This window comes from Aristolochia californica, unplaced genomic scaffold (genome assembly GCF_029961685.1).
Source record: "Aristolochia californica isolate CCGP_79_NKW_82.1479 unplaced genomic scaffold, dmAriCali1.0.hap1 SCAF_15, whole genome shotgun sequence".
In the NCBI taxonomy this organism is placed as follows: Eukaryota; Viridiplantae; Streptophyta; class Magnoliopsida; order Piperales; family Aristolochiaceae; genus Aristolochia; species Aristolochia californica.
Genome location: NW_027181826.1, coordinates 4,201,944 through 4,346,122, shown reverse-complemented (window position 1 = coordinate 4,346,122; position 144,179 = coordinate 4,201,944). Strand labels below are relative to the sequence as shown.

The window sequence follows — 144,179 nt, the reverse complement described above, 5'->3', positions numbered from 1 at the left end:
CGTCTCCAGCGAACAGAATGTCTCGTCTATCACAAAGGCTCATCAATGGAAACGTTCAGGCATGCCTTTGCTAGACCAAACCCCATTTTATAGCCTCCTCTCCATCAAAGGAGACCACCAAACCGACGGAAAACCGTATGGGTGTAACCAACGACCACCATCAATGGAAAACCATCCGACGGATGGATCACTTAAGTGACGGGTCATGAACCGTCTCGGTGATGGTTCGTGAACTATCTTACATTCTCCAACTTGACCCATACGCCTACTTAATATGTATCATTGATATATCTTCATAAATGTTTTTCATAGATATAATATCCTTATACTCAAACAAAGAAGATTAAGTTACATGAAGCGTGGCGGTATGTCCTTTAGAACAAGTATTTCCTTCAACGTAATACAATGCAACTGTCTCCTTTGAATGAGAACCTTACGTGGCACATTTCTTTATGAATGTACTTTCATAATGCTCATTTGGGATCATCTTATATTGTCATTCTCTAAACTTTATGCATACAACCAAATAAGAGAAGACACAAATGAACTTAATGGATTTTTTCATTGACAAAATTTGCGTTACAAACATAAAGGGAATCTCAATTACAAAAATTAGTTAATAGAACTGAGTCCCATACGTTCAACATGTCCCTTATAAATAGCAAGTGGTTGGCCTTTTGTGAACGGATCAACGATCATTAATCCGGTACTGATGTGTTCCACAACCACCTTGTTTGCTTTGACATGTTCTCGAATAGCTAAAAACTTTATGTCAAAATGTTTACTACGACTTCCGCTCTTGTTGTTCTTGGCCAAAAACACTGCTGCGGAATTGTCGCAATTAATTCTTAATGGCTTAGAAATGGTGTCAACAATTTTAAGCCCTGAAATAAAACTCCTCAACCATATAGCCTGTGATGATGCTTCAAAATATGCTAAAAACTCTACTTCTGTGGTAGAAGTAGCAATCAAAGATTGTTTTGCACTTCTCCAAGAAATGGCTCCTCCAGCTAATAAGAAGATGTATCCTGTTGTCGACTTTTTTGAATCAAGGCAGCAAGCAAAATCAGAGTCTAAATATCCAATCACTTCCAGATGATAAGATCGTATGTACATAAGTTTCTAGTATTTAGTCCCTGAAGGTATCACATGACTTTCTTTGCAGCTTTCCAATAGTCCAAAACGGGATTACTTTGATATCTGCCCAACATTCCCACTGCATATGCTATGTCAGGTCTTGTGCAAACCTAAGCATACATTGAACTCCCAACTGCAGAAGCATATGAAATATTTTTCATTTGTTCCCTCTCTAAATTATTTCGTGGACCTTATTCCAAAATTAATTTGTCACCTTTCATAATAGGTGCAACACCAGATGAGCAATTATTCATACGATATCTCTCTAGAATTTTGTTGATATAGGCTTCTTGAGACAATCCTAATGTCCCTTGGGATCTGTCTTTATCAATCTTTATGTCTATGACATAAGCAGCTTCGCCCATATCCTTCATATCAAATTTCAACGAGAGAAATCGTTTGACCTCATGAAGTAATCCTAAATCACTTGAAGCAAGTAGAATATCATCTACATATAGGACTAAGAAAATTATTTTGCTCCCACTGACCTTATGGTATATTCATTGATCCATGATATTCTCCGTAAACCCAATTGAAGAAATAACATCACAAAATTTTAAATACCACTGACAAGAGGCCTATTTTAGTCCATAAATAGATTTCTTAAGTCTACAAACCAAGTGATCATTCCCCTCTGAAATGAAACCTTCAGGTTGTTTCATGTAAACCTCTTCTTCTAGATTTCCATTGAGGAAAGTTGTTTTCACATCCATTTGATGAGCTATTAATTCAATAATTATCCGAAATGAATCCTTCTTTGAAACAGGAGAGAAGGTTTCGTGATAATCAATTCCTTCTTGTTGAGTAAATCTTTTGGCAACAACTCTTGCCTTATATATTTCAATATTACCTAAAGAGTTTCTTTTGGTTTTGAAAACCCATTTACAGCCAATGGCCTTCCCCCCTTTAGGCAATTCAACAAGATCCTAGACTTGGCTTTTAGCCATTGAATCCAACTCTTCCTTCATCGCATCATTCCATAATGTGGATTTTTGTCCACTCATGGCTTGTGAAAACGTAATAGGATCATCTTCAGCACAAATGTCCATGTCAGATTCTTGAAAATACACTTCATAATCTGAAGAGATTGCAGGCTTCTTAACTATTGATAATCTTCTTAATGGTACTTCAACATTTTTATGTTGAGAATGTTGAGTAACCTGATCTATAGGAGTATCCTCATGATGTGATGGTTCTTCAACTATTGGTTGTACTTGAATAATCGAATCCAGATGATTTTTATGAATAACAAACAATCTATCCGAAGTAGTAGAAGAGGGTGGAGCACTTGTTTGCTCCTTAAAAACTAAGTTTCGAGGTTTGCTACTCCCACTAATTTCATCATTCTCAAGGAACCTTGCATTCTTAGATTCGACAATTCTTGTCGAACGAGATGGACGGTAAAATCTGTATCCCTTAGACTTTTCTGCATAGCCAATGAAATTGACTATTCTAAAGTTTAACTTTGTCTCATGTGGATTGTAAAGACGAACTTCAATTGGACAGGCCCAAATATGTACATGCCTGAAACTAGGTTTCCAACCTTTCCATAACTCAAATGGCATTTTATGAACCGCCTTGGTTGGAACCCTATTGAGTACATAGACTGTAGTTTTGAGAGCTTCATTCCACAAAGACAATGGGAGATCGGAGTTACTAATCATACTCCTCACCATGTCCATTAATGTTCGATTTCTTCTTTCAGCCACACCATTTTGTGACGGTGAGCCAAGCATTGTGGATTGTGGCACAACACCTTGTTCCTAAAAAAACGTTGCAAAAGGACCAGGCAATTGTCCTCTTTCAGTGTACCTTCCATAATATTCACCACCTCTATCTAACCTCACGATTTTGATTTGTTTACTTAATTGTTTCTCTACTTCTGTTTTATAGACCTTAAAAGCATCTAGTGCTTCACTTCTATCATACTGCAGATAGAGATACATATATCATGTATAGTCATCAAAAAAGGTAATGAAATACTTATAACCATTGAAACATGCATCATAAGGACCTGAAAAATCAGTGTATGATTTCTAGGACATCAGAAGTCCTCCTGCACCTTTCTTGTACTTGTTGGTTTGCTTCCTTTAATGCAATCCACACATGTACTAAAATCAGTAAAATCAAGAGCCTCAAGGACTCCATCATTAAATAATCCTTTAATTCTATCAATGGAGATATGACCTAATCTCCTATGCCACAGCATGGAGAATTTCTCATTTATAACACTTCTCTTAAGGCCAACATTAATACCATGCACATTTGTAAGACTGCAATCAAATGTAGGGTTTAAAAGAAGTTTGAATAATCCTTCTGCCAAAATGTTATTTCCAACAAGAACATGGTCTTTATACAAATGAAGGGAATTTCCAAGGAAATTAAAACTGAATCCAAAAGGTAAAAGTTTTAAAACTGAGATAATGTTTCTAGAAAAAAATGGAACATAAAATGTCCTTTCAAGGTCTAAGACAAAGCTAGTATTTAGGACAAGTCTGAAAGTTCCAACTGCCTCTACATGTGAACCCATATTTTTTCCTGAATAGATGGAGCATTCACTTGGCATCGGTTTTCGTTGGTTCAAGAAACCCTGCATGGTGTTGGCTACATGGATTGTAGTACCGGAATCAATCCACCAAGAAGTATAAGACGCATGAGTCATATTAGATTCAAAACACACTAAGGATATGAGATTATCTTTGTTTTCATGCCAATGCTTGAATTTGGGACAGGTTTTCTTGATATGTTCTTTCTTCTTGCAGAAGAAACATTTGACACCGCCCTTAGATTCTTTATTAAGAGGCGTTTTTCCCTTCCCTTTCTTAAAAGGTCTCTTGTCTTGAGTCGTCAAATGCGCACTTTCGATCCTCCCTTCTTCTTGTACACACATGGTCAAAAGTTTATTAATTGACCATTTATCCTTATGTATGTTATAAGAGATTTTCAAGGGTGCATATACAAACAGAAGCGAGTTCAGGATGAAGTGGACCAAAAATGACTCAGATATTTAAATCTCCTTCGATTTCAGTCTTGCGGCCATATCCCGCATTTGCATGATGTGCTCACTCACACCCTTGGTGTCAGTAAGTTTCATGGAACAAATTTGGTTTATTAGGGTGATAGCTAATGTCTTATCTGAAGTTTCAAACTCTGCCTAAATAGCTTGAAAATAGTCCTTGGCTTTGGCACATTCAGGAATAGATCCATGAATACTCTTCCCAATATGAGACTTAATAAACATCAAACTTAATCGATTGGATCTCTCCCAAAGTTCAAAGGATGTTTTCTCAATTTGGGTATTGGATTCCGTGGGTTTCGGAGGTTCATCCACTCTTATTGCCAAGTTAAGATCCATGCACCCTAATAATAGGAGAAGTTTCTCCTTCCACTCAATATAATTTTCTCCATTTAAAGGAACAATAGAGGAATCAAAGGTTGGAACAGATAAAGTTTGAAGAGCTGCAAAAAATAGATAACAGCTTATTAAACATGTAATGAAGCCAAATTTTTGAATATTTACTTATGTAAATAATCCAAACAAATAAATCAACGAGTCATTATAATCTTTCCTGTGGGCTTAGATTATAACACATATGCGATTTATGTCTCTTTATGATGGGACCTAGAAAGTTGTTTGTAAAGGAATATTCTAGGCCAGTGGGCAACTAGAATTTTTTTTTAAAATATTTCTATCCCATCCTGATTAATCACTTAAATATAATATTTACCCTGTGGAGTTAAATTATTATATCTCCATGATGAATCACAATTTTGTTATGTCATTAATTTTATGTGACTAAACTTAATGTCACTAGACATTTGCATAATAATGAATGAAGTGAAAATTACTCAATTATTCAAATGTATACCATAAATATGACATAAAAATAATTGACTAAACTGAATGTCAATTAATAATCCTTATATTTAGGTCAACATAAAATATATATTAAAATTTGGAACCGATGAGCCAAAGCGATTCAACCCGTCCGCGCCATGACTCAGTCCTTCCGAGTCAACCCTAACGACTCATTAAAATCCTTGTCGAGTCAACTTGTCCAACTCGTTTCATCTAGACCGATCTTACATAACCGGTACGAGTCAACTCAGCCAAGTCAACTCGTTATTTAAATGAAACTTTCATACCAGTTTCAAAAAAACAAAAAAATTATGCGCGCTGGAGGTCGTCTTCAACCTCCAGCCATGCGCAGAGACGGCGCTCTGCGTCCACCGTCGCTCTCTGTCGGACGTCACCTCTCGTCGGACATCGGGACACACAACACCGAGTGAGACACTAGTTGGCTCCACAACACCGGCGCTTGCAGCGTACACAGAGAGCTCCTCTCCACGAAAATGACTTCATATCAGAGAGGGGAGCTCTGATACCACATGTAGGATTACTTTAATGAATTTCGAAAGCATATATGAAATTCATGAACCAAAATTGTACCGCTTGACATGGCGTCAACTTTCGGCTAACAGAGCTTCTCGGCTATCGTCTCCAGCAAACAGAATGTCTCGTCCATCACAGAGGCTTGTCGATGGAAACATTCAGGCATACCTCTGCTAGACCAAACTCCGTTTTATAGCCTCCTCTCCATCAAAGGAGACCACCAAACCAATCGGAAATCGTAAGGGTGTAAACGGCACCCACCATCAATGGAAAACCGTCCAATGGATGGGTCACTTAAGTGACGGATCGTGAACCGTCTTACAGATAGGTCACTTGAGTGATGGATCGTGAACCGTCTAGGTGACGGTTCGTGAACCATCTTACAGATGTTCTGCCAATCCAATCAGAGGTTCTCCCGAAATCTCTGATACAGAGGAGCCAAGCAAGCTCTATTCTTCATTCTTCCTTCACCAACTTTTATGTACAAAGAAAGGTTGTCGTCCAACGATTTCACCAACTTTTGGTCATCATCTTCGCAGATGTAATCTATAAATAGTGGGGACGATGAATAGCGCTGTTTTTGAGGATGTTCTCCTGCGACAAGGGGAACTTAAATATGGTCACGAAGAAAGGTAAAGATTTCACGGCAATCGAGGGAGTTCCCATTGTTCCTACTAGTTATTCACTCAGCTTGTTTTTCCCGTTGAACCTCCATCTTGGGATTTCAGTCAGATAAGTTGGATTACCACAAACAATGACTCAAGTAATAGGCTATAACCCATCCCCTCAAAGCATATTGTACTTGTCCACTCGACAAGTCTTTGCTTATATGATCTGCTAAGTTTTCGACTGATTACATATAACTCAATGTTATAACTTTAATGGGTTTGAACTTCCTAAGAATTTTATACTAGAGGTCAACATGCCTAGACGACTTTGAATAAAAAATTTCACTTTTAATTTTTATTATTGTTGACCGAGTATCACAATTAATCAGGATAGCTAGAATTAGTTTATCCATCAATGAAATATATGAAAATAGACCTCTAAGCTATTCAACTTCTCTACTAGCGAACTTTAAGGCTACCATTTCAGCCTCTATTATTTATTTGGTAATCAATGTCATCTAGGAAGACTTCCAAGTGATAGCACCATCAAATTGTGAGCATACAAAACCACTAGAGTCTTTTGTGTTATTGGAATCAGAAATTCAGTTAGTATCACTATACCCTTCTAATATAGTAAAAAATCTGGAATAGTGTCTTCTATAATTAATAGTATTTTTCAAATATTTAAGAAGTCCTTTAATAGCAACCTAATGAGTTTTATTAGGGTTACACGTATACCTACTCAGTCTTCCTACTGCATAGGAAATATCTGGTGTGGTAAAATTTCATAAGTACATTAGACTTCCAATAATTTGAGAGTGCCTCATATGAGAAACACTATCCCTGCCATTTTTTCTTTAATTTTATGTTAGAACCATATTGTGTGCTAAATGGTTTACAATTCTCAAATTCGAACCATTAAAAAAATTCACATAATGAGGTTGACTCAAAACAATCTCATTTTCATTTTTCATTATTCTGATTCCTAAAATTACATTCGCTAACCCTAGGTCTTTTAACATCCGTCTAATGGATTTCGAGGTCATATGATGCAACAAATGCAGTAAGAAACTCGTATTGTGGTTATTCAGGTGACTCACAAGTAAGTAGGGGTGGCTTCGAACCGAGTCGGCTCGCGAGTGGCTCGAATTCGGCTTGGTTTCAGCTCGGTTCGATTCGTTATAAATCGAGCTAGAACCGAGCTCGAGCTCTGAAATCAGCTCATTTACCTTAATGAGCCGAGCTCGACCGAAGCTAGGTTCGATTAGTTGGCTCATGAGCCGGCTTGAAGTGAGTTGGGATCAGTATCGGGTCGGGAGCGGGGAAACGGGAGCGGGAGCGTGAGCGATAACGAGGGGGGGAAAATTTTTTCCTCCCCTCGTCACTGCCGAACCCATCTCGTCGGTTGTTGTCGCCGCCATCGACAGCTGCTCCCCGGTGTCGTAACCCCTTCCCTCCGCGTCGTCTCGGCTCTTGGCAGAAAACCTGAACCAGTAAGTTCAGGGGAGAAATAATCTCCTCCCTCCCCCGCACGAAGATGATCTTGCACGTGCGAGATCGAAAAGTAAAAAAAAAAAAAAAAACTTTTCCTTAAACTCTCCTTCCTCATAGCTCTTGAAAAAATTAAAAATACATTTTATAGAAATAAGTTTCTATGAACTATTAGTGTCTCGTGTTTTTTTAAACATTTTTCTAATTAAAAATTCTTATTAAAAATCATATAATTTTCTAAGTAAGATTTTCCTACCAAGATTGGGTAGAAAACTATATAGAAAATTTTTGAATAAGTATTTAATAGTTGATGTTGTAATACTTTTAGCATGAAGCAATTTTCATTACAATTTTGTTTTTGACATTTTATTTGATTAAAAATTTATCGATAAGTATAATAATATATTAGTTTGATTATTATTTTTTATTTATTTCCCTATAAGAGGCAATAAAAGGTCCATTTGACTTTCCTAAGAAAATTTTAAAATATTTCTTGTAATTTTATAATAAGTCACTAATAGTAATAGGATTTTATTTAAAGGTTTTTTTGGGAATATGTATCATAGGAAAAAATTTCTAGTTTTTCCTAGAATATAAATTTTCATCGAAGGGCACTAAGGAGGTCATAGTAAATTTATGGCCAGATTACAAGCTAGACAACAATTGGAGTAAAAAATATTAATATTGGTGCATTTTAACCCATTATTGAAATTCAATCCTGAACCTCCCCTATCATTATTTTTTTAAAATGTATGCATAATTTTATATATAATTTATTCGAAGCCACCCCTATGTGTGAGATCATAAACAAGGAAAAAAAACTCTTTGTCCCTTCCTCATGGCTCTTGAAGAAATTCAAAAGATATTTTAGTAGAAATACATTCTAGAGACTATTAGTGTTTTTTTTCAATAAATGTTGAAAAGACATTTTTAGTAGAAATAAAGGGCCAATTAGTGCCTCATATTTTTTGAAAATATTTTTCTAATTATTAATTCTTGTTAAAAAATCATATAATTTTCTAAGTAAGATTTTCTTGCCAAGATGGGCTAGAAAACCATATAGAAAAATTTTGAATAAGTATTTGACAATTGATGATATAATCCTTTTAGCATGAGGCAATTTTCATAGCAATTTGTATTATAGAAAAATTTTGAATAAGTATTTGACAGTTGATGATATAATCCTTTTAGCATGAGGCAATTTTCATAGCAATTTGTATTATAGAAAAATTTTGAATAAGTATTTGACAGTTGATGATATAATCCTTTTAGCATGAGGCAATTTTCATAGCAATTTGTATTTGACATGTTATTTTATTAAAAATTTATCGATAAGTATAATAATATATTAGATTAATTATTAATTTTTATTTATTTCCTTAGAAAAGGTAATAAGAGGTCTGTTTAACATTCCTAAGAAAAATTTAAAATATTTCTTTTAATTTTCTAGTAAGTCTCTAATAGTAATAGGATTTTATTTAAAGGATTTATAGTTTTTATTTGGGTGATTGTAAATTGATAGTGATATTTCATTTAATTTTGTTGTGTTTGATTATTGTATGGAGTTTATTCATAATTTTATGTAGTGTATGGAGTGTTTAGACTATTTTATGGAGTGTGTGGAGTGTATAAACAATGTCATGGAGTGTTTATGGAATGTATAGACAAATTTATGGAGTGTTTGTGGAGTGTTTATGCACGTATTATATATATAGATTATGCCCATTTTTAAGTAGAGGTCATGCAGAATTTTATATAAGTATTATATACATAGATTATGTTTAATTTTAAGTAGAGGTCATGCCCAATCTTATACATGTATTATATATATAGGTTATGCCCAATTTTATGTAGAGGTCATACCCAAATTTTATGTAAAATATATGCATAATTTTATATATAATTTATTTTTTTTTTTTTTTTTGAAAAGTTTTAAATATATGTAGAAGCTCGAGCTCGATAACAATGTTAGGCTCGAGACAAGGTTCAGCTCGAACATAGGCAGGTTCGGGCTTGGCTCGGCTCGATGCCACCCCTACAAGTAAGTGTTGAAAGTTAATTTCCTTCTCTATGACTAAAACCTATAGCAATTAATCTAACTTTATAATTTTCTATTAACCCACCAGGATTATGTTTCCATTTCATTGAGCCATGAACTTTAAACCCTCTGGGTTTGATGTCTCAAAATGGATTAAAAAAATCATCAAATTCTAACAATTCTAATCAGAAATTACTAGAGGAAAATTTTAAATTGTGATGGGGAATTTATGGCATAAATTAACATAATTTTGAAGTCATATGATCAACAATTCAAAACACTAATTTTCAGCCCTCATGTAGACCTCAAAAACGAATTTATTTAGAACTTGAAAGTTCAATTTGTTGGACACCAAAGGAAGCTTAAACTTGGATTATTAAAATTTCAAAACACAAGAGAAGATGATTTAGGAACCTACGTTAGACAAGAGACTTGCTGGAAAAAAATTCTGCACAAACACCTTTCTTGGTTTGGTGAGGACTTTCCCTTTTATGCCTTCTATTGAATTTAGGATCCCAAGATTAGAAGAAAAGTAGAAGAGAAGAGAAGAGAGAAATAGAGAGAGAAAGCCTTTAGGCTAAAAGAGAGTTTGGACGAATTAAGAGAAGGGGAGAGAGCTTGAATGCTCTACCCCAGGCTAAAGGCCTCTATTTATAATTTTTGAGAGGTTCTTACGATGTCCATAATGCCCTTAGGGCTATAAGTTTTACATACGAAAAGACATAAATAGACATGTTCCTCCTTGACTAATTACATCCTTGAGCCAACTTTGTGAAAAATCTTTTTATTTACCATGATGCCACCTCCCTTGGACTTGTGGGCCTTTTCCTTGGATATGTGGGTCTTCCTTGGTCGTGTGGGCTTGAGCTCATCTTTCAATACTCCCCCTCAAGCTAGCGGTGAGAGAACACCATAGACGCCCAGCTTGCTGCAAATTGTATATAGGATCTTCTCATATAAAATGGCAGTTCATCATATCTTCTAACACTCCCCTTCAAGTTGGTGGTCTCTTTGTTCTTTACCAAGATACCCAAGTTGCATAATATAAGAGAGTAAAATCACTCCTAGCAATAAGCCAGCTTCATACTCCTGTTAAATGGTCATAGCCAAAAATATTTTTTGCTCAATTTCACAAGCGAAAAAGCAGCCCTACTGTGGGGCACAGAGTCTACTTACTTTCTCTGGGTAGCTAAAAAAAACACCTCTTGTGTGAATAATAAACTTGACTCACGTTGGATGTTGGGCATACTCTTGTCCTTTGTAGGCAGTGGGTCTGTAGGCATTACTAAGAAGTGTAGTAATAAGTTTCTCCATCATGGTGTCCCAACACATGGCACCGACTCTCAAATGGTAGGAGTAAAATCGCAAAATCATGGGGTATATGGTAATCACGAAAGATAATATTTTGGAGCTACCATGTGTTTTCTTCTTCATTGGAGTAACCAATGTTGATAACAATCAACAACTGAGAAGTCCTTCAATAATGTATCAATTAAAGAGACACAATAGTAGCAACAGACATAGATCAATGCCCAAATAACAGGAACCAAATAATGAAAGTCATTAATATGGATACACGAAATAATCCGCAGCGAGTCTATCCTTGAATAAGGAGAATGTGCACTAAATAATAAGTTGGAACTGAGTAATAAGCTACTTGTAAAGGATGAAGTAAGAAAGTAATTTCCAAGCCTTGGTAAACTTCAACCCGAGAGCTATTGATCCTCTTTGGACTGGCAAGGGCTAATAATCAACTCAAGAAAGAATAGATTAAGTACAAGCTCACCAAAAATATTTTTGAATCACCTTGTCACTAAACTTAGCCCAACATGACCTTCTATGGTAAATTAAGTTAGCCAAAGTTGATGATAGGCTTAGGTCAATTTTCCATCTCAATTTTTCATCCATTAATTAAGGAGGCTAGAAGTAATAACTTCACAATAGCTCAAATATCAATTAGCATATTTTTTTTAAGAATAACCTAACCAAATCAAAGGACCCAAATAAGTGACAACTTGAACTCAATTATTAACTTTAGTCAATTAATCATGCACTTAATTAAGGAAACTCTTGGCAGGCCAAAAATCATATATCTCTTTAAAACTTAATAATCAAATTATCCACCAAATCATGATCTTTAGAAGATCATTCAGAAATCAACCACTTCCAAATATAAATAATGAAATTGTCCCTTGTAGTATAGCATTACTTACGAAAAAATCAATTTTTTTGTGCTTTAATACTCAAGGATATCAAATTAGATTATTGTAATCTTTCCAAATCACCAAAAAAATCTCACAACAACATTCGTGGCTGGCCAAAAAGGTTGATAATTCAGAATAGGAACACTTTTTCTCTTTTACAAATAAATCAATGAAAGTTTCTGAAAATAAGATGATCTTCTAAAGATTCTTTCCAGATATTGTTAGTTAAAAAACATAAAGTTTCCAAGGGTATTTCATGAGATACTTTCCTAATATTGTTGATCAATAAAAACAACTCAAAAAAATGAAGCAAAAAAATTGGCTTAAATTCAGATTTTTGCATGCAACAGGATACTAACATGACCTTTGATTTTTCTAATGCAAGTATCTCCTTACATATAGATCAATTTGTCATGAAATTTTCTCCTTCTTAAACTAGACTTAAATAAATTTCATCCAAGTATTACTTATCTTCATAAAATAAGATAAATAATCAAATAGATTTTAGACTTTGTAAGCTGGCCGAACTTGGTACTCTTTCTCCTTTGGCCAACATGACCATTGATTCTTTCGAGATCGATATCTCCATATAAAAAACTCAGAATGAGAATTGGTTGAATATTTAAGAAAATAATCTTACATATATTTATTTTGATATATAATTATCCATATAAAGTTTCATTTTTTATGGCATAAAATGGCTCGAAAGTTGAAACTTTCTATTGCTAAATGAAACTTTCCTACTCCTTACCTTTGCTGCTTCAGATGTCGGTTTCTCTTTCTAGAAAAATTTGAGTTAAAAGATTATTCTTAATATAGAAACTAAACTCAAATATCTTTCCAACGATATATATTTTTCTATTTGAAAAATACGTCAAGAGAGTGGAACATCCAATGAAATACATGAATTTGAAAAGAAGAGTTAAGGAAAAATGAGAAACTTCTTTTTTTTTATTTTTTTTTATTTTTTTTTTCTTCTTCTTCTTGTTCCTCCCCGTCTTCTTCATCTTCTTCTCCTTTGCCATCTCAGATATTAACCGGCTCTGATACCATGTTAAATTTAGGATCCCATGAATAGAACCTCGATCAAAGTAAAAGAGGAGAGGAGAAGAAAAGAAGAAGAGATGAAAAGAGAGAAAGGGAGAGAGAGATTGTAGGCTAAGAGAGAGTTTGGATGAATTGAAAGAAGGGGAGAGAGATTGAATGCTCTACCCCAAGCCATGGGCCTCTATTTATAGTTTTTGATAGGATATTACGATGTCCATAATGTCCTTAGGGCTACAAACTTTACATAAGAAAAGACATAAGTAGACATGTTCCTCCTTGACTAATTAGATGTTTGCGCCATCTTTATGAGAAGTCTTCTTATTTACCATTATGTCACCTCTCTTGGACATGTGGGTCTTCCTTGGTTATGTGGGCTTGAGTCCATCTTCCAATACCTTCATTATTTTAACTTCACTTCACTTTTGAGCAACTTATTAAAACTCTGGAATCTTTGCTTTTTCACCATGTTAGATTCTACGGTTTCATGCCTAGAAGAGGCTAGAGTAAGAGAGAAGAAGAAGATGAGAAGAGAAAAGGAGAAGACTTGGTTAAGAAGGAGAGAGCTCGAGTTGGATTATGAACCACCTCCTTCTTACTTCTTATCTATGGATCAAGCTTAGAAACCCTAGAACAAGAGAAAAAAAAAAGAACTTAAAGTATTTCATAATCATAAGTTTTGTCACTCATCTACTTAATTACAAGATATGCCACTAATGTTTCTTCAACATATTTTTATAACACATCATCTTTAGCCTTGATTAAATACATAATTGTATTTTAACATATCATCTATAAAGGTCCTAAAATATCTTTTTTTCTCCTCTAGTCAAAATACCACTTGTCTCATAGATGTCACTATGTATAAGCTCTAGCAAGTCAAAGACTCTATTCATTGACTTAAATGGTTTTCCAGGTTATTTCGATTAGACACATATCTCACATTTATTTTTTATGTCTATATTATTTTTGGTATTAAATCTAAGCTCATCATTCTTTTTAGAGTGTTCATATTTATGTGTCAAGGTCTACTGTGCCATAAGTCAAAATAATCAACTAAAAAGATACAAGATAAAATGTCATTCTCATTAATACTCTTGGAAGAAATTATATTTAATTTAAATAATCCATCAATAACATAACACTTCCCTAAAAAAGACTCACCCTTGGTAATTACAATATTATTTGACTCAATCACTAATTTTTGCATAGTTAAGTCAGAAAGAAACTGTTAACAAGATTTTTTTTCATATGTCAGGCATGCACTGCCCATTGTGGAGAGTAAGAATATTCTCATATGTAAACTTTCAACTCTATTTCTCCTTCACCGATCACTTGAGCAACACTGAAATTGCCCATTGTCAAAATTCTCCCTTTGACCTCCAATTAGGAAAAAAGAGGAAATATCATAACAAATATGGGCAGTTGCTCTTGTGTCAATCCACCAATTAGTTCGACTAAATGCCATATTTATCTCTGAGTTAGTTGTAACTAACCCGTCATCTTGTTCCAACTAAGCTAGTCCCAATTATCATGGTCACCTGAGGAGTCCTATTATCACCTTGCCCTTTGTCTTTCCATTTTCTGTGTCTACATTGTCTAGCAAAGTGACTCGATTTTCCACAGACATAGCAAGCTCTCTTGTTTTGTTCTTTTAGATTATTTGTTTAGGTTTACCAAGATATTTCTTTGGTTTCTTCTTTATGAAGTTAAGTCTTCTTTGATTCTATCAAATTTGTTTTTTTTACTAACTTGAGAATCATTACCCCAAGTTTTTCTATGCTTTTCATCAAACTGGATTATAACCAACACTTCTTCTAATGAGGAAAGTTATCTTTTATGCGTCATCTGGAGTTTGAAGTTTGACCATTATGTTGGAAGTTTTTCTATGAGCATAGAAGTTTGAATTTTATCATCTATAAGAATACCCTTAGCAACAATCTTAGCAACAATATTTTGAATCACATGTGCTTGATTGATTACCGATTTTCCATATACCATCATATTAGTGAAATACTCTCCTATAAAAAATTTTGTCCAGACTAAGTGTCATACATATAGTTTGTCTCTAATTTTTTTATGAACCTCTTATAGTTTTGGCATTAGACTATAGGTCATACAAACTATTTCTAAGAGCACTAAGGATCAACCCACGAGTAAGTAATCATCCTTATCGTATTTGTGTTTAGCTCATATTCTCTCTGGTTCATGCTTTTTGGAGTTACTTATAAGAGTATTATTTACTATCACATAAAAAAATTCTAAGGTTGTTAAGTAATATTTCATTCTTCTTTGCCATCTAGAAATTTTTTTTTCATCAAACAGTTCAGGTTTCAATTGTTTTAGTCAATGAGTTGTCAGATTTCCCCATTATAATATTCCATAAGTCTGAATATCTTTCGAAATAGTTGAAAAACATATGACTCACAGTACTAAATAACACTTAATAAACCCAAATAAATTTTGGTGTTAATGTGTACCTTTTTGCGAAACCGTTCTACCAATCACATTAATTAATAATTAAATTAAATAATACCTCTAATAGGTCTAAGGCATGTATCAATATTTTCGAAAGATATTCACCTCTTACAGTACACCAGATACTAGTGATCTCTCCCCAAGATATAACAAACTTTTTTCCTTCATAGAGGTGCACAGTACTAAAATGGGCCCACAAACTCTGCTAGACTTATTTGACTGCTTGAACCGAATTGAACGAAAGACTTCTCATCATTTTCTCTCAAGAATACCATGAACTTTCTCGAGAACACGAAGAACACTTTGAGCTCAGTTTTTTTATCTATTCTCTCTCACATTTTGTAGCTCTATTTATAAACCTTTCTATCTCTTCAAAGAAAATGCACCTCTTGATCTCTAGATTGATTTGGTCGTCTAGATCTGTAATTGTTTGATTTGACGGTTTATCAGTCCCAAAATTTAACCATTCAAACTTCTAACTGTTTGATCTGATGGTTCATATCAATTCCCAAATCTAATCATTCAGATTTTTAACCAATCGATCTAACAGTTCAGATCTGTAACTGTACAATCTAACCATTCATATCTATAAGTACTCAATCTGACGGTTCAAATTTATAACCGTTCATCCAATGACTCGAATTTGTAACATTTTCATTAAACAGTTTTAATCTTCATCCATCCCAAAGATCGCATTATTCTAAAAGATCAATCTTTTATGATCCCTAATGTATCATCGTATGTGATATATGACACCCACATACACATATGTAAGTGCATATCCGATCCCTGGCAACACCACGTACATGTAAGTGCATTTGTGCCTTGCACACATATCCCCTTGCACTCAACAATGCCGGACTAAAGGCTTCTAAGTGAATTACATTACGCACTTTTAACACAGACGTACCTAAGCATTACATCGCACCCAGTGCTTTACTCGAGTAATGCGACTGTCTGTAATTGTGACTCCAGTCTATGTATTATGGCTACAAGAAAGACGTGCATTATGCTCAAGCGGAAAGAAAAGAAAACGAGCCACTGAGGCGTTAAATCGTTGTTCATCTTACAAAGAGTATTCTACTTGCTGAAGCTCGTAGTATCTTTCTTCTTCTCGAGGAGAACTATCCTCTGCCACGCAGGTCGCCGATAAAAAATATCTACCGTTTCTTTATATAATTTTTTAGATTCCATGTCGGGGCCAAAAGTGCAGAAAAGCTGACAATATCTATGGTTTCTTTCTATAATTTAGTACAGATCTATGGGATTTATCAAAACCAAAGATTCGATCCTCTTTTCTGGGTAGTGACTTTATTTGAAGTCTGGTTTATTGTTCAACGGATCTGTTCTGGAAGGTAGCGTCAGCACGGACCGCATCCAGATGCTACCTTGTACAACCATTGTCGACCGCTTCTAGTTCGAGTGATCCTACCCCTAACTATGCTCTCTTGCGAGATAGTTGGTACGAGAGCTTTTACGTCTTACGAAGGGAAGATGAAAGCATATCCATAGCCGGCTGGATACGATGGATCTTGAACGATGAATCATGATCGTTTCGACGTCTATGGAGCCAACTGCCAGATTTTCAGAAGATTATAACTCACATCAATTAGGCATTAGTTGTTGCTTTCGACGTCGTCTTTGCTGGATTAATTAGATTCAATGTATCCTGCGCTGGAACGTGGGTGAAGATTTGGGATATGGATGATGCCTTTTTGCAACTTTGCACTGCTCCAGAAGGACCCAACCTCTCCAAAGTCTACATTCCACATAGTAGGCGGGAAGCTTTTGACTTGCAATTTGCAAAGCGAATCGGTCCGGCTCGTAAGTTATCGACAAAAAACAGGTCTCAGCCTAAGCTTGACACGTTCCAGAGTCAATGATTCTCATTGGAATATTTAATGAATTCCCGATTGTCGATGATGCTCCTGTCACAATTATATCTGCAGATAAAACTTTGGAAGCAGGGGTAATGTAACGTACGTACCCGTCAACCAGAAGGGACTATGGAATTCACTGATCTTATCGGAGACCTCGGATGAGCTCACTTCTTTTAAAATAACGTAATTTGACATCAATTACTTTCCATATTATTTAGTTCATTAGATTAACGGGTTAGTGTATAATAAATTACACTTCAACTGAATCACGTTAATTCATTTACTCCGGCAAAAAATAGGAAATTTTGATTCAGACCTGTTTTGCGAATCAAACATATGAAACGTGGGACGCACGTCACACCCCCCCCCCATCTGCAATCCTTCAGCAAAAAATTTTCTCTTCTCCCTCCCCCACCCCCTCGGTCTTCCTACCTCTCCTCTCCCACTCGACCTTCGTCACAGAGCCTTTCGACTTCGCAGCTTCTCTTCTCTCTCGGTGTATCGTCGGAGCGCCTCCTTCATCGCCGTAGTCTCCCGCTGCCGAGGAAGATAACGCGCGTCGTGAGAAAGTTGACGGTTTAATTTTTTCTAAGTTAGGAAAAATTAAACCATCATCATAAAAATAATAATTTATATTTTTTATTTATAAAATAATTATTTTTATGTATTTAATATATTGATTTTATAATAACTATATTAAATTAGTGATTTAATAGTCAACATTAAAATATTGTTAAAATAAATATTTGATAAAAAATTTTGGTTTAATTATCCCATTGCTATAATTAATTAAACCAATGGTTTTAAATTTTGTGACAATATATTATTAATCAATAATACATAAAAATATATATTATGTTATTGATAAATATATATATATATATATATATATATATATATATATATATATATATATATATATATATTTTATTATTGTATTAAATTAGTGGTTTTTAATGTTAAAACATATCTTATGTTATTAAAAAATAATTTATTTATTTATTATATTCGCTTATTTCATTATTTATTTATTTATTTATTTATAATAATTTATTCTAGTCACACGTAATTATTGTATTAATTTATAATAAACTATAATCATTAAGTAATATAATATAATTTTTCATTAATTAGGATATTAATATATTCTAATAATACACATTAAATCACTTATAAGTGCAGTAACCATGTTTATTTTGGTTAATTATCTATTTAGATATATGTTCTATTTAAGTATATTATAAAAGGTTACTCATTCTCTTGTTTATATCATACTTTTCATTTGGGGGCGCTAACACTGGAATCTGTTTTTCAGAACACCCAATAATGAGTTGAAGTTGAATTAATTCATGAATTAAATTCCTCACTTCATTTCAAATTCATCGTGGACTAACCCCCCTTAGAATATACCGCTTGTTTAAGCTCGTAGTATCGAACTATCCTCTGCCACGCAGGTCGCCAATAAAAAATATCTACCCTTTCTTTATATTATTTCTTACTCAGATTCCGTGTCAGGGCTAAAAGTGCAAATATGGGATTCAAACCTATTTTGCGAATCAAACACTTGAAGCGCAGGATGCGCGTTGCACCTCCCCCACCCACAATCCTTCAACCAAATTTGTTTTTCTCTTCTCCTTCCCCCACCCCCGTCGGCCTTCCTCCCTCTCGACCTTTGTAGCAAAGCCACTAGGCCTCCCGACTTCTCTTCTCTCTCAACATCCCCCCGTCGGCCTTCCTCCCTCTCGACCTCTGTCGCAGAGCCTCTCGCCCTCCTGACTTCACTTCTCTCTCAGCCTCCCTCTCTTCTCCCCCCCGATCGGCCTTCCTCCCTCTCTTCTCCCTCTCGGCGTATCGTCGAAGCGCCGCCTCCATCGTCGTAGTCTCCCGTCGTTGAGGAAGACGTCGCCGTGAGGAAGACGATGGTTTAATTTTTCCTAAATTAGGAAAAATTAAACCATAGTCATAAAAATAATAATTTTTATTTTTATTTATTTAATATATTTATTTTATAATTATTATATTAAATTAGTGATTTAATAGTCATAATTAAAATATTGTTGAAATAAATATTTGATAATTTTTTTGGTTTAATTATCCCATTGCTATAATTAATTAAACCAATGGTTTTAAATTTTGTGACAATATATTATTAATTAATAATACATAAAGATATATATTATGTTATTGATAAAAATATATATATATTTATTATATTAATTTTTTATTATTGTTTTAAATTAGTAGTTTTTAATGTTAAAACATATCTTATGTTATTAAAAAATAATTTATTTATTTATTATATTCACTTATGTTATTTTTAATTTTTATTTATTTATTCTTAATAATTTATTCTAGTCACACGTAATTATTGTATTAATTTATAATAAATTATAATTATTAAGTAATAAAATATATTTTTTATTAATTAAGATATTAATATATTCTAATATTATACGTTAAATCACTTATAAGTGTAGTAATCATATTTATTTTGGTTAATTATCTGTTTAGATATATATTCTATTTAAGTATATTATAAAAGGTTACTAGTTCTCTTATTTATATCATACTTTTTATTTGGAAACATTGACATTAAAATTTATTTTCCAATAAACTTAAACTATGAGTTAAAATTGAATCTAATTCATTTAAAATAAATAAAATTCTTCACTGCATTTGCATGTTCATCGTTGACCAACATCACATAATAAGTATTCCGCTTGCGTAAGCTCGTAGAATCTTTCTTTTCTCTAAGGAGAACTAACCTCTGCCACGCAGGTCGCCGATAAAAAATATCTACCGTTTCTTTATATTATGTCGGGGCTAAAAGTGCAGAAAAGCTGACAAATCTATGGTTTCTTTCTATAATTTAGTACAGATCGGTTGGCAGCAGATATGGGATTTATCAAAACCGAAGATTCGTTCCTCTTTTCTGGGTAGTGACTTTATTTGAAGTTTAGTTTCTTGTTCAACGGATCTGTTCTGGAAGTAGCGTCAGCACTGACCGCATCCAGATGCTACCTTGTACAGCCATTATCGAACGCTTCAAGTGCGAGTGATCCTACCCCTAACTATGCTCTCTTGCGAGATAGTTGGTACGAGAGCTTTTACGTCTTACGCAGGGAAGATGAAAGCATATCCATAGCCGGCTGGATGCGATGGATCTTGAACGATGAATCATGATCGTTTCGTCTATGGAGCCAACTGCCAGATTTTCAGAAGATTATAACTCACATCAATTAGGCATAAGTTGTTGCTTTCGACGTCGTGTTTGCTGGATTAATTAGATTCAATGTCTCCTGCACTGGAACGTGGGTGAAGAATTGGGATATGGATAATGCCTTTTTGCAACTTTGCACTGCTCCAGAAGGACCCAACCTCTCTACAGTCTACAATCGACATAGTAGGCGGGAAGGTTTTGACTTGCAATTTGCAAAGCGAATCGGTCCGGCTGGTAAGTTGTCGACAAAAAACAGGTCTCAGCTTAAGCTTGACACGTTCCAGAGTCAATGATTCTCATTGGAATATTTAATGAATTCCTGATTGTCGATGATGCTCCCTGTCACAATTATATCTGCAGATTAAAGTTTGGAAGCAGGGGTAATGTAACGTACGTGCCCGTCAACCACGAGGGACTATGGAATTCACTTACCTTATCGGAGACCTCGGATGAACTCGCTTCTTTTAAAATAATGTAAGTTACTATATGCTGCACTATGAATGTGTAATTCTCAAGTAAGAAGTTGATATAGTATATATATAAATATATCATAAGGATTTTTTAGCATATGTATTTTATTTATGACATACCACTCACATAAACAAATGGTACCATATATGTATACTAAAATCTTCACTACATGCAAATAACATACATAATAGAACCCAAAAATTAAAGGTAAAGTTTCCACTCAAAAAGACTGGCCAACAAATTTTATACTTCACTAGGATAACCTGGTGTTAGCAATGAAAAAAATTGTTGGAAGATTTTTTGGCAATGAATTTGGAATTCACTAAGCTATAATTCTTCTAAAGATCTCTATTTTTCGTTGTCTAGTGAAACTCAAAATCACTTGCAGAAATAAAAAATATTTTAATAAATAATATTTGTGAAATGCTTATTTTGAAATTTTACCAGTGAATTTATTTCTATAAATTTGCTAGCAGTGAGTCACTTTTGCCAACGAATATTAAATTTACTCAGAACTTTATCATTTTAAATATATATGTATATATATATATATATATATGTATGTATTAATAAATAATATTTAAGAATTATTTTTTGAATTTCTACCAAAAAAATTATTTCTATAAATTCTTTGGTAGAGATTCACTTTTTCCAGCGAATATACAATTTTGCTGGCCATTCAAATTATTTTAAATAGTTTTTTCCTCGTCTAGTTAATGAATTCACTAAAAAAATAAAAATAATTGAACATAAAAAGAAACTATATATAACAAATATATATAATAAAATTTAAATAAATTACAAATTATATTTTTTCAATACAAAATTTTAAAACTATACAAAAAAAAAATTATACACCATCAACAGGAGGTTATGAGGGTTGCTGACTCTAAGTTTGCATTTGTTGAAAGCACAATTTTATGTGCATCTAGAAGTTCTTCATCTTATGCCCTTGTTCCTCGACATGACAATCAGACTCCTTAGCATGGTGTTCTGTAGTTCTCAGCTACTCCTAAGACTAGGACGACTCCTCCTTAATTAATTTCCTGTAACTCCTACTCTATACGTGTTGTCAACTGAGATAAAGATGGTCGGGCATTCCTAGGTAGAGGTGGTTGAGATAATCTCAAATCCTTAACATACCTTGATAGATATCCAAGAACCCATCACACAATGGCACTCTGATCAACTATCTCACCATCCTTCGGTGTCTCTCGTACTAGCCGTTGCATCTCCTCTAGTAAAAAAAAACATAAGTTAAAATAATATTTGCTTAAAATAAAATATTATATTTATAATAAAGTTATACTTACATATTGTTCTTTAGATCCATCAGTCCACCCGTAATCAAATTGATGAGCCATCCGAAATTGCTCAATATCTAGGCAATTTATATCCTATACATTTAGCAAGACACGTGCATGTAAGTAAAATATATTAGTAGTACATTTGCAAAAATATACGATGCAAGTTAAATAGATATCATCTCCTCTTGAATACACATAAAAGACTTTGACCCACTAGTATGTTAATCATTTTGTTTCCTAATGTTTTCGACGTTTTCTTGGGAATGTCCTTGCAAATGAAAATTTGATGATCAATAAATTAAAAATAATTTATATTTTAAAACACAATCCCTAATAATTTAATCACTTGGAACATATCCCCCTCAAACATGTTCATGCACAACCACTTCTAGTCCTAGGTAGAAACTGATAGGAATTAGACACCCTAATTCCAAACAAAAGAGAGCAATAATAATAAACGCGGAAGAAGGAAAAACAAACATGAAAATAGACAACAAGATTTATACAGGTTCGCCTCATGGTGAGACTAAGTCATGTTTTTCGCCACTGCAGCAATCCACTATAAAGATGAAATAGTTTATAAAGAGAAACCGCACACCTACAAGGTATTTTTCTCTAACCTCTCGGGCTGCAACTCCATATGCTCCTCGGATAAGGATAAAACTTTTACAGAGGTGAGCCCCCCCCCCCCCCCCCCCCCCCCCCCCCCCCCCCCCCCCCTCCCCCTTCTCCATTTATAATGGGAAAACTAGGACAATTGCTTTATAAGAGTAAAATTCTCAAATTTCTCTTAATGAAACAATAATCAATATATCGTGGATCAGGTGAGGGATCTGCCCCCCGGGAGGGGGGTTTCCTGCCCTCCTTCCAACCCCCACAACGACCTTACCACGAAGGTTGATCCGCGTACTGACTCAGCGTAAGGCGTTGATTAGGCAACTTAATAGAAACCCCACTATAAGGAGTAGTGAGTGTTGTGGGGTAACCCAACACTCTATACCAGTCATGCATATCAGTCTGATGCTACCCAATATAGTATGCACAATTGCTTATGCTACTGCATTACTATTTAAGTCAACATCAAACTTCTCCTATAACACACAACATTAACAAATGTAATATTATAAGCTAGAGAAATAAAAAAAGTTAATTGAGTAATTTGTAATAGTTACCTCAACATAAGGATAAGCACAAGCTATTTGATGGTTGGTGTAGGCTTTGAACTTTTCCACCTTCACCTCCACATTAGTCCTCAGTACATGACCCACCCAATTAATGAAAAGTGGACTATAGAGACCCAATGCCCTCTACTGCAAATTTTGAAACTCCATAGGGATCTTCCCATTGTGGTCTCTCATCAACCCTAGAGCCCCTTGCTCACGCATCATGATCGCCTCATGTATAGGATGCGGATGGAGATGATGTGGATGGATTTATATACACAAAACATAAATTATTGTAGGCTAAACATAATTTAACATACAGTAGGTGTTGGCCTAGGTGGCTTCTCAAGAGGGGGATAAATTGAGACAATCCAATTAAAAGTGAGTTGTGCGTGTAGCTAAAAATTCATGCATACAAGCAATTCAAGATAAATATAACATGCACACACCACAGGGACAAATATATTTTTTGTTATCGACGTTCTCCTAGTGATAGTCACCGCCTAAGAACCCTTGCTTGGGAAATTTTTACTATATGCTCTAATAGCTTGAAAAAACGAAAGAGATTTCGAGTCTCTTTGGCCACATGTAGCTCAATACACGATTTGTACATTCTTAATCTCCCCAAAAGATTTCTGCTAGATTTTAGCTCTAGCTAGGCCTTTCTAATTAAATAGGTTTTAGATGAACCTTTCACAAAGTCAAATAAAAGAAAAGTAATAATTACACCCTTAGTTGGAGAGATGTTTCTCCTTTAGATATTCAAGCTTCATCCTCCTTTGTAGCACGTTGTGAAACAATCAAGGAGCTTGGACTATATGAATGCAAGTATTGATAGAAAGAGAAAATAGATTTTTCAAAGTGTGAGGCTCTCTCTTTCATTCTAAAGCACTTTTAAGAAAAAAATTGCAAGATATGGTGTTATGGCTTGAGGATTTGCCTATATATGCTCATTCTCTTCTCAGAGTTTGGTGAGGGTATTTATAGTTTCCCCAACTAAAACTAGCCATTATTTGCCCATTTTCAAAAATCGGTACTTTGATTGATTGATCATTGTAAAGTAATTAATTAATCAATCAATCATAACAATTAATTTGCTGTGAGACAATGACTTATTGATCGATGGCTGATCGATCAATATATTATCTTTGGTCAAGAAATTTTAAGTTGATCGATCAATCAAGGTTCCCTCTAGCTGTGCAATACAAATATGATCAATCAATATATTTTCCTATGATCGAACATGCTTTAAGTCCCCTATATGCAAGGTTCTGACTGATCGATCAATTAGGTAGGAAGATGAATCATTCCATGAGAAATTTGTTTGCCTTTGCGGAGATGGTTGATCATGCATTATAGCATAAAATGGCCATGTCCTGGATGATCGATCATGCTTATATTTCTAGCCTACATTTTTTTGGATGAACGATCATTACCAATGGTTGATTGATCATTCTAATGTCAGTTCAAAAGTGTTAACTTTTAAAGCATGGGAGTGTTTTTTCTAAGTGCTTTAACATATTTTAAATGATGTTTATGATTCTCCTAAACATGTCTAAGTGTAAATTATAACCTACAACTCTGATTTTACATATGTACTTAAGGAAAAGAAGTTTAGAATGATATCTTACAAAAGTGACCGAGTTTAGACATTTGTCTATTACACTTGAACTCTAGTCTTCTCGCTGCCTTCTTCCATGTGGGAGCCTCTTCAAGAGACGTTCTTCAATTGTTCTTGAGGTCTTGAGTTTGGCTTGAAGCTTTAGACCTTGAGATGCATGCATTTACCCTTGAAGGTGAAGTATCTGAAATACTTAGATTTTCAAGTGTTAGATCAATTAAGTTTTGTTATTTTCAAAAGCAATATGGAGTCAACCTATGGTCAATAATAGGATAATAATTATATGACTATCATCCTCTGTCTTTGGGATACGAGAATTCCTCCCAAGTAACCCACTATAATGTATCTCAGATGGTGGCTCCGACGAAACCATCTCCTTGGATGATGCATGGCATGAGACAGATGGTAGCCTAAGTGGATGAGGATACATAATATTTGATTAATTTGCATATGAAGTATGTTTATGACATCAATAATGTTATTTCAAAAAATTGAATAATACTAATGGTGATTGCAATTAATAATTTTACAAGAATTAATGATGATTTGAAATATATATTTAGATTCATTATCTAACAACATTATGTATCTTCATCGCTTTCTTCCCCCTCTCTATCAACCACTTCTTTTTCTTCTCCATCGTCATCTTGTTCTTCATCATATATGTCCTCTACCTCAACCTCCTCTTCTTCGTTTATATCCTCCTCATTATCTTCATTCTCAACCATTGATAAATAGATATGATATGGAGGAACACCTCATCTTGTTAATGGGCCAATATCATCGTCCCCTTGTTAGCAGTAAGATTAGTATTTGACAATTCCTATTGGTAAGCAGTCGTTGTTAGGAATTAGACGCCTTAATTCCAAACTAATAAGAGAAATAATAATAAACGCGAAAGAAGAGAAAAAAAAAGCACAAAAAAGTACTACAAGATTTATACAGGTTCACATCAAGGTGAGACTACGACCTATCTTCTGATGCTGCAGTAATCAACTATGAAGATGAAATACTTTACAAGAGCAATCACACACTTACAAGAGTTTTTCTCTAACGTTTCGGGCTGCAACTCGAGATGTTCCTCGGTATAAGATGATTAAACCCTAATAGCAGCGCCCCTCAATTATAAAGAGAAAATTAGGGCAACCACATTACAGAGTGAAATTTCCAAACCGCCCTTAATGAAATAATAGTTAATATATCACGGACCGAGCGGGGGTTCTGCCCCTTACACCCCCGGGAGGGGGCGGGAACGGCGACCTGACCACACAGGTCGATTTATGACCAACTCATCGTAGGGCGTTAATTAGGCTCCACAATTTAACAGTCATTTCATCAAGCGTAGATAATTATAGCTAACACAATCAACACATTTTTCACATCCACATTCTAAATTGTGCGGCATAAACCATTATTTTTTGGGTTCTCCAAGTAATACACTTGTCTAGTGTGAAAAGCTAATGGAAAAGAGTTGTCATTGCACCAGGTCCGGAGATATTGACACTAGAAATCCACTCATCTATCTTAATACTATGCCTACTATTACTTATATATAACCACTTGCACTTGAGTACATAAATAGAATTATTACGCTAGTACCTCAATTATTTTATATCAATTACGATCCCATAATAATCAAGACAATTATCTTCGTAGTATCCCATTACAACTACGTCGTTGTTTTGAGTCCTACGATTTGCCTCAAGTTCTTCGATGTAAATGCACATGCCACTAACAATACAGAATGAGTAGTTGTTACTTGATATGGGACCCATTCCAAGATGATAGATATTATTGTTCATTTCAAGTTATCCACTAGCTACTTAGAATTTTGATTTGTAATAACTTAGATAATATATAAAAATTCAACTAACTTAGTGATTGTGAGTTCATATACTTGATTGTCATAACTAACTTTATGTTAAACCAAAAGTACAAATTTTTCTTCATGTCATTGTTCCAAGTTAGTTGTAGTATCCGGTTGCAAAACTTCTCTGTGTTTACTATATAATAAAAATACTTAATGATTTAAAACCATGTTCAATATTCAACCTACAATATAAACTCAACAAGTACTTACAAGATGTATTATTCGATCCCATCGTAATTGTTAATTACAATCGATAACATCTTGTCATAAAACTTCATGTCAAGGATCAATTCTTTTTCCACTTGGTTCATGCACAATTGTAAAAACCAAGATTTTTTCCTTATGGCAATCGACATCTCTATCATAATTTTGACCCACTTGGTTAAATTTCATTTCAACGCCATCCAAATACAATGACAAAAATGTCAAAGCTTCATTGTCAATATAAGTTTCTACAATTGAACCTTCTTGACAACCACTATTACGTACAAATATTCTTAATTTGCATAGGAATCACTCAATCGTGTGCATCCACCGATATTGTACCGAACCATCAATCGTACTTCATGGGATAAAATGAACTGGCAGTTGGACCATTATATTAAAAAATGATTTCAAAAATATTTTTTTCCAACTTACATATGATCACCACGATGTCTCATTATAATTTTTTCAAAGCATCAACTCTAATTATTTTTTAATACAACTCTTTGAAGAAGAATTCCAACTCAATGATTGGAGTAGTTACACTGTTTGATAGAAAACCATGTAACCTCACTAGAAAAAAATATTACATCATTATGTGACAATCATGACTCTTTATGTCTGATGTATTTGGGGGATTAACCTTGGCATAAAGTGATTTATTTGAAGCAACCCCTTCTAGGAACATAATGTTAAAGAGTCATGTACAAAATCGTCATTTTCCAAGCCAAGCCTAACATTCACTGTGTCTTTCATTTTACCACTTATGTTCAAAAGTGTGCCCAAAATATTGCAGAAAATATTTTTTCAATATACATGACATCTATATTATGTCTCAATCTCAACTTCAACCAATAACTTACCTAAAAAAATATACTCTTCTTCTTCCACTTCAATTCATTAGTAGGTTGTTTCCTCTTCCTATTTGATTGAGTTTTTCTATGAACTTTCTATCTCTTTGTCACCTATTATACATGGGCAAAAGCATCAATGGTCCATATAACATTCTTTTATTCCATATTTCAAAGATCTAAAAAAGTATTGTGCATCAAAAGTCTCACCTTTTAACCACAATTCTTTCAATTCGTCCACCAGAGGGCGTAAATAAACATCAATGTCATTGTTGGAAGAATTTAGCCATAGAATTAGAAAACTCATCATATAGTAATAATCTTTAATACATTTCCATAAGGGCAAATTATACGACATCAACACTTGTCATATATTGTACGATGTACTCATATTGCCAAATGGGTTGAAACCATCGCTTGCAAGCCATAGACGTACATTCCATGAGTCTAAGGCAAACCACAGGTGCTCTTTGTTAAATTCATGCCAAATTCTAAATCTATCGGATGTCTCAACGTATATGTTTCATCCAAACGCACCTCGGTATGCCACCTCATGTCCTCCACTGTATCATGTGATGTAAACAATTGTTGAAGACATGGTTTGAGTGGAAAACAACGTAAGATGTTGTGCGGAACTGGCTTTTGTTTGTCGCATGTGTATATACCTCGGTTTGTAACATTGCGGACACTTGTATGGTTTTTTATATTCCTTCTAAAATAGTATACAATTATTTTTTATGTATTTATTTTTTTAATGGAATCTCAAATTAGACGAAAGAGTTTTAGTCTCATAATAGTTGTGAGTTTGTAACTCGCCAGGAGGAAATGTTTCTTTCAACAAAGAAATTATATCATCCTTTGGTTTATTACTCACGTTGGAAGTTGTTTCAATATGGAACAAATAGATGAGAAACTTCATCTTAAAAAAACTTTGATATCTAGGATACAATGGTCTATTAGAATCCATGAACAAGCGACCGAGAAAAAGAGGAAAAAGAGAGGGTAAAGAAAAGGAGAGAGAAAAAGGAAGAAGAAGGGAGTAAAAAATAGAAAAAGAAAAAGAAAAAAGAAAACAGAAAAAAAGAGAACAAAAGAATAAAATAATAAATGGAAAATAGGAAAACAATAAAAGCGGAAAAAGAGAGAGAGAGGAAAATAACGGAAGCAGGAAGAAAAGCAAAAATATAAGTAGTAGAAAAAAGAAAAAAATTAAGAACCTTCCCAATGAAAGGAGAAGAAGGAAAAAGAAGAAAGAGGAGAAGGAAAAAAGGAGGAAAAAGAAATGGAAAAAAGAAAAATAGGAGGAGAAGAGAAAAGGGAAGAAAGGAAGAAAAGAGAGAAAAGGAAAGACAAGGAAGAACAAAAGGAGAAGAAGGAAAGAAAGAGAAAAAAAGGGGGAAAGGAGAAAAAAAGGACCTCCCAGCATATCTTGGAAATTCGTTGGGAGAGAGTAATCTCTCCCAGCGAAATTCCAAATCATTTGGGAGAAACCCATTTCCAATTTCTCAATTTCCCAATTTTGCCATCTTCCTCTACAAGGAAAATGGAGAAAAAGAAAAAGGAGGAAAGAAGGAGAAAAAGAAAAAAAGAAAAAAGGAGGAGGAAAAGAAGAAGTAAGACTTTGGCTGATTTTTCTATAATAGTTTCCAAAGAATTCACAAGTGTGCATATGATGTTAATTCTATATGCCAAGACCACGCTATTATCATTCTTGTATGCTTCCTCATGCCGAGTACTATCCACGAAACAAGATTCTGCCCTCCAAATCATCATCAGTAACCAAAAAAAACGTTTGACTTTTGTTTTGCTTAGATTGCTATTCCCATCTACATATAGACACCAAAATTAAAACCGCCATTTCTATAACCATTACTTGAAAACCACCACCCAAAAACAGATGATAACACAAGGAGAAGAAACCGCCATTTTAGCAACCATTGCTTGAAAACCACCTAAACCCTAAACCGCCATTTTAGCAACCATTGCTTGAAAACCACCACCCTAGCAAGGAAGACACAAGGACAGGACAAATAGAGTGCAAATGATGAGAAGTATTGGAGAAACTCTTATTTTTTCAAAGAAAAAAGGAACTTAATGAAATTTTGGTGCACCATTAGCTTGCAAATCAGTATGCCCAACTTAGAAGAATACATAGAAGAAAGTCACATTTTCCAACAATTTCCACCCTATATTTCGAATTTGAAATAGAAAACAATCTCTCCGGTTTATAAGCAAGACCGGAACGAAAGGTAGAGAGCAAATCCGATAGAGACGTATGTTTCATTTAAAATAAAAATTTTAAATTACTCAAATATGTTTCATTTAATTAAAAATATGTGAACAAATGGATAATTTGTTGCATAGGCAAGTAAAATATTTATTCTACATTTTTGGTTAATTAAACACAAAATTAAGAAAAATATAATTAAGTAAAATTACCAAGTCTCGATGGAACACGTCTTTGCCCCACAATATTATGGGAGGTAGGGTTTCATAAATTCTCTTGTAACATGACCGTTGGTATCCATAAGCCAGATTTGTATAATTAACTATATTCAAAAGAAAGCATTCGAGTGAATGTATTCAATAATACATTTCCTTGTAGAACCCGCATGCGAGTGGTCCGACCATCTTGTGGTGGAAACATAAGCAACGTGTCAAATTTACCTTCGCGTATAAAATAATATAAAAATAATACAACGAAAGGCGCATGTGTCTCGGAATATTTAACAATACGAGCTTTTTAAACCCAGGACAGGTGTCCACTGCAGCTCAAAATGTTTTTGTCCGTTGGGTTACAACCGAGTCCCGCGCCGGCTTCTCGCTCGGCTTGGCACGGCTGCAGGCAACAGTAAGGCTTGGGAGTCAGAGGTTTTACTTCCCGCCGTTTCGGAGGGCGGCTATTGTGGTTCGTCCATTGGTTTGCCCTTGCTCAGCCGACCGGGTCTTCAGTCGGGACCAGTGGCCACGCAAGAATGGTTGTGATTGTAGTAATGCCTTGTATGGTTGACTCAGTTATTTTTTTTTTAAGTTGAGTGGATTAAGGGTTTAATTAGTTTAAGAAATCCACACACGCCCATTAATCTATTGAGGTCTTTTTGTTGGCTTGTAAAAATATGGGTTGAATCTTGAGTCAACGCATAGCTATACTTGTAACTAGTAATAAGCGCACACAAATATTAAGATATGAATATGCGTATTATTTTGTATCTTTATTATTATTAATATTTTTTACTGGGATACATTAAATATATAATATAGTGTGATAATATGGTGGTGGGCAATAGTTACTAACTTATTAAAAATTCTAATAAAATACAAAGACGATTATCTCTGTGAGGGAATCTGATTTGTCACTAACCTCTCACCATGGCAACATACTATGATCATTTTCGATCAATGTAGTGGAAAATGTCCTGAGGTTAATGAGATAGAATATAGAACATGGCTTATTAAGTAATTGGATTAATGAATTAGTATATTTATCTATCCAAAAAATAAATTAATTTCTTGTCAAAATATAAAAATTTGTAGCAACTTATGTCAATTTTGTGTGGTAATATGAAATCCACCGAAGGACACTAGGAAATGTCCCACAACCTATACATAATTTATCAAGTGCTAAAATAATTGTTCATATGAATACGATTACCGTCTCCACCCTGAGGATATAAAAATAATTTTTACTATATTAATGGTTTAAACTTAGAATATAGTGTCCTAATTTCTCTCAAGAAATGAAGACCAATAATCCTCGTATAATTGTTTTTTTAAAGATGGAACATATATTTTTAAGGAGTTTATTATGTGTATGGTATTATATAATGTAATACATATTATGAAGTGATTTTATGTTTTCCTTTTATTAGTAAGAATTTCTTAGACTTTGATAATTTTTACTATTTTTTTGTTGATTTATCCATTTATATGATTATCATATCAATAATTGGGTAAATAAATGAAAATAAAATGCTCTACTTTTTATCGCACGTATGAAAAAGGGAACAATGAAATGGTAAATATACAAAATACTTTATTTAGTTTCGTTTGTATACATTTTACACTCCTAGTATGCACTTTCAAATATGTTAAAACTTGATAAATGAGTCAAAACACAATCCAAAGTCCCATCTCAATATGCCAAAAACTACTTATTATAGATTTCATAACGAAACCAAATTTATAAATGTTTTAAGCTTTTATTTCTATGAATACATATATAATTATTAAAGGTCTCCAGATTCCCATTAAGTTAGTTTTGATGATAACAAACTCTTAGACTATAGATGGTGTACATTAAGTGTGCTTGGTTGCAAAATAAAAAAAACACCAAAAAAATTTTTTAGCTAACATATTTGTTCAAATGACTATGGACTGTCTGAATAACCCATGCAAAAAGGGAGAAGCAACTCTTGTTAAAACACACACTATCCTAATAGCAATAATAGCACAACAACAACTATTTGACTGAATTATACAAGAAAACTCTTGAGAAGGCTTTGTTAGGGGCAATGCCTAATAGTGTAAAAGGATGCTAAACACAACAAGTGAACTTATCCGTCTAAATGGAATGAAGCTAGTCGTTCGGCTGGTAGGAAAGAGAAAAATCTTTGTTGAAACCGTTTGTCTAGCTGACCAAATGGCCAACCTAAAAAAGGCAAGAGGAGAAAGATGAAGAAATAAGGTCAACAAAGAAGATTGTTGACCAGACATGGACCTTTTGAAAGGAGATGAAAGAAATTTTTTTTGAGAAGCATCCTTTTGGTGAGTTGTTTGAACCCCTAAGACAAATGAAACTAAATACCCAAAGAAGAGAAGAGACATCTAATGAAGATTGTTTGATAGGTTTACAATTGTCCAAATTGTTTGTTATAGAAAAGTTATAGAAAAAGATTAAAGGCTTCAATCTAGGTAAGATAGGTCTCCAAATTATGTAAGTGACCTATCTATATGATGAATAGCTTATCATGAAAACTTTGAGTGTTTTCTCAAGAATTTTAATTGATATTTCATTAAGATTGATAAAACAACAAAAAGTCCTTTTCCACACTCAAATGATTCACTTTTTAACATTGAGATCATGTTTATTTAAAATGTTTTCATCCTAAACAAGATCTCTCTCAAATCTAAGGCTTCCTTGACGAGTCCTAAGCACACACATACTTTAAAATTAAAAATGGAATTTGAATTTGAGCATTCCAAAGATCTAAGTATTTCTAGGCCTTTGTTTTGAAAGATTTATTGGTTTAGCATCTTTTGTGTTAGAATCGTTGCTCTCATACTTTAAAATCATACAATCCATTCTAGCATTTGGATCTAAAGGGCTATTGCATAGTACTATAAATTTAGGTTGAACTTTCAAAGTCTATTAAGAGACACCCAAGTGTGTAGGGGTGGCATGGCTAGTAAATCAGGAAAACTTTCATATAGATGACATAGAATTGTTAATATGAAAGCTGGTATATCTCCTCTTATGTCTTGTTCCTTTTGGAGCATGTTGCCTTAAGGGTATTGTAGTCATTGTAAACACCTTCACACAACTATAAATATAGCTTCAAGACATGGGGTATAAAATTCAAGCTCTCTCCCCTTCTCTTAATTCATCCAAGCTCTCTCTTAGCCTAAAGAATCTCTCTCCCTTTCTCTCCTCTCTTCTCTTCTTTTTTTTTCTCCTCTCCCTCTCTTAATTTTCTCAAGGTTCTAATAATGGGATCCTAAATTCCACATGGTATCGGAACAGTGAAATATATGAGATGGAAAAGGAGAAGAAGATGGAGAAGAAGGCGAAGAATAAGAAGAAGAAGAAAAAGAAAAAGAAACAAGAGGAGTTTCTCGTTTTTCCTTTAGTCTTCTTTCCCAACTCAATATTTTTATTGGATTTTTAACTCTCTTACCATATGTTTCATATAACAAATTATACATAGTTGAAAATATATTTGAGTCTAATTTCCAACTCAAAAAGAATCGTTGAGATAAAATTTTTCTAGAAAGAGAAATTGACATGTGAAGCAGCAAAGGCCTAGCAATAGAAAAGTTTCATGCAACAACAAAAAAACTACATCTTTCAAGTTGTTTTATGCCATCAAGAACGAGACTTTATATGGATAATTATATATCAAAAGAAATATGTGTAAGTTTATTTTCTTACCTATTCAAGCAATTCTCAATATGAGTTCTTTATATGGAGTTGTCGATCTCGGAAGAGTCAATGGTAATGTTTGCAAAGGAGAAAAAGTACTCAGTTCGGCCATATTACAGAGTCCGAAATATATGAGAATATTTATCTCAAAATAAATATATTTTATGAAGAAAAGTTATACTTGATTGAAAATGATTCAAGTATACTTTCCTAAGGATAAAATTTTATGTCAATTTGATCTATATTTAAGGAGATATTTGTATTGGAAGAATAAAAGGTCATGCTCGTATCTTGTTGCTTCATTTTTTGAGTTGTTGTTATTGACAAATAATGGTAGAAAAATATCTCATGACCTTTGGAAACTTTTTGTTTGTTAACTAACAATATTTGGAAAGAATCTTTAGAAGATCATCTTATTTTCAAAAAACTTTCCTTGATTTATTTGTCAATGAGAAGAAATATTCCTATTTTGAATTATGAATCTTTTTGGGCAGCCACAATTTTTGTGAGATTTTATTGGTCACCTCTGTCTTGTACTTATTCTACTTTTGAAGAGCAACATTATGCGTCTCCTTCCTTTTGAAGTATGAAAACTGCTATCTTTTTATTCACACCCATAATTCCTCAAAGTACTTTCTTCAATTAGTGTTTGCTAAAATCACTTCAAAGCAATTCCTATAGATCCACTACTTAAAAGGATAGGAGTGTTCCTAACATCCAACTTGAGTCAAGTTTTTTATTCTTACCCAAGAGGTGATTTGTGTTTGAGCTATCGTTGAAAACTGAGTAGTCTTTTTGTTGTGCCCTAAAGTTGGGCTATTTTTCCACCTTTGAAATTAAGTGGAGTATTTTTCAGACTATGACCATTTTAACTGGTGTGTGGAGTTTTGTCGTATGGCTAAGAGTGATTTTTATCTCACCATTATATTGTGCAAGCTAGGTTTCTTGGTAAAGAAAAAAGAGATCCCTAGCTAGAGGGGGAGAAATAGAAGAAGAAGTACAAGACAAAGGTAACCAATAATGAATAATTCTACATGCTGTGGTAATAAACTTTTATGTGGCTAGAATATCCAAGTAAGGGGGAGATAAGATGAGAATAAGACTGAGATTACAAACAAGATGTGAACCAGAAGAAGATGAATCATAGCAAGACAATCAAAATTTCTTTCTAAGTCACACAAGATTGGAATTTCTTTTTCAAGTACAAAAGTTTCTTGACCAAGATTATTTTCAAAGTGAAGTTGCAAACACCAACTTGAGGAGGAGTGTTAAGAGACACCCAAATGTGTAGGGGTGTCATAACTAGTAAATAAGGAGAACTTTCATATAGATGACATATAATTGTAATTATACAAGGTGTATATCATTTTATGTCCTTCTCCTTTTGAAGTATGTAGCCCTAAGGGCATTGTAGTCATTGTAAAAACCGTCACACAACTATAAATATAGCCTTAAGACATGGGGTAGAGAATTCAAGCTCTCTCCCCTTCTCTTAATTCATCCAAGCTCTCTCTCTCTCTCTCTCTCTCTCTTTCTCTCTCTCTCCCTCTATCTCTTTCTCTCCTCTCTTCTCTTTTTCATTTCTTCTCCTCTCCATGGGATCCTAAAGTCAAAAAGGTCCTAGTGTTTAAGTGCATATATATTAAAATCAATCGATCACACTAGGTCAAGTATACATGAAAAAGTGTTTTCTTACTTTGAAATCAAATTCTTTCGTTTGGAGTATTGCTTGCAGACCTGAACTATAAAATTTGTATTTCTATTGAATAACTTTTATATATGACCTATATTTGAAAAACCTATCCAAGTTTTATACAAGCTTTGATTTTTAAATTCGGTTAATCGATAACCTATTGGGGTGCTATTTATATTATATTGGCACGTAGGATTTGTTATGTTTATCTTTATGTTTGTATTGTAAAATTTACCTATTCGAGAGACTTTTGTATTAGGTTAAAGACTGAGTAAGTAACCCTTATAATGTTAGGTCAAACATTATGTAGGCAAGACCATCATCACCCTATTCATAGAGAGAAACCTATGTGGCTAAGGAGTAAAGGATATTAAAGCTTGTTTTTTGTTGTTGATTGTATGACCCTTTTTGGGCTGGTGTTGCTAAAAATCTCTATGTGGGTCTAGGGTGGCATGCCTGGTGTGATATTGCAAAATCCTTTTGAGAGACTAGCTAGGATTACCTAGTTAGCTTAGCTGCTTTAAAATCTCTTTGTGGGTCTAAGTTTGATAACTTAATTTGTTGTTATAAACAGTGTCTTTTTAGGTTTGTGACAACCGCTAGATAGCATGTACGATCATTAAACCCGGTTCAATCAATTGCTCTGATCGAGTTTCATAATAGGTAGTGATACTTACTATAAGAAGAAAAAACACCATATAAAAAACAAAATTTCCTAAAATTATGAGAGGGGGCCGTGTCAGCAGGTTGTGGACCTGAGTAGAATTAGACACATGCCGGTTGGATGAGCAGCAGAAGACGACAGGACCGTCGGAGACTCGTGTCCGGAATGAGCCAATTACGAGCCTACTCCAACCATCGAAGCCGCTTGGAAAAAAAAACTAAGAATAAACGGGTACAAGAGCTGTCCTCCAAAAAAAGCGTAAAGGAGGTGCAATGAATTCCGAAAAGCTAAAAAGCTACTGACGTGGCAGATCAAGTGGGGGCATCTGTACTCCTCTTACTAATATTTTAACAGAATAAATTCTTCTCGCCAATATCTTCGCTCTTCACCTGGAATATGCAATCCAATGTCCTCCGCTACCGTCCTCTCCGGGCTCCGAACGCAAAGGCTGTCACACCTCTCGCAGATTACGGTAATCAAGAAGCCAGATCTGATGTTCTTCTTCACTTCGGATTTCCTAGGGTGTTTCTGTTGCCTCTCTAAATCGGCGTCTCTTCGTTTATTTTCCGCGTTTAGTTTTCTGATCCAACAAAATGAAGAGGATTTCAGTCGTCAATCACTCTGACAACGTCTCTGATGTTTAACTCTCGCCTTAATCAACTTAAAACATTTTGTTTTTGTTTGCTTTACTTTCGACCTTTATACTTTTTTGTTTGTTTCCGAGAAGAGATTCACGATGTGAGAGTTATCTCTTGAACACAAATTAGTTTGTACTTCGTGTAACTTTTCTTCGTTAATAATTAATGTTTTTGACATATTTGTAGACATCTAAACTAACAGCTTAAGTCCATTGCTTTTGCAATGTTTAATTTCTGATGACAGTGTTTTTGAAATCTGGAATTTGTCAACGCTGCTGATTTTGTATTTTTGATGTCTTTATGGTGTAGTTTTTTTTTTCTTTCTGTTTTTCATATTCGATAATGTCCATGTCTTTCTTTCTATGAATACTTTTCTGGTTTGATGGTCGTTTGTATCAGATAGGACCTACCCGCTTCATATTCATATTTCACTTGGTTCGATGTTCTGAAGCATTTCAAGCAAACATAGGGCGAAATGGATACAGTTGGAGGATCTTACGGCTTTATGCCCTCCACTTTCCAGGTAAAACTGGTGGACTTTCACTTTTCTTCTGCTGCGTGACTGGAAATATTTTGTCTGGTTTTCCTTTCAACAGCAGGTTAGATTTTTTTAGTTTTTACGGGAGAATTCTATCGTTCTCATTATTTCCTCTTGCTGTTCGTTGTTGTCCAGTCAGATGTTATATTTTTGTTTCTAGAGGCATCTAATGATGAGCATGGGTATTTTTCTCCTCCTTTTTGTTTTTGCATTTCCTCCCTTCCCCGGTCCTTGAAGTATTCCACTTATATAGATTTTAAACTTTTCACCTCTTTAATGACATTGTGTATTAGCATGGGCCGGTTGTAGGTGCCACTGACGTCATTGAACTTTTGCTAATTTGGATATGATCTAATCAATATTAATGTTTATGGCAACGACTTGTTGTGTAGAAAATAACATAAAATCATGGTTATTAGGTGTCATTTTTTGTTTTGTTTTTGCTTTCTGAGTAATGGAGAGTTGAGATTCCAAGCTTTTGAGGGTAGTTGGTTTTTTTTTTCTGAAGCACTGGCTTCATTAGTTGCCCATGAAACAGTCTTGGTCTAATGGCCTGAATTGTTACAGTAATATGATGGTGATTTCCACAGGGATATTTGCATTTGTTTTTCCGCATTGTTAGAATAATAAAACTTCAATAGAAGGTCATCCATAAATGCCTGCCTTTGATAGGAGATGGTGTGGAAAATTTGCATTTGTTTTTGTTATTGTTAGACTGATTGAACTTAAATAGAAAGTGATTCCCTTAAGCACTTGACTTTCAAACTAACATGAATTGGTTGCAAGATGGCAAAATAATGATGACTTTGTTTATACCTTATTGATATAGATCCCACTTTAGACTGGTAAGATTCTTATAACAATCATGTTTTGAGCTTGGTGATGTTAATATGAAACTCGATTCATGGTTCATTAGACTTTGGTCCATCTAGTTTTTATTGTGTGAGAAAATCAGCCCAATGGCATTTTGGTCATTTTACATGATCGAATATTTTATATTATGGCCTATCTTGTTTAACATGTTTGATTTAGTCTATGTACAAATTTTTATATTCTTAGGAAGAGTGGAATGGGAGTTATAAGGAAATAAGTGTTTTCTATGTAAGAGGGGCATTTTTGTCATTTTTGTAAATTATGACTTAAACCTAAATAAATAGCATTGGGGATCATGCACAACCCCCAACACAGCTTATTCAGAGCTTTGACATCTTTGCTCTATTTCTTTCTCTCTCTCTCTAGATTTTCACACTTTTTACATGTTGTATTTAACATTTCCATTCCAAAAGGACTTGATGGACTTTGTAACCTATTTTTTGGATCCTTCATATCCAAATAGTAATTACTTTTGAAAATTATGAAATAAGAGGGAAGCATAAAGGACACGACAACAGGAGAGCTGGAACTCTTGTGATTAGGGTTGTGGTCGACCCCTAATCTCTTTTTATAACTTAAAGACAGGTACAAGGATAATAATGCCCCTATTCACTTAAACTCACTTAAACTTTTATAACTCCTACATTACTCTATTAGAAAAGCTACTAAAGGGCTATTTTGGTCATTTTATCTCAACATATGTCACTTATTTCTGTTTTATCTTACTCTACATGTTTTATTATGTCTATAGACTGAAGTTCATGTAATTTGACTATGTAGAGTGGGAGATATAAGGAGTTAAGTGTTTTAAGTATATAAAGGGCAATTTTGTGAATGTACTAAACTCACTTGTTAAATAGAAAGGGGGTCGAGCACAACCCCCAAAGAGACTCAATTTTGAGTTCTCTCTTCTCCTCTTTCCCTCTCTTCTAGGAGTTTGCACCTTTCAATGGAGTAATCTAATGACAAATAAGGATCTATTGCTTTGATACCACGTGAAGAATGAATATTAGGATACTTAAAAAAATTAAAAAATTATGCTGGCTATAAAACGGATAGGAGATTTAGTACTAGTTACTGTTGCTTTGTTGGAGGTAAGCTACTTAGTTGGAAAAACAAGAAACAAACTGTAGTGGCAAGATCTAGAACTGAGGCTGAATATAGAGCAATGACTCATTGAGCCAGTGAACTTATGTAGGTTAGGTCCATCCTGGTCTCTCTGTTCCAGAGCCTATGGTTATGAAGTGTGACAATCAGGCTAATCCAATGTTGCAGGAAAAAATGAAACACGTTGAGGTAGATTGTCATTTTATTAGAGATACTGTTATGCAAGGTAAAGTGATTACTCCATATGTGAAGTCTTTAGAGCAATTCGGAGATGTGTTTACTAAACCTCTTCGAAGGTAAGAACACTTTAGATTCTACAACAAGCTGGGATTTTTTGATTTCTACTCTCCTACTTGAAGAGGAGTCTTGAAATATAAACACAGAGGTATTTAGGTCATTTGACATTGTCATATAGGTGTCATATTCTTCTAGCAATACTTACATTTCATATACTTGTATTTCTAATTTCATTCAAATTTGATATGTATAGAGCGAATTATAGGGATTATTGTAATAAAGAGCATTTCAGTCCTTTCAACTTTAATCACTTTAAGTGATATATCTAAGAGAATCAATATTGATTCCCGAGACTGATTAATGCAGCCTCCTGTTGCTGCTTTCTCTATTTTCTCCTCTCTTCTTTCTTGTTTCCTCTTAATACTCTAAATTTATCAAAGGTATCTCAATGGTTGTTACCTGCTTGATGTGAGGACTTCCCTCTTCTTTGGAGAGTCTATTTTTTTTTAAGACATTTAATGACTTCTAATGGCCTTTCTTTACTAGTGTCATACTCCAAAATCTGTGAATCCTTTGATTAAATCTCCAGCTGATCCAATATATAATTATAAATGCCTTTTGGTGGGGCTTAGTCCATTTTCTACCGGTGTCATGGGAAATAGTCAACTGCAACCAAACCTTGCTAATTTAAATACAAAATCTTATGTTATTTGCTCAATATTAGAGTGAATTGACTAAACTTTCATTTATTTTTCAGCACTTGTATATACCCATCAGTCTTTGGTGTTAATAAGCTCTTGCCTGCAGCCAAAGATGGTAAACCTTTCATATGTCGTTTTTATCTATGTAATGTGAAGTCACCTAGTCAACCTCACTTTGCCTTATTGATAGTATTGTAGCTTAGGCAGGCTATATAAAGAAAAATGACTACAGCAGGCTTTACTAATAGAAATTTAGATGTTCAATAAAAGAATTCTTCCTTAAATTTATTTTCAAAGACTTAGAAACTTGTGTTTTGAAATATTGTATCAATGTAAGTTTATTTTCGAAGGTTCAGCAAATTGTGTTTTAAATATGGCCTCGATTAATTGTTAGTCGGATTGATACTGAATTAACCCTTAAGAAAAATACTTTTGTCCCCTACTTAGGTAGTGGATTTTTTGTGTGACTCCTCTAATTGACATCAATAGCAACTAAATTTTTTATTTTCTCCAGTAATTTCTTTTTCTTCATTTTTCTAGTTTTTTTATGCAGGACGATTAATTGGTTTTAATTAAATGTACCTGGTTTATGAATAATCAGCTTTGTTGTTGGAATTCAAAGAGAAGAGGAGAACACGAACAGAGAAGGAGAAGAAGAGGACCAGGAAAGGAGAAAGAGAGATAACAACAAAGAGAGAAAATTTTCATTCATTCCATCATTGATTTATCAAAAGATTACAATTAGTTGGTAAAAAATTGAAATTCAAAATTCAAAAACAGATAAAATTGATAAATGATAACTCTTAAATCCAGGAGGATTAAAAAAAAAATTATAAAAATGAATAATCATTCAACTACAATGTGGAGGATCCCACGGACCCGATGTTTCCGAGTGTACACTCGTGTGGTCGGTAGCATGCAGATGTTCCCACAATTTACCCGAGGTGGGCGAAACTGATCGTGTCGAGTGTAATTCCTAGTGGCTCGGATAATTCTCCAACAAATTGTGGTCTTGAGTTATTATTAGGATGCATTCTTTGCAGGATTGTAGGATCAACGGGTCAGCAAATCCAAACTCACACATGCTTATACTGGCAAAGATTGCAAGGTGATAGCATCCGCTTAGGGAGGTTCTATCTTCTTCAGCCAAGTGTGGGAAAATAATGAAAATGTGAGGTTAAGAGAGCCAAAAAATTAAGTGGTAAATCTAGCGATATATAGATGGAGAGAAGAATCGAGAAGGGTAGAGATGATGCAAGATTGAGAGAAAGAGAGACATTAAGAAGTCTGGGAAGTAAACAATTTCAAGGGAGAAGAGTAGGAGTCGAGAAGATAAGAGAAAAGAAGGGAAGCGGTTAGGCTTGTGAGTGAGAAGAGATAAAGGAGTTTAGGTTTAGAGGACAAGTAGGGAGAGAGAATAGAGGAGATCAATGGAGAGATTTAGAGTGCACAAGTAGAGAGGGAGAAGAGGAGAAAGCAACAAGAGAATTCTAATTAAGTTTGTTTTTTTCATTTTTTTCACACATGTGAAGTTTGCAATGTGAACTGGCATGTGTGCGTCAAAGAACCATAGTCATCTTCTTTGGTCGGTGCATCGAGGAGATTTTATTTCTGAACTTAGGTTTGAATTTGTAGACGAAGGTGAGGATGATTCCGGTTAAGAGACAATGAGTTGACAACCGGGGTTGGCAATGATGGATGGTGACGACATGCGGCGAGTTTGGTCGGCGTGCAGTTTTCTAGTGTTTTTTGTTGTGATCGGTTGTTGGTGTCATCAAAGCTGGTTAAGGGGGGCTCGGATGCTTGGCACTGAATGTCTGGTGATGGCAAACAACGGCTGAGGCCGGTGCGACATTCTACGATGGCTCTGGGGAATTTGGTGACAATATCGCTTTTGGGAACAGCGATCGAGCAGCAACGGAGAGGCTGGAAGGAGGAGAAACTGTCGGTGACGGCCGACAACCAATGGAAATTTCAGTCGGGGTCTGGTGCTTGGGTCCTGCAATGATGCAAGCGAGGAAGGAAAAATGCGAGGGAGGAGAAGGATGATGAGCCGAGTCGGCAGACTTCGGTTTGTCTCGGTCAAAGAGGAGAAATGGGTCGAAGCTTTTCTGGGTGTACATGGAGTCTCTACCATGTCGTCTCAGCAACACTTGAAGTGTTGAATCGATGGAACGAAGGAGCTATGGTCTTCGGTAAGCTTATGTAACAGTGACGACGACCAGTGAAGGCGATTGGATCTTGGACTCTGATAAAAAATTGATCGGGATATTTAATTGGATTTAATTAAATCTACCTGGTTGATGAATAATCAGCTCCATTGCGGGAATTTGAAGAGAAGAAAGCGATGAAGAATAGAAAAGGAGAAAAAGAGGAACAGGAAGGGAGAAAGAGAGATAACAACAAAGTGAAAATTCTCTTGGCATGCCTTGCGCATGTCCCATGGTACCTATGGCTCGAGTGAAATAACCGGAGATTCAACTCCAAGATTAGCATCCCGGATAATACAGTTTCTCAAGCAGTGGGCCTTATCTCGAATTAGTTATATATTAGGAAGGAGTTTGCCTCTCTACCGGGTGTTTCCTTTGGGAAACCTGGGGTTTGATCATGCATATGGTGGGCCCCTGCAAGAATACGGTTATGGCCACCTGAGATCCTCCCCCTTGTGACTGCATCAAACTCAATTTTGATGACAGTGTTTTATGCTATCCTGGGCCGGCTAGAGTTGGTGGTGTTTTCAAAGACAACAGTGGTGTTATTCTATCCTATGCTGGGCCGGTGAGTATTGCTGACTCAAATACTACTGAAGTGAGTGCTCTTCTATTCGGCCTCCAAATCTTCAAAGAGCGTCTCCATGGCAAGCTGCTTATCGAAGGAGACTCAAAGATTGTCATTAGCTGGTGTTCAAAAGATAGCTGCCCCCCCTTTGGCGCCACTGGCCAACCACTGATTGTATTGCTGACATTGTATCATCCATTTATTGTAATTGGAACCTCGTTCCTAGATCAACCAATTCTTTGGCTGATAAATTGGCAAAATTCGGAACCACCCAACAATCTCTCATTGTTTGGTAAGGTTTCCCCCTTGTAATCTGCTCGTTTGAGCTCTCTTAATAAAATTCAGCATCATTTAAAAAAAACAACAAAGAGAGAATTTTCATTCATTCCTTCATTGATTTACTGTGCAGTTACAATCAATTAATAAAAAAATTTGAAATTCAAAATTCAAACACAGATAAAATCGATAACTGATAAAATTTCTTAAAATTAGGGAAGATAAAATAAAAATAAAAATAAAAATAAACAAAAAAGAAATTATAAATGAATAATCATCCAACCACAATGTGGTGGGTCCCATGGACCTGATGGTGGGTCCCATGGACCTGATGCTTTTGAATGTGCTGGATATGAGTGTCCCCACCATTTTTGTTTCTTTTGTAGCTTTATTTTAAAATCCTAGATTATCTATGCACCAAAACCCTTGTCACCTCAGTAGTGTATAGCCCTTTGGTTGGTGAACTCCTTTATAAGGTTCTAGGTAGATTGTTAATAGGAGCATAATAATTTTATGTGCATGATTTTCTTTCATGATTTTTACAATTGTTCTCAAGAGCTCCAAACTTTTGCCCTTATATTTAGTGGTCAGAACTCAACCTAGAAACATCAATTTGGCCGAGAAATCCACTTCATCAATTATATGCCTTTATTTCCATTTATTTACATCTTTTCTAACTGAAATCTCTTATCACCCTTTCAGAAAATAAAACTAAATCCACCTTCCAACATGTTGATTTCTAAGGCCAACCCATAAACACAAGAGATCTCAAGGGAAGGAGAGAAGATAGGAACTCTAGCTCTTAGAAGAGAGGAGAGAAGAAACCAAGATAGAGAAAAAAAAAGGAAAAGGGAGAGAGGTGGAAGGACGAATTTGAGCTAAGAGGAAGAGGCTTGAATTCTCTACCCCATTGTCTTGAGGTTGTATTTATATTTGTGGGAAAGTGTTTACAATGACTACAATGCGCTCAGGGCTACATGCTTCAAAAGAAAAAAGACATACACTAGCTTGTATAATTACAATTCTAAAGGAGGGAGATGCCAACACAAAGTTTTTTCATGCAGTGGCTTCGGCTAAGCGTAGGTCCAACCGTATTACATCATTATGCATTAATAATGAGTTAATATCGTGTCGAACTTCGATCACTAATGTGTGTTGCTCAAGTTTTTCACAGATCTATATTCGGAGGAATGCCCTTATAGACCGAAACTACAAAATATCAGGTTTTCTCGTCTCTCTCCAGCTGTTGCTTCTTTCCTAGAATTGCCGTTTTCAGTTGGAGAAGTTGAACGTGCTGTTTTAGGCATGGAAAGTGATAGGGCGCCAGGCCCTGATGGCTTCAATGGTGGTTTCTTAAAAAGATTTTGGCCTCATCTCAAGGGGGATATCATTTCCATGGTTAGTGGGTTTTTCAAGAATGGGATCACATTCCATAGTATCAGTGCGTCTTTTATTGCATTGGTCCCATCTTAAAGTTCTCCTTCCAACAGTTATTCACAAAGGACAAGGCGCTTTCTTGAAAGGAAGAGAGATTCTGGATTCTACTATGGCTGCTCATGAACTTATTGACCATTTTTCGACGCAACAATGACCCAAGAATTGCCCTGAAGCTAGATCTTGAAAAGGCTTTTGATAGAATAAATTGGATACTGTTGGATGAGATTATGGAAAAGATGGGTTTTGGCAACAAATGGAGATTCTGGATCAGAAGTTGTGTGGGCTCGGCATCGTACTCTCTCCTCATCAATGGCTCAATGTGTGGTTATTTCTAAGGGACCAAAGGAATTAGACAGGGAGATCCTCTCTCACGGCTTTTATTCAATATGGTTGGTGAATTTCTATCTACGATGTTCTACTCGGCAGGTAATCTTGGGTTGTTCCCCCCTACTAGTACCAGTCTAGTTTTTAATATTCCCATTCTTCAGTATGCAGATGATACCATCATTTTTGGAGTCGACAACACTGATAGTGCAAGAAAGATTAAAGCCATATTGGGACTCTTTGAATTAGCCTCCGGTCAAAAAGTAAATTGGGGAATGACTTCCCTCATGGGCTTCAATGTTAGCCCTGAGCTTCTTACTGAGACGGCTAGTGTATTTGGATGCACAATAAGCCACCTACCTGCAACATATCTTGGTTTACCTCTTTTCAATGGGCATATATGTAAGAGTCTTTGGAATCCGGTGGTTGAAAAAATTGAATCCCGCCTTGCATCATGGAAGGGGCGTCTACTTAGTAAAGCGGGGAGGCTCATCCTTCTCAAGTCTTGCATAGCAGGAATCCCCATTATGCCCTGTCCTTTATGCCTTGTCCTGTTGCAATTTGTAAGGCTACGAATAGGCTAAAAAGAAGATTCCTGTGGAGGGGATTGTTATGCACACAATAGATCAGGGACCATAACAGGGATCGAGCAATGCTTTTAAGTACCATTTGCTTAGTTGGGATGAAGTTTGCATGCCGAAGAATATGGGTGGTCTGGGAATCCAAAAATCTAGGGAGATGAATCAAGCGCTGCTGCTAAAATGGTTATGGAAGTTTAATACCCACTCCTCAAATCTTTGGAAGGAAATGGTTCTCGCTAAGTTGGGTGGGGAGCCTCACTGGTGGATGTTTGGTGGGAATCGAAAAAGACTTTCCTTAATATGGAGAGCTCTATACCTTTTGCTTCCAAAATTTCATTCTGCAAGTAGATTCTATGTGGGCAATGGCAGATCGCTCAAGTTTTGGGAAGACTTGTGTATAGGGCAAGAGCCTCTGCAGGCTGCATTCAGAAGTCTCTTTCTCCTCACGTCTCACAGAAACATATCAGTAGCAGAAGCTTTTGAGGAGGGGAGGGGGGGCGGGTATGAGCCTCCATCCTAGAAGGGGTGTCTCGGATAGTGAGGCTTTGGAGGCTAGTCGTTTGATGAACCTTGTTGCTTCGTTTAAAATCCGTCCTTTGGAGGCCGACAAACTCATTTGGTGGCCGTATAAAAAGGGTTCTTTCACGGTCTCATCCGCACATGACTTTTTAAATGGCGGTAATTTGTCTTGGAGGGAGAATGAGATTGACTTTGTATGGCGTTTATGTGCCCCTCCAAAGATAAAATTCTTCATGTGGAGTGGTAGGTCATATATCAACTTGACTTTTAACAAAGAAAATCTTCTTTTCCTATCTGGGCTCCTCCATTCATGAAAAATGGAGAAATTTGGCTATGATGCACAAAGGGAAAAAAACTTCCGGTCATGCAAGAATGGACTCCTCCTAATCTTGGTTATCTCAAGTTAAATTTTGATGGCTCGTCTCTTGGTAACCCTGGGATTTCTGGTTTCAGAGGAGTTATTTCAGATCATTCCAGTAATCAGCTCTTCACTTATGCTGGCCCTCTTGATATATCTGACTCTACGTCTGCAAAGTTACATGGTCTCCTCTCCGGTCTCCGCGTCTTCAGAGACAAATGCAGTGGGCCTCTTCATATTGAAGGTGACTCAAAATTGGTTGTAGGCTGGTGTGAGAATGCATCCTCTCCCCCGTGGAGACATTGGGATACCTTTAAAGAAATTTTAGATATTACTTCAATTGTTTTTTGTATTTGGACTCACATTCCGAGATCCGCAAATTCGGCGGCAAATGTACTTGCCAGGCAGGGAGCTACCCTACAATCGCTGGTTGTAAGGGACATGCTCCCCCAAATTTTGTAATTTCTCTTGTTTTATTAATACATTTTTATCAAAAAAATAAAATACAATTCTATGCCATTCTATGAAAGTTCTCCTTATTTACTAGTCATGCCACCCTTACACAAGTGAGTGTCTTTTGACACAAGATAATTAAATCTGTTTTAGTTATATCTATTCAAATTGTTTCTACTAGGAAACATCATTGAGTCACCTCTTACGTATGAGTCGTATGACTTTTTAGCTGGAGTTAGTGGACGTTCAACCTGTTCATACAACCACAGCTTCCAATGTTACTCTCTTCATGAGTTTGTGGAACTTCCATATTTTTCTTTGATTTTTCTCTGCTGTTTTCTCTTTTTGTTCAGGTTGCATGATATCATGTGGCTCGTGATCACATGGTGTCTTTTTTTTGTCCTTTGAATTGCTACATGATATCTTTTTTTTTTTTTTTTGTGTTACAAAATGGTATCTTTTTATCTATTGATTTTGTCACAGCATACCTTTGTCTAAATTTAGTATGCATCCTATTACTGTAATTCTTCTGGCTTTCAGGTTTGTGGTACCTTTCTCCTGATCTGTTTGCATTTATATCTCTACTGTTGGAAGGAGAAAAAATTCTTCTTTATATATCAATAGTGACTTTCACTTGCTCAGAAAATACAAGCACAATTTTTGTACTACTACCAAGAGTTTGTTTTCAAGGATTGCGATCTTGAATTCCAAATTGCTTGAGGACGTCAGGCATTATGTGTGCCTTTATTCTTACGTAGCTTTACAAAGATCTTTTTTCTTCTGATCACATCACAAGACCTAAAGGACTTTGTGGCATGTTGACTTTGCTCAAGTGTGTTCATGCAAATACAGCATGTAGCATAATCTTGGAACCATGGGTGAAGTACTGATGAGAGCTGACAAGTTTCCATGGATCATGACGATGCTCCCTTATTTCAATTGTAACCTGCTACAAGTTTCATGACAATACCAGGGGATCAGAGTTAAAATGATGAATCTTTTACTGTTTGTTTTCTAGTTTATCAAAGCAAGAAAATTTTTACCCTAACTTCATAGCTCCAGCTGGTGTCTCATAGTTTTGTTGAGGCTGGCTAAGTTGGAGATTAACAGGTGCATGCACATCTTCTGCACTGGAGAATCCTTTTGGCAGCAATGAGTTTCTATTGACTCCACTTGGGTCCCTGGCTCCATAAACCTGTGATGGAGAATATTTTGATTACATTGTCAGAATTCTTTTCTCACCTGAGAGTTCATCAGTTAGAAAAGCATTAATGGTTCTCATTGCTTTTCTATCAAAATATTTGTATCAATGGCTTAACCAATACCTTCTTATACAATTCTATGTTTTCTTGACGGATGATGTTTACCTTCTTATACAGTTCCATATTTTCCTGGTGCATGAGGTTCCCCTGTTAAATAAAGTCATGGAACAGTTAGATACTCAGACAAGAAATAAAGATTTCGCTGTCTGTGTGAATTTGTAATGGGTACTTAAAGAATGCAATAGTGAAAAAGAATAAGTGAAAATTGTTTTGGAGACCTTTCGATTTAATTCTTGGATTTCCTCGGTTAAAAGTTGGTCCTGCAAAAGTGAATGACAGGATTATTTATTTATGCATGTTACTGATTTCGAAAACGAAAATATCATTTATGCAGTAGTTGAGGCCTAAGCTGTTTTAACCTTCTTCATTCGGACACCATGCACACTCATTTCAAGTTGATTCTCTAGATTTTGCAGATCCTTGACACTCAAACCCGAAAGCTCTTCCCCCATCAACTGCCTGCAGTCATCAGAACATAGGCTAGCTATTGAGCTTGATGGACAGGTATTTAAAAAGCTTGATGCATTGATGTTAACTATAAGTACTGTGATCAGTATTTGTAAACATCAAGGCATGTGTCAGAATGTTGAGGAATTTTTTGACTTGATTTTTGTATTACTCTGAAGCTGCAAGTAATTTATAAATTTTTGTCCATATTGTCAAAGAAGGTTTAACATCCTGAAGTGAATCCAACTCATTTTATGTTTCATGTCAGGTCATTTGTGCTGATATCCAATCACCAATGACCAATATTAAGGCTTTTCCTATATCTGTTCTTTAACCAAAGTGCAAACATGCAAGACACTCATAGGTACTCAGAAAATCTGGACCTTGCTGCTATGAACACTTTTTAGTCTGATGGAAGTTTACAAGGTCTGTCTTCAATTTATTGTGAAATAAAGCTGTGCTGTCTAATATGGCTTTTCCACCATTGAGTAAAATTGTATAATAAAGAAGTAAAAAAGAGAGAGGAAGAAATAAAAGGGTGACATGAGGGAAAAGAAGGCTGCGTGAAGTGCGGCATCCAATAGGGATCAATTCGATCCTTAATCTCTTTTATTAGATCACTTAAGTGAAAAGATAACTAAAAATACAGAATAGCCCTTAGTGCATGCATTTGCTGTCAAACAGAAAACATAAAAAGATTAATGTATTATTGATGTATCACTATCCTATGACCTTCCTAGCCGATAGAAATCATGAATATACATGTATAATGACCAAAATAACCCTGATTCCATATTTTCTTACACTCCCCCTCTAGTTGGAGCATAAATATCAAACAATCCCAGCTTATCACTATTGAAGAGTAGTCATAGAAGAGGCTTATGTGACTCTTACAAAAGAAATCTCATAGAGGAAGAATTAATATGGCAGAATCTTGCAGGTGTCTCATTGGAGTATGTCTCTTAGGAGAGTATTTCAGCTTTGAGGTCTTTTAGTTTTATTAGTTCTCTGTATTAGTTGTTTATTTTGATTTTAATTAGGAATTCTAATATGGGCAACTAGCATATGGGTACTTTAATTTAACTTTGATTCTATGTGATTTCTCCATTATAAATAGAAGCGAATGTACTTAATTAATATACTAGTCAATGAATAGTTTCCCTCTCCTAAAATCTCAACATGGTATTAAAACAGGTCTTCTAAAGGTTGGTCTCGAAGTTGATTATCAACTCACAAAGATTATGTTGTTCTTCACTGTATACTGTATGTAAGACAATCTTCTCGTTGTTAGTTGTCTTTCCCATCTTAGTTGTTAATCTGATTCAATTATTTTACTTTGTTGTTGCATCTGAATTGTTAACTTTATTATATGTTCCCTAAAAAGGTCAATTCTCAGTATCCCTCTTATTTAACGCATGAATTCTCCTGTTCTGTACCAAAAAAATCAAAACAGTTTTACTTCTTTTTTTTACACTTTGAGACTCGCTCAAGAAATAGCAACTTCTGTTCTTTTTGCTTAGTTTGTGTCCAGTAATTTGTCAATAAGATCTCTTGTTTCATTAGAAAAGTAGTCTGGAGATTACCAGATCATTTTCCATTCCAACCGTTGACTTAGTTTTGAAAAGTAACCCAAGAAAACTGAATTCATCCTTGCCTGAGCAATAAACGGATGCCATTGCTTATACATCTCTAGCCGCTTCTTTGCTCTAAGTGATTTGGCACCTTCTGAAGAAGAAAAGATATAACAAGTAAGCTAAAGTTGAAACTCAAGGAATTCCTACTTGCACAATAGCGTCGGGCTCCTCGAAGTCTGGAGTATGGAGTCTAGATTCTTCTCTCCCCTTATTTGATGTTCTGGTCACATGAAAACTTTATACCACAATTTTTAGAATTCTTCATAGTAGGCTCCTCAATAGAGACATTAGTAACTGACATATGGGTTGTTTAATTTAACTATGATTCTAAGTGATTTATATATTATAAATAAAACCCCCCCAATGTACTCAGTTAATATCAGGTAATGAATTATTTTCCTTTCCTAAAATTTCAATTGTCACGAAACACTGAATGCTCATGTCTTCTAAGAGGTTTAGTAAAGATGTTGCTGAGTTGTTCAGATGATTTTACATATGGTGTAACAACCTATCTTTGCATTATACCATCTCTAATAAAATGGTTGTCTACCTCGACATGCTTTGTCCTCTCATGGAAGAGTGGATTGCTAGCTATAACAGTTGTTGTTTGACTATTGCATTTGATAAGCATTGGCTTTGTAATACGAAATCCTATCTCAACCAGAACTGATTTTACATACATGAGCTCAGTCATGGTATGGGCCATTGCTCTATAGTCTGCCTCAACGCTTGATCTAGCCACTATATTCTTTTTCTTACTCTTTTAACTAATCAAGTTACCCCCAACAAAGCAATAGTATCGTATCGTAGACCTCCTATCTATCTTGCATCTTGGATAATCAACATTCGAGTATCCTAACACGTCAATCTTCCTATGGGAAGTGTACAATAAACCCTTTCTAGGGCCTCCTTTCAAATATTGCAGAATTCTATGAGCAACTTCTAAGTGTATTTAGCATGGATGCTCCATGAATTGGCTAACAATTCTTATTGCATACGATATGTTCGGTCTTGTAATAGTGGTGTAAATCAACTCACCCACTATGCTCTTGTACTGTGGTCTATCCTTAAGCTCAACGCTTTGGTTGTTAGGAATTAGACGCTCTAATTCCAAATTAACAAGAACAATAATAATAATCGTGGAAGAAGGAAAAAAATAAGCACGAAAAACAAACAACAAGATTTATACAGGTTCGCCTCAAGGTGAGACTATGTCCTGTCTTCTGTCGTTGCAGTAATCCACTATAAAGATAAAATAGTTTACAAGAGAAATTATACACACTTGTGCTTTCTCTAACCTCTGGATGTGCACCCAATAGACTATACTTTTTTAACATATTTAAAAGGTACAAATATGTACTTCCTCTGAGATAGGATAATACCTTTTTGACTTTGGGTTACCTTAATACTAAGGAAATATTTTAGCTGCCTAAATCCTTTGTCTAAAAATGTTTCACCAAATACTTTTTTACTTGGTTTCTCGTAGGATCACTCCCTGATAACACAATATCATCCAAGTATACAACAACAACAACAACCCTAGGTTGTCTCCTCAACACAAACATGGAATCATCATAATGGCTTCTCATGAGACCAAAATTCTTAACTACCTTGTTAAACTTTTTGAACCAAGCCTTGAACTCTGTTTAAGCCCATAAATAGCCTTCTTTAATTTCACACCTTCCCGGTCTCTTCTTGAGCAACATACTTAAGAAGTTGCTCCATATATACTTCCTCCTGGAAATTACCATAAAGGAAGGTGTTTTTGATATCTAGTTGATGTAAGGGCTATCCTTTATTGATTGCCTTAGAAACTAAAATTCTAACAGATGGAAGACAGACAATTGGGAAGAATCTCAAACATCTCAATATAATAAGTATGGGTGCATCATTTTGTGACCAATTGAGCTTTATACCTTTTGATGTTCACATTAGTCTTTTTTCTATTTAATGGTACACCCATTGACATCCCTACAATGGCAGCTCCCTTAGGTGGGTTATAAAGCGTCCATATATCCTAGAGTCTAAGGCTTCCTTCTCCTCTTCCATAGCTTATTTTCATGAAGGCATTCTGCATCGTGTGAGGAATAGAAGAAGTAGACAAAGACAAGGTAAAGGATTTATAAGAAGGTAACAAAAAAAAATTAAAGGACATATTTGGATATTGGACGAGAAGTACATGACCTTTTTGTTTTCGAGGCATAATGGGTAAGTTTAAATAAGAGAGTTTAGATTCTGCCGGTGAAGAATGCGAGGGCTGGACTAGAGAAGGTCTTGTTGATGTTGGTCATGGTGTTGAACAATGTCATTGATACACTTGCTGTGGCTTTGAAGGCGATGGTCGTGGATGCACATGTGTGGTACCTACACTTGAAATATCCTCAACAACTATAGGAATTGGGTTGCAAACATCTGAATTCTCCTTAACTAGATTCAATGTAACTGATGGAGACTCACAAGATGACGTGAAGTAAGGCGTACTCTAAAAAATGTAACATCAACAGAAATATAAGTTTTCCTTGTAATAGGATTCTAGCACTTGTATCCCTTATGACAACATAAGTAACCCAACAAGACACATTTTTTTTGAGAAGAGTTGTAAATGTATTCAAAAGAAAAAATACAAACCTAGAGACTAAAAAAACATTTCCTCCACAACAAGATGTTGGAGGGTAACGCCTTTTTTAGCTTGAACATCGGCTAAATGATTAGCGGATCTTGGAACATGTTTCCAAGTACATAATAAAACAGAAGTTAAATTACAAATTTCATAAAAAATCTTCCAATGACGCCAAGGAGGTTTTGATGGCTTGGAGCACCAGTTTATAATGACTTGAGAGTCCCCTTCAATCAAGAGTGCACCGTCCTTTTTTTGTTTGAAGAGCTTCAGCCCGTTGAGCAAGCCATGTAATTCCACACAAGTAGAGTCTGACACTCCAATTGGACCCGTATAAGTGAAGAGAAGATTCGCTTGATCATCGTGAATTACTCCACCAAATCCAGCTGGGCCCGGACACCCGAAAGCACTTCCATCAAAATTTAATTTAAAGTGTCCAGGAGGAGGTCTAGTCCATTCTAACATAATAGGAACCTTCGAAGTAAGAGACATTTTTGCAACATTTCTCCAATTTTCCCTCATATTTGTTGCTCTTAGATCACATAATTCTTTGCGAAGGAGAACCCAAGAGCTAACTTGACCGACTATCTGATCACAAAGAATATTCCGAGGAATAGCTTTCTGATTGAATTTGCGATTGTTTCTTTCTTTCCATAAATTCCACGCAATGTGTCCAACACAACAAGATATTAAGATTTTCCCTAACTTCGGAAGACGAGAGCTAACCAAAGTTAAAATAGTGTTTTGCAAATCTTGCGAAGGGCAATATAATAAACCTATTTTGTCCATTAATTCGGTCCAAATCTTATGAGCATATTCGCAATGTAGAAGCGTGTGATCTGTTGTTTCAGGAGATGTGTTGCAAAATGGGCATTCTTGATTGGAAATATTATTGCCTCGTCTTTGCAAAGCGTCAGAAGTTAAGATTTTCTTACGACATACCGTCCAGATGAAAAATTTGATGCGAGGAGGAATCGGGAGCGACCATGCAAAAGCAGCAGGATGTTCTGCGTGGAGAGGCGGGTATGAAATCATATGATGGTACGTTGAGGCTGTAGAGAACATACCTTGTTTGTTGGGCGTCCAGATGAGTGTATCGACAGAATTTTTTAAGGCCACACCAGAAAGTAAATTGATCAGACCAGTAGCTTCAACAGCTTCAGAGTCATTTAACGCCCGCCTGAGATGAAGATTCCAACCACCCGAAGACTGCCAATGGTCAGAAATCATTGAGCTACGAGATCTTGACAGTTGGAATAAAAGAGGATAACTTTCCTCTAAACAACTAGCCCCGATCCACCAATCCGACCAGAATAGAGTATTTGTACCACTCCCAATATAGCATTTGACGGCAGATTTGAAGGTAGGTAAGAGTTTGGCAATTTTCTTCCAAACAGGGGATAACTTGTAAAATCTTCCCCCATCCGTCCACCAGCCATTCTCTTTTCCGGAATTAATTGCAACCATTCGGCGCCACAGTAGATTGGGTTGCATGTTGAACTTCCAAAACCACTTTAATAGCAGAGACTTGTTGGTGGTAGCAACGTCGCGAATCCTGAGGCCCCCCATTACAATTGGTTTACAAACATCTACCCATTTTACAAGATTAAACTTTTTTTCCCCATTTGGCCCATCCCATAAAAATCTTCTTTTCAAGAATTCAATTCTATCCCGAATAGAAGCTGGACAATGGTACAAAGATCAGAAATAGGATGGAATTCCATGAAGGCATGATTTAATTAGAACCAGTTTACCAGCTCTGGATAAAAATTTTCCTTTCCAAGAAGCCAGACGCTTCTCAAGCCTCTCAACAACCGGAAACCAGGAATTTTTCGAAGGCAGGAAAGGAGTCAAAGGTAAGCCCAGATATGTACTCAGAACTGATGCTACCTTACAACCCAGATAGTTCGCCATTGAGTTGAGAATAGATGCATCAATATTAAATCCAAAGATTGTTGTTTTTTCCCAACTTATCTTTTGACCAGACGTCATTTCAAAGATGTTCAAGATTGCTTTCATGTGTTTTATTTGTCTCATGGACCCTTCTCCAAAAAAAATAGAATCATCTGCAAACTGAAAAATGGGAACGTCTTGGATTGGATCAGAAAAAATAGGACTGAGCCAACCCGAACGTTTAGCAAACCGGATCATAGAGGTAAGGTATTCTCCAATGAGAGTAAAAATAAATGGAGAAAGGGGGTCTCCTTGTCTGATCCCCCTAGAGGCTTTGAAATATCCTCAGGGTTTCCTATTTACCAAAACAGAATAAGAAGGAGAGGAAATACAGCTCCTCATCCAAAATTTCCATCTTGTACCAAAACCCATACGGTCAAAAAGATAATCCACCAGTTTCCAATCAACCTGGTCAAAGGCTTTCTCAAAATCAATTTTCAGAACAAACCTAGGAAGGGAAGATTTTTGAACGAATCAAGAAGTTCATGAGCAGTTAGAGAAGAGTACAGGATGTTTCTGTCTCGGATAAAAGCACTTTGACAAGGATTAATTACCTTGTAAAGGACAACTTTTAGCCGTTTAGCCAATAGACGTCCAATAATTTTATATGAACTGGAAGTGAGGCTAATAGGCCGAAAATCTTTAGGCTCCTCCGAATTTGTTTTTTTAGGAATAAGTGCAATAAAAGATGCGCTGATTCCAGAGTGAGTAATTCCCACTTGGTGAAAATTATGAACGAAGGCACATACATTATTTTTTAACAGATCCCAAAAATAGTGATAAAACTCACCATTAAAGCCATCTGGTCCGGGGGCTTTATCTTTAGGAAGGCCAAGCACAACCCGTTCAATTTCTTCTGAGGAGAATGGTTTTTCAAGATCAACAGCGTCTTCAGTTGAGATGCGCTCGAAGTCGAGCTGATGGATTTTTGGTCTTCTGAAACTGACTTCTGAATATAGCTCTGAGAAATACTTCAACAAAAGGTTAGAAATGGAGGCACTATCCGTTACCACTTGGTCTCCGTTACAGAGAGCAGTGATACAGTTAGTCCTCCTCCTGGCCGAGGCGATGGAATGGAAAAACTTTGTATTTCCATCACCCTCAGCCATCCAACGAAATCTTGAACGTTGTTTCCAACGGACAGATTCAGAATGAAGAAACGTACGGTATTCAGCATTTAAATTATTTCTAATAAAAAAATCAGTAGGAGAGATTAACCTTTGTTCCTCCAGTAGATCCAGCTCAGAAATGCGGCGGTGAATCGAATCTTTCTGGGAAGCAGCAGAAACTCGGTGATTTTTATCCCACATTCTGATCTTTGTCTTGAGGGCTTTGAGTTTCCGAGGGAGGGCCCAGCTCGGGTTCGGATGATTTTCCAATTCGAGCCACCACGATTTCAAAGAAGGGATGAAAGCCTTGGTTAATACCCAGGCATTCTCAAACCGAAAGGGAGATCTTTCCCATGCAACAGGCCGAGAATTGAGTTGGATAGGCCAATGGTCAGATCCTATTTTGTTTAGGACTTGGCCAGAGGTGTTGGGAAAAAGGAGGTTCCATTCTATATTGGCAAAAAATCTGTCCAATTTAGACAAAATGGGGGGGTTCTGACAATTTGTCCAGGTGAATTTTTTCCCCGATAGAGGAGCCTCGGAAAAAGCCACACTATTGATAAAATCAGAAAAAGCTCTCATGGTTGATGAGGTTCGGGAGGCAGGAGGACTTTTGTCAGAGCAAAGTAATGTCACATTGAAGTCTCCTCCAATGAGCCAAGGGAGGTCCCACAATTGGACAAGCTGAAAGATTTCCTCCCAGAAAGATGCTCGGTCACGGTAACGAGTAGGCCCATATATGCCAGCTAGAGCCCAAGAAGTACCGAGGTTGTGATCCCGGAGCTGGATATCGATTGAGTATCGTCCCGGAAGGACGGAAATAGCATCAAAAGCAGTTGGATCCCAGATGACAATAATGCCCCCAGAATGGCCAATTGCACCCACATGCGCCCACGCTGGGTTGGAGTCATACCATAAATTACACACAATTGAGTAATCAAAAGACTGTATCTTCGTTTCAAGACAAGACACATTTAATGGAAAGAGGGGACAATTTGTTTCTAGTGTTACCAAGTAAATGAACAAAACATGTGAAACCAAACACTCTAGGACATACATCAAATACCTTGCAATGAGGTTTTAACACTTGTATAGGAATACATCCCCGTACAATAAAAGATGACATATGATTAATCAAATAACATGAGGTTAAGATTGCATCACCCCAAGAATACAAACGAACATGCTTATGAAATAACAATAAGCGGGTGACCTCAAGTAGATTTTTATTTTTTCTTTCAACAATCCCATTTTGTTGAGGGGTGTTTACACATGAAGTTTGATGGATGATTCCATGCAAGTCATTGAAGGAATTGAACTTTAGGTTGAAAAGCTCTAGACTATTATTTGTACAAAAAATGCGAATGGAAGCCCAAATTATGTTTTTATTTCATCGAAAACTTTGTAAATACATAAAAAACTTTTGATTTATTTTGAAGGAGATACACCCATGTTACTCTTCTTAAATCATCTATAAAGGACACAAAAATAGTTGAAACCAAATATACTTGAGACTCGACATAGGCCCCCCATACATCAGAGGTAACTAACTCAAAAAGGTTGAAACTTTGACTAGAACTAGCTGAAAAACTAGCTCTATGATGCTTCTCAAGTTGATAGATTCAAACTCGAATGATAGTCGAACGACAAAGAATGAAAGAAGTGGCGTAGCGTAGTTGGAGATGGATGACCCAAGTGCAGGTGCCACTAATATGGTGAAGTGTTTGTTAAGAGTGCCACAACCTTTAGGATAGATACACCATCCAGAAAGTAGAGCCCACATTTCTCTTGCCCGGAGCCAATTGTCTTATTCCTTTGCAAATCCTGAAAAACACAAGATGTAGGGTAAAAGGTTATGAAACATCACAAACTTATTAGTATTACTTATTGACAAGAGATTAATGAGAAATTTTGGAATAAATAAGACGTGCAATAGTGGCATGTGTGGAGTAGTTTTTACAATACCCTCACCTTGAACCTCTGAGGTGGACTCTTCAGCTAACGTGACAGTTTGATATGAATGTGAAGGAAGTAGATATGATAATAAGGTGGGCATACTTGACATATGTGTGGATGCTCTGAAATCAATGATCCATGAGGAACTAGATGACCCATGTTGTGCAATCATACTTGTGTTTGCCATGGTGGAACTCGCTGTGGAAGAGCATCCGGTATCTTGTGATGTGAGGGATGATGATGTGGACAACAATTATCCCAATCACTGAAGTAATTGCTGAATTTCTCCCTAAGTTTCATTAGAAGACACTTTATCACCTTCAATTACATTAGAACAGGCCCATGCTAGTTTTTCGAATTTATCCTAGCACTTATTAGAAGAATGATTCTTCCATTGTGGACATATCTCCTATAATCCAAGTCCTTCTAGGAAATGTGCTACTTGAATTTGTTTTTTTCTTATGGTAATTGATATGCATTTGTAGTAAAGGATGAAATGCACTAATCTCCCGCAAGACACCTTGCATCTTAGTAAAGTAGTCAATAACAGAATGGTTGCCTCCTCGCATTCGAGTAAAGTATTCAGTAACAAAATGGTTGCCCTATCGCATACTGCAATACTAGGTATACAAATCATACATTTTGGATAAATTGCTCTCCTAAGATAAGATGGATTCTAGAATAATCCAAATTTGCTTAGAAGTCTCACAACTCATCACTAGGTCACTAAATTTAGATTCTATACTATTAACAAGCCAAGTCATTTACCTGACTGTCTTTTGCCTCTCAGTTGTCTGTCATAGGATTAAGAGCATCATCCTTAAGGTACTTAGCCTTTCTCTTGGCTTTTAAAAATATACTTACCAATCTTGACCAATTGAAGCAGTTTTTCCCATTTAATTTCATTGAACTTAATTCGAATAGAATGAGCGTCTTTCCTTCTAGAATTTCCGGAGGAGTTGGGAGTAACAATCTCTTCAACATCAGCCATTTCTACCACAACCAGATAAGATAATAGCCAATAAACAATCACACCAAGAACAGTCTAGAAATACACTCGATTAGCAAAACCTCACTTGCATAGGTTTTAGGTGGTCCCCACTCTCAGAAATCAAACTTAGGGTGTATATTACAAGCCCTAGAAACCAAATTTAATACTTCAATTACAATCATAACAAATTTGAGACCCAAAACAGTACAACCCTTCCAAATAATTATGCTGCATAGGCATTACACAGACTTAGACAAGTGTGGGTCCAAATCTGCTCTAGAGCGAAGAAGAGATAGGAGAAAAACCTCTAAGGGCGCAATAACATATTTGTTTTTGAAACGGTGATGATTTCATTTCAAAGGAAAGCAAGAAAATACATCAAGGGAGGAGGGACCTAATTTAGCACAAGAGTTAGTAGCCAAGTGAATCTAGGGGCACAGTAACATATAATAACTGCTCAATAGGCAATTCAAGCCATCAACCAAGTGATTATGCCACAATGAAAAAGGGGATTTGACCTTTATATACTCAGAAGAATAGATCTATAGAATTCCTCCTTGTAGAAGTCGCTAGCTTTAAAAAAAGGAAGAACTAAGATTTTGCAGAACTTCCCAAGCTTGAACTTTGTCGCTTTGACACCATGTAAATTGTATAATAAAGAAGTAAAGATAAGAGGAGGAAGAAATGAAAGGGAGAAAAGAGGGAGAAGAAGGCTGCTGGAAGGGCAGCAGCTGTTAGGTATCAATTCAGTCCCTAATCTCTTTTATTGGGTCGTTTAAGAGAACAAACAACTAATAAGACAAAATTGTCCTTTTTTTTAAATGGTGCTGGATTTTATTAAGGAGAAACAAAAGAGAAGAACATTACATTAAGGGGGTCCTCCCTTAACAATGAGAGATTGGAGGGAGGCCCCGATTTTAGCAAGCTTGTCAGCAAAAGAGTTTGCTGATTGGGGTACATGGCTCCAAGAACAAGAAATTACAGAGGTAATGTCGAAAATAGAGTATAGAATGGACCAATGCCTCCAAAGGGGGGAAGCCAACCGGAGCACCAGCCAATGACCACTTTGGAGTCGCCTTCAATGAGAAGGTGGCTAGAAAGGTTGTCTTTAAAAATGATGTGGCCTTGAAGGAAAGTAAAGAGTTCAGCTGAGGTCAAGTCCACAATTCCCAAAGGGCCCGAATAGGAGATGATAGTCGAGCAGGTAGAGTCGCGGAAGACACTAGCAATACCAGCGACTCTGGGGCATTCGAATGCATTACCATCAAAATTGAGCTTGATAACACTAGGCTGGGGTGGAGGGGGGGTACTTTTGCGTTGGAACATAGCCATCTAGACCCTCCAGGAGTAGTGTGTTAGTGGAGGAGAAGGTGGCTGGCTGATTTGTCGCAAGTACTGCAAAGGGGACAAAAGGCTGTCCAGGCTAAGGTGGCCACGTCTGTGAAGGTTGTAAGCTATAAGGATCCTGCTTGTAATTGCTGTCCAAACAAAGAACCTGATTTTCTATGGTGTTGAAAGTTTCCTGGCAGCAGCAGCAGCATTCTTAGCAGAGCTGGAGGTCCATCCCCAGATGCGGGAAAAGGCCAAGGAGACCGAGAAGCAACCGTTCTCAGCAGGCGGCTAAAGAAGCTTGTTGGGCATATGGGGCCTGATCACAACAGATTCCAATTCTGATAGGAGACCGCATTGCTTGGTGGTCTCAATGTCATTGAAGCCACGCCGGAAGTAGAAGTTCCATGCAGAATTGTCACGGGCTTTTGCAATTGGGGCATCTTGATGAAGGGTGATAGGGAATATGGAGCTGAAGGCGTCTCTGAATGGTTTTCTACGCACCATCAATCTTTCCAAAAGAGGAGTTTGCGACCACTGCCAATGAAGAAGCGCACAACAGATTCAAACAAAGGAAGGAGGGGAGTGAGGAACTTCCAGATTGGTGACAATCTGCGACGGCTTGCTCCTATAGTCCACCATGTCAAACGCCTAGCAACTTCCCAGGAGGTCACCCATCCTAAGATTACTCTCGCTCAGGCTCGCTTAACTTCAGAGTTCTTAGTCAGATACCTAGCCAATACAACCCGAAAAGACTAGCCGTTTAAGGTGCGGAAAGCCAAGTACCTAACTCAAACCACAGACTCTAACAAGAGAGGATGGAACCACTCTGACACCCACCCAGCCCATTCTGGAGCCGTTTCTCACGGGATACGAACGCGGGCCGTGGTGTGCCTAGCTCTAATACTATGTCAAACGCCTAGCAACTTTCCAGGAGGTCACCCATCCTAAGATTACTCTCGCTCAGGCTCGCTTAACTTCAGAGTTCTTAGTCAGATACCTAGCCAATACAACCCGAAAAGACTAGCCGTTTAAGGTGCGGGAAGCCAAATACCTAACTCAGACCACAAACACTAACAAGAGTGGACGGAACTACTCTGACACACCTCACTCCCGGCCAATGAAGCTTGGATGCAACCATGGGTCTCTAGAGGCTGTTAGGAAAAGTCTTGAGTTTCCAATCCATTTGAGTAGTAAGGCACGATTCATGTCCTTTGTGAGGCGGATGCTAAGACTACCAAGAGGGTGTAGTAGGCAGACATCATTCCAACTGACAAAGGTGATATCTAAAGGTTTCATCAGATCCTCTCCAAAGAAAATGTTTCTTAATGGTTTCAATGCGGTTGGAGATGGATGCCAAGCAGTGCATGAAAGAGAGATACTAGTTGGGGAGGACCGCAATACCTGAGTTGAGCAAAATGAGTCTTCCAGCTATAGTGAGGAGCTTTCCTCACCAATTGGCAAGGCGCTACTCAATCCTGTCCACTAGAGGAGTCCAGAGATTCTTATTTGACCTGTTGTTAAACTGAGGAAGTCCGAGGTAGGTGGAAGGAGGGGAGGCCAAAGAGCATCCGAGATAGTCTGCCATGTTCTGAACGGTGGCCAAGTCAATATAGCCATATAAAGCTAAAAATGAAACCAAAAACATAATAAGATTGATGTATCACTATCCCATGAACTTGCTAGCCAATAGAATTCATGAATATAATATATATGCATATATGAAATATATATATACACACACAAAATACATATAATGACCAAAATACCCCTGATTCCATATTTTCTTATACAGTGTTTTTAGGCTTGGATGTGGTTTGGCTGGTTCTAGTTTAACCTGGCTCAGATACTGGTTGGACTTGTATTGGTCTATTTTTAGTAACATATAACATGGATAAGAACATAGGTCATTTTATACTCAAAAGCCTCATGTGGTAAAGTTGGAGTGCTGTCTATGCTAGCGAGAGGTGATGGCTTCAATGGCCCCTTATCTCCTATCTTGAATTTTATGCAAATTTTCTAACTCATATTTGTATTTTTTAAGTAAAAACTGTGTCATTGTGGTTGGATTTCATCTATTTACTGGTTGAACTGGTACATCTTGCCAAGTCAACTGGTTCTTTACAGAACATTGGTTTAGGCTACTAAAGAACCGAAGAGGACCATGGTTCCTGTTTGGTTTTCTGCTAGTCCAGTCTGATTCTAACATCATGACTTTTCATGGCTCCATTAGATGAGCGCTCTTGTTAATTATGCTTCTTTTTCTTGCTGATCCGTATATTATTTTCACTTAATCAGATTAAACCTGTTAAACCTGAAAGAAAACAATTGGATTCCATTCATTCTGATCTTAATCAGGGTAAGCATGTTCAATTGCCTGTTGATGCCCCTAAGCTTTCATATCTTTGCTTTTCTTTGTGCAATCCTTCATTCCTACTTGTAACTACATACTACATAGACAGTTATTTGTTTAAAGCTGTATCATATGAAGTCAAATATCCATGTAAAACTCTGTGCTGAGTTAAGGTTGGGATCAAAACACTGTACCGGTGATTTTCTTGCAAATGCTGTAACTGCTGTCTTAAGCTGGCTGCCTCCTTTTGCCAAAACTGTAGAACAGAATGCTTTCAATAGTCTAGAATAAGAATGTTCAGACAAGTAACTTTGATAGATAAGAAAGAAAATTCTGACTAGGAAGCTATAGTATATGGCACTGATCCTCATTGAACACTCAGATAAACAATATTGTCTGCTTTGTTATTCTTTGAAGTCAGTTGTTTCATGGTGGATCTTGATTCGACTTTTTCTTAGTTAAACATTGTTTTTGCTAATATAACAGTTAAAGAAAAGAAGAATAAAAGTTACGTGTAACGAAGTTCAAGAGGCATGGGAACTACCAAGATACTATCTGTTGTAGGGCTAATGTACATAGAATGGGAAGTTGTATTTGTGCTTAATAGTGATGGAACCCGCTGATAGTATCTCACTGAAAGATGCTAACTGCTGAAACTATTGCTCTTGCTTGCAATCTTTCTCTCTCTCTCTCTCTCTCTCTCTCTCTTTTCAAGGCTGGCTTTTTTTAACCTTGCTCCCAAGGCTATAGGCTAGAATTCATCCCCTTTAAATAACATTATTTGTTCTTGGTTTGTAATGAATGAAAATAAACTTGTGTAACCAGAATGTTGCTTACTACCAGCCTGTATAAGAGCTATGATAATAGTTTTTTAGTTACTTTTTTTTTTTTTTGAAATGATGTTGAATTTTATTATGAGAGCTCAAACGAGCTGATTACACGAGGGGAAACCTTCCCAAACAATGAGAGATTGCTGGGAGGTTTCGAATTTTGCCAATTTATCAGCCAAAGAATTGGTTGATCTAGGAACGAGGTTCCAATTACAATAAATGGATGACACAATGTCAGCAATACAATTAATGATTGGTCAGTGGCGCCAAGGAGGGGAGCTTTCTTTTGAACACCAACTGATGACAGTCTTTGAATGACCTTCAATAATCAGCTTGCCATGGAGCCGCTCTTTAAAGATTTGGAGGCCGAACAGAAGAGCACTCACTCCAGTAGTATTTGAATTAGCGATACCGAAAAGAAGAGCAGTATTTGGAGGCCGAACAGAAGCGCACTCACTCCGGCCCTGCATAGGATAAAATAGGGTCTCCACTGCTATCTCTAAAAACACCACCAGCTCCAGTCGGCCCAGGACAGCCTAAATCATTGCCATCAAAATTGAGTTTGATGCAGTGGTAAGGGGGAGGATCTCAGGTGGCCATAACCAAATTCCTATGAGGGCCCGCCATGTGCGCTATCAAACCCCAATTTTCTCGAAGGGAGACGCCCGATAGAGAAACAAACTCCTTCCTAGAATGTAGCCAGCTCGAGATAAGGCCCACTACCTGAGAAACTATATTATCCGGGTTGCTAGCCTTGGAATTGAATCTCCGGTTGTTTCGCTCTAGCCATATACACCATGGGACATGCGCAAGGCATGCCAAGGGAATTATCTTGCCTAGCTTAGGAAGGCGCATCCCCATAACCATCTCAAAAGTGTCAAAAAGGTCCTGATGTAGCCCCATTTGGAGACCAATCTTCTGAAATATCTTCATCCAGACTTGCCATGAAATGTCGCAATGTAAGAGAACATGTTGGACTGTCTCATCGCACACACAAAAAAGGGGACAAGTACGATTGGGGGCGGTGTAACCTCTTTTATGGAGGTTGTCAGAGGTGAGGATTTGTTCCCTGATGGCCGTCCACACGAAGAATTTGATTTTATTAGGCGCTGAAAGCTTCCATGCCAGGTTTGCCTTGTGCTCATGCATGTTGTAATCTTGTTTTCTAATGTGAGAGTAGGCGGATGTAACTGTGAATCGGCCATTAATGCTGGGCTTCCATATCAGTTTATCAACTGCATGCTCACAAATAGTAGTATTGCCGAGTCTGGATAGGAGAGCAAAAAGTGGTTACCTCGTCATTTAATCCCCGGCGAAATGTAAGACTCCATGAGTGATCTCTCCAAGAATCAGCCACTGAGCAAGAGAGATCCCTCGCCACCCTAGATAGCCCCGGGAAATCCTCAGAGAGGGGGCGGGGGTCACACCATTCGTCCAACCAAAAGAGAAGGGTCCTTCCATTTCTTGTGTGAAAGACAGTTGCATCTCTAAATATTGGGAAGAGCTTTTGAATTGATTTCTATATCAGGGATAGGAGCTGAATAGCGCCATCCTTCCTCCACCAGGCACCCAAAGGTTGAAGATAGAACCTGACCATATCTCACCCCATAGGCTGTTATGCTTGATGTTGAAGTTCCAAATCCATTTGAGCAAAAGGGCATTGTTCATCTCCTTCGTAGGCCGTATGCCTAAACTACCCCGATTTCGGGGCATGCAAATATCCTTCCAACTCACCAAATGGTATCTGAAGGTGTCCTCTGATCCTCTCCAGAGAAAGCATCGATGGATGGCATCAATCTTGTTGCAAACTGAGGCCAGACAGTGCATGAATGATAATAAATAGTTTGGTAGTCCTGCCAAACAAGACTTGAGGAGAGTGAGACGCCCAGCCGTAAATAACAGCTTGCCCCTCCAAGTAGCTAGTCTCTTCTCAAATTTCTCAATAAGTGGGGACAACAGCGTCGTCGAAGGCCGAGAGTCAAAGAGTGGTAGTCCAAGATATGTAGCTGGCAAATTTTCCATTGAGTACCCCAAATATTCAGCCATTCCCTGAAGCACATGAGAGTCAATATGATAGCCAAGGAAGGTGGTTTTCTTCCAGTTAATGTTCTGACCAAAAGCCAATTCAAATAGTCCCAATAAAGCACGTAGTTTTCGAATCTGATCCATAGTACCAACCCCAAAGCAAATTGTATCGTTTGCAAACTGAAGGATTGGCACATCAAAGGCTGCACAATCCGTTGTGGGGAGGATCCAACCTAGATTTTTGGCCGAATAGATCAAAGATGATAGGTATTCCGCTACCACATTGAAGAGCAAAGGGGAAAGGGGGTCTCCCTGCCTGATTCCCCTGGATCCCTTAAAATAACTACAAGCCGTTCCGTTGAGAAGAATGGAGTAGCTTGCAGAGGAGATGCAACTTTGAATCCAGAAGCGCCATTTTACCCCGAATCCCACTTCCCCAGGAGAGCGTCCTAAAGCTTCCAATTAACTCTGTCAAAGGCTTTCTCAAAATCAAGCTTCAGGATGAATCTGGGAAGCTTTAAAGTCTTAAAATGGTGGATGAGCTCGTGACATGCCATGACCGAGTCTAATATATTTCTTCCCTTGATAAAAACACTTTGGCCATGATGGATTGCAATAGGGAGAACCGCCTTGAGGCGATTGGCAAGGAGGCGCGCAAGCACTGGTGGTGAGGCTGATCGGCCGAAAGTCAGATGGAATTTCTGCCCCTTCTTTTTTAGGGATGAGGGCAATAAACGAAGCTCTGATGCTCCTATATCTAATGCCATGCTGATAGAACGAGTGGACAATGCAGGCAATGTCGTCTATGATGAAGGGCCAACATCGGCGATAGAATTCCCCATTGAAACCATCCGGACCTGGAGCACGATCCAAAGAAAGACCCAATGCTGCTTTTTCAATTTCCTTACTGGAGAAAGGGAGCTCTATGAGACTACCTGTGGCCGAAGGAATAGCCTGGAGATGAACCCTTTCGAAGAAAGGGTGAACTAGCTGGCCATCAGAGTATAATTCTGCAAAAAAGTTCACCTGTGAGTCCGAAGTGGGAATCTATCATAATCAGCCAATGGTCAGAAACAACCCTATTGAGGACTTTGCCTGCGGCATTGCTGTATAACTGAAGCCAGTCGTTGTTGGCTAAGAAGCGGTCAAGCTTGGAGAGGACGGGGGACTGTCTGCCATTTGACCAAGTGAGGTCTTCCCAGATAGGGTAACCTCGTCAAGATCCCAACAGCCAATAAAGTCTACAACAACAGCCAATAAAGTCTGCAATAACAACCAATAAAGTCTGCAAATAGCCTCATGGAGGTAGTGATTCTCCGGGAGGGCGGAGATTTCTCGTGGCAGAAGCGGGTAACATTGAAATCTCCCGCAAGCATCAAAGGAATGGGCCACCTCTGACAAGTCCTCTCAAGGTCATCCTAAAAGAGATTTCTCTCATGGTGTGTCTAGTAGGACCATGCATACCCACAAGGCACCAAATGTTCCCCGATCCTTTGTCTCTCAATTTGATTCCGAGGGAGTAAGTGCCACAACAACGATCAATCACCTCAATGGTAGTAGTGTCCCACACAATCATAATGCCACCAACCGATCCAATTGCATCCACAAAAATCCATCCAGGCTCCATTTGAGGCCACAATTCGCGGATATATCCAAGGGGCAGAGAAGCCGCCTTGGTTTCTTGAAGAATGGCAACAATTGCCTTGGTAGAGGCAAGGATGTTCCGAATTGCGGCACGACGATGCACGGATTCAATTCCTCTAACATTCCAAGAGATAATGATCATTGATCACTAGTCTTCTTCTTGGACTTCTCAGACAGGTGGTTATCTTCCCTAAGGGTCTCCGTGTAAACACTGCCCAACATCTTGGCAAGTTCCACTATCTGTGCCCAGGTTTCTGGGTCGAATTTTTGTTGTTCTATCTGAAGAGCAGCCACATACTTCTGAGCTTTTTCACCCGTCTCTGGAAGGATGAAGTCCCCTATCTCTGGATTGCAGGGGTATTAGGAATTAGCACTGGGACCATCCTGGAGAAGCTGTCTTGGCTGATCTCTATTCCGCCGCTGGTAGGTGGTAGGGGAGGAGGAAGAATTTTGGGGTGGGAAATATCTCGGAGGTGGTGGAGGGGGAGAGTTCATTATTTGAGTGGTGGTTTGAGGGGTTTGAGGACTGTGGGGTGTGACTGTAGCCCATTGCCCAAATTGACTAGGAGTCAAGGAGAGCCATTCTGATATCCCAATGATGCCCAAGGGGGTGTGGGGTGTGAGAGCAAGGGCCGTAGAAGACTCTTGCTGGGTTTCAAAGTGAACAAGTCAGGAATGGGGGTTGAGGTAGGAAATTCTGGGTGTGTAGGGGAGGTGAAGCTCATTAGTTAGCCATTGAAGTATGCTTGACTTGACGATACTGGAGGAGGTGTGGACTAGGATAGAGTGGGTCAGAGATTGTCGCCCTTTATGGAGCAAGTTTGGAGGGATTTGGATGGTTTTGGATTTTTCTGAAGGAAGAAGGTGTGTAGGAGCATGGTGTTCTGAAAAGAGGTTTTGAATGGCTGGGTTAGGTAATTTCGAGGGAAGGGAAGGGCTGGTGGGGGGGAGAAATGGCCTCAGAGGAGTGTTTTGTCTCTGCTGGGGCTCAGGTATAAAGGGGGGGGGGGAGGCTTGGGTGGTGCTGCTGGGTTTGGGGGCTCCCCCTGCCGAAGTCTGCGCCGGAAAGAGGCTTCAAATGGCTTATTTGAACTCCTTCCAGCCAAATCCCGAGTTTGTGGCCTCGAGAATGTAGATCTTGGCAAGCACTGTTGAGTTACGCCGATGGACGACACGACACTCTCTCTGTCCCCGAAAGGAGCTCACCGACAGGAAGAAAATCGAATCCTGTGTCCAAAGTTCACGGGTTCGGTTAGCTTCGTTTGTGACTCATTGGAACTAAAGGATGAAGCTTGAAGCGGCTTCCATCAGAATACAGATGAAGGGCCTCTTCGATCTGACGGCAGAGGAGATGCGAATCACCTGTCCGGAGCTCTTGGCGATTGGTGTTGTTAGGTCTGGGGGCTCCCCCTGCTGAAGTCTGCGCCGGATGGCTTATTCGAACTCCTTCCAGCCAAATCCCGAGTTTGTGGCCTCGGGAATGTAGATCTTGGCAAGCACTATTGAGTCACGCCGATGGACGACACGACACTCTCTTTGTCCCTGAAAGGAGCTCACCGACAGGAAGAAAATCGAATCCCGTGTCCAAAGTTCACGGGTTCGGTTAGCTTCGTTTGTGACTCGTTGGAACTGAAGGATGAAGCTTGAAGCGGCTTCCATCGGAATACAGATGAAGGACCTCTTCGATCCGACGGCAAAGGAGATGCGAATCACCTGTCCGGAGCTCTTGACGACTCTCTCCACTGTAAATCTTTCCTTTTCTTTCGCCGGGAGATCGTCTTCCAGTTGGCTTCGAAATCTTCCGTAGGAGGTTCCGTTGGCTCGTCAGAGGGAAGATTCAAGGTTTCCGAGTGTCTGGCTTGATGTTTTCTTGTTTCGGAATTTCTGTGTCTTCTCGGAAGGTCAACCTCTTTCCGTCTATCGGTGTCGGAGAAGGAGTCGACATCCTTGCTAGAAGTCTGCCGTCGAGGGTTCTGGTCACCGGCCTCAGGGACGGTGATCGGAGATGGATCTCGGCTCATTTTCGAAAAGCGGGGCACGTTAGCACATTCGAAGCTAACGGCGCACGTTACGCGTTAGTCAGATAGTCTTCTCAATGCATAAAAAAAAGAGAGGAAAAGAGAGAAACAGTGGAAGGAAGTCTATGCAGAATTATAAGAGATGATCAATATTCTGGATGGCCCATATGTCCTGCAAGATGTACAAATAAATAGAATGGCAAAATTATAAAATTCCAATAACAAGTTTAAACCAGATGCTAAAGGAGAGTAAACATGATGAAACACTAATAATGCCACTCAAGGTAGCGTCTTTGATTGTCTAATAGCATGTTTATTGAAGGTAAGAATCATATGTCAATTGTTTTATCTATGAAGTCTAGAAGCTAACCCTTATATTTTATCATCAAGTTGAAATAAATCTATTTGATTATCAAGTGTAGCATTCAAGAAAATCGACAAAAAAGCATTCTGGATCACTGTAGTTTTTCCATCTAATGGTCCCACTATCCTCAATAAACTTTAACACTTTCCCAACATAATTGGACTGATAGCTGAAATCAGAAATTGGAGGCGACTTATGCATTGCTTTCTTTGGTTCTTTGGAAAATTGCACTCTTTTATTGTAAAAGCTAAAACGTATCTTGTGCATTACGTTTGAGTTCTGTTTGAGGCTTATCTGCTTTTGAGGGTGGCTTAACAATAGAATTATCTCATTGGCATGAATGTTATATTTCTTTGTGTCAACTGTTTTCTAGAGGTTGATTAACAAGGGCACTTTTTGATTAACATATCTCCATTTCATAGCAAACAATGTTAGAATAGTTATATGAGAATACAAATTTTTTGTTTTTTCAAATTAAGGAAGTCCACTCTTATGCTGATAAAAAAATGTCATGTATCTTTGTCCAAGAGCAGGTATGGAAGAGTCCTTCATGACTCTCACATAAAAAATCTCATAGAGCCAAAATTAATATCATGGAGTCTAAAAAGAGTCTCATGGGAAGGAAGTCGCATTTAAAAGGTTCATTTTAAAGGTATTTTAGCTATTTTAGTCTTCTATTCTTGTTCAGTTGTTTAACTGTTCTGCAACTTATCTTTTAGTAATTGACTTTGGGTGTAACTGGGACAAGGGTAGTTTAATTGTAATTGGATTATACCTATTTCCTTTATTATATATAGAGACTCATTGTATTCAAATTACAAGAAGTCAGTGAAGTATTTCTCTTTTCAAAAAATTTAACATGGTATCAGAGCAGTTATGTGAATTGACTCGGTCAACCCACAAATATAATGTGATTCATTTCTGATTTATGATCTCTATTAATTTAGCTTTGTATTATACCCTTTTTCTTCCTTTTTTGTCTAGTACCCATTATTTCCTTGGTGTTTGCACCTCTATACTGAACTTAATATATAATATATTGCAAATTATATATTAATGCAGAGATCTTTGAGTTTGCTTTCCAACAAAAACAAAAGAATTTTGACAATCAAAGTATTCTACAAAGAGAAATCGACATTTGAACTAGCAAAAGTCAAACAACAAGAGAGATTTAAGCAGTAGCAGAAAATTTCAATTTTTTTGGCGTTTTATGCCATCAAGAATGAGACTTGATATGAAGATTTTTTTTAAATAGTGCACTTTATTAAGGAACAAAGGAACAAACAAAAATTAAAGGAGAAATTCGGTTACAAAAAGAGATTGCAAGGAAGTTTCATTTTTTGCAAGACAATCAGCCGCAAAATTGGCTGATCTATGTACATGGGACTAAAAGCAAGAAAATAGAGATGTATTGTCTCTTATATCATGAAAAGTAGCCCAATGATGCCAAGGAGGCTTGAGGAAAGGAGAGGAGCACCAGGAAATGGCTATGCTAGAGACATCTTCAATGACAAAGGGGTCGGTAAGATGATCACGATAGATAACCAGGTCTTGGAAGAAGGCTATAAGCTCAGCAGAAGTGGAGTCCGAAATGCCCATGGGCCTAGAGTAGGATATGAGGGTGTCACCATCAGAATTTTTGAAAAGGCCATCGAAGCCTGTAGGATCGAGGTTACCCAAAGCATTGCCATCAAAATTGAGTTTCAATAAACTAGAGGGAAGGTGCACCCACTCTTGCATGGAAGGGCTGTAATCACCCGCCAACTGAAGTGAAGAGTAAGGGAGACCAGGCTGGTGAAATCGTTGCGAGAGTGGAGCCAATTAGAGATTTGGTTAGTGATATTGCTAGAAATGACTCCCCATCAGAAAATCTGCAGTTAAAGCGCTCGTTGTTCCTCTCAATCGAAATGCCCCATGGAATAAAGATGAGGCAGGTAGAAAAGATGATCTTCCCCATTTTGGGAAGCAAAGATCCCAACATAAAAAAAACAAGTGGAGTAGAGATCATGAGGGAAGCACAATTGTAGGTCAATCATGCAAGCGAGTCCAGATTTCCCAAGCAAAGGGACAATGGAGGGGGATGTGGGGGACACTTTCGTTTTCATCATTGCAACGGGGGCAAAGACGAGGGGGACCCAGGTTCCCCGCAGATAGAGATTATAAACGGTCAGCATGTTGTTGCAAAGAGCACTCCAAATGAAGAATTGAATCTTCTAGGGGACGAGCAATTGAGGCAAGTGAGGCTTGAGGTTTGTCGTCTAGCCAAAAATGTGGCAATATGCGGAGGAGACTGAGGAGGAGCCACTATCGTGAGGTTGCCAAATCAAACTTTATATGGAAAATTATAGGTCAAAAGAAAGATCTATAAGTCTATTTTCTAACTTATTAAACCAATTCTCAATTTGAGTTTTCTAGAGGGAGATATCCATATTGGAAGAGTCAATGGTCATGCTAGCCAAAGAAGAAAGTGTACTTAGTTTGGCCAGATTGTAGAGTTTGAAATTTATTTGATTCTTTATCTTAAAAGAAGTATATTTCAAGAAGAAATGTTATACTTGAATGAAAGATATTTAAGTCTAGTTTTAGAAGGACTAACTTTCATATCAATCTCATCTATATGAAAGAAGATATTCTCATTAGAGTCAGCAAAGGTCATGCCACATAACAAAAAAATTCAAACGGTCATAACAAATTCAAGAACGAGGTTTTTTATGTCAATTTGGGTCAATTAAAGCTCTTTGAGTCTAGTTTCTCGAGAAACAAACAATTTGTGATTTTGAGCCATATTTTTGGGAGATATCAATATTAGAAGTACCAAAAGTTAGTTCTGCTGAAAATCTTTGATTGTCTTATTTTCTCTCCTATTACATTTCCATTCATTGACATGAATTGATTTCCTTTTTTCCTAGAGTCCTAGCATAGGAGTGCAACCAACATCTAGTTCGAGACAAGTCTTTTATTTTTCACCTAAGAGGTGATTTGTGTAAAAGTGAGTAGTCTCTTTGTTGTGCCCTAAAATTTGGTTGTTTTTTCGCCTTTGAAACTCTAGTGAAGTGTGTTTCAAACTATGCCTGTTTTGACTGGTGTACGGAGTTTTGTCGTATAGTTAAGAGAGATTTTTTTCTCTCATATTGTGCTTTGTCTAAGCTGGATCTCTATGTCCTTTTTATCCACAACTTGAGGGGAGAAGTTGAAGAAGTACAGGAAAGAGGTATTTTACTCTATTTGTTGTAGTAGTTTTTTTGTGACCAAAATATTCAAGAAAAGGGGAAAACAAAATATGAATATTTTGTATCTATGAAGACTTTTTTTAACAAGAAGATTGAAGACCAATAATTTTTTTCCTTATAAGCTAAAGTTATAAATTCCAACTTGAGGGGGAGTGTTGAAGAGCAAGTATGGACGAGTTTTACATGACTCTTACAACAAGAAGTCTCATAGAGCTAAAATTAACATGGTGGAGTCTAAGAAGAGTCTCATGGGAAAGGAGCTTACTAAAGGTTTTTTTTTTTAAAATGTTTTAGCTATGTTAATCTTTTATTTCTTATTCAAGGAAATCAACAAGTAAACCTCCCCCCCATACACACACACACACACACACACACCCCATAGGACCCCTCCGAAACCCCCCACCTTCCACGAATCTCCCCCTTGCCCCACCTCTCCGAGTAGAGAAGCGCTCAGATCGATCGGAGCGAACCGAACCTCCCCGAAGAAAAATCTTTTTTTTTTAAATCCAGAAATCCAAAATAACAACCCAAACGTCACCTCACCGCCCCACACAAACTCATTATCGCCCCTCGACATTCCCAATGCAATATTATCCCTCCCGTCGAATTTGTTTGACATGCAGACTGAGGAGGAGGATTCCCAAAAAGCCACTCGGAGTTTGACAACTAGACTCTCAAATCAATCTCCAGAAACTAACCATCTACCCACTTCAACTACACTCTTGCCACGTTGCCACTCCTCAGCCATTTCAAACCCACGACAACCGCCTTTTTCACCATCATCGACTCCCCCGTCAGCCAAGTACAGTCGGAGAACACGTGCCCGATCATTTTGAATATGCCTCACCTGGAGCCCCGAGCCATCAAACCCCACGTCCTTTTCCCTGAACCAATCCAGCCTCCTATCACGTCATCAATCCCTTCATCGCCCTCGACCTCACCTCCTCTCCCTGCACCTCCGTCCATCAGTCAGACTGCCTAGGCTCATCACTTGAGAAACCTATCACCCTCAACCCTTGCCTCTTCTCCAAACTCTTGCCTCATCGCTTTTCGAGGCCAATCTATCTCGAAACCCACATTCGACCCAACCCAAGTCTCCCCTGTCCTTTCTCATCTCACCTCCCGAGACCTATCCACATTGGAATCCCCACCCGATCAACTGCCACCTGCTTCTCCCCTACCTCCTGACATCGGGGCTAGCATCCCATGGAACACCCTTCCCCCGATGCCCTTGAAACCCACCCCAAATCCCCCGTCCCCTCACCCATACCCCTTCCCCACCCCTACACCTACCCCTGGCCAACGGACAACAGTTAGCCGTCACCATTGTCTCGAAACAAAAACACCGCCAACACTTCACTCAAAAAATCCATCCTGCCTTCTCCGCCCTCGAGCCCAAACTTGAAATCCCCCTGCCTCTTTTCCTTCACCCCGGACACATGTCAATTTTCAACCCCTCCTCGAACCCCACCCAAGACTCCCCCTCTGTCAATCATTCTTTCTGCCCGATGCTTATCTACATTGAAACCCACATATGATCCATCCAAATATCTGTGCATCTCTCCATCTGACACCTCGGCAAGCATCCTCCATTCGACGTTCTCGAGTCCAGTTCTGAAATCCCCATCCCTCTACCAGATCACTCGTCAGCCCCATATCCTTCCTCGAGCCCCACCCATGACTTCCCCTCCTTCAAAAGCCATCGTATCAACACCCGAAAAATCCCCCACTCTCCCCAAAATTGCCTCGTCGAATCCTCCTGCGGCAAATTTCCTGTCCCAAAGCTGGATGGGAAATCTGCCCTTTCAATGTAGTGTTCACATCTCAACTGGACAAGCATCTCTGGACTCCTGTGATTGAGAGATTGGAAAGGAGATTCTGAACATGGAAAGGCAAATTGTTGTCAAATACCTGAAGACTCACTCTCCTTAATTCTGCCATAGCTGGCCTCCCATCTTATTTCCTATCCTTCCTCCCCTACCCAGCCAGTGTAGTGGACAAAATTGAGAAAATTAAGCAACACTTCCAGTGGAGAGGTGAGTTCCATGGTTTTAAACACCATCTTGTCAAGTGGGATGATGTATGCAAACCAAAGAAGCTGGGAGGTCAAGGTATCAGATCCACCAAAGAGACCGGTTAGGCCCTTGTTGAATGGTTCTGGAAGTTCACTATGAATAAACGTGATGCATGGCGTGACATGGTGGCCACCAAACTCGGAGTTGTCAGAGATCAGTGGTGGTTGGTTGGCGGGCCATCTTTCCCCTCCCCCACTTCCATGGTGGGATCAGATTCTATGCTGGCAAAGGAGACGATGTCAAGTTCTGGACAGATTGGTGGATTGGGGAATCCCCTCTATTCTCTGACTTCTAGCTTTGCTTCAGGTTAACCTCTCATTTGAATGCAACAATTAAAAACTTCAGGTCAGCCGCTTGGCCGTTAGTAAACTAGAATTTGGGCTTTAGAAGATGCCTTAGAGAGGAAGAATCTAAGGAGGTGGGAAGACTTCTAACCTTGTTAGAGGGTGTGCACTGAGAAACCAAACCAAGGACTGACTTACTTGGATGCCAACAGACACTGATGAGTTCACTGCATCCTCAGCTTATCTTATGGTCGCTAGTGGCAGCAGCACCACCTCTCACATTGCCAACACAGCATGGAAGATCTCTGACCCGTCTAAGGTTCATTTTTTCATTTGGAGCACTCTGTGGGGCAGGATTATGACTTTTAACAACTTGAGGAGGAAAGGCACCCTATAGTCCCTCTGCGCCCTTTATAGCAATGACAAAGAAAGCATCAGCCACCTTATTGTCCATTGCACTTTTCCCTGGAACATATGGTCTCATTTCTTCAAATAATCGGGTATTATGGCCTGTGTACCGAGCAACCTCATTGACCTAGTATCATGGATTTCTAGATGCAGCCTCCGCAAGCTTGGCAGGGCCTTTTTTTTAGCCTGCCAAGCTCATATAACTTTGGAAATATGGCTTGAGCGAAATAACAGACATTTCAATGGCAAATGCAGCAGTAGTGATCGATTTTTTTTTTTTTTTGAAATGATGCTGAATTTTATTATGAGAGCTCAAACGAGCAGATTACAAGAGAAGAAGCCTTCCCAAACAATGAGCGAAATAACAGACACTTCAATGGCAAATGCAGTTGTAGTGATCGAGTTGTTGACAACATCACTAGCGTCATCCTTGCTTGGACTGTCACCCAAAAGGACTTCTTGTCGCAATGGTGGGATCATGAGAGGTGATTGGATGTTGCTCTTGTGTTTGATCTAGAGCATAACAAGATTATGGAATGGACTCCTCCAATTGGGGTCATCGAGCTTCATTGGGATGTCTAGGTCTACCCAAAGTAGAGAGGGGGGTGGGGACTTCGGAACTCATGAAGGTGTGACTGTTGCTACCAACTAAGGGCGAATCGGTATTGTTGACTCCACCATTGCGAAGCTCCTTAGCATTCTGTAGGGCCTCCAAATCTTCAAGGAATCCATTGGTGGACCTTTATGGATTGAAGGCAATTCCAACACAGTGATGGTGTTCAAAATCCAAGTGTGCGTCCCCCGGACAAACTGGTCGACAACCCATGAAATTTTAGACCTAATTTCTAAAATTAAATTTAATTGGACTCATGTTCCGAGGTTAGTCAATTCTTTGGTTGATTTTCTGGCAAAGGAAAAGGTGTCGCACCAGTCCTTCATTGTAAGGGGGGGCCCTTTGTAAGTTTGTATCTCTTTCCTAGAATAAAATCCCACCCATTTTTTTTAAAGAGATTAATTGAAGTTCCAAGAAGACTCTTTACTCATTTGCAACTCTTTTTTGTTTTTGTTTTTGTTTTGAAAAGGTGTTATTCAATCGATCATGAAGGTAAAGAGGAAATACAATCGAGGAGAGGGATCCCCTTACAATGAGGAATTGGAGGGTAACCTTGGAACTTGAGTCCAATCACTGACAAAATCCTTAGACAAATCTTGAATTTCACAAAAACTTGACCAATGATGCCAGGGATCCTTCTTGCCAGGGTGGCACCCAATGACATGGCTGGAATCGCTCTCCACATGAATCATTCTATGAAAATGTTCAAGGTTGAAAAGGATTCTTTTTCTCAAGGCCCCTTTTTTGCATAAAAATGAAAAGAATAGAAACTAGAGGTGAGATTAATTTAGCTTATCTAGAGGGTGAGAGTAATTTAGGTATTTTTCATAGGGTTGAGAGCAATTAACCCTAGATAATGTTATATGCTTGTTGGAAAGATGTACCAATGGAAATACTCAATCTCAAAACCCCTCACATAGAGGTTACTCACTTCCTCTAGTTTGAGTTTGTGCTATAGGTGGAATGCTTCATAGGGTTGAGAGCAATTAACCCTAGATAATGTTATATGCTTGTTGGAAAGATGTACCAATGGAAATACTCAATCTCAAAACCCCTCACATAGAGGTTACTCACTTCCTCTAGTTTGAGTTTGTGCTATAGGTGGAATGCCTTTGTGAGCTAGCTAGATTCATGGTGCATGTGCCTTGGCAATTCTAGAGAAAATCTTGATTCAAAAAGAGTTAAGAGTATCACCTTTTTATCTAATTTCCTCTTAGGTTTGTCATCTTAGCAACCATTCTTGATTAGTGTGAATTAAGCTGTTTTTTGTTGGCTTTGTTCCCTAATCTGCCCTTCCAATTGATAACTTACCAATAACTAAATTTCTATTAACTATTTGCTACTAGTTAATTTGAGTTCGGAGGACTTTCAAGTGTAACCATAAACTAGAGGAGGCATAGTGGAAAAAAATGTTCTACCTTAAGCTTTGCCTTTGGATTTCTAGCTTTTCCAAAGTGCAATTTCAAGGGAGAATTGAATTATAATAGTTTGTCTCTTGATGTGAAGTTGGAGACTCATCAGTGGATTCTACTACCTGAAGGATGACCTACGTTAAATTTGACCCACACATTATTGAGGATCAGACATGGATCCGGTATTTTAATATTTTTATTCATATGCGAATCTTGCCAATTGGATTGGGAGACTTCAAACCCCATACTGGATCCATTTCCATGCGGAGGGGATCATGTTGTGGATCAGAATTAACTTTTTTTTACGATTTTTCAACTTGGGTAGACGATAGTTCATCAATTGATATTTTGAAATGATGATGATTTTATTATGAAGGAAAGCTAAAGAGTACATCAAGGGATGCCTCCCCTAACAACAAGAGATTGCAGGGAGGGACCCAGCCGAATTGGCTGATCTAAGAACATGGGACCAAGTACAAAAGGTAGTGGAAACAATATCCATAATATCAAGAAAAAGCTATTAGTGACGCCACGGGGGGAAGGAGGTAGTGGAGCACCAGCCAATGATGACTTTGGAGTCGCCCTCCACGATCAGTGGACCCCTGAAGCGATCGTGGTAGATGTGAAGCCTGTGGAGGAGGCCAGAGAGCTCAGCAGTGGTTGAGTCCGCAATGTTGAGAGGACTAGAGTATGACATAATAGCAGTTCCTCCAGGACTAAAAATAACCCTCCCCCCCCCCCCCCCCCCCCCCCAAGCCAAACCTGGGTTCCCAAAAGTACTGTAGTCAAAGTTGAGTTTATAATATCCAGTGTGGGGGGGGGGGGGGGGGGGGGGGGGGGGGGGGGGGGGGGGGGGGGTATCAACTTGGTGGGGGCATTGAGTGAATGGACATCTGAGCAATGATCTTCCAGTTGGTGCAGGAAGGGGTACATGAAAGACAACCAAATTCTTTTCAAGTGCGAATCTAGGTAGAGATAAGGCCCGTAGCAGTGCAGATCACCTCAGTGGCAGAGCGCGAGGTACGATTAAACCGTTTAGAATTCCTTTATGTCCAAGTGCACCATAGAATGTAAGCAACGCAAGCAACTAACAGAAGCTTACCGAGGCTAGGGAGACAAGTGCCAGATGAGAAATGACACATGGTGCTCAAGTAGGGGAGATGCAGAAACTAAGGCCCATGCTGTCAATCATAGAGGTCCAGACCTTCTAGGCAAAAGCATAGTGGGGGAGAAGATGACTGATGGTCGGGGCTTTCACACCACAAACAGAACAAAGAGGGTCAGGAGCAGTGTTTCCACGTTTGATAAGATTGTCAACAGTGAGAATCTTGTTGCGGCCGGCACTCCAGAGAAAATTTTTCACCTTTGGAGGAGCCAAGAGCCTCCAAACAAAAGTAGCCTGGTGAGGGGTGGGAGACTGTGTCCAACCTATAAGGTGACGATAGGTCGAGGTGACAGATAAGCGTCCGCTGTCATCAGGGAGCCAGATCAGCCGGTCAGTTGCCAAGGATCGAATCCTAACACTGTCAAGACCATCAATCATATCACAAAAAGATATGGCAGTAAGGCCTCGTCTCAGACGGAGATCCCATGAGCCATTCTCCATGCATCAAAGACCGAGAGGTCACGACAAGAGGTGATCTGAAAGAGAACTGGGTGGGAAGAGGCAAGAGGACCATCGCCCAACCACCAATCCATCCAAAAGCAAAGGCTAGAGCCATCCCCAAGGAAGAACCTAATAGCATCACGAAATGTGGCAAACAAATGAAACATGGCCTTCCAGATAGGAGAGAGGTGGCACCTGCTGCCATCGGTTTTCCATCTATCATCAAGACGCAAGAGGCTACCATAGGCTTCCAGGAGGCTCTCGAGGGGGAGTTGAGTTTCCAGAACCATTTAAGGAGCAAGGCCTAACCCATTACCATGGTGCGTCTGATCCCAAGACTGCCCAAGAACTTGGGCATACAAACATCATCCCAACTGACAAGGTGGTAACGGAACTCAGTTCCAGTGCCAAGCCATAGGAGTTGTCTCTTGATCATGTCAATGCGCCGATTGATGGAGGCAGGGCATGGAATGGGTGGAAAGCGAGAAAATAGTTTGGGATACCCGCAAGGCACGAATTGAAGAGAGTTAATCTTCCCACCTTAGATAGCATCCTACCCTTCCAATTGGACAGTCGCCGCTCAATGACCGGAGCCCATAATCCCATCCTGGGCCGACAGTCAGTAAGAGGAAGACCCAGGTAGTGAGAAGGGGTAACTGCAACCGAGCAACCTAGAGTGTCTGCCATGTGCTGAAGAAGGGAAGGCTCAATATAATAGCCCATGATGGTTGTCTTCCCCCAGTTAACCTTCTGACCAGGAGTGATCTCAAATAGGCCAAGGATGGCCTTAATGTTGCGGATTTGATCAAGCGTGTCAACACCGAAACAGATAGTGTCATCCGCAAACTCGAGCAAGAGAATGTCAAAACAACTCTTGGTCAGAAATGGCCTTGAGCCAACCGATACTACGAGTAGAGTAGATCATAGATGATAAGTACTCAACAATAATGTTGAAGAGGAATTGGGAGAGGGGGTCTCCTTGACGAATGCCACAGGAACCCTGGAAGAAAACGTAGATTGTGCCATTCAAGAGCATAGAGTAAGAAACCGAGGAGATGCAATGACGAATCCAAAATCTCCATCTGTCTCCGAAGCCCATCCGTTGCATAATGTCGTCCATAAGGGACCAGCTCACCGGGTCAAAGGCCTTCTCGAGATCGAGCTTGAGGACAAACCTCGGTAGGCCTAGTTTGGCAAAGTGGTCGATAATCTCGTGAGCTGAATCGAGGATGTCCCAACCTCTAATAAATGCACTCTGACCCCTGTGGATGATGGTGGGAAGAATAACCTTGAGACGACGAGCTAGGATATGAGCAATGATTTTGTACAGACTTGAGACAAGGTTGATCGGCCTGAAGTCATGAGGATGCTCAACGCTAGCTTTCTTAGGTACCAAGAGAGGTACCGACACTCTTGAAAGTGATTCCACGAATATAAAAACTGTTAACCATGGAAATAATGTCCGATCTCAGGGTAGGTCAGCAAATTCTGTAAAATTCCCCGTTGAACCCGTCAGGCCCCGGGGCCTTATCTCGAGGGAGACCTAATACCGCATCTTCGATCTCCAAATCCGATAAGGGAAGCTCAATGAAGGCCACCAATGTGGGAGAAATCGAAGCGAAATGGAGCTTAGTCAGGTGGGGGCGATGCTGGTGCTCCTCTTTGTAAAGATCTGCAAAAAAACTAAGAAGAACATCAGTAATAGAGGTCCTATCCGAGGTTACTTCATTGTTGCTGTTGCTGTCACCAGTAAGAGAGACAAAGTCTTCCACAAGATTTCCAAATGTGATACCGAGCCACATGGGTGTTTGGCTGGCATCAAGCCGGAGGAAGGTCGTCCCGGATTGGACGCAACTCGGACAAATGAAGAGCCGGACACGGTCAAATCGCCGGCATTCAATGGTGCTTCTGTCCAGCCTGATTAAGGTACCGAAGTGGCTGGCAATGAGGCCAAAGATGCTTTCTTCCCAAAGCTCGGGTGGGAGGCCCGTAATTTTGACCCATTCACCGAGGCTTCGTCGCTACAGGTAAGGGTTCCTGTCCCAGATAGAAGTGATAGTGGCTGAAGCAGGGAGCCGGAATGCCATCCAGCGATGGCCAATTGAGCGGAACGAAACAATCCACTCACTCGGGCATAGATAAGATGCCAAAGGGGAGTAGTCCAGACACAGTTGGCAAGTGAACCAATCCGAGATGCATTGGCCCTCTGTCTGAGGAGTGTCGGAGGTGACCAATGCCGCACAGTGGAGAAAATCGATGCCGGGGTGGATCAGGTTTGTGGGGATTGAAATGGTTTTTCTTGGAAAAACTCTTGCTCGCAGCTCGACGATTCTTCCTCTCGCATCGAATTCCTCTTCCGCTCCTTGCCTCTCTTCCGATTTCCTCTTTCTTTCGCTTGATCAGAGCTTTTTTTTATTTTTCTCTTTTACTCGTTCGTCTCTCTTGTCGCTAGCTCATCGTCTTCTCTCAGCGCACGTTAGCACTTCGAAAATCGACAACCCACATTACGATTCACCTTTTTTCATCAGTTCATCAATTGATTTGCTCCATTATTATTTGCCTAGTTTCAATGTGCTTTTTTTGAAAAAAACTTTTTAATATGATCTCTCAAATGACTTGTGCCGTTCCTCAGTTTATAAGAGGAAACACCATTTCAATACTTGCAAACATAAGAGATATTTTCTTTTTGTTTAAACAAAATATTTCCAAACTTATAAACGCCACTTACTGGTAGTATTTGTAACTTGAATTGTACAATCTGTGTATTTAATGAGCTAAGCTGTGAACTTGGTATCACATGTCACTTGAGGATGACATAGATTGTTAAACTAAGGTGATGTGAGCCGTCTAATCACTAACAATGATCATACAACTAAGATCTTAGGAAAAAATTCCTAGTTAAAGAGCTTAATGTTTGTTATTTTTTGAGAACGGTGAATAAATTATGATTATAAAAGCTGATTACAAGGAGGGCCTTTCAGCCACAAGGGGTATCGGATACCCCACAAAAATACATGAACATGTAACAAATCAGACTTAGCAAACTCAACTGCAACATGATTTGCAGACTGAGGAACATGCTTCCAAGAAATGACCACTTGTGATAACAGAGCAAGAATCTCTTCATAGACGCTAGACCTGAGAGGTAGATTGGGAAAGGCATGGAATAACCAAGTGGAAATCTCTTTCTACAACAAGTGAGTCAGTGAAAATCATGAACGTATAACCAAAATCCAAGAAGAATAGCCTTAAACTCAGCTTCAGGGGAATCTGATTGGCCAAGAGGGCTTGAATATGTCAACTTTGTCAACTTTATCATGCCAGCATTAACTCATATTAGGCCTCCAAACCCAGCTGGACCTGGATTACCCCAGACAACTCCCATCAAAATTTAATTTGAGAAAACAATTGGAGGAGAGCTCCAAGAAGCCAAAGGTGTCGGTGAAGTACTATGAGATAAAAGAAGAGTGACCCAATGTCGATGAAAAATAGACCTGGGATACTGTGGGAGAAGCTCAAAGACAGCATATCATCAAAAGATAATGTAGAACTGTTTCAATAACACCTCCTAACAAATGCTGTACCCCCCAAAAAAGGTCCAGGAATTCCTTTCTTTGCACCAGTGCCAAATACTGTGGAAGAAGCTCAAAGACAGCATACCACATCAAAATATTACGTAGAACTGTTTCAATAACACCTCCTAACAAATGCTGGATCCCCCAAAAAAAGTCCAGGAATTCCTTTCTTTCCACAAGTGCCAAAAAACAGCGGCAATAGACCGCTTCCAAAGTAGATGTCTCTTCTTCAAAAAATGGAGCTATAGTAGCTTGACCTAATATTAAAGTGTTTAATATTAGTTACTTGGATATATAATATTAATTATCCAATATATTAAATATAAGTATAATAAAATAAATTATTTGTGGATAGAGTTGTGTCCTTAAAATTTTTAATCCAATCGATCCATTTTAATTTGTAGATTGGTTCAGGTCAGGTTTTATTTGTGACACATCCACATACTGATCTACAATAAGTGCAGTTTGACGTTTTTGACCCACAAACTAATCCAATCCATTTTTTTGTGGAATAGTTCAGAGTACACACCCTGGCATGCAAAGTCTAAGGTAACTTGCATCCTTGTGCTTCCCACCATAGGATTTACTTTTTACCTTCATATTTTGTTCCACTTGATTTTCAGTATATGCAAGAAATATATTGTTAAGCTTTACATGCATTTGTGATGGTTCAGAGTACTGCTAGCTTAACAATTGGTCTGTATATGGACAAGTTTACCATGTCTACTGGATTTTTAACCAAATATGTTTTCATAACCAATTTTGTGCTATATTCATGAGCACCCCAGAAGGTTCAGATTGTTGGAGGCGAAAGGCTGAAAGGTGTACAGAATCCTATACCAGTCTAGTACGTGGAGTCAGCCAAGGTCTCTGATAAGCATATTCCACTTACAAATGAAGATTAACCAGTGTAAGCTCTTAATTATTTATACTGTACACCACTTGAACTACAACTATTGAGTTGAATTAGGTATCAATTTGGTATATTTTTCGTCAACATATGCAATGCAAAATAGTAATCCATGTAAACTATTTTACCTGCATCCATTGTTCCTTGTACAGCAGGCAAGAAAATCATGATAACAAATGCAAACAATGTTTGACATTGAAATCAGTGTGCATCTGAGTAGTAAAATAATTTGTCTACTGGCTGTAATAAGTAGTGGCACACGTAGTTCCACGTCTTAGCCCTTTTTCTAGGCCTTTTCTTTTTCTTTTTAACTTTTTTTGAGATTTTTTATCCTACTAGTTTCATCAATCTACAAAAAAAGAAAAAAAAAGAAACATACTGATGAATGTTGTTGTAGGATTTTTATCTGTTGGGCGGTCTGATGCATATCGTGAAATGGAGATATCAATTAGACAGCTACTGGGTCACTTGAGAGTTTCATTACCCATATATCCTGATTTTCCTTGGGCCAAATGGCAGAGAGAGATTGTTTTCATGATAAAGTAGACTAGTGTAACATGAAAAGTACTTCAGAGCATTGTTGCTAGATGAGTTCATTGACAAAGGGAGGTGAAGACAATGTCAATGTCTGAGTTGGTCCATTGAAAGAAAGCTTAATCTAGAAAAGTAGGAGACTCAGTAACAACTTTATGTCCAAATGTGAGGTTCACCACCTGTAGGCTTTGACGTTCATGAGAAACAGTAAAAATATGAGTGAGGACAAGGTACAATCCTATGAAGCTCCTTTGTTCATATTTTTCTCCTAAGAGAACTAGGGCTTTGGCAAGTGTTGAACATGTGAAATCTCTGTTTCACATGCATTTGTCCATTCATTGGCAAGTGTTTCACAGCTGTGTCATCCATCCTGATTAATCAATGGGCCTAATTGTTGGAGGTATCTCTTAGAAACCTTGTCTGATATGTCATAGTCCATTACAATTCAATATTCTCCAATATTTTTTATGGACTACCCAGTATGTCAACTGGAAACTAAGCAGAAGACATGGTCCAACTTTGAAAGGTGTTTTCAATTGACCTGTCATGTGACTGCTCGGTACTTTTGATTGTGCAGGCTGCCTTGTGAGTTCTCTGTCTTCGTGTTTGAATTTCTATATCTCTTTATCACCTCAGATGCATGTTCCGAACTTGTTTTCTGAACATGCAATTTACACATAGATCCTGTTATCTACCTTTTCATTTTTATACTACTTTTGGACTATTTTATTGGTCAAAATTATCATAGCCAACTCCATCCTTCTGACTTTATCCCAATAGGAACGCTGAACTTGTTCACAATGGCTGCACTTTCAGATGCTTTCTTTATGCATTCTTCTTTGTTCAAAAAAAGAAAACAAACTAGGAAGTCTTACAGTTATGTGCTGGCCTTCCTACAAGTCAGATATCAGCTTCCTGCTTCTTCCAAGCTGAATCTCAAGAAGTGAATAAAGACATTTAAGGATAACCCTATCTAGTGTAGGGTGAAAATTTCACAAACCTAAACAGGACCATATTGTATGCTTGACAGTTTTAACCGAGTTACCCAATGAATAGTGGTGCCTGCTCAACCCACTGGTAGATTTAACCTGCATACAGAGTCAACAACTGTCTTGTAAGTGAAAGCTGAAGTAGTTGGAGAAGATGGAGTTGTTGTTTATAACTAGCAACTAGCACATACCCATCCCGATTGCGTTGCCGAAACTTGTCTTGGAAAGAAGGATTATATGTTCATATCTGCGAGTTTTGAAAGTAGGATCTCTGAATATGTATTTATGTAAATAGTAGTTTGAACACCTATTTATTCCCGTTTTTCTTTCAGAAACAGTAAAGTCAGCTCTCTCTATATGAGAGCTGATTAATGGAGTGCCTGTAGCAATTCCACCAGTTTGTGGCCTAAATGGCTCTTATCATCATGCAACAAATAAAAGCATTAACATGACTATCCAGCTGAAGTACCGCAGTGCAGTAATACCAATCGCCACTATTGCAGTAGCTGCAGCTTTTGGGTATCACTGATGTTCCACGCAGGTAAGAATGACAAATAGATTTGTTGAGGAGATAATAATGAGTTCAAGATGTTGGAGGCTGGGTCAGAAATGTAGGTAGGTTCTGCGCTCTTACTAGATTTTCTTGTCTGCTCAGTTGACTGTACTTGCATCTTGATGCTTTGGAATTCATATTTATGTAGCAGTGTTATCACTATGAAAGAGGAAGAGCTTTTGATACCAAGGAAAAGAGTTGGTTGTCAAAATTTTCTGATACCGAGTTATTTTGAATACTTCGGGATTGTTTATCCGAGTAGAGTATAAAAATCATCTTCGCTTATATCAATCTGGATAGATGAGCTTTGAGGTTTGCAGTAACCTCTTCTAAGTTGTTACTGTTCTTGGTATACTGCACAAAGAGAAGAAAGCTGCACAATCCAAGATGAAAAAGTACAGAAATTCCAAGACAGTAGAATGAATCACACATTCACTTGGACTTAGTGATTTATTTGACTATTTTTTCACAAGGAAATCAATGATCTCATGACATTCCTTAGTATGGGCCATGGACAAGTAAAATGCTTGTTTGTTCCTCTTTTCTTGTGTTTAAGAAAAAGGTTTGACAGGAAACAGTTCAAGGTAACTTTTTAGACGATCTCTTGGTAAGATGAAATTTTTTGCCTAATCCTGTTTCCTATTTCTTATTGCTTAAAAAAATTGTCCTGTCTCCTCAAATTGGCATCTGATCACTGTACATACTGGAGCCAAAGCCAGTTAGGCTACCTAGGCAATAGTACAAGTCAGTTGTCTCATAAAGTTCGGTATTTGAGCACCATATTATGGTCATTCTTGTCCTGATCATGCTCAGCTTTAACTTTATTCTGTATCATGAACTTGTGTGTTTAATCAAGATAAAAAAGTTTTGTCCCTTTCAACCAGAAGCTCATGAAGTGGAAGCTGAACATAGAAAATATTCTAGTTGTAATCATTCTTTGATATTCTAGGTTTTTACTGAATTTGCAAAGCATTTGGCTGACCTTGCATGACTAAGTTGAACTCAAAGGATTCATTGCTTGTCAATGTTTCGTTATGAAATTTTTAGAAAGCTTTTACCATCAATCTCTATACTTTTGTACACTCCATGGCATTAATGACATCTTCTCTAGAGCTATAATAGGAAAGCGGAGGGCAGGGGAGTTTTTAACTGTGTTTATTACATTGTACTCCAAAATACACTTGGGCTCAAGTATGTTTATTACACACCCATTGCACCCCAAAACTTAGTGGGGCTTAAAGGTTCATTGTCTTCCTGGGTTTTGTTGGTTTAGTTCAGGTCCTGGACAAGTACATCATGTTCCATTTCTATGCTATCTTGTTTAAATATAAGAAGAAAAGATGCACAGGCCAAGATGAAAAATGTCTTGTGAGGGAAATGCATCACTTATGGAAATAAAAGATTGTTCCATGACATCCCTAAGTACCAAAAATTCGGAAGTAATGGGCATTTTATTTCTTCCATATGCCTCTCCATAAGAATATTGATCTCAAACTAACTCCATAATAATATTGATCTCAAACTAAATCTAGCCTTTTCAATAAAGAATGGGACAAATGCTGCAATATTATTTATTTCTGTTAATTATGTACCTCAGATGATGGTGTTCAATATTTTACAACTTTGCATCAAAAACCTTCTGGCCAGTTTTATGTAGATGGATTAATGGCATTGGCAAAATTCTTGTTGGAAATGAAAAAGATTGCATTCTCTAATAGTTTTTCTAGAAATTCTTGTGATGCAAAATTTTTAGCAACTCTAGTGCGCTTTGCATGCTCAAACTACGTGATCTTAGTTTTTCTCACTTTAAGTTGTTTGAGATCTTATGAAATAATATAGTGTTTTGCATGGGTGAGCGGTATAAAATAACATAGAGCTTTTGTAGTTGTTTGCAATTTAGTGTAGATGAGGAGTTAATGACTGGGATGGTCCGCTTGAGGAAGTGATAATTCTAATGTTAATAGTCACTGACATATCTTATTTTCTGGTTTAGTATAATTTATGCTTATACTGTTTATTATACTATTCTAATTCATATATCTACTCTAGTAGAAAGGTTGGTAGCTTTAACTCACTGAGAGGTTAGGAATAAAGAAGCAGACCAAGTGTCTAATACGGTCAGTAATGTTGTAGTGTGTGAAATTTCAAGATAAGTGGGGGAAAATAAGAAAATAATGGGATAACCAATTAAACAAACAACATTTACTGACCCTAGAGGTTAACATCTTCACTTTATAGCAATGAGCATAATCTCAGAACATAAAGTTCCAAGTAATGAATGAAAAATACCTTGATTTCAGAGGTGGAGTTTAGCATTTGATGACTTTCCTCTTTGGCTTTGTTGTATCGATCAATTACTGATTTCATGCTGATAACAATAAAAGAGGCCACCATGGCGGTTAGTTCAGAGACTTATGTCAATATGCGTGTGTAAAGAACAATAGATGAAATTCTCCAAGAATGGGTTAAAGAAATTGCTTGTTCATTGAGGCCCTATTTGGAACCCACAAAATAGAAAAGAAAAGAAAAGAAAAGGGAAGAGAAAGCTATTTTCTGTTATTTGGAAATAAAGAATCGTTAAGAGAAAAGAAAATAAGAGAGAAAATCAAGTTAATAAATTTTCTCTCACAAAATCATGGAATTTGTGGAGAAAATAAAATAAATAAAAACTTGAGAGAAAATTCTATTCATCGAAATTTTAAAATTTACTAATTTTTTTTTTCCATGTGTATCCAAACAAGAGAAAATATATTTCTCTTCTATTTTCTCTCTCATTTTATATGGGCATCCAAACAAGAGAAAATAAGCCTTTTTTCTCTCTCTTTCTCTTTCTCTTTCTCTTATCTTTCTTTTCTTTTCTCTCCACTTTCCGTGTTTCAAACAAAGCCCAAGGGCTTGTTTGGAACCCACAAAAGAAAATAAACGAAAAGGGAAAGAAAAGGAGAGAACTTCTTTCTTAGTTAATAAATTTTCTCTCACCAAAAGATAGAATTTGGGGAGAAAAGAAAAGAAATAGAAACTTGAGAGAAAATCTTAATCATCATAATTTTTGTTAAAGATATGGACAAGCCTGGGTGTCATTGATGTAATTATCCTTTGATCTTTTCTCTCTTATTCACTCCTATTAAGATGAAGTGTATACTTGTAATATTTATACTTTTGACATCTATAAATAAAGCTTAAGGGAGAGAGTTAGGACACAAGTCCACAACCCTAATTCTTTTCTTTTTTCTCTCCTCAACGTCCTCTCTCATCTCCCTCTCTCTCAGCTGTCCTCTCCTCTCTTTTGTTCCTCTCCTCTTCTTCTTTCTTCTTTCTTCCATTGCCTTAAGTTGAAGGCCTTATAGTATGGAATCCTGAAATCAACATGGTATTAGAGCAGTTTCAGGATTCCAGTTTGTTTTCTTCTCTACCCTGTTTTTGTTAAAATTGAATGAACTAGTCTTCAGATGCTGCTCGGTGAATGAGTTCTTCTTTATGAAAGTATTTTAGATGCTGCTCGGTGGATGATCGACTGGCTGATGCTCGTGTTCCTGTTTTAAGACAAAAACCCATATCAGGTGATCATGTTTCTGTTCATGCATGCATACGTTTTGAAGGCTAGACACGGTCCTTCTGTCCTTTCATGAATCAAGGAATAAGGAGCTCTGTTCTTCATCAGTATAAGGTTGAGCATGATGTTTGTTTTTTCCTCTTGGATCTTTGTCAGCATGACAAGGTAGGAACTCGATTCTCCTGTTTCTAAGTTGCATATTTATCATGAACTCACTGGCATTGCTGGAAAGACTCTCTGGTATGGCGTCAAGGACTCTTCAAGGTGCTTCTAAAATTTGTTTTACTGATGCTGCTCCAAATCTCTGAGTTTCTGGATTGTTTTTCAGAAACCTTGTTGCCGTTTTTCAGAAAGATTTGCTGCTGCGTGTTAGACTTGAACAGCAGAAGTTCAAACACTTTCTTCTCTGTTTTGTGGTTGAGAATTTAAGATACGATGGTATCTTCTGAGAGGCCTTCTTGATTCAGAAACCTGAGGGTCTCTTTTCAGTAATCTACTCAGAGAACATGGCCTGGAAAAAACCTGCACATTGCTGCTATTTCAGGAAAGCTTCTTACATGTTGCTGCTATTCAGGGAAGTTTCTGTTTCTTCTTGAATTGATATTGGAATGTTCTGTTTTGAATCAGCAACATTCCATATTGAGATCCTGCCGATTACAGCAAGTTTATATCTGGCTGGTCACGTTACTGTTATTCAGAAAAGTTTCCAGTTTCTCTATGAGTAGATATTGAAACATCATCTTTCTGAAACATCAACTTTCCATACTAAGAACATGCATGCAAGCTGTTCATATCTGTTAAGGAATAGTCCCACATGGATTAGTGAGTACAAAGATCTTGAGTTTATTAGTTGGGAAAAAAGTTTCCTAAGGTGGCTAGTCATTTTGGGATAGGCCTTGGACCCAACTTAACATGGTATCAGAGCAGGTATTCATATGTGGGCCTACACCTAAAAACTATCTACTTGTAGAGCCACAAGAGCCATATGTGGGTCTTCACCTAAAACTATCCACTTGTAGAGCCACAAAAGAGAGCCTACACCTAAACTGCCTACTCCTAAATTATCCATTTGTAGAACTACAAAAGATGGTCTACACGTGTGGGGGAGTATTAAGGAATAGTCCCACATGGATTAGTGAGTACAAAGATCTTGAGTTTATTAGTTGGGAAAGAGGCTTCCTAAGGTGGCTAGTCATTTTGGGATAGGCCTTGGACCCAACTTAACAATATTTGTCATCTTTCCTTTGCTGCTGCTCAATATGAGGAAAGTATCTATAGACTGCTCTGTCTTTTGCTGCTGCTCTTGCTTTCGGAGTCATTTACGAAAATATGGAATGATCTTGTACGTTGATCACGATTTCTTTATCTTGGTTTCCTCTCGGCTTCATGTTTATGAATTATGGATTCACAGTTTCTTAGCAGACTCCTCGTTATTCATCCTTAACAATAGAATAACAACAGACGAGTTTTGATTATTGCACTAGCAGTTAGAATCCTTATCTTCGGTTCAGCAGTACTCTATCAGTAGTTTTTCTGGCTTTATGTTGTCTCTCTGTTACAAAAACCTTGCAGAAGTAGCATCCCAGGATTCTTTGATGAAGTCAAAGTTAATGAAATAGAATTCGGAAGGAATTGTTACTCAAGAACGTGGACAGCAGCACGAGTCTGTAATTTATTTTGGAAAGTTTCCTATCTTGAGCTCCTCGGATTAGCAACTCTTGAGCTTGCATTTTCCGAGAAAGGAAGAATACCCTGGCAAGCATTCTCTGTTTAGAAAGTTTCATTCTAATCTTAGAAAGTTGCCAAGTTTAGATGATATGGAAACAAAATTCTAACTCGTTGCTTCCTTTTGCATGCTGCCTTTCAGTTTTATTTTCAACAACCTTCTTTAATTGAATGAGATCTCTTGCAGTGATTCTGACGTAGGCTCAGCTTCAGAGCCTGGTTTTTTTTTTTTTTTTTTTGAAGAAGTATTTGCAGCAGAGTAGGAGCTTGATATGAGTTCTTGTCCATTACAGCAGAAGTGATGATTATCATTCTGCTACTCTCGGTTCAGCAAGCACTCATCTGTTCGGTTTCTTCTTGATCTTCATCCTCTCAACCCAAGTCTAGTTTGATGTTGGCGAGACTCATACATATAAGATCAAGAATTGAATGGTATTAATTCTGAAAGATATTCGGATGCTGCCCTGTTGACCTTACTACAGATTTGTGTTTTTTCCCCTGTTGCCATCTACTGCTGTCAAGAAGATATATTTCTGTTGTTATGTTGTTATTTCTGTACACTTAGCAGAATTATAGCCGAAGATCAGCACCCAAAAGTTGATGTGAGACTTTCACATCAGCAAGGAGTAATTATTGATTATTCTTATCTCTGCTGGTTGTTTTTTATTGGCTGGAAAGTGGATTGCTTATACCCATGATGACACGTGAATCCTGAAGTCCTTAAGATCTAAAGCTTCACTCAGCAATATATGTGCTGCTCGGTTGAGATACCAGCTTCCCTATTACAGCAGCTGTCGGGAAGCAGCAAACTTTGTAACTTGATTTGAGTTCCGGAGTACAATAGAAGAGTATTATCATTTTGCTAGCCGTTAGACATCTTAGCTTCTTCTCTGTTTTTTAGAAGTCCTTGTAGCAGCCGTCGGGAAGCAGCAAACTTTGTAACTTATTTTGAGTTCCTGAGTACAGTAGAAGAGTATTATCATTTTGCTAGCCGTTAGACATCTTATCTTCTTCTCTGTTTTTGAGAAGTCCTTGCAGCAGCTCTCAGATCCAACAAACCCAGTTTTTTTTAAGATTGGCAGCACTCGGTTCAGCTTATTACTGGCAGCTTATTACTCGGTTCAAGCTTCCTTACTCTCGGTTGAACTTGTTGCAGATTATTTCATGTGTCCTTATTGTACCTAAGGACTTTCATTATTTAAATATTATTTGCTGCTATATAACGACATATATGCAATGTGCTATTTAAGCATTGGCTTATTACTGTAGCAGCTATTGTGTCTCATTGATTGATAAATTACTATTGAAGAAGGACATCCTCAGTTGATTACCTTGGGTTCATTCTTTGCTAATTGTAGTTAGCTTGATTTAACTAAAAGGATTTGGTTGTTTCAAAGAGTTCAGTTCTACAATGCCTCTTAAGAACCACATAGGCAAGAAGATCGTCATTGTAGAGGAGTTTTGCATTACTCCAGAAGGTACAGTATATGATAACGTCAATCCTCATGAAGAATTTGAATTACTTTTGAAGATAACACACATGATGGCCCCAATTTCTTCACTTTTTCCTCTTCCTTTGATCTCCCATTAACCTTTTACTCGATTGCCTCTCTCCCACCATCCTTTTTTTTACTCTTGTTTACCCTCTTGGGTCAACTCTTTTATGTGTTGCTTTGGTTGGTCATTTTTTATATATGGGTGTTTTTAAGTCCATGGAGACTTTTTTATTGGTATCTTTGGGTTTTTATCGTCGTTTTTTAAGTGACAGGTATACCCTCTTTAGTGATTATTATCACTATTTTGTTTGAAATCCTTTAAAGTTGGTTTCGACTTGTGTTTTATCACCAATTTTTTTACGTTTTGAGAGTTTGTGTCTAGTTGAGTACTTATCCTTGGGACACCTTGATGGAGGAGATAATTACTATAACTACTTAGTTTGTTTCAAGCTGGGATCATTACCATTACCTCCCAGCTTGGGGGGAGTGTTGAAAATATGGACAAGCCTGGTGTCATTGATGTAATTATCCTTTGATCTTTTGTCTCTTATTTACTCCTAATAGGGTGAAGGGTATACTTGTAATATTTGTACTTTTAGGACACAAATCCGCAATCCTAATTCTCATATCTTTTCTCTCCTCAATGTGCTCTCTCATCTCCCTCTCGCTCAGTTGTCCTCTCTCCTCGCTTCTCTTCTCTTCCTCTCCTCTTCTCCTTCGTTCTTCTCTCTCCAATTGCTTTTAGTTGAAGACCTTATAGTATGGAATCTTGAAATCAACAAAAATATTGTTAATTTCCTTTTCTTTTTTATTTTTTCATGTGTATCCATACAAGAGAAACTATATTTTTCTTTTTTATTTTCTCTCTTATTTTCCATAGGCATCCAAATAAGAGAAAAAACACTTTTTTTCTTTCTTTCTCTTTCTCTTCTCTTCCTTTTCTTTTCTCTCAACTTTTTGTTTTCCAAACATTGGCCTAAGCTGTGACATTAAACCTCTACAATTACAAACCTTTGAAGTTTGCGACTCATGCCTCGTGCCAATTGTTTTGTGTTAGCTATTTTATATTATAATGCCGAGTTGTGGAATATGTTGTTCTCGTGTTGTTCCCAAACTGATCCTATATGAAGTCACTAATGGGACGTAGAAATTTTGCTCGTGGACAAATTATAACAACATTGGTTTTTCCACATCAAGTACTACCAAAATATTTTTCTAATTTTGACAAAAGTTTCTAGGAAGTTAGTAGTAAGTAGGTACAGGCACATGATTGATCCAGTTGGTTGTCTCCTACACAGGAAATAATATTGTCAAGCGATGCCAACTCCAGTACTTACAAGGGAGAAGGAACCGCACCATTATCAAGTGGTATTCATACAACACTTTATTTCACTGTCTAGCAACTTAGGGTGTTTTCAAACAGTCTCTCTTACATTCTATGGCATGCTGTTACTAGATATTACCATACATAATGAAATTGACTCTATTTTTAGTACAAAAGCCTTCAAACATTCTTAGAGTTGTTGTCTTACGATAAACATGATTTATTCTTCTCGGAGAATGCAAAAAGACTAGATCTATTATACTTTATAGCAACAATACTCTTAAAAGTGATAGTGGTATGCTTTTCAGAACCAAGATTCTCCTCCCTAGTTCTACTTGAAGTGGCACTAGTACATGTAATAGCAATGCTCATAGCTGCTTACTATAATGAATCTAATAAGAGTTTTTACAAGCATAAGCCCACATATTAGCCCATTTCTATACCCACACTGCAAATAACTGATTTTATTAGGATGATGAAAGTCTCCCCAAAAACAGGTAATGACAAAAAGTTGCAGGGACCAAGTCTAATATGGTTGGCTCCATCTGGCTTCCTTTTAAAATATCATGTTATTCACAACTCTGCTTCCTTGTAGGAATATTTACTCGAATATAAAAATCTAGATTTGATGTGTTAAGTTATTTTAAGGTGGAGAAAGAAAACAAAAAGCAAGGAAAGAAATGAGAGGGAAAAGAGGGAAAAGAGGGAAAACAAAAACTTGAGAGGAGCAGAGTGGAGAATTAGACAACTGGGATTTTCTCCCCTTTCTCCTACGGTGGAAATGGAATTCTGCAGTTGTAGGAAATTATGTCACCTAAAATCTACAACAATTTTGAATTCACTACTAAGCGAAGTAGCCACAAGATTGCTACTTGCAAACAACCAGCATTCCTTTCCATCAGATTGGCATGAATTAAATTTAGGTTGACTCTTATTTTTGGTTCTTTTAATTCTTGGCCCTCCCATCAATTTAATCTCCATAGCTAAATTGACTTATTTCACCTCCATTTTGAAGGTCAGTTTATCTTTCATAGTATTACTAAAATAGGAAGCAGAAGCAAAAGTAGGAAAAACAACTGGAGCAGAAAAAAAAAAAAAAGCAATGGAAAATTTTTACATGTAAAATCAAGAAATAGATTAAAAATATTTGAGGAACTTCAAGGCAACATGAAAGAAATAAACAATGAACTATTTAGAAACTTGCGCAAGGCAGAGAAAAGAAGTGAACAATAAACACTACAATGGATACCTGCATTTTCTGACAAATAATATATTAAAAAGCAGTTAATGGAAAGTTCTTCTCAGTTGTAATATTTAAAATAATGTAGAAGAATCTCAAATATTGGAGATAGCATCAATGTAGGAGAATCTCAAATAATGTGATGTAAGCACTTATTTATAATTTTCAAGTAATCAAATCTAAATTTTTTGATGATGGGAATAGTTTAGAAAGACACACTTGATAGCCCAAGGCAAGAACTTAACATGATTAGGATTGTAATGATCAACAAGACTAAAACAACCAAATACTCTAGGTTGAAGAGAGAATAAGGGTTGGCCTTGCTGAATGATTAAGGAGGATTGTAATGATCAACAAGACTAAAACAACCAAATACTCTAGGTTGAAGAGAGAATTAAGGGTTGGCTCAGCTGAATGATCAAGGAATATGACCTTTCAAAATAAAAGAGGGCATCTGAGTAATTAGATAATAGACAATTCACACCACCCACAAACTTTTGCGCACTTTAATGTGAAACAACATTGCTTGAGAATGGAAATTTGAAGTTCATCTTCATCTCCAATATGAAGTTCTCATCTTCGCACTTGGTGTTTTAGTGTTGACGACTTCATGTGCACTGGAAAACAGTTTCCAGTGTTAGTGTCCCAATATGAGAAAAACATAAAAAAATAAGAGAATCCCTACAGTACACTTAATTACAACATAATCCTTAAACCCCAAATTAGGTAAAACAATCATTATAACTACACGAATAAGTTATTTAATGCATAATTAAAATATATTAATATATTTATTAATTGAATTAGATATTTTATTGTGCATTAATTTGGGGAAAACCGAAGCTGAAGGGTGAAATCAATGCCGAATCAAAGTAGAAATTAAGAAATCGAAGCCTAAATGTCAAAATCGAAGAAAATCGAAACCGGAATAGGGGAAATCGAACAAAATCGGAAGGTATTTTGGGGGAAAAGAGAATAGCAAGAGGGAGAAGAGAGTGAGAGGCTGAAAGGGAGAAGAGAGAGAGCGAAGAGAGGGAGGCCGGGAGGGATAAGAGAGAGGGAGAAGCAAGCGGGAGGTTCAGAGGGAGAGCAAGTCTAAAATGGAGAAAAGGATGCCGAAAGGACGTTCGCAGCGAGATGGAGGCTGTAGAGAGGGAGACCGGAGAGAGACGGTGGAGACGAGAGAGGGAGCAGATAGCTCGGGGTGCGGGAGATAGGGCAAAAAAAAAAAAAAAAAAAAAAAAAAAAACCGAAATGAGAAAAGAGCGTGAGAGGGTGTGCGGGAGAGAGAGGAGGAAAAAAATAAAATCGTTGAGGGTTCGAACCCGGCGATCGTTTCATGTGGATGAAAGGCAAATATGGACGGAAACCACATTTTGTCGCTTATGCCTTGGAGATGATTTTCGAAATCATGTTAGTCATCTACATGACTTGAAGTCCGACTCTCTACTAACGACGTCAAGACATGAATTGAGTAATGCGGCTGAAGTTCATCTCTTGAGTCAAGTTGACTACCCCCCTAACAATCCATTGCGACACCTTATCTAACCCGTCCACATTATTCTATGAGAGGTTTTTCTTTTTGTATGGTAAAAAAATGGGAGTAAAAGTCATACACCCTGGACAAATTCTTCTCTCGAAAAAGATGCATTTTTGGAGAGACACCTAGATGCCTTTGGCAGTTTTACAAAAAATAACTTAACTACTACTATATGGCATCCATACTGTTCAACAACCATGACACAACAAGAAGATTATTTAACTCTCGGTAGAAAGTCCTTCTAGCAAGAAGTATATAATTACTATATTTTTCTTATTGTTTGGCAACTGTATAGATTTTAGATGCTCTAGCCCACAATAGATAGTTATTTCCACCTAACATAACTGTCGTGATTCTTCCAATTTGATCATCTTAGTTTTCATCTTATTTGAGTCATTGTATAATATACTCACTCAATTGAACCATGATAATAATAAGATAGTGCTTGTGGCTTACACTCTCACTTGATCAAATTAATAGACATGCCCTATTTTTATTCTTTATTTTTTATGTTTTAATTTTATAGAGACTAAAACCCTTTCAGCAATGACTTTGTTGCACATGTTTAGAACAGGTAGTTCATGATTATATTTGTGTAAAAACAATAAGATTATTTAGACAAAGATTGTTTTTACAATGAAAATTCAAATGTGTGCACCTACTCCTAATAAAAAACTAAATGCGTCAACTTTTAAATAAAACAATGATATATGTTCACATCAATGTTAATAACCTTTTATCTTACCAACCGCTAATTAATTGGAAAAAAAATTAGAGGCAATTTAATGATCAAAACTAATTTTGAAACTAATATATAGGTAAACTGACAACTACATGTTTCATTACTATCTAGAACTTAACCTAGATATTTTTAAAAGATTTTGTTTGGTATGAGCTTTTAGTCAAAAATCGTACTTATGGACATTGGATGATAAAATTAAGTAAGTTACTTAACAAAAAAGTTTCAGTTAATTTGGACTCTTAACAAGGAAGTTATAGTCTTTTATTTGAAAACGATCTAAGGTAGGAAGCTTCTGTGTAGGTTTGGGACGTTAAGGTTCAAATGACGTTTTATGCCTCCAACTTGTGTAAAAACTTCTTGTGGACATTTTATAAGTTCTTGGTATTTGAGAAAAGCTACAATGTCCTTATATTGGACATTTTAGCTTCATGGAAGCTGAAAGAGGCTTAATGATCTTTTTTAATCTTAATTGTCACTAGTCTTTGGGTTTATGTGATCTCTTGAGGTGCTTTGGATAGCTTGACTTCAATGCATAACTTATTTTTATTATTATTTTAGAGAAATTGAAAGGGCTTGAGGTATCCTTCAGACTATTTGTCCATCTTGTTTTCTATTGTACAAGAAATAAGCATTCAATAGTCACCTTTACTTGTTGGCCCAATTGGAATTTTGAAGGTTATTCTTGAAAATTGTTGCTAGCTACTAGGTAGAACTAAATTGTTCATTTGTAGTTCTTTAAGATTATCGAGAAGAGTAGAGGTTCATCACAATTTAGTTTATTATCGACTTTCATCATCAACTTATATTGTAAAACAAAACCAAAGTGAATTGTCCAACTAAAGATATATCACTCACAAAATCATTTTATTAACCATAACAAAGATTATTTTTATTGAACATTCAACAATGAGTAATGTATTAATTAATTTATTGTCATAATCTAAAGATCAACATTTATTAAGTCAAAGATTATTGTTCATAATAATTAATTTATTTTTCATAATTAATACTTAACAATAAGATGAATTTTTAAATAAAAGTAAATATCAACATCTATTTACAACATTGTTATATGCTTACAAACAAATCGTTAGAGAAGATCATATCTGATCATTATTGGAATATATCTCTCCAAATGTATCATTGTATGATTTATTTTTAATTTATTTTGTTTCTCATTTTTAATATGTTGACAACTTTAAAAGATATATCTTTGTTTTATATTAGTATTTTTAAAATTACTAATGACATAATAATGTATAATGTTAGTGAAAAACACAAAAAACCTAATTTATGAATCACAATTTTTTATCTTTCATGTCAAAATTTACCCAGTTTATGTGTATTGAACATATTCATTTGGTAGTTGTTTATCTGCTTTAAACCTTGTAAAATAGTATACTTCATGAAAGCCTTAAGCATTACCCAAATAAAAAAGAAGAATAAAAAAATAAATGGTCAAAATGAAGAACAATTGAGAGGTCCTCAAAGTTTTTTATTACATAATAATGTATTAACAATATGCATTTCTTCCAAGATAGGATAAATTGACTTTTTCATTAATGTTCCCACTTAAACATTAGACTTTATGCTCTTGAAGCTCATCGGGAATTACTTATGTTAAGCCAATTATTTTTGTGCCTTTGTAACAAGTACAATGTACTACTATGTTTCTAATATTATGTATATGTTCTTGTTTTATAGGTATTCTTTCTTTTTTTATGAGTTCTTTTAGGGCCGGGGAAGGCACCCCAAAAATTGCATCGGTCTCCCTCACAAGGAAATACTATGCGTAGAAACCATGTTTCACCTGCCTCATTGTCAGTTGCTCCAATCAAATAACTTTGGATGAATTCTTAATGGCTCCAATTCAATCATCTTCATCTGCCAGCAAATCTACAGCTGAAGTTGTGGACAAAAAGGCACAAGAAAACAAAACCATTTGTATGTGTCTAAAACAACAAAACAAGTGATTCTATCACTCATTAAAGCCCGGTCCAATTGGCAAAAAGATATGAGTCAACACCCATATCCAACATTAAAGGCAAAAGTCAGCCTTTAATGGATTCTACCATGGTGCTGCACATTGTTTGGACCAGAACTAGATATTCTTTCATAAGAAATTAAAGAGCTCAATAAACCTTGGACAAGGAAGCATATTGGTCTCAACCATATAGATCTAAAGAAGGTTATTTGAGGAGAATATACTTTTGAGAATTTGAAATCTTATGGCTATGGAAATGAGAATTTGATACATGTTTTAATGTACTTAACATATATGAGTTAAAAACGAAAATTCAAGGGAGCTCGGTTGAGAAAATTTGACACTACACTAAAGTTGAAGAAATTAAATCCAACATTGAGGATTGCAAGAAAATGAGTGCCATAATAGCTCATAAATTATTATCCACAAAACATAAATTATTTTATTTGAAGCAAATAATGAAGTCTCTTCGAAGGAAAATTTCTCAAGCATATGAATCCGAAATTATGCTCTAAGTGCTTGGGTTATATGAAATTTCAGATTTGTGAAGTTTTCAAAGTCTCTCCCAATGCCTTAGCCTATATATAGCATTAAAGTAGATGAAGAAGAAGAGAAAGAAACAAATGATGCCGGTCAATTTAGTCAGCCCTCAAGATATTGGGACTATTTCAGATATTTGGGATTTGGCTGTAGTAGCTATGATTCATAACCCACAAGCCTTCAACCAGCTAAAAAGGGTAAGTGAAAGTAGACACTCAAGTAAACAATCATAAGATGATAAGATTGGAAGGAATTTACAAATTTCAAGAAATTTGCAGTCCACCTAAACGTCTTAAATGATGTCAAAAGATGTCACATCCTGCGTCAGCATAAAGTAGCTCTACACTTCAAATTGTCTTAAGTGGGCATTATGTTAGTTGGTCAAATAAGTCTTTGACATGTAAAGTTCAGATTCCAAAAGTTTGAAATTTTGAACTCCACCTATAAATCCAGTTGCTCTTCTCATTCAAAGGCATATATTCTGTGAATCAGAAATCTATCCAGAAGAAAATTCGAAGACCCTCTGTTGTAAGTCTTGTCTTTACTTTTCTTTTTGTAAATTTTCTTTTGTAATACTATATTGTGAATATAGCATGGATATTTAAATAGTAAACCTTCTTTCTTTATCATATATTTATATATACTTCTAAACACAAATAGTAATACATTTAATATATAGTCTTCAATGCTAACTCGATAAGGCCCAACCTAACTTTTGTAGAATGATGAATTTTAGATAATGTTTTTTTAAGGTGTATCTTATTAATCATAGTCATACATATTTAAATGGGGATCATTAAAAGCTCAAAATATTTTTAAGAGGAAAATATTTTATACCTAAAATTGTTTTCTTGATTTAAAGAGAAACATTCCTAGGATCTTCAAAGAAATTCTTTACGTATAATATTTGTATTGAGTAAATTTTAATTTTTAATGAGCGTAGAATTCATTTCTATGATTTGTATTTTGATCAACATACCATACTCTCTTACACAAATTATTACTATTGTCTTAGAAATAGTTTACAATGTGTTAGACATGCATGTTGAATAATTGAAACACAAAATGAAGGAGTGGAAGGTAATTACTTATTTCTTTTGCAAGTTGGTCATGCCTGGTTAGTGCTATTTCTTGTAGATTTTAGTTCATTATTAATTAGTTTGTGCGCCATACAAATGTCTAGAACAATTTCATTTTCTTTTCTTAATTTTAAGGATGAAATGAAAATTTAGTCACTAAATAGGAATAAGACTCACAATATATAATAATATTGAGAGAGTATGATGTAAATGAATCATTAACTTTATGCTTATTTGTTTTCTCTTTAAGTTACCAAGAGGCACTCTTATAATTTCAACAAGACTTTGTAACTAGGGGTGGCTTCGAACCGAGCCGGCTCGCAAGCGGCTCGGTATCTCTCGAGTTCGACCGAATCCAGGTTCGGGTCGACGACTCGCGAGCTGGCTCGTTAACGAGCTGAGTCGGGAGCGGGAAACGAGAGCGGGAGCTAGAGCGAGAGGGACGGGGGGAAAAATTCTTCCTCCCCTCGTCACCGCCAAACCCCTCCTGTCCGTTGTTGTTGCCGTTGATAGGTGCTTGTCGACCTTTCGATTTCTTCATCCCCATGCCTTCGCCTCTGTTTCCATCACCATCGCAGTCGTCATCCCCGACGACACCGGAGCCGTAACCCCTACCACCCCCCTCCGGCGTGTCAAGATGATAAAAAAATTTCTTAAACTCTCCTTCCTCATGGCTCTTGAAGAAATTGAAAATACATTTTAGTAGAAATAAGTTTCTAGGGACTATTAGTGTCTCATGTTTTTTGTAAACATTTTTCTAATTAAAAATTTATCGATAAGTATAGTAATATATTAGATTGATTATTAATTTTTATTTATTTCCCTAGAAGAGGCAATAAGAGGTCCATTTAACTTTCCTAAGAAAATTTTAAAATATTTCTTGTAATTTTCTAATAAGTTGCTAATAGTAATAAGATTTTATTTAAAGTTTTTTTTTTTTTTTGAAATATGTATCATAGGAAAAACATTAAGAATATAAGTTTCAACCAGGGGCACTAAGGAGGCCATAGTAAATTTATGGCCAGATTCAAAAATTACAAAACAAGTTAGACAATATTGGGAGTAAAAAAGATTAATATTGGTACGTTTTAATCCATTATTGAAATTCAATCCTGAACCTCCCCTATCATTCTTTTTTTAAAATGTATGCATAATTTTATATATAATTTATTTGACATTTATTTTATATAGAGTATTAAATGTAGGTTAAGCTCGAATTCGAGTAGAGCTCGAGCTCGAACTCAATTAAAATTATTAGGCTCGAATTCGATTACAATTTTAGGTTCGAGGCTAGGGTCGGCTCGAGCACGAGTTCAAAATATTTAAATCAAGCTCAGCTTGAACAAGGTTCGGACTCAGTTGGATTCGATGCCACCCTTTTGCCCAATTTTAAGTAGAGGTCATTACCAATTTTATGTAAAATGTATGCATAATTTTATATACAATTTATTTAATATGTATTTTTTGAAAAGTTTTAAATGTATGTTGAAGCTCGAGCTCGATCTCGGCTCGAACTCGGTTAAAATTATTAGGCTTGAGCTCGATAACAATTTTAGGCTCGAGCTTGAGTTCGAAATACTTAAATCAAGCTCAACTCGAATATAGGCAGATTCGGGCTCGACTCGGCTCGATGCCACCCCTATTTGTAACATAAATTAAAGTGGTGAACTAACCCTAAAGAAAAAACCACCAAAGGGGGGGATTCTCTCAACTCTCGAGTACTCTCTTTGTTCCTCCTATACTTCCCTCTCTTCTATCTTAGCCACTGTCTCTCTTCCTTCTTCTCTTTTCTTCATATCTTCTCTTTTTCATACTAAGCCCTATGATGAATTAAACTCTAGAATCTAGCATTGTACCAGAAAAAGAATTCTGGGGTTAAAGTTTTAAAGCTGCTAAAAAATCTCGTGCAAAGCTAGGAAGGTTTATCTCAGGCCATACACGACTTTAATGCAGAATTTTTTCAAATCAGCTTACACAAGTGATTGAGAAATCTCCTCGTCAACCAAAATATGTTTTAGTTAATCTAGTTTTACTCTTTCTTAATTCATCAAGCCTTTCATTGAATTAAGCAAGTCTCATTGTGGTTATACATGCACAAAAGGTGAATTTTCGTTTTTTTCACCAAGCTTATGCCAAAACCAAAGGTATGGATCAATTTGCATGGCCATTTAATTTTACAAACTCTCTAAAAGGTTTCTGAGTCTCTTCATAGCTTAAGATTTAATAGTTTTTTTGTTGGTTGAAACCTTAATTTCGTGTTTGGTAAATTCCAACAATTGAATTTTGTTTCATATGTGTTGAAACTCATTTCTTTGGTCCTTTGAATCAAGCTTTTTACCATTAATTTTCTAATATCAATCTTAGCCCTTTTTTCTTGAAAAAAATGGATTTATTTGCTGCTCACTAGGTTTACAAATTTTGCAAATGTAGGTTGGCTTGTGCTAATTTTCTTAATTTGTTATAGAAGGAACTTGTCTACTATTTCCGAGTATGCCTATATATAGCTTATTTCCTTGTTTTCAATTGAATTTCTTCTCTTTGAATTCATTAAGTGCAAGTTTTCATCATGATTGAGAGTTCTCATTCTTCCCATGATTTGGGGAAACATGATTTTTGAAAATTATTGCCATCCCTTGAAAGGGTGTTTCCAATTGTTTGCCTTGGTCTCAATCTATAAGAGATTTCTCATCACTCATGACTCGAGGATCACTTAACCATGTGACCTCTTGTTTTTAATGAAGAAGATATTAGCTAAAACAAGTGGTTGAAAGAAGATACTTTGGTAATAAATTGGTTGATAATAGTATGGAAGAATTGATGACAAACAATGTGTTCATCTTGAAAACGCCAAAACCATATCAAATATTTGTTCCAAAATTTATTCTAGTACTAATAATCTCCAAAGACTTTACGATGTTTTCTAGCCTATGTATAATACCAAGCATTACAACAATCTGAATAAGTACTTTGCTCGGTTCAGAGGATTTTTCCAAGAGTGAAAGTTAGGTCAGCCTTACTTTACAAAAATTGTTGTTCCAGAAAGGCAATAGGAAGAACTAATTGAGCTATTCGTGTTGCCAATCTTCAACCCTATCTTGAAGTTACCAAATCAAATATTTTGAGCTCCATTTCAAAGCCCACATTTGATGATATTTGTGCCACCATGTTTCGCATTCTAGCCAAGTCACAAGAACCAAGGGAGACATTGAGTCTTCTTCTATAATTTCTCAAGGTAGAGGACAATTCACTTCAAAAAGAGGCTGGGGTAGGGATAGTGGCATAGGTAGAGGCAGAGGCCAGAGTTTTTAAGAATCCTCTCGAGATTCATCTACTTCTTGGATTTGCTCCTATTGCGGATTGAGTAATCATCTAGTCAACAATTATTGGAAGCTACATAAGAAGCCAACTCACATGAATTGATATTTGTTGTCCCAGAAAAGAAAGAAGTGGGACCCTCACGACAACTAGACACCAAAAATGTCATAGAAGAGGATTATGAAGTACTTCAAAAGCTTAAGCCAATATTGGCCTCATCATCAAATCCTTCTCCTGCCACTTTTGCTACTACAAATATGCCATCTTGCTTTTCTTAGCATTCGCCTTGAACTATTGATTTAGGTGGTTCTAAACATCTTACTAGAAAACTAGGTAAATTGTCCACCTTATCTCCATGTCATATTGATCTGTTTGTTTCAATTGTTGATGGGTCTCAGACCAAGGCTCAAACTATTGGTTCTTCGTCACCATCCCCATCCTTGCCTATGTCTAATATTTTGTTTGTTCCCAAATTTCTCTTGAGTTTTATGTTGAATCTTTCTTTCTCTCAAGCCTCATGCCTCTTATATCCATTAGTCCAATCACAAAAAAAAAAAGGACTTTATTGTTTTAGCACATTTTATCCTTCTTATATATTTTTCAAGATAACCAGATTAAGCAGGTGATTGATGGAGACTATAAAAGAGAAGGACTTTACTTTCTAGATGATGACATTATTTCATAAATAACCATTGCAACTCCACATACTATACAACAAGTTGAATGGCACAATTAGTTGGGACATCCTTCTTTGAGTAAACTACACTCTTTAGTTCCTTGTTGAAATCTATTTCTAAGTTATCATGAATCTTGTGAGTTAAGAAAGTATTATAGAAATATTTGTTCTTTCCGATATGAGAATGTAAGTTCTTAATCATTTTCTTTGGTACTTCAAATGTTTGAGGCCCTTTCAAGTCCTAAATATAACATAGTCAAAGTATTTTGATATATTTGTGGATGATTGTAGTTGAATAACTTGGTTATTTTTAATAAAAGATAGATTTGAACCTTTTTCTATTTTTGAGTCTTTTTATATATGGTTGAAACTCAATTCAACACAAAAATTCAAGTGTTTCTATTCATATAATACCAAAGAATATATGATATCTCAGCTCCACTCCTTTTGCAACAAAAAAATAATTATCCACAAGACATCATGCTCATATACACCTTAACAAAATGGTATCGTTGAAAGAAAAAACTAACAGTAGTTGCTCGAGCCCTACTTGCTTCCAGACTCATCTTCGTACCACTGGAATCCAACGTAAACTTTCTTGCCCATATACACCTGCCCAAAATGGACGTGCAGGACGCAAACACCGCCATGTGACTGAGACTGATCTTGTACTTTTTTTTTTCACTCCTATATCTCTCCTCGCTTCTAGGTTGAAGCCTTCAGCACTGCAGCTTACATCATCAATCATTTGCCCACATCACTTCTTGACGGTAAATCACCATTTGAACTTTTATATGATTCCTTTCCAAATTATGAAAATTTTCATCCATTTGGTTGTCATGTTTATCCTTGCTTGCATAATTATATTTTTAATAAATTTTTACCTCGTAGTATTCCCTGCATTTTTTTGGGTTACAATCCCTCTTATAAAGGGTTTCATTGCCTTGATCCAATCACCTCATGGATCTACATCACCCGCTATACTCAATTTGATGAAAACAACTTTCTTTTCATAAAATCATCTCAGACTCAACCCCCTTTCTCTCTCCATTTTTCCAACTTTCTGGAACCCAGTCTTATCCAAACAAAAACTCCTCCTTCTCACGCCATTCTCCGCACATTACTCAATCTGGATTTAACCCATGTTCTATTTGTACTGATCTGGTTGATGAGTCCATACAGGCCACTGATTCATTTGCAGGACCCTCCTAGTCGCACCAGACTTCCAGTCCAAAACCTCCTAAGACACGAATTACTCCTCCTGCTCCTGCTCCAGTCTCTACACTATTGTTGGGTTCTCACCTTGTGCTAACATGAGGTAAAGCTAGTATTTTCAAACCATGCCATCCGGCCAACCTTGGTATTGTGGGCTCCTCTGGACTTCTCTCTACTCTCCTTGTCTCTACTACACCTAAAGGATTCAAATCTGCCGCTAAGAATCCTGTTTGGCTTCCTACCAAGGATGAAGAAGTTCAAGCTCTGTAAAATAATCGGACATGGATTTTAGTCCATCAACTTGCCAACACCAATATTGTGGACTTCTAATGGGTGTTTCAGACCAAATACCTGCCTAATGGATCCATTGAGTATCTCAAAGCACACCTCATTGCCAAGGGCTACATTCACATCCCTGGTCTTGATTACACTGAAATCTTTAGCCTTGTAGTCAAAGCTACTACTATTCGAGTTATGCTCTCTATTGTTGTGATAAACAAATGGCCTCTTCACCAACTTGATGTCAAGAATGTGAACCTCAATGATACTCTCACTGAAAATGTTAACATAAAACAACCTCCTAGGTACATTGACCCTTGTTTTTTTCATCACGTTTGTCAATTGAAGAAAGCTCTCTATTGTCTGAAGCAAGCTTCTCGTGCCTGGTTCCAGCGCTTCAACTCTTTTACCACTCAACTTGGATTCTCCTGCAATCGTGCTAACACTTCTCTATTTGTCTTTCTTAAGCATTCAAACACTATATATATGCTCCTATGTGGATGACATAATTATTATTGGCAACAACTCGATTCTTATCACCAGGTTCACTCGTGAGCTTAATTCTAAGTTTGCAACTAAAGATTTGGGTTTGCTTAGTTACTTTCTTGGTCTTGAAGTTTGGCAAACTACAGATAAATTATTTATCTGTCAGTTCAAATATGCACGGGATATTCTTACTCAAGCTCAACTACTTGATAGCAAACAGGTTCCTATGCCTATGGTCATTTCATAGCATATGTTCGTTGATGGTTCTCTATTGTCGAATTCCACTCTCTACAGGTCTCTCTTTGGCGCCCTTCAATATTTGACCATCACTCACCCTGACATAGCCCATGCGGTCAACTCTGTTAACCAATTTCTGCATGCTCCCACTGAAGATCATTTTCTTGCAGTTAAACGTATTTTTTGCTATGTCAAAGGTACTATTCACTTGGCCTTACCTTTCGCCCATCTACTACTCCTAGTGCTCTAGTAGCTTACTCTGATGCTGACTAGGCTAGTTGTTTTGATACTCGTCGCTCCACCTTTGGTTACTCCATTTATCTTGGAGACAATTTGATTTGTTGGAATGCTAAAAAGCAACCTATGGTATCACGTTCGAGTTGTGAATCTTACTATCATGCTCTTGCGAACACTGCAATTGAAATTATTTGGCTTACACATCTTCTTACCAATCTATATGTTCCTATTCCACAACCACCTCTTCTCTTATGTGACAACAAATCAGCTTGCGGGGGGGGGGGGGGTGAACGACAGTGCAACGGAAGCCTATAGACCAAGCTTCCATCATCTAGAACCAACGGATCACCGAGCCAAGAATAGAATTCTTCTGTTACCATTTTGTGTAAAAATACCTTTGTAATCTTAATTTATAATCATGGTGAAATAAAGAGTTTTTCCTTAAAACTTACATGGTATTAGTTGTGTCTGTTTTGATTATAATCTTTTATTTGGCAGAAATAAATTTGATAAAAAATTCTTTAAGTGTCTTTTTTGGATATTCCAAATATTAAAAAGGTTTGTGTGTTACAATCCTTCTTTGTGCAAAACCTTTGTTTCTATTGATGTCACCTTCTTTGAGGAATAACCCATTTATTCAAAAGGGTTTTTTCCACCAAGTTTGAAGTTTTTGTAGGTATGCCCAAACCTATTGAGCCTTGAGATCAGCCCATTCCACAACCACAAAATCAACGATTAGATCCACTAATACAAGCTCTTTTTGTCGTATTGGCAGACCAATCACCTATTACATTGGTTGATTATGAGGTTAGTAACCCTCCTCCTCTTATTTTTGGGCCTTCTTTTGACATGTCCTATTTCTATCTATATATGACCTTGTTTTTCTATTCCTCAATGTACTTCCACCTCTCATCCTATTTCTCATGTTATATCCATTCACTTTCTCTCTTCTGAGTGTTATTCTTTTCTTGTTTCCTTATCTTTTGTGTTGGTTCTGAGAGATCATATTGAGGCTTTGAAACATCCAGGATGGAGAGCTCCCATGGAAGAAGAAATAGTTGTTAGGTATAGTAATCCAACGTGGGACTTGACTTCATTACCCTTGGTAAAAAAAGATGTGGGATATCGATTGGTGTTTACATTCAAACACAATCGGGATGGGTGTATTGCTCGGATGAAAGCAAGGGTGGTTGCTCAAGCGTTCACTTAAATGTATGGCATTAATTATGAATAAAACTTTTCTTCAGTTGTCAAGCTAATTATGTAAGACTTCTTATCTCTATTGTTGCAAACTCTGACTGGTCTCTTCATTAACTAAATATGAAGAATGCATTCTTTAATGGTGATCTCCATGAGGAAGTCTAAATACTTCAACCACCCGGTTTTGTGGTTGAGGGAGAGAAGGTGTGTAGACTTAACAAACCAATTTATGGCCTCAAGTAATCTCCTAAAAAATGGTTTGATAAATTTAGTAAAGTGGTTTATGGGTTTAGTTTTAAGAGGTATGAAATGGATCATTTTGTGTTTGTTAGTATTCTAATAATGGTGTTATTCTTTTGGCAGTTTATGTGGATGATATAATTCTCACTAGGAGTGATCCAAGGGGTATTCATCAGGTAAAGAAAAGTTTGTCTAAGGTTTTTCATACTAAAGATCTTGGATTCTTAAAATATTTTGTTAAGAATTGAGGTATTACAATCTCAACATATAATTTTTTTATCTCAAAGAAAGTATGTGTTGGATTTATTTGAAAAAGCATAAATGCCTGGTTCTAGACCTCTTGATACTCATATGGACCCGAATGTCAAAATGTGTGCAAAATCTAGAAATGAGGTTGATGTTGGCAAGTTCGAAAGGATGGCTGGTAAGCTGATTTATTTTACTAGGCCAAATAATTTGTTTGCTATGTGTTATTAGTCGGTTCATGCATCAATCTCAACTCTCTCATTGGCAAGCTCTGAAAAGGATATTGATGCATTTGAAAAGAATATGGGGCAAAGATTATTATATAAGAACCATGGACATTATAAAGTTGAAGAATTTGTAGATACAGTTGAGCAGGTACTATAGATGATCAGAAATCTACTTCTAGGTTTTATACAATAGTTTGTGGTAACCTAGTGACTAGGCACTATAAGAAACAGTGTTGTAGCAAGGTCCAATACAAAAGCCGAATATAGAACAATGACACGAGCAGTTAGTGATATGTTATGACTTCAATCTTTACTTAATGAGTATATTTTTCTAACAGAAACTCTTATGCAACTTCATTGTAAAAATTAAGCAGTTATTCATATTGGTACGAATCTAGTTTTTCATGAAAGGACAAAATAAGTTGAGATTGACTATTATATTGTTCGTGAAAAAACTTAAGACTAGAGCTATTAGTATGCATTACATTCCTTTCAAGAATCAACTTGTAGACATCCTCACCAAAGTAGTTTAAGCAAGTACACTTTAGCATTCATGTTTCAAACTTGGGGTGTTTGATGTCTTTGCACCACAAGCTTGAGGGGGAATGCTGAAAGATTATATGATATAATTGAGTCACTAAGTTTAAGTTTATTTGTTTTCTCTTCAAGTCATCAAGTCTCACTATTATAATTTCTTCAAAAATCTTTAATATAGATTGAAGTGAGAGGAGCTAACCTTAAGAAGAACACCAAATAGAGAAGCTCTTTCTTAGCTCTCGAGTTTTCTCTTGGCTTCTCTTATACTCCTCTCTCTTCTCCCTCCACTAGACTATGTCTTCTCTTTCTCTCTTCTTCTTCTCTCCTCTTGCTCTCTTCTCTTCTCTTCTTACCACTAAGCCATACGATTGATTAAACTCTTAGAATCTGATAATGAAATAGTGAGTTCCATCCTTATAAATTTCATACTACTAATTTTAACCATGAAGCTTTACTTTTATAGTTGAATATTATTTGAAACACCATATGTAATGACAATATTTATTTCTGTATCAAATGTGACATTTAGTGATGAAATTTGTCTAACCGTTAAAAATATTTGTTTCTAAAAGTATATTTTTTGCAATGTTGAATACTGTTTGTTTCTTGTAATACTTTTTAAAAAACTCTCTTATTTTTTAAGTATTTTGTTATTTATACTTTAACTATATAAATTATTAGTATATGTACAAACTGTTATTCATGTGAGATTGTCTTATCTAAGGTTGTTTTTTGTTATGATCATAGGGTTAAGTATTTGGCTTTCCGCTATTAAACAGATCGGTCTTTTGGTATGTATTGACTAGGTACTTAAACATTTGGTTTCAGAGCTATACCGTTGTTACAAGTTCGAATCCCGGAGGGGGCGACCTAGAGGCCAGATTAAAATTACTGGTAAGCTCAAAAAGTGGGTCGGGCCAATGCCGCTAGAGTGGGCCGTTGTGGACGTCAGCTCATAACGGTGGGAGTATTGTTATAATCCTGGGGTTAAGTACTTGGCTTTTTGCTACCAAACAAATCGGTCTTTTGGGTAGTATTAGCTAGGTACTTAAGATTTGGGGTTAATTGTTTGGCTTTCCGCTACCAAATAGATTGGTCTTTTGGTATATATTGGCTAGGTGCTTAACATTTTCCTTGGTATCCATTGTAGATATTAGCTCCTTAAACTATTTCTCTTTTGATTTTAATAATGTTTTCTAATCATGAACATGATTTAAAGGGAACAAAGGCTAGCTAGACTCTAGAGCAACCAACTTTGCCTATATTTATTTTTCTTAGATAATATACTATTTATAAGAATGGCATTTATTTTGTTATATTCATAGCAAAGCCAAAAGATAAAAATAAATAGTATGATCATAAAAAATATCATAAAAATAAGATCAATAATACCTATATTAAACATCAACCATGAATCCATAAAATTAAAAGTAAATGTAAAAGAAAAAATTGAGTTTTAAATCTTTCAATTTAAATTTTTTTGATAAAAATAAAAATTAGGTTTACCTAATTACTTTGATGAAAGTAAGTCCACATTTTTTTTAAAAGTCTACAAATAGATTTCTCCCGTAGCTGATTCGAGTTCAACTAATAGAGGATAAAAAAGAAATAAAGCAAAACTTCAAGCGCTTAAACACAAATGCGTGAAGTATCTAAAGGCCACCATAATGAAGAGCATTTCACTTGAAAAGTATACATAAACGTTAGTCAAATTTATTTAAAATCAAGGACTAAAACTTTTCTCAAAGTTAAAGCATCAAAATTGTCAAAATCTGGTTCAAGCCAATTCTCAGCACATTCAATTGATCTTCTGTTCTAAAATGTTCCTATGATAGGTACAAAATTAATGTTCTTTCAATAGGTTTTTATAAATCAGTACTATTATGTTTATAAAATAAATTGCCAAATTAGTCAGACTTATTCTACTTAAAGTGCTGTATCATGTTATGATTCTTGGAATTTCCCATGCCTACATAAGCTTAAAATGCCATAGCAAAAATTTTAGGGAGCAGAGAAAATAAAGGACAATTATTATCATTTAAACTCGAATACACTAAAAATGATAAGTTATCTTCTCGTGTAGAGATATCTATAACAAAATAAACACACATATTCCTAAGACATTGAGACTAAATTTATTAAATTTAAAGCATGAGAAATTATGCAGCAAGGTTCTTGTCACTTGTTGACTATTCCACGTCATTCATTTGGAATTAAGATTTGTTAGGTTTCAGTTATGAATTTGACAAGGAGAAAATGTGTATTATTTGTTCTTTCCATCTCCAATATGGATCAAATATATATAAAGTAGTCTAACTAGAGTGATGCTTATCTATTGGATGTTCCTCTCCAATCTCTATATCTTAACTACCTAAATGTGTCTTCCTCAATTCTCATCTATAACCCTTTATTTAAGAGATTACACTAAGGTAATTATGAAAGGAAGATCATTATTTTCTTGGTAGAGTTCGTAAGTAACTGCTAGATTTGCTGAAACCTACTCCAAAAATGAGCTCTGAGACATGGAAAGGATGACACAATTACCTAAAACTTTGAAGAAAATTTGAACATTTAATGTTCGTGGGGCATCTCATATCCACTTCCATGTTCTTGAACTACCAAAAAGTCCAAAAAGAAGCAATGGGACGTGCTATATCTTTAGAATTTGTGCTAACTGTTCAAAAGAACCAGATTAAACTGATAGCCACCAATCCCGAAAGCACCAGATTATGACCAGGAGTAACTGACGATCGGGTTGTCTTGCTAAGTGTCTCTCATAAACTTAATTCAAATCCATAATCGACAGGAACCATATCCTAGGGACGAAACCACGCATCTAAGGTTTAAAGGATTATGCTGTCTTCCTTGTTCAGCGTAACTCCTTTACTTTTACTTGCATTAGAAAAGCCGCATGAGCTAAAAAGCTAAAGTACATCGGGCCATTGAATAGTGCTACAGGAGGGCACGAAATAAGGAGAATCGAACAAGATAGCAAAGGAAATAGCCAACATGGAAGCAGTAACCGCTATAATCAGGCCAAATAAATATGAGAAAAGACTCGCCCATGGATTCTATAGAAATCCTTAAAAGCACACCGAAAGAAGAGCTAAGTCAGGCGGTATGGAAATAAAGAGAGTTCAAAAGTTGCATCATATTCCTGTAGATCACACGCTTCAAGACAACTAATCTTCCTGATAATTCTCCTCCATTAAGGTTCTAAACTCCTAACATATGAAGAGCAGGGTTTCCTCCGTAGAAGTAGAGGCATTCACTCGGATATATAATCTAATATATAGCAAACCCTACGTCCCAGCTGTCAACTGCTTATAACTATTTCAAATCTAAGTTCCAATACGCAGAACTCGGTTTTCTGTACCAGAAACCATGAACAGACTAAGGCAAACCTGAACCAATGAAGGAAGAACAACTCACGGGTAAAGATGAAACAGACAACGGCAGTAGAGGATACAGTACTATCAAAGTCGAGAATTATAGGCGTAAGTATAACCTATATATCCATCTTTAGTATAAAGAGCTAATAACTTCCGATAATCTCATACGAACAATCCCATTCCTATGTCAAGCAAAATGCCATGCAGTGATACTAAGGAGATGAAATTTCTTAAGCATGAGATAAAATCCTTGCGAAGTATAACTTAATGCCATAATATTCTGTGAAACTCAAGTAAGAAAAGCCAGTTTTATTCCTACCACGGACTGTCTTTTGAAGCACATAAACTATTAATGAAAACATGTTCGAAAATAATGAATACTTCTCCAAGAGCGCCAATCAAGTAGCAAAACATGACATGACGGCATTTTTACAAGAGAAAAAACCACAAATAAATACAACGAAATTAAAAAGAAAAATATGCACAATAAATTGCACTGACCTCGAGCTCGCAAAATCGTAGAGCTTGCTGGTACTAGAGAAGATCATGAGACCAACTTCCGCATCACAAAGAATCGCGAGTTCCTTGGCTTTCTTGAGCAATCCATTCCTCCGTTTGGAGAAAGTCACTTGCCTGCTGGTCGAATTATCAATCCTTCGGATAACAATCTTCCCTCTCCCCATCGCACTTGTTTAAAATTTCAGACAATTCCGGCGCTCGAGATCTGAACAGTAGAAACAAAAATAAGCAACAAAAACCTAAATAATCGATCGAAAGCCATAAACAACGAAATGAAGCAAGAAATGAGCGAAAACAGAAAAGAACCACATCATCGGAGACAAAGCGGAAAAAGATTTGCAGTAAACCTGTTGGTTAGACGGAAGAATCAGATTTGCTCCAAAATCTTAAGAGCTCAGTCTCCCTTGGAACTGCTTCTTTTGAGGCCCGTTTTCCCTTTTAATGTTTCGATCAGTAGCTTTGTGGGAAAATGGAAAGAGCTGTTTTGAAAGGACGGAAAACAGCTCTTTTTAGGGAAACCGTAGCGGTTTCGTTTTGGTTGTTTTGTCTGCTGGGAAGATTTAAAACTGGAAAGGTTCGAGGGCCAGCCGGGTGTGTGTAAGAGCCTAAAAATGGGAGTGTTTTTATGGCGCAGCGTGCCATATCGATCACTGACACGTGGGCCCTCGATCACCCTCGAACAAGTAAGTCGTATGAACCACGTCGGGAGTTGTGCGCTGTCTCTGTTGCCCTCCACTTCCAAAAAATGCCGATTATGTCCTGAACGCCCTTCCCATAGGGCAGCGCACGATATGTGCCTTATTGGGGTCTCCTCTACGAGATCCAGTTTGATGATTAGTGGAGTGTATTTATTACCTGGACACATAGGGAAGATGAAAGGGGTATATTAGTCATTTGGTACGCTAACTCGGTCAGAACCTTAGAACGAATCGAAAGCAAGTGGCTTTCAGTGTTTGATGGGGGAGGGAGTACGTTAGCGAGCAGGGAATCTGGGTTCTTGCCACGTGTCATAGAAAACGCAGTGGATAAAGAATGCCCCAAAGAAGGAAAGATGTCTTGGTGTTTTTCGCTTGAAAAAGTTTCCATTTAAGGCAAGAGCAGATCACGCCATGCAAATCCAAATGTGAAAAATGCCTCTTATACCGTTCCTTTCTCACTCCTCCCAACTAGCTTGGAACTCACAACTGTCACCCATCAAACACTTCTCTCTATCTTCCTCCACATTTTCCCTGTGTTCACCTTTTCTAGGAATGGGTGCTTCATTTATTGGGGTATTTCCTTGATGAGGATATTTTAATGGACGAAAATAGTTTTTCCTTTTATTGTTTTCTCTCCAAGTGGTAAGCCTCTTTCCAAATTGATTTTTTCCCTTATTTCAAACTCTTCATAGGTGATCAAATATTCACAACATGCTTATATGTTTGTCTTTCAATGTAGAGAGATAGGTTTTTAGGTATATGTTCCATTTTTTAAAGTATTTAGAGGTTGCATGACATTTTACATTTGAAAAAAAACATTGAGACGATGCAAAGAATTTATGCAGAGGAATATATGCATGAAAATATAGTTAAACTTGAACAAATCTATGTTTTTTTGGAGTGATTGCTCTCTATGAATTAAAGATAGCATGGAAAGATTCCTAGCAATGTTGTAAATTTGGACAGGACCAGTCGATTCAATTTGATTGAAATTGGACCCTTTTCCTGGTTCTCACATAGGGGGTGTCGGATAGGGGATGGGGGTGGGGGTGGGCGATGAATTGATATTTTAAATTAAAAAATTAAGAGCATAGTGTGCAAAAATAAACTATAACAAATGAATAATAAGCACACACCATAGGAGACAATGATTTTTTATTGTCGATGTTGCCTAATGGTAGTCATTGCCCAAAAACGCTTGCTCAAAAAAATTTCAATAATAAGTTATATTAGCTGAAAATTACAAAGAGATTTCAACTCTCTTTAAACCAAGTGTAATCCCCAATTACAAAATTTGACCTCTCCCAAGTGATTCAATAAAAACTAGATTTTGGCATTAGTAGGTACACCGTTTCTAGATTTTAGAATCTAGTATAACAACTTTTCTAGCTTAATGTACTAGAGGAACTCTATCATAAAAAAAAAAAAAGTTAAAATACAAAAGAGTAAAATCAAACTTACAATTTTCTTTAGGAGAGATAGCCCTTCTCCTAGTGAGATCCAAACTTCCAAATCTTTGAGTTCAAGAGAAAATGTTACGGAACTTCAAATAATTAGGAATGTTGAGTGATTTGATTAAGAATGAAGTGATTTTGAGCTAAAACTGTTTTTTTTTCTTTGAAAAGGGTTTGTATGAAAATTTCAATTGAAAAAGTCATTTGAATTCTTTGAATTGCCAATAAATGATCACTTAATAGTCCCTTATGAGCTTTGGGGACTATTTATAAGTTTTTCAATCAAACTAGTCATTTTTTACCATTTATAAAAGGATACAAAAAGTGTTGATCAATCATTGGAAAGGTATGGTTGATCAACCATGTTTAACCACTATAGTTTTTGTGTTCCCAAAGCTTATTGGTCGATCAGGGCATCAATCAATGAGTTTTTAACTTTTTAGATAACTCATTGATTAGTCAATCCATTTCAATTGATCAATCATGATTCGTAGGACTAGCTATGTAGAGTTTCGTATGATCGATCATGCTTGATCCAATAATTGAGGATGTTTTATAAGCTCAATCGGTATGCATTGTGGATGATTGATCAATCCCATGTAGGTTGATCAATCGTGCAATATGCCAGTGTTCTCGATGTTGGGTTCAATTTAAAAAAAAATGCATTGAGTTGAAATAATAGGTAAAATTTTCACATCATATAGGAGTGTTCCAAGGAGTTATCATAACAAGACGAGAAGGACTCCACAAAATCACACACATGCCCAATGTAAGATGCAACTTTTGTAATTAATTCGCACACCCCACACAAATTTGTAAGATTAGAAATGACCATAGCAAGAAATTCATGTGGGTACACAAAGTCAATAATGTGAACACCTAGAGATTAAAGGCTAAACAAATTGGATATCCAAAGAAAATGTTATGGCTCATAGTATCCCAAAGGAACTCAATTTGATTGGATCATCAAAGGGATAATTCCTTTCTTCTTTTGTAGGTTGACCTCCAAGCCAAAACACCAAAGAATATGTGGATCTCAGATGGTGGTTGCTCTAGGCACATGACTTGTGACAAAAAGAAGTTCATGGAACTAACACAATAGATGCGAGACATGCAACATTTGGAGACAATAACTAATGTAACATAAGAGGCATTGGAAAAATATGCAATTCTAACTCTCTTATTTCTAATGTATATTATGTTTAAGGATTAAAACATAATATACTTAGCATAAGTCAATTTTTGGATAAAGGTCATGGTGTTTTATTTGAAAAGAACAAATGTATTGTTACAAATGAAAATAATGAAATCTTTCTAGAAAGAACTAGAGACAAAACTCTATACGTTGTGAACATCTTTGAATTGTCACCTTCTAATGCATTGTGTTTGGGTGCTAATTTTGATGAATCTTGGATGCGGCAAAAAGGACCCATATTAGAAAAATAAAAATTAATAAAAAAAACCTTGTGACAATGATTAAAGCACATTCACACAACCATAGAAGACAAGGTTTTTTTTCTCGATGTTCCCCTATTGGTAATCACCGCCCAAGACCCATTGCTTGGAAAATTTCCACTAATTGCTCTATTAGCTAGAAAGTAAAAAGAGATTTCAAGCTCTTTTTAAGCCACTTATAATCCCAAATTACATAATTGATGTCCCCCTAAGAGATTAAATACAACTTTATTTTATGCTCTAGGATACCGATTGATCTATCTTTAAGGTCTAGAGAACCTCTACAAAAGAAAGAATACAAAAACAAAAGAAACTCAAACTTACAATTTTTCTTATGAAGAGATAGCTCTTCTCCTAGTGAGATCCAAGCCTCCAAAACTATAAGCATGAGATATGAGATGTATAGAAGTTTGATGGAACTATCGAATGCAACGAAAGTGAGGAGAAGGGAGATTTGGGCAATTTTGAAGTTTTCTCTTTTTAAGGGTAAAATAGGAATTTGATGCTCAAAAATAATCTTTCATGGGTTAAGTATGGCAATATAAAATCAACTCTTGATTCTCCACTATTTTTGGAGCCTATAAATTTCCTAGCCAAACTACTCATTTTTTGTTCATTCACCAAAAGTTACAAAAAGTGTTGATCGATCAACAAAAAGGTATGATCGATCAACCATGTATGACATTTATACTTTTTAGGTTTCTTAAGCCTATTGATCAATTAAGGCATCAATCAATGGGTTTTAAAATCTTTCAAAAAACCTATTGATAGATTAAACCAATTTGATTGATTGATCATGCTTTAAAGAACTGGTTATATAGAATTTTATATGATCGTTCATGAAACATGGGATGATTATTCATGCGTTATAGAATCTTTCTGGTAGATTATGATGGATCATGCTTCCAAAGTTATGCATGATTGCACTGTGAATGATCGATCAACCAACAAGTATGATCAATCATGCCGCCTGCTATATACTATTTTGACATTTAAACATGATATAGAGCATACTAAGGGTTTTGCCATTATAAAATATTTATATGCATTCAGTCAAAACATGGTTTTAAAATATTTCATGTCCTAAAGCGGCATAACAAAGATGTACTTAAAAATCGTAGTTTGGTTTGGTTGGCTAGCGACATATCCATCATAATTCCATTCTATATGATTAAATGTTGTTTCAACCTCATCTAATTACATAGACAAAAACACCAAAGCATCTGTAGAATTTAGGACTCCTTCATATTGATCTCGAGCCAAAGAGGGAGAGGAAGAAGAGAAGAAGAGAGAAAGGAGAGAGACTTTAGAGATCGGATTCCAAGAGAAGGGAGAGGAGAGTTTGGACAAGATTGAGAAGTGAGGAAAGAACTTAATGTTCTACCTCTTAGTCAAGAGCCTCTATTTATAGTTTTTACAATATCCTTAGGGCTACAACTTTCAAGAGAAGAGACATAAATAGACAAGTAATTACATCTTCATGCCATATTTATGTGAAGTCTTCTTATTTACGAATATGCAACCTCATGGACGTGTGGGCTTGAGCCCATCTTCTAACAACATCATTTTTAATATACGCATCTACGATTGAACTTTCTTGATGAGCTTTATTCTATACATATATTTTCAACTTTTGAAGAAACCTTTCAATCTGTACACCCATCAATAATGCATTGAACCACAAAGTAATGCTTCGAGAAGTAGTTGAACTATCAGATTGCCCATAAAAAAAGGGTGGGAATACCTTTCCCAACTTACATAAGATCATAGTGATGTCTCCTTGAAGTTGGAAGATAGGGCCCAAGCCCACACGACCAAAGAAGGCGCACATATCCAAGTGTGTTGGAAGATGGACTCCAACCTATAAGACCAAGGAAGACTCATACATCCAAGAGATATAGAAGACGGGCTCAAGGCCCACAAATCAAGTAGAAGACCCATAGGCCAACATACAATGATGACATGATGGTAAATAAAGGGTCATCTCATAGAGATGGTATTGATGTAATTAGGTTAAAGTTCTAGGGTTAAAACCCTAAGTTTATGGGTATTATTGTAATATAGTAGTTTCATTAATCTATAAATAGAGCTTCAGAGGGAGGGTAAGGACATCAAGTCCATAACCTCTTCTTCCTCTGGTTTTCTCGCAATGGGTCTCTCTCCCTTTTTCTCCATGAGCTAAATTCATGGAGTCCTGAAAATCAACACTTGATGTTTCTTCAACACATCACCTCTGAGTTATAACTCTTTAAAGAACAATCCTAACTCAATAACTGGAGTTGTTACATTGTTTGATAGATAACCATGTAAATCCAAAGGAAATAAATGTTACATCATTATATGACAATCATGATTATTTCCCGATACTTCGATACTTTTGAGGGTTCTACCTTGACTCAATGTGCTATATTCGAATCAAGCTCATCTAGAACTTTAAAGCTACAAAGCCATGCACAAAATTGTAACTTCTCTTGTTGGGATATTGTGTACGAAGCAAGTGGCATATAAATGGAATCACTATCTTTTCTCAAATGTAATTGTTTTTTTATTCCCAAATCTTCCAAGTCAAGTCCATCCTTCATAGAGTCTTCATTTTACTATCATAAATATTATTTTCAATATGCACGTCTCAATTTCAACTTTGACCAATAACTCAACTCAAAATATATGTTTTTCTTCTGCTAATTCAATTCAACTAGAGATCATTTCCTTTTCCTATTGGCTTGTGTTTTGGCATACAACACGTAGGGAGTTTGCATAGTTCTCTCTCAATGTCACATTTAGATATTTTAACTAGGTGGGGGGAATCAAGCCTCATGTTTACCATCAAACTTTCTATCCCATTTAGCATGCCTCTCTTTCATGTTTCAACCGCACAGGGTGTATTTGACTCATACACATAGAGCATGCCAATTTCCCCTTGGTGCTCCCACTAGAAAATGACATTTAAGCTAGAAAATCATTTATGGTCCAAACAAGTGTAACATGCAATATAAACACACCTCTTGTATGTGCATAAAAAGAAGTATGCACACCCATCGAGAGTTCTACCTCATTGTCATTGGAAAATTCAGCATGACTTAATAATTTTTTAATTTGACTTCATCAACTTTGGTAAAATTTTAATATTATAAAAGAAAGCCTAAGATTGGATCTTTATACTATCAAGTTTTTTAACATTAAATTACCCATAACTGTTATGTACTTGTGTTAATGAGAACTAATAGCTGAGAACTTGCACAAATTTAAAATATGTTAAAGCTATTAGAGGGCCAAAATACAATTGTGGCACAAAGAATTTTTATATTGAAGGAAAGGTAACCAGACTCAAGTTTACCCAAGCCATGGTTAGTTGCACATAGCTTTTTCTTTGTTAGAAAAGGTAAACTTCTTACAAGAATGTCATTCACTTCATTGTATTTACAACAACGACATTATCTCACAATTATCAATAAAAAATGATAAAAATAAAACACCCAAAAAAACACCAATATCAAAATCAATGCTTTTTTATGTCATTAAAAAAAGATAAAGATGAAGAGTCACTTAGTTTAGGGTTTAGGGTTTGGGTTTATTTTATGGTTTAGGATTTTTAGGGTTTTAGGGCTATGGTTTTTTAGGGGTTCTAGGATTTTGAATGGGTTTAGGCTTTAGGGTCTTTTAGGGATATTTCTAGGGTTTAGGGTTTACGCATTTTTTGGGTTTTGGGCTTGTTTAGGGTTTTAGGGTTTAGGTTTTTTACTATAATAGGGTTTAGTACGGGTTTAGGTTTAGGCTTTATTAGGATTTTAGAATTATATGGGTTTAGGATTAAAGGAGTTTTTAGGGTTTATAATTTTTAGGATCGGGTGGGTTTAGGGCTTTTTAGGGTATACCATGGTATTGCATTTTTAGGGTTTTGAAACAATAATAGGATCTAGACCACAATTTGGATCTAAAAATGGATCTGAATTCGGATCCAAATATGGATATGAAGTAGATTTCGGGTCCATATTGAGATTTGGATTCAAGTCTAGATAAAACAACAAATGAAATATTAAAAACAATTGCAACATAAGTAAAAATAATCCCACATATCCAAATGCAACATAATAAAATAAAACTAATAAATAGGACAAGAAAAAAAAGTAGAAAAAAATAAAACATGAAACTTATAGGAGTTCTTGTAGTGATGATAGGGAGAGGTAGCACAGCTGAAGACAGCGTCCCATAGTCGCAGTAACCATAGCAACATGGGAGAAATAGGGCAGCAGCTAGGAGGAGAGAAACATGGTAGTGGTAGGGAAGAGAGGAAAAGATAAAAGAGGGGGAAGAAGACAACAGGCAAGAAAAAGAAACCCTAAGCCTCTGCAAGAGAATTTATAAACTCACTGGTCGAAATGGTGAAAACAAACCTAAGAATCTGTCGATGAATCTTATTACGCTGGCTTAGTGTTATGGTCCTGGGTTAAGTACTTATGCATTTTGTTCCTAACAGGTCGATCTTTTGGGTAGTATTGGCCAGGTGTTTAACATTTGGTATCAGAGTGGGCTCCCATGTTGCACATTCGAATCCTGGAGGGGGAGACCTAGCAGAAGAGGTGACTTAGCAGAGGGGGCGACCTCAGTGTGGAGTAGGCTGTCGTTAGAGTAGGCCGTCGCTAGAGTAGGCCATCGCTAGGGTGGGCCGCTGTGGACGTTGGCTCGCGAAGGTGGGGTGTGATATTATGGTCCTGGGTTAAGTACCTATGCCTTCCGCTCCTAACAAACCGGTCTTTTGGATAGTATTGGTTAGGTGCTTAACACTTAGCCATTCTAATTTTTTTGGCAGAAATGGGAAAAATTCTCGCCTAAGTATGTACTGCAAGACCTCCCCATGCAAAAAACTGATTTTAGTGGGGGAGCTAAATCTCTACCAGAAAGTTGGCAAATTCGTTAGTAGAAGGCATTCTCATACATGCTAGGGAAAAGACTTAGCTAATGACTATATCTGTTGAAACTTAGGATTCCATGATGTATGATCATAGTAGAAGAGGATTAAGGGGTGAGAAGAAGAACAAGAGTTGTAGAAAGAAGGTTTTAGGAGGAGAAGAGAAAGAGTGACGAATTTTCAGAAAAAAGGGGGAAGATTAGGGTAATGGACTTCGAAACCCTCCCCCTTAAGTTGTATTTATAGATATCAAAAGTACTAATATTGTAAGAATACCCTTCACCCTAGTAAGAGGGAATAAGAGATATAAATTAGAGCTAATTATATCAGTGTCACCCTAATTATATCATATTTCCAACAATATCTAGATTGTTTTGTGGGAGTGCAATCTCTATTAGCAAGTTCATGAATTCACTAGTAGAGGTCCTTCTCATAATTACCATTACCATCGATTTTTTTTATTTCATTGGTTGAAGTGCTTCCACAAAATTGGACCTCTACTTGTGAATAGTAATTCATTGGTAGATAGAATTTGCTTCCACTACTGGCAGTGAAATGGACAAATTCGTCGGAATAGGTTTTTCTCAGTGGGGGAGATTTACTAGTGAATTCCAAATTAGTTGGTGCTTTAACCAAAGTTACCGAATGATAAAATTCAAAACTTTTTTAGGTATTCGTAAAGGTGAGAGGTAAATTTTCAGAATAGGGCCTTGGGGACAAAAGGAATATTAAAAAAATTTGACAAGCATAAGAAGACCAAGGCAATCCAAAGTTGATTGGTAGGTTTCATTCTCATGCTCCAGTCATTACTTTCAATGCATGCTGTCTTCAGGATATATAATTATTTTTTAAAAAAAATCTTCCTATCTCTGTGCACCCATTTTTCTCAATTAATCTGTATCCTTAACCTTCTGCAATTGATCCAGTATACTTGAAGAAGGTAGTTTCTACTTTTGTCCTACTATCTTAAGAATTTAACTTGATGAGAGAGATTTCCAGCATAGGGGCTCTGAGTAGAACTTCGTGAAAGCTCAACACTGTTTTTAATAAAAAACGAATCACCCAGTATCTCTAAACTTGAGAAACTGCCACTTTTCTACTGCTTCCATAAGAGCACAGTCAATGTAGAGTCTTTATACCTCGTTACTTGAACTGGATAGCCCTCCTCGGCTTTCGAGCATCTGAATTCTATCGAAAGCTTGCCTCAATCTTTGCGAAGAAGTACCCTTTTCCGTGGCACCAGAAGCTTGTTTTGATGTTATATCCTATTCTTTCTAACTCTCTGCAACAGAACGAAAAGGTTAACGAGTTCCTCATCTTATCTCTTTGGAGGAAAGCAAAAGCGATTGAACAGTAATGATTGTAAACATTACTCAAGCAAGCATTTCTTGACTGGTTCTCATTTCTAGCCAACGTTGGATGCTATCGTTCTTTTTATTATTCAATTATCAAGGTTATATGCATGGCAAGTCCGTCGTCTGAGATATTCTCGCCGTTCGTTCATTCATGTGCAGGAATCCTGAAAGTAGAGAACCAGAGAGACTGTCATGTGCAGGGAACAATGACCATTACTCAGAAAAATTGGTCAGATAATCAAGAAGCCCTGCCCAGTGCCCACCGACGAGGACGAAGGTCCCAATGTTGCAGAACTGTGAGATGAAGATGGATGGGTTGATCGAGATTTTCGGCATAAATGGATACAGACTTACAGGCCAGAGTACAGCATAAAAATTTTAAAAACGGAATTCAAGTCGATTTTCCTGTCTCCCAAGATATCGGAACCTTAACGTCTTCGCAAGAATTAAGATAAGCATTCTTTCTTACCAATAACTACGAGCCTTCTTCTTTCTCACCAATCAATACGAGCCTTCTTCTTTCTTACCAATAACTACGAGCCTTCTTCTTTTCACGCGTGTGGCAGGTGTCAACAGACGAGTAACAGATGCACGTGAAGAAAAACCCTGGTCACCAATCGAGGCCACCCCTCACACGCTCAGCTTTATCAAATTCAGCTCATGTCCTCTCACAAGCGTTTAGACCTTCTTCCTTGATGGTCAAAACCAACCTCGAAACTGAAGAGCCTTTATTTAGAGTATTTAATTAACATTAGGAACATGGACATCTTCAATATATTTTCTCTTGTTTAGATATATATAGAAAATGAAAAAAAATAGTAATATTTTAAAATTTGATGATTAAAAATTTCTCTACCCCTTTCTATTTCTTTTCTTTTCTCTTGGAATTTCATCATTTTAAGATAAAAAATATTATAACTAAGAAAGAAATTATTTCTCTCTCATTTTCTTATCTCTCCATAATTCTCTACTGCCAAACAGCAAAAAATCACTTTCTTTCTCCTTTTCTTTTCTTTTCTTTTCTTTTCGAGGGGTTAGGTCGGTTTGGAATCTGCAGAAAAAAAAATGGGAGAGAGTTATTTTCTATTCTTTGGCAACAGAGAATCATTGAGAGAAAATCATTTTTTTCTCTTAGTTATTAAATTTGCTCTCACAAAATGATGGAATTTGGAGAGAAAAGAAAAGAAATAGAAATTTGAGAGAAAATTTTAACCATCTATATTTTAAAATTTACTAATTTTCTTTTATTTTTTATTTTCCACGTGTATCCAAACAAGAGAAACATTCATTTTCTCTCTCATTTTCCATGAGCATCCAAACAAGAGAAAATAAATCTCTTTTCTTTTCTTTATCTTTATTTTTCTCTTTCTCTTCTCTTCCTTTTATTTTCTCTCCACTTTCTATGCTCCAAACATAGCCTTAGGAAACACTTTTTTTTAATTTAATTTCCCAATATATTTTTTGTCGGGACAGAAAGAAAAGAGTTTGTCCTAGGGATATTGTATTTTTTTTTCATAATACTATCTTCGGATAGGTTGAGACCACGTGACGGAAATTTTGTCAACCAATGAAGCATTTGGGGGTACTTGGGTTAAGAAAGTCCAAAGGTCGAAGAACTTTTGTTATAAAAAAATATTGTAGACTACCAAGCCTCCACTAAGAGCAAGGCCAAGTGTCAATCATGGCCAAATAATACAATTTCAATGACCAAGGAGAAAGGTAACCCAAGAAGATTTTAAGATTAGTTTATAATCCCAACCCATATAGATTAGTTTATGAACCCATTTCTCACTTAAATAATAAGTGTAGTCAGCTTTTTGGCTTGCTATGGAGATTGAGCTTTCTTATATGGGGAGTTGATGCCTCCACTAGATGAGAATAGAGAGTTGATGCCACCATTTTTATGCTGAACAATAGACAATTTCAAAGGCTTACTTCTTTTAAATTTTAAATTCTTCTTATTAAATCTTTATTTTTCTGCCCATGGATCACAAGGGGAGGGGAAATTCAAACGTGAAAGATTTTAAATTTATCTTGAAAACTACAGCAGAGATTCCTTTCTTGGAAAGTTCTGCCTACCATCACAGCAAGTAACCATTAGAGAATTCTTCCAAAATATTTCCAAGTTGTGATCAGTCACTAACCCTTCAAGAGACCCCTCACCAAACCCCTCCAAAAGAAAAGAAAAAAACAAAGAAGAAGTCCAAATGTGTATCTGCATGATCATAGGAACCTTGACAAATTTGGCTGCTGAACTAGGAGCTTTATTTAAGTGACTTTTTTAGTTTTTATGGTCAAACAACATTATTGCCATCAATTTTAAGATAATCACTTGAAGACCTCAGACATTTTAGTGGTCGGTGGGGGTGGAGAAATGGAGAAGATTTACATAAACATTTATGTCTTTGGTGATAGTTGCATATTTATATATCAAATGAGCCACGACTGATCCAATATGAAAAGTCATTCGGTGGGAAACATGGCAAACGGCTATTCGGACCAAATGACTTTTTGGAAGTAATGTTCTAATAGCAGTGAACATATAGGAAAGATGTGATCAAGGTGAAATCTTCTGCTACACTTTTGATAATGCTGTCGGAAAAGTTAGTGGAGTGCTTACCTTATTCTTTCTGGCTTGACAAGACGAACTCTACCTTTTCCTTATAAATCTTGCAAATCATCTATCGATTTCCTTTGCTGTGGCGACATATTTCCCTTCAGATTTAAAGTTCTAGGAACCTTGAAGGTTGAAAAAATGAAAGGCCAGCAGGTTGATGGTGATGGCTGTCGCTTCTAATGAATATAATACATTTTAGTAAGATCGTGGTCACGCATTACAGAGATCTTGGAGCGGATTTTAGAGAAAGGAATTATTGTAGATTAACCACTTAGATCTGAATAAGGACAGGTGCCTGGAAGGATATGTTGTAAATGGAATGCAGTTTTAACAACCCCATTTTAATTTAAAAAACAGTGAGATTATTACATCAAATAAGGCCTTTTATAGGCAACAAATCTGCTAGCATCAGAAAGAGAGATACTGTCTCCTTTGTCAACTGGTTGAACTAGAATCAGTAAAAATGACGTTTAACAATCTGCTATAACGCTCAATGAAGCACAAAATGGTCTGAGGCCCAAATAAACATCCTGTTCTAATATCACTTTTGAATTGAGCTAAGTTCCATCCTAAAATGACTACCCACTTAGGAGAAGCGAATATAAGCTTAGGTTCATCCTACTCTAATCCTTATGAACCAATAATACTTCTTAAGACTTATTAGGACTATTCCCATTTAACAACTTAGTTGTTAGAAACAAAAAACAAGTAGAGTTTTAGTGAATATATCAGCTACTTGATCATGAGGTGATTTTTTATAGACTTTAGTCTCAAAATCTCCATAAGCCTAGATTTGATGATAAAAAATATTTGATTGCTAATTAAATGTGTTGAGAAACTTTGGACAAAATTTGAAATCAAATACAAGTTTCTGCCACTTGCACCATTCAAATGGCTAGACTAAGGTACGACGGTAAAAAAAAAGTGTGCAGTCAACACCATCAAAGAACTAGTGCTTGAATGTTTGAAGAATTTGAAGAAATATAGAGACAAAAGACAAACTGTTTGAATGATTTGCACCAACTGAGCAATCATTCGAATCAATGGTAGAACAATTAGGAGAGAGAAAATATTTTATGAAGAATTGTTTGATCCAACATTTAAACGATTGAATGAGATGAAAGTAGAAGTCTGTTTCAACAACATAGACAGTTTGAATTTGGCGAAGATACGTCTCCAAAATCTATAAGTGACCTATCAATGTGTTTAGTAGCTTAAGGAGGAGATTTTAATGTCTTCTAATTTTTAATATATTTTTACAAGTTTTGCAAAAAGGACTAAGTGTCACTCTTTGAGTTCAACAATTTGATCTATTTAAGTTGTTTTCACTCCAAACAACCTAGCACTTGATTCTAAAAATCATTTAAACCACTCCTTAGCACCCTCATACTCCGCAATAAAATTTGGAGTTTGAATTTGTGGTTTGAAGATCCCACCCTTGAAGGGCTAAGCATAATTGTAACTTTTATTTTGAAATCTATACTTGCTTAGCATTCCCCTTGATAGAATCTTTGTATCCGTAATTTAAAATCATATTGTTCATTCTAGAGAAGGGATCTAAATTGGCGTTTTCATAAATGTTAATTAGTTTGGGCTGAATTTCAAATTTCTAAGCGTCTACATGCATTTAATTTGAAATCAAGTAACTAGGTCGGTATACCTGAACTTAAATCCTCCTACGTACTTTGAAATCAATTACAAAACTCAGATTGATACTCGTTCTTAGTCTCAAGATCCTCTGATAGTTTTGGTGATAACAAACACTTGAGATACTAATGATGTGCACTAAAAATTCCTTGCAACACAAAAAGGCCCAAAAGAATTTTTTTAGTAGCTTAGTCATTCGACCGGCAAAGGACTATTCAAACAATCAATACGAAAAAGAAATTAAGTAGCTCATGCTAGAAATCACAATGTTCAAATGGCCTAGCATCATCAACTGATTGGACAAGAGAGCTCAATGTTAGCCTAGTTGGCTTCTCATTTGAGTTTTTACAATTAAAAATTTAAATGTGCACAAATTGAAAATAAAGCAAGTAATTAAAAAATAAGCACACACAAAAAATATCACCAAATATTTTGTCATCGATGTTCCCTATGGGTATTCATTCTTGGGAATTTTTACTAATCTTAACTTTAATAGCTGAAATTTTACATAAAAGATATTTTAACTCTCTTTTAAACCACATGTATGCTTATATACACAGTTACAATAAATCTCTCCTGACATTTGGCTAGATTCTAACTCTAGCAAGCATTTCTATCTAAATTCAAAGGTTCTAGATGAAATTATTAGAAAAAATATGAAAGTACAAAAGAATAGAAAGTTTACACCATTTTTGAACTTGGAGAGGCAACCTTCTCCCTTGAGTTGTCCAAGCCTCCAACTTTGATGCACAATTTTAAAGAATAGGAGCTTGACTAATTGAATGCACAAAGAAATATTGAGAGAGATAAAGATTTTACAAAGTATGGATTCTCTCAGAAATAGGCTTAGGAAGGATTTTTAAGAAAAATTACTTTGAGTTGAGTGGGGGTATTTATAAGTTCCCCAAGCAAAACTAGTTGTTATTTGCCCGTTTACAAAAAACTGATATCTCATTGATTGATCTATGTAAGTGAATGATCGATCAATTGAGTGTACTAATAATTTTTTGTTAGAAATAACTTGTTGATTAATTAAGATGATGAATCAATATTTTATAACTAGGCTTGACAAGTTAAGTTCATCGATAGGTGTACACAAATCGATGGACCTTGTAGTGAAGTTACTGGTTGTGCTATACATGTACAATCAATCAATGTCTAGGCTATGATTGATCATGCATTGAGTCCCTTACCGACATGATTTTGCTTGATCGATTATTCTAAAAGGTGAATGATCATGCTTTACAAATTTTATATGTCTGGACATGTATGACTGATCAATCCACATGGAATAATCGATTATGCTTTAACGCATCATTTGGCAAGGTTTTGAATGATTGATCATTGTTCACATATTGATCGATCATGCTTTATATTTTTTTCCAATACACATTCTGGTTGATTGATCATTGGTAGATGATGATCAATCAATCCCAAGCCATTTTTCTAGAATTGACTTCAAAGCGTGAAAAATATGTATTCATAAGTGGTTCTAACATATTTAAACATTATACATGCATCAGTAAATCATGTTATGAATGCAAGTTACCTAAAGCTTCAGAAATTTCAAGTTCTTCCTCAAAGTTGAAGAGTTGGGGTTTTTCTTTTTATAAGTATGGAGTCTTTGAAATTTTCTAAGCCACTTGGACTCTAATCTTCAGTTCTTCATTTCTTCTCTTATTGGTGTTTCTTCAAGATGACTTGACACTCTTATGAAGCTTGGGGTACTGAGATGTTGGTTCTTTTGCATAGGCCTTGATTTTTTTTTCACTTAAAGTATGTGCATTTGAAATGCTAAATTTGTAATTTTTAGATCAATTAAGTGTTGTTATAAAAAAAAATACGTATGAGAGTCAACACTCAGTAAAACAAGCAAGTTCAACTGAAAGAAGTGAAACCATCCACCCAATTGGTGTGACTACTAAATGTTAGGAAAGAAGAAATTACTAAAGACTTCCTTGGTCTTATGGGCTTGAGCCCATCTTCAACCACACTTGGATATATGGGCCTTCCTTGGTCATGTGGGCTTGAGCCCATTTTCCAACACTCCCCCTCAAGCTGGGAGTGAGAGAACATCATGAACTCTTAGCTTTGTTGCAAATAATGTATAAGATCTTTTTGTATAAAATGGCAGTCCTCCATATCTTCCAACACTCCCCATCACACTGGTACTCTCTTCCATGAGGTCCAGCTGGCATAAGATAAGTGAGACTAAAATCACTCTAAGCTGTATGATATCGCTCCATACTCCAATCATAACCCTATCATTCTATCATTCTCAGAGTGCTCAAAAGTGTAGTAAAAAATCCTCCATCACCGTGTCCCTCCACAGGACAACGACTCTCAAGTGGTAGGAGTAATAAATGTCAATTAAGGGAGTAACATATATGTAGTAATAAAATCATCCATTATGGTGTCCCAACCCTGACACCGACTCTCACAGGTAGAAATGGGTGATAAATGTCTGTCATTCATAAGACAACGATAAAAGACATGATAAGTGGGTAATGCCTCTCATTCAAAAGACGGTGATAAAAGACCCACGGGTATATATATATATTTAAATCTCAATGGACTTAAAACACCCATATACGTGATGGACTTAAACTCCCAAACGAAGCAATACTCAAAAGGTTGGCCCAAAGATGTATATGAGAGTCAAATAAAGGATGGTAGGAGTAAGGTTGTCAAATAACCAATAGGTAATGGGTAAACTGGAGGATAGGATGCTAAGGTCCACTTCTTGAATAATAATCCAAAGAGACACAATAGCTATAGCTGAAATAGGCCTGGGCCCATCTAACATGAACAAAATTAATAAAAATCCTTGTAAAAAGGACCCATGAAATCATCCAATGCGAGTATTTTCACAAAATAATATGTTGACCAAGGAATATGTTGAGAATACCTCAAGATAATAATCCAGCCTGAGAAATAGAATCGAGTTGAGCCAAATCAGGTATCACCAATAATTACCACAATTATTATTGCGAGTCAGGATTCTTGGTCTTCAATTTTCTTTACTGCAAAAAATCTTCTTAGATGCAAAAGCTTCATCTTTTTGCTCCCCCTTTCTTGAATACTATGGTTTCATAAAACTTACTACAACATATGGAATAAAATAACTTTTTTTTGTACTTCTTCAACTTCTCCCCCTTAAGTTGGGAGGTAATGACAGTGTTCCCAACTTGAACCAAATAACATAGATGTAGTAACCAAAAAAGGGTTAAGTGAGATATTTTCTTGATATAGTTGATCAATAACACCAATGCAAAAAATTGGCGCGAAACAATCGGCTTAAATTTGGATTTTTCAATGAAACAGGATACCAATATGACATTTGATTCTTCCAATGAGAATATATCCTTAAATATAGATCTGATTGACACAAAATTTTCTCCTTCTGAAACTAGACTTAAATACCTTTCATCCAAGTATAACTTCTCTTTATAAAATATACTTATATTGAGATATATAATCTAATAAATTTTGGTCTCTACTGAACTAAGTACTTTTTTCCCTTTTTCTAGCATGACCATTGACTCTTCCAAGATCAATATCTCCATATAAAAAACTCAGATCGATAATTGATTGAATAGGAAAGAAAATAAACTAACAGATATTTCTTGTGACATATAATACTCCATATAAAGTCTTGTTCTTGATAGCATAAAATAGCTCGGACCTCTTTTGCAATCTAACTTTTTGCTGTTGCTCGAACTTCTTTTGCAATCTAACCTTTGCAGCTTCAATTATCGATTTCTCTTTGTAGTCCGATTGGTAAAAAATCATTTTTACATGGAAATTAGACTCGTATATCTTTCCGTTAATATATAATTTGCAATATGAAAAGCTCAGTATAGAGGTTAAAACGTAAGGTAAATAATAGGTATAGGGACTAAAGAAAAGATAAATACGAACCTAAAATGCTAGAGATAATAAATCAGAAAAGACCAAGTCAACTCACAAAACCTGCTCTGATACCATGTTGAATTTATGGAAACGAGAAATACCTCATTGAATTATTATAATCAGAGTACATGAACCTCTACTTATAATAGAAGAACGTAGTAGAGTCCAATTACAATTAAACTACCTTTGTCCAATTACACCCAAACACTAACACTTAAAGATAAGTCATAGCATAATTAAATAACCCAATATAAATATAAGACTAACATGATCAAAATACCTTTAAGCTAAAACTCTTTTGTGAAACCTTTTTCCATAATAATTTTGGCTCTGTAAGATTGTTTCTTGTGTAAAAATTCTTATTGTTTAAGACACGTAATGCCACATCACATGATCCTGGTGGGTCCCACCAGCTCATGTGATCATGGTGGATCCATATCTTATGGGTTTGGGCCCATCTTCCAACACACTTGGATATGTGGATCTTCTTTGGTCTTATGGGTTTGGGCCCATCTTCCAACACTCTTGGATATGTGGACCTTCCTCGGTCTGAAAGCTTAGGCCCATCTTCCAACACACTTGGATATGTGGGCCTTCCTTGGTCGTGTGGGCTTGGGCCCATCTTCCAATAGAAATTAAATGAATTTAATGGGTGAACTATTCTTCCTTGGACTTCAAGTTATGTAAACTGAAAATTAAACTTTCATAAATCAGTCCAAGTACATTAAAAGATTGCTTAAGAGATTCAACATTAAAAATCTTAAGCCAAATCATCCTCGAAACTTGACTCAAACAATTCAAGTAGGGTCATATGTCAAAAACTTTATAGGAACATGATAGGATCTCTACCGGCTAGTAGACCAAACATTTTGTTCTCGGTATGCCTATGTGTTAGATTTTAATTCAACCCTAGAGAACTTCATTTAGTGGCCCTGAAAAAAAAATCGATCTCTACTTGAAACATTGAAGTTAGGACTTTGGTACTCAGATTCATCTACCATAGATCTAGTAGGTTACTCTGATGCCTCAAATTCCTCTACCATAGATCTAGTAGGTTACTCCGATTCTGATTTTATCGAATGCAAAATTAACAGGAAGAGTACGAGTAGAAATATGTTTGTCTCTTGGTTTTCCAAAAAACAACAATCAATTGCCTTATCTACCAACAAGGCTGAATATATAGCTTGTGGAAGTTATTGTGCATAACTCCTATGGATGAAACAACAACTAGAGGCTTATGACTTAAAGTAAAACAAAATTCTAGTTCATTACGCCAACATGAGCACCATAAGTCTAAGCAAGAATCTAGTTAACCACTCTCGATCCAAACACATTAAAATCATACATCATTTCATCTGAGAGTTGGTTCAAACCAATGTGATAAGAATTGAATTTGTTCCCTCTGATAATCAATTAATGGATATTTTCACAAAGTCATTAGGATACCATTGGTTCTCTAAGCTTCGAGGAGAACTAGGCATGTGCAACCCACCTTAGTCTTTTTTAACTAATAAATTTGAGCATATATGTAACATACCCATAAAATTCATTCTATGTGAGTGATATGAAAAAAACAAGATCACTTTTGAATCACTCTACATAAGGCATGATTTATCAACTTAAAGCTTGACCGATCAGTTGAAACAAGAATGATTAATCATTTGTGGCACAAAATGAGAATGTGAAGGGTTTTATGCACCATTTCACTTCACTTCTCTCATTTGAAAATTTTACAAACTCATGCCCTAACTCTCTCAGCCCCAAAAATTCGTCTCATACTCATTTTTCCTTGATTCCCTTTGCTCCAAACCTTCAAAACCGAGAAAGGATTTCATTTTTACGATTTGAAACCAACCCCCACTCATTTTTTACTCAAAACTGATTTTTTCAAGCATGGTTAGGACTAAATACGTAGCCAAGAGGGATTCTATGCCCCAGGAAAGTGAACATTGCAAGGAAATGCCCAACTAGAGGGAGCATTTATACAATAAGGCTACAAAAAGTATCTCAACTCTTTTGGTTCAAAGAGTATAGTGGAGCCTAATAAGGTGGCCCTTGGGATCTATAACTAAGAAGTCAATGGCTTTGAGGAAGCATTTTGGTCTTACAAAGGCTTACTTGAGCAAGAAGATTCAGAATTCCCACTACCTGATATGAATTTTTTATGCAAACTTAGAAGTAGAGGAGAGTTCATCAGGGAATCCCAAAATCAGTTCATATATGAAGAAGACCGCCATTTCCATCCATTTTAGTACTTTGAATGAAATCCTAGGAAGAGTGGCCCTAATCCATTCAAGACGCGATCTCCCTTGTCTTCAAATAGACGATAGGGAGCTCCTACAAGATTAAAACTAAAAACCTCAACATTGAGCACCAAGTCTTCATGGAGATAGTAACTTATATCCTGAATCCAAGAAAGCGTACCTACTCCTATATTACACTCTAAACTATATGTAATTAACGTGTTGCATGAGTTATAAAAGTTAAAAATAATAAAATCATAATAGCCTTAATAGAATATGAACATCAATGTAATTTATGAAATAATAAGTGAAAATTAAATTACTTGCAAGTAAATCTTATTTCATTTATATTAATTAATCAGAAAGCTATATATGTTTCTTTAATATATAAGTGCCATTATTTTAATTTAACATAAATTTTATAATTAGATTGTTTAATAATATATTACTTTTTTATTAAACATAATTTTTCAATTTTTTCTGAATTTATTAATTTTATAAATATATTTAAAAATTATTTTTATAAGTATATTTCAAACATATTTACTAATATTTACATTTTTATAATAATAATCAAATATTAATTTTTTTAAATTTAAATAAAATATGTTATGGAATTTATTAAAATTTAGTTATTTTAATTTATTTCCATCAATTGAAATTTTTCACTTATATTTATATAAAATTTGATCATCAAACTAACTTAATATAAATAAAATAAAATAAAAAATAATGAAAAAATTAATTAATGACTTAGTTATATATGTTTTATAATTACCTAATCAATTACTTAAGTCATGTTATAGAAAAATTTAATTAATTAATATCTTATTCCTAAAGTCATGTTATAGAAAATTTTAATTAATTAATATACCTTGCGATTTGTATATCTTTCCCAATGGAAATAGTACATCTCCATGGAATAGATTGTATCATCTTCAGGTTGAAGCATGTTTCTTAATAAGAGGGAAAAGGCAAGGCCATCTCTCTTTCTTTGTAACCGATCTAAAAAATTTTGCCTATAGATCATCTATTTCTAGATGTTGTCCATGCTTGTTCAGCATCTTCCTTTGTCCGAAATTTTCTATGAGAATTTCCGGGAAATCCTATGACTTGTGCTTGGGCTTCTTCCCAGCTGTCATATATTCATGTTTCTCTTCCTATGAAGACAACATACCAGTATTTTGTTTTTTCTGGTTTTTCGTATATACTTATAGAAGTTTCTCCTGTTGAAGCAGTGTCTACAGGTTGAGATACAGTTTCTTCTTGGGTCATTCTGTAGATCTCTCTTTGCAGAATGATTACCAAATCTTCTAAGAATTGTTTAGATAGCATATTCTTGAAGTTCAAGTTGTTCAATCTTGATTTGGTGTTTCAGGTCTTTGATAACTTGTTTTAATCCTACTAGACTGAGTCCTAGGAATCGTCCATCTCGGATTATCTGTCTTCATTCGTTGTTATAATCTACAATTAAAGGATTTTCTTCTAACTCTTTGAGTTTGGCTTGAACTCGTAAGAGCCGATCTTTTAATTGTCGAATCCAGACCTTCTGGAATTCGATTTGATTATCATACCTTCTGGTCATGATTTGTTCTCACAGTTGCGAATAGTTTATAAGTCTTATCGCTGTATTAGACCTATTTTGTTCCATATTGGAATTTTTTGGTTTTTGTACATTTGTTCCTTACAAATGTTACATGGGATGTGACCGGTTTGGGTCGTAACTGTTTGGGAGTATGTTTACCTAAACAAAAAGAATTAAAGTTAAGCTTTGAATTTTTTGACATATAAGCTCAAGTCTAATACTCGGCTCTGATACCAATTTAACACAAAAAGACACAACAAGCCTCTAATAGACTTTAACCATCCCAAAATGACTAGCCAACTTAGGAAGCCTTTTCCCAACTAATAAACTCAAAATCTTTGTACTCACTAATCGATATGGGACTATTCCTTAACATATAGGATCTCCTCGTATAAAATGTCAATCCACTATATCTTCCAATACTCCCCCTCAAGTTGGTTGTCTCTTCCAAGAGGCTTAGCTAGCATAATATAAGTAAGAGTAAATTCACTCCTAGTCGTAAGACATCACTCCATACTCCAATCAAATAGGTCATGTTGGATGTTGGGCACACTCTTATCTTCTGTAGGTAGTGGATCTATAGGCATTGCTTAGAAGTGTAATAAAACTCCTCCATCATCGTGTCCCTCCATAGGACATCGACTCTCAAATGGTATGAGTAATAAATGCCAATTAAGGGGGTAACGGGTAACTACCCTGAAGATAATATTTCGGGGCCACCATGTAATTTCTTCTTCATTAGAACAACCAATGCTGACAACAGTCAGCAACTAAGACGTCCTTCAATAATAATGTCTCAACCAAATAAACACAATAGCAACAACTGAAATGGGCCTGGTCACAATAACACGTACTAAATAATCCGCATATAATATATCATTAAATAAGAAAGTCGCAACAAATAGTATGCTGAAACTGAATAATAACCCAACATAATAATCCAACCGAATAAAAAGGAACTGAGTCAAGCTGAGTTAGATATCAGACCAATATAGTCGAGTCATGGAAGAAATAGGTATAAAACTCGGGACCCGGACACATATAACCGAGGCAAAAATAAGTAGGCAGAGTCGGGTTGATATAGCCGAGTTGACCCGATCGAGTTGACCCAACCCACTGGGTTAACCTGAGAGGAATAGAATGAGTCTTGTGCCTGCCTACTGGGTTAACCTGACATAACAGAACATACCTTGTTTGGGTCACTTGGTGGAATAAAATCACTTACCTAACTTAGGCATTTTGATTTTTCATCATCTTCCTCCCCACGATAGCAAAGTCGTCTTCCCTGTGGCCGCCAAATAGTGCTGGACATCAATGACTGAACCGAAGATCTCAGAGTACCAATGGGAAAAGGAAATGTATGGGGCTTCTGTCAGGTATTTGGCAAATCTTGAGAAGGTAAACTACAACATATAATGTACTAAAGTATGGTATGAATCATATAAGGTGAGTAAAAATATCATAGTTCTTCCTAACTTCCAAAAATACCTGGGATGTCAACAAAATAAATTGGTTATAAAAAACTTTGAGCTTAATTTCAATCTACACCATTGATGGAAGGCATGATGGTTCTCTCAGCCTCAATAATAAGGTGTACTAACTAAAATGGAAGGAAAAAGTGGGTTTGGGAGTGTACATTGTGGGTGGCATATACCATTACAGAACTTGGAAAAATATACACCTAATTTATGAATGAATTTTAGCAAACTTCCTAATTGATCAAATTGAGATGAACAAATTTTCATAAAGGATTATTCTGGATTTGTAACAAGTTCTTTGGTCTCAAATGTATTTAGGAGAGAAGAAATGTAGACAAGAAAACAAGCTAAAGTAGAAAGGGTGCATAAAGTTGGCCCATCTGCACCATTAAATAGAAGAAAGAAGATGAGATATAAGTGTTTGACCAATTGTAAAATCATGTTAGTCACCATTATTTTGATGGATAACAAAATGGGTAATTTGACAATGAGTTACTAATGATGTTATCAGTGTATTTTAGATACATATCTTCCAACACAAATATTATAAGATATATGGCAAAGCTCAAGACAAAAGAATGATCAATCAAGTTGTCAAGTCAATACCCAAAACAAAATCATTGAAGATTGTTTTCGTGAAAAGGAACTTACATAAGCTTGAAAACTTGAAGAACTAGAACGAAAGTCAAATAGAAAATCTCAAGAACTCTAGTTATGTAAGTAGATAGCCAACCAAATTTTGATTCATAAGCATAAGTATATCATGGGAATTTAGGGCATGAAATTTTCTAAAACCATGTTTTATCGATGCATACAAATGATTTATAATTTCTAAATCCTTTAGTATAACCTATAATGCTTAGATTTCAAAAGAGAAATTGGCAAATAGCATGATCAATTAACCTATATAAGCTTGATCGATCATTCAGAATGTAGTCTGCAAAAAATTTAAAGCATGTGTTGATTTCTAGGAAAGAGAAATATTTCATTAACTTGATGTAATTTGAGTACAATGAGCTTCTATTTATAATAGAGGAAACATGTAGAATCTAATTAAAATTAAACTATGCATGTCCTAGTTACACCCAAAGTTAAACACTAAAAGTTAAGTCCTAGAACAATTGAACAACTGATATAAATAGAAAACTAACATAAATAAAACACTTTTAACTGATAATCCTCTGTGAGACCTCCTCATTTGAGATTCCTGTAAAACTCTTCCATATTAATTCTAGCTCTGTGACACTTCTTATTATGAGAGTTATGTAAGACTCTTCCATATCTTCTCTTTAACACTCCCCCTCAAGCTAGAGTTTATAATTTCAATTTGCAATAAAAAATATTTTTGGTCTTCAATCTTCATTGGCTAAAAAAATTTCATTGATGTAAAATCTTCATCTTTTGTTCTCCCCTTTTCTTGAATATTTTGCACACACAAAAATTACCACAACATGTTGTGTTAAGTTCTGGAGCCTAATCAAGGCCTTACGTTGAGTGGGTGTTGTTGTTTTATTAAGGGCAATTTAGGAATTTCACTCTTGTACGACGGTTGCCCTAGTTTTCTCATTATAATTGAAGGGGTTGCTATTATGGTTTTATCATTCATCATCTGAGGAGCATCACAAGTTACGGCTGGAAGAGGCTAGAGAAAAACACTTGTGAGTGTGTGCAATTTCTCTTGTAAAGTATTTCATCTTCATAGTGAATTACTGCAGCCGTGGAAGACAAGACGTAATCTCACCTTGAGGTGAACCTTGAGGACATAGCCTTGTGTGTTTTTTTTTCGTGCTTTATTTTCCTTTCTTCTGTGATTATTATTATTATTCTCCTTAGTTTGGAATTAGGGCATCAAATTCTTAACATGTTGAACAAAATTCCCCTTTCTTATACTTCTTCTATTTCTCCCCCTCAAGCTAGGGATAAAAAGGACATAAAGACCCAACTTTGACAAAATACAATATGGGAGAAGAAAATCATTCGTAGCCATATGAAAAATATCCATACACTAGTCAAAACAGTCATAGTGAGACGGAGGATGAAGTCATGGTGTGGCCAGACACCAAGGCAAAAGACTGTGCAAGTCCAGTGCACAGCAATAGCAGCAACGGCCAAGGCCAAGTGCAAAGGCACGGCCCGGAGGGGCGCACACATATGGCTGGCCCGGCATCAGCTGCAGCAAAGGAAGACACACTTGAGCTTGCCAAACGGATGGCCAAGCAACAAGGTGCACAACAACCCCAGCAGCCAGCCCAGACACAAGGCAGCACGCCAACAGAGAGTGCTGGCGGGGCGAAATGGGGTTGCTGGCGCCAAGAGAGTCCTGGCAGGGCGAAATGGGGTTGCTGGCGCCCATAGAGTCCTGGCGGGGCGAAATGGGGTTGCTGGCGCCAACAGAGTCCTGGCAGGGCGAAATGGGGTTTCCAGGAGTCCTGCGCCAGTAGGACTCCAGGCGCCAGGCACGCGCCAACAGAGTCCTGGCCGGGCGAAATGGGGTTACTGGCACCAATAGAGTCCTGGCGGGGCGAAATGGGGTTTCCAAGAGTCCGACGCCAGCAGGACTCCAGGCGCCAGGCGCCAGGCGCGCGCCAACAGAGTCCTGGCGGGGCGAAATGGGGTTTCCAGGACTCCAGCGCCAGCAGGACTCTAGACGCTTGGGCGCCCAGGGCGCCCCTGACGCCAGAATTCGGATTTTTCGGATTCTGGCGGATTTCTTGGCGTTTTTAGAGATATCTAAAGCCAAAGGAGAGGTTATAAATAGAGGGGCCTCTCCCATTGTAAAGAGGTCAAAAATCCTTAGTATTCTTTACTTTTCAAGTGTATAGAGAGAGTTTTTAGCCTTGGCCTTCAAGAGTGTTTGGCCATCCTTTGTAATCTTGTATTCTTAATACAAAGTAGGCTTTTCTCTGCTATATCTTGGTCCTTTCATTGTCCCATTTGGCTTGCAACTTCTTGTGTGAAGTATTGGTTGGAGGATCTGAGGCTCAAGGAGGCTGACTAGTTCTTCGGAAGAGCTAGGCCGCACAGGGTAGATATTCCGCAAGGCTAGACGGACTTAGCCTAAATCTAACCGCGTGACAACTGGTATCAGAGCGTGCGTTGCAATCAATGGCTTCCACAAGTGGAGAAGATGCTTCAAGAGGCAAAGAACAAGTAAGTGATGTTAACTTTCATTTTTCTACTCTTGAACATCGTTTGGACAATGTTGAAAACCTTTGTACAAACTGGGAGGAGTCCGTTCAAAGGACGATTGAGGAGCATCAGCCAACTCCGAATTGGCTGAGAGGATTTGAGGAGGACGTCCATTCTGCCATGGCTGTCATGAGAGTGGAGATGGAACGATTGGGGAAGGACGTCAAAGACCTCATTGGAGAGTTGCGGGCTAGACTCTCTTTGTGCGAACTAGCCTTAGCCAATGGAGGGGTTGGTCACAGACAAGCAAAGATAAAGGTGCCTGAGCCAAAGTCTTTCAGTGGAAAGAGAGACGCGAAGGTCATAGATAATTTTCTATGGCAAGTGGAGCAATACTTCCATGCGAGCAAGCTCACCGACGAGCAAGCTAAGGTTAGTACGGCTGCCATGTTCTTGTCTGATGATGTTGTTCTTTGGTGGAGAAGACGCTTGGGAGATGAGCAAGAGGGAGAGGACCCCGTCCACACTTGGGAAGATTTCAAGGGGGAGTTGCGGAGGCAGTTCTTTCCAGAGGATGTCGAGTACCAAGCAAGGAAGGAACTTCGTGCATTGACGCAAAAAGGTACAATTAAAGAGTATGTACAATCCTTCACTTCCCTTATGCTTTGTATTTCCAACATGACGGATGAGGACCGTCTCTTCTCCTTTCTTGCTGGCCTTCGTCCATGGGCTGAGCAAGAATTGAGAAGACGAGAGGTAAAGACACTAGTTTCAGCGTTATCTACGGCTGAAAAGTTAATCGAATACGAGAGGAGGAATGATTCGGTTAACAAGGTGTCCAAGGAAAATAATGGTAAAATAAATTTAAAGAAGAAGGAGAAAGGGGAGAAGAAGCCATAGGCAAAAGATACCAAGGCTAGGCCGGAAGAGAAAAAGAGAGGGGACAAACAGAGGAAGAAGGTCCATTGTTTTATATGCGAGGGAGAGCACTATGCGAGGGATTGTCCTAAAAGAGACTCCTCAATGCTGCTCAAACAGAATCTGACAATGGAGGAATTGAGCCTAGGATGGGTTCTCTAACCCTTCTCAATGCTGCTGTCCGTTCCAAGGAGGAGAAGGCTGCTCCACTTCCGGTAAGACCCTCAAGAGAACTTCTTTTTATATCACTAACACTTACTGGACATACTATTAAAGCAATGGTGGACACTGGCGCCACCCACAACTTCCTTTCGGAGGAGGAGGCAAGGCGCCTAAGGATACGAGGAGAGAAAGATGGGAGCAAAATGAAAGCCGTAAATTCTGCTGCTTGTGAAGTCCAAGGCATTGCCAAGAATGTCCCGGTGGTGATAGGCAAGTGGGTAGGATTTCTGAATTTTACCATTGTTGGCATGGATGATTTCAAAGTAATTTTGGGAATGGAGTTTTTCACGATTTGTAGGGCTTTTGTAATGCCACATGTTGGGGTAGTGGGGATTATGGACGAACAAAGTCCTTGTACTGTTTCTGAAGTTGAAGATGAAAAAAATAAAGATTTAATGTTATCAGCCCTCCAGCTTAAGAAAGGTCTTAAGCAGGGTTGTTCTACTTACATTGCTTCTCTTTGTGCTATAGAACAGGTTGAGGCTATGCCTACCCCTAAGGAGATACAAACCGTTTTGCATGAGTATAGAGACGTCATGCCGGAACAACTCCCAGCGAGGTTACCACCTAGGAGAGGGGTGGACCATCGCATAGAGCTTGAACCCGGAGCAAGAAAGCCAGCACAAGCACCATATCGAATGGCGCCCAAAGAGTTGGACGAATTGCGAAAACAACTCAGCGAGCTGCTGGATTCGGGGTTCATAAAGCCAAGCAAAGCACCTTATGGAGCCCCTATACTGTTTCAGACTAGAAAGGATGGAAGTATGAGACTATGCATCGATTATAGGGCGCTCAACAAGGTAACCATCAAGAACAAGTACCCTATTCCCCTTATTGCTGATCTCTTTGATCAATTGAAGGAGGCAAGAGTTTTCTCCAAGCTGGATTTACGGAGTGGTTATTACCAAGTTCGGATTGTCGAAGGAGACGAGGGGAAGACTACTTGTGTAACGAGATATGGGGCTTATGAGTTCATGGTTATGCCCTTCGGCCTAACCAACGCACCAGCAACTTTCTGCACTCTCATGAACGAGGTATTTTTCGAGTACTTAGACAAATTTGTCGTTGTGTATTTGGATGATATTGTGGTGTATAGCAAGAGTATGGAAGAGCACAAAAAACATCTTCGAAAAGTGTTCAAGAAATTGAGACACAATCAGCTATATGTCAAGAAGGAGAAGTGTTCCTTTGGGTTGCAAGAGGTGTCCTTTCTTGGACATTGGATAGGGGAAGGATGGATATGGATGGACAGCAAGAAGGTGGAGGCTGTGCGTGATTGGTCCATCCCTACCAAGGTGCATGAGCTTAGAAGTTTTCTTGGCTTAGCAAACTATTATAGGAGGTTTATCAAGGGTTTCTCAGCTATAGCAGCCCCCTTGACCGATCTCCTAAAGAAGGACCAAATATGGCGATGGATGGACTCATGCCAAAGAGCATTCCAGCGGCTGAAGGATACCATGATGGTTGAACCAGTGCTTCACCTTGCTGATTTCAGCAAGCCATTTGAGGTACATACCGATGCCTCAAATTATGCCATTGGGGGTGTGCTAGAACAAGAAGGACACCCAGTCGCTTATGAGAGTAGGAAGCTCAATGAAACTGAGCAACGGTACACTGTACAAGAAAGAGAAATGACGGCGGTAGTGCATTGTTTACGTCTTTGGAGGCACTATCTTTTAGGCTCCAAATTTATTATAAGAACTGACAATGTTGCTTCTAGTTACTTTCTTACACAGAAAAAGCTCAGTCCAAAACAGGCCCGGTGGCAAGATTTCTTGGCCGAGTTTGATTTTGAGATGATGTACAAGGCGGGGAAGGCCAATGGTGCTGCCGACGCACTGAGCAGGAAGGTGGACGCACCTAACTCTTATGAGGAAGAGACCAGCCAGAGCTTAGCGCACATGGCGCAGCAAGCACCAACATCATACACGCATGCGGCAGAGGAGAAGACGCGTGCGGCTGAATCCCAGCATACCGCAGCAGCCGGTACTTGCTTCACGCGCACCACGCGCGGTGCGGTAGCAGCTGGACAGGAAGAGGTGCGCGGTGCGAGCGTAGGCGCGGGAGATATGTGCTTTGCGCAAGGCAAGCACGCGCGCGGGGAGGACCATCTTGGCGCAGAAATAGAAGATGGGACTTTGCGATTACAAGCCTTAGCAGCAATTACACAGGTTGGTACATCGTTGCTAGACAAGATTCGCATTGGAATACGCCAAGACGCCCAGGCTTACAGCATTGTACAAGCTGCTGCCTTGGGCGAGACGAGAAGATTCTGGCTTGACGACGGATTGCTCAAGACCAAAGGTAATCAACTTTATGTGCCTAAGTACGATAACCTACGGCGTGACCTCTTGAGGGAATGCCATGATACCTTATGGGCAGGACATCAAGGTCAAAGAAGGACGTTGGCCTTGTTGTCTGGTCAGTATTATTGGCCAGACATGGAGAATG

General features: G+C 37.0%; 2 protein-coding genes and 1 long non-coding RNA gene across 5 annotated transcripts; 1 reads left to right on the top strand and 2 right to left on the bottom strand.

Annotated features, from left to right (window-relative positions):
- Positions 1–4,144: 4,144 nt before the first annotated feature.
- On the bottom strand, positions 4,145–5,135 carry LOC137952199 (uncharacterized). Its single transcript, XM_068799273.1, has 3 exons — positions 5,123–5,135; positions 4,327–4,596; positions 4,145–4,272 (listed from the first exon to the last, which is right to left on the bottom strand). The coding sequence occupies exons 1-3, from the start codon at positions 5,133–5,135 to the stop codon at positions 4,145–4,147; spliced, it is 411 nt and encodes a 136-aa protein (XP_068655374.1).
- A 31,729-nt stretch (positions 5,136–36,864) lies between these two features.
- On the top strand, positions 36,865–99,820 carry LOC137951572 (uncharacterized). Of its 2 annotated transcripts, XR_011112138.1 has the most exons (10): positions 36,865–36,948; positions 37,514–37,637; positions 49,026–49,122; positions 49,334–49,429; positions 50,260–50,328; positions 70,422–70,540; positions 83,607–83,640; positions 83,880–84,001; positions 94,150–94,219; positions 99,402–99,820. It is a non-coding gene; the product is annotated as an uncharacterized lncRNA (long non-coding RNA). The 2 variants fall into 2 exon arrangements; XR_011112137.1 differs by lacking the exon at positions 99,402–99,820 and having other exon boundaries at positions 94,150–94,290.
- On the bottom strand, positions 48,227–114,270 carry LOC137951571 (MADS-box transcription factor 23-like). 2 transcript variants are annotated; one of them, XM_068798327.1, is made up of 8 exons: positions 114,089–114,270; positions 88,367–88,445; positions 63,202–63,263; positions 48,978–49,077; positions 48,837–48,878; positions 48,622–48,705; positions 48,340–48,491; positions 48,227–48,245 (listed from the first exon to the last, which is right to left on the bottom strand). In XM_068798327.1, the coding sequence occupies exons 1-8, from the start codon at positions 114,268–114,270 to the stop codon at positions 48,227–48,229; spliced, it is 720 nt and encodes a 239-aa protein (XP_068654428.1). The 2 variants fall into 2 exon arrangements, with proteins under 2 accessions (XP_068654428.1, XP_068654430.1); XM_068798329.1 differs by having other exon boundaries at positions 48,664–48,705.
- Positions 114,271–144,179: the final 29,909 nt, after the last annotated feature.

Coding starts and splice junctions, on each gene's coding strand:
- LOC137951571 (XM_068798327.1), bottom strand. CDS start 114,270: ATGGGGAGAGGGAAGATTGTTATCCGAAGGATTGATAATTCGACCAGC. Junction 49,078..63,201: donor CATTTGCAAGAAAATCACCG/GTACAGTGTTTT, acceptor TGATGACTGCAG/GCAGTTGATGGGGGAAGAGC. Junction 48,492..48,621: donor ACATAGAATTGTATAAGAAG/GTATTGGTTAAG, acceptor TCTCCATCACAG/GTTTATGGAGCCAGGGACCC.
- LOC137952199 (XM_068799273.1), bottom strand. Junction 4,273..4,326: donor TCATGGATCTATTCCTGAAT/GTGCCAAAGCCA, acceptor TTGAAACTTCAG/ATAAGACATTAGCTATCACC.